The 141,037-nt window shown below is 39.5% G+C and overlaps 2 protein-coding genes across 2 annotated transcripts in view; one reads left to right on the top strand and one right to left on the bottom strand.

The window, feature by feature from the left end:
- Positions 1 to 12,404, top strand: part of SPAG6 (sperm associated antigen 6) — a 55,987-nt gene extending 43,583 nt beyond the window's left edge. Inside the window, exons 9-11 of the mRNA XM_053467621.1 lie at positions 1,896 to 2,012; positions 10,293 to 10,438; positions 12,058 to 12,404. Of these exons, the coding sequence (XP_053323596.1) occupies positions 1,896 to 2,012; positions 10,293 to 10,438; positions 12,058 to 12,124 (330 nt within the window). The 3' untranslated portion in view covers positions 12,125 to 12,404. The remainder of the gene's footprint in view (positions 1 to 1,895; positions 2,013 to 10,292; positions 10,439 to 12,057) is intronic.
- A 37,358-nt stretch (positions 12,405 to 49,762) lies between these two features.
- LOC128497195 (phosphatidylinositol 5-phosphate 4-kinase type-2 alpha) lies at positions 49,763 to 101,504 on the bottom strand. Its single transcript, XM_053467142.1, has 11 exons — positions 101,405 to 101,504; positions 100,659 to 101,256; positions 69,401 to 69,498; positions 66,304 to 66,400; positions 60,193 to 60,345; positions 57,910 to 58,056; positions 56,798 to 56,836; positions 53,845 to 53,958; positions 52,939 to 53,182; positions 52,493 to 52,596; positions 49,763 to 51,475 (listed from the first exon to the last, which is right to left on the bottom strand). The coding sequence occupies exons 2-11, from the start codon at positions 100,797 to 100,799 to the stop codon at positions 51,395 to 51,397; spliced, it is 1,218 nt and encodes a 405-aa protein (XP_053323117.1). The 5' UTR covers positions 100,800 to 101,256; positions 101,405 to 101,504; the 3' UTR covers positions 49,763 to 51,394.
- Positions 101,505 to 141,037: the final 39,533 nt, after the last annotated feature.

Here is a 141,037-nt window from a genome sequence, read left to right as displayed (position 1 = left end):
AGAGCAAGCCCCAGGCAGGCAATACAAAGGTCGAAAAGTAGGGGAACGTGGGAAGAACTGTTGGGGTGTGGATGGAGCTACACGCTCCGGGGTGAGGTTGAAGCTAGAAGCTGCTCCTACCGTCTAGAGATCCAAGGGGTTTGCCGGTACAGTTAGCAGATATACTTACAAAAGGGTTAATTGATCTCTGTTTTAATCAGGGACACGGGAACATGAGTGAGATGAGGCTGCATTGATATTGTTGGCACCCTGCAGGACACTTTGAGGACGTGGTCTCCCTGCATTCACAGTAATTATCTTCAACATGAGTGTCACTTGGTCCTTGGCCATCTGACGTCATAGAATTTCATTAATTAACAATGTGCACTGAGCAACATCGAGAAACGTTGCCTGCAAACAAGGTGTCAATGTGGCCCTTCATTAGAACCTTACCAAATATTCCATGTGTTAGCGTTACTCATCTGTTTAGTGACCTGACCTGGAGTTTAATGTCCGTGGGACACTCTCTGCCCCAATTACCCGGAATAATCGTGCCGTGAGACCTTTCTCCATATACACCAGTCTATGCCTCCCTCCCTCTTCTCTTCCTGGCAGGCCTCTTGCAGGCTAAGTCTTCTACGGAATAAGCAGCTGGGATTTATTTACTATGATTAAGAAAGCATTTGAAAGTGGATATCTAAAGTTTTAATACAAACATTTCAAATATTTTTTTTCCATGGAACAGTCCCATGTGCTCCACTTTTGCTGGCTGAGGCTTTGAGTGTCATTAATTCACTGCCATCTACGTAGGAAGATCAATGAGCTTCTGGCTAGCGGTCAGATAAAGCATTAACGCTTCTGCATACGTGTGTTTGAAAATGGACTGGTGTCCTCAGCACTTATTTAATGTGGAAAAAGCTACACAGACGATGAGATTGTTAGATCCAGAGGATACGAGCATCACACGGATTTACAAAGCGTTGTTCTTCCATCTGGCACACAAACTGTTAAAAACGTAAACCATTTTCCTATCTAACCTGCCTTTCATGGAGTTCTGTAACAGAGCATGTAATCTATGAAGCCCTCCTGCCCTCGCTCCTCCATAGAATAACAAGGCTGATAAAAACCATTCGGCCCATCCAGTCTGTCCTTTTCTTCCTAATATAAAGACTAAGATCTTAATCAGTCCTCGGTCTCTTCTTAGATTCAGGGTAGCTTTATGCCTGTCACATGCATGTTTAAATTCCCTTACTGTATTAGCCTCTACCAATTCTACTGGAAGGCTGTTCCACTTATCTACCACCCTCTTCTTACATTACTTCACATTCTAGCCTCTGTCTCCCTAGTTTTAGACTATGACCTTATGTTCTAATATCTTACTATTTCTATAACACACATTCAAACACTACCCTTCCAGTCTCCTCCTTTATTGAGGCAACACAGGCTGTCTTTTCGACCTCCCTTCCCCAAGGTCCTCTTTCTTTTGCACTCACCGCTTACTGTAGTGTTGCTCCATTTTCCCTTTTGGCTTCTAACATACACCCCAAATTGATTTATAGAGGTTTCTGTTAAACCTGTGCTAATAATAATAATAATAATAATATTTTATTCATATAGCTCCAACAATTTACGAAGCACTTCATATAATACACATATTCAGGGGAATGGCAAAACTAGAATTGACGACAAACCGATACGTTAGGTAAAGAGGGCCCGGCTCGCAAGCATAATAATAATAATAATTATAATGGAGTATATTACAGAATACAGAGGTTAAATGATATGTGGATGGGGCACACAGCACACGTACCCTGGCAGGGGTGCATTCATGGAATGCAAAACAGAATGACCCCAAATCATGGTTCTTGTAAGGAGATACCCTCTCATGCTTTTTGTTTGTTCTTATACTTTAACAGGCAAAAAAGGCCCTAAAAAACATCCTGCAGAAGTGTACCCACCTGCCGGCCCTCGAACCGCTGCTGCATGACGCGCCGCCCAATATTCTCAAGCACGTCGTCGGGCAATTCAGCAAGGTAAGAAATACCGGCTCTATTGATAAGTGTCCTGCATAGCGCACAGGATTCTGCCTCATTAATGCTTATCTCTATTCCATACTTGGATTTAGTGTTTCGTAGATTAATTCCTCCCGCTAGGCTAAGTATGAAATTTCCTGTTGGATCGTGATACCTGTGGTGTGTTTAATGGACACTAAAGTACCTTTTTTTTTTTGGGGGGGGGTTGTTATATGCGCTGCTTAGCATCACATGCAGAGTATGGTGCCGGGTATGACACCCCTAGCAGAACCAACAGAACCTGTATCCGTTCCATGGAGGAGAGCAGAGACATCATCCAACTTTTCTTCTAAGTACAGCACCCTCTGCTCCGGCATGAGGGAGTTTGTCTCCTAAAAGAAAAGAAGTCTGCTGCTCTATATCACAATTTGTACTGTAGTGTTGTGTATGAAGGTGGATAGTGATGTATTGGAGTGATATCAGTGTGTGTAATTGCTCTACATATATTTCTAAACAATAAGAATGATGTCAGATGGGTCAGGAGCAGTAGAATAATCCGGCCCTGGTGTCTCCTGTTGTGGACAGTCTTCATCGCTTACAATCCTAGAATAGTCCAGGGTAACAATACAATCCATAGCTGTTGTCGCCCCTGAATACCTCGTGCTTTTATTTTTCTCTAAATTCCGTGCATAATGCCACAGTGCCACTCTGTAAATATAAAAATTCCCATCAACTTCGCTAAAGCAAACCCTGAGCCCCTCCTCGATGAAAGCTGTCTTGGCTCATACTACATAAGCCACGTGGAGCGCTTAAAATGCTTGCTTGTTGGGACGCATACATTGAGCACTTTGCTGTACCATTCAGATGAGCCCATGTATCCCATGCCTGCCCCGGGAGCTTCATCCCATAACACCGCTGGTTGTTTTTAGCTTCCTAACTTTTTTGTAAATTGAGGACACCCCTGGATTCTACCTGCTGCAGCCCAATCTGTGACAATTGTATATAAAAATCATATACTGATTTCATTTGAATCTGGCACCATCTCGATCCTACGTCCTGCCAGGATTTGTAAACACAGACCTGCTGCATGTAGAGCAGAGATGCTGAACGCCAAGCCTCGAGGGCCACAAGCAGCCTTAGTGTTTTTTTTTTTTTTTGAGTATCACAGCTAGAGCCAGAGCCAGTTTAACCAGAGCCAGATTATTTGGTAGACATCTACCCTGCTGTCAAGGGCCGCAGGGGTCTACAAGTCCTCAGGATCCAGCCATGGACAGCGTCTAGATGTGACATCAGACCCCGGTACTTAGCATTGTACAGCAGCGCACAGAAATATAGTTTGGTGGCAGATAGGAACCGTTCACCCATTTAGGTGCCCATCTTCCTGATGTGAAGACTTTCTTACATTACATCTAAACTTCCCTTTATGCACTTAATAGTTTCCATCACTTCTTCTCCATGCTACCCATATTGAGATCCCTTAGTCTTTCTTGATCCTTTTCATCCTGCAAACTATTTACCATTTTAGTAGCCTTCTTCTGAATTTCCTCCAGCATGTCACCATCCTTCTGGAGGAGGACTGGTAGATGAGGGATATCTGAGAAGATACCAACCTTACCCCCAACCCTCTTCAGATAGCAAGATAACCAACGGGTGAGGGGGGTAAAATACTATTAAAGTATATTTACAGCGGCAAAACTACCGTATTAGTTACCTGTTCAGAAGTCTTCTCCTTTCTCCCCACCCAACTATTGCAAAGGCTACAGAAAAGGTGAGCACTAATATAACAAATGGGGAGGAAGAAAATCCAACAAATCCCAGGAAGTTACGATGGCTGCTCACGTGGTAAGGCTATCATGGTAAGGGGATCGTTGTAGAATTTTATTTTCTGGGGTGGTTGCAGGTAGAAGGGCATAATAGCCGTATGCACATTGTGTATAGAATACACTGTGACGGGGCTGTGTTTGAGACGTGTGTACATAGCGGCAAGTCCCAGCGGTGTAATCTTGCAGGTAGGCTCTCAGCAGAGAAAACAGCGTGAAGATTTAATGCTTCCCTTAGCACAGAAACACTGCTACGCTTCCCCTTCTTTAATGAGGCACTGAAAGTTATGAACTTGGAATAATTGTAGGGGCGCTCACATGCACGCTCCTCACAAGTGGAATGCCGCCTTAGGGCATTGCAGGCCATGAAATCATTTCTTTAATAAAGAAAGATGGGTTATTAAAGGGCTCTTTTTGTCTCATTAGGTAACAGCAGACCACAGCTGCAAGGAGTGTGTAAAATATAACTTAACTCTTTCCAAGCCAGGGAGAGGGAGCCAAGGACTGCTTTCCATGCTCCTGTTGGCACTGAAGTGGTTAAATGTCCAAAGTGGCTTTCATCCAACTTGGCTCATGGCGCGCTCTGTATTATTAGATACAGACATTCAGCCACATTAAGGGTAGAATCACAAAGCACGTTTCATATGTTTATTTTTTCTTAGTATGCCAGCCTCTAAAAACTTGCGGGAGGAATAACACTTAGAATTTGTAGATAATTAAATTCTCTTTGTTTTGCCTCAATACTACTGTAATATATATGTATATATGTATATATATATATATATATATATATATATATATATATATATATATATATATATAATAAAAAGAAACAAAGGCTAAAATAAGTCATCAATATAAATTAAGACTAAACTGTGTTTTACCAAGGGAAACTTACATATATATATATATATATAAATATTTATATATAAATAATCCAGCATCGTGGGACAATCCTGCATCTGCAAGAAATGCCAGTATTATTATTTATTGTTTTATACAGCGCCATCATACCCCGCAGTGCTGTACAATAGGTAAACAGGACATAACAATTAGTGTATAACATCATAACAATTGGTAAATAAATTAAAAGCAATCCACCAAATGGATTCATACAAAAGTGAAAACATGCATCCAAGAGCACTATCCGCATTGTAACTAGTTACATCCATATCGGTATAAACTGTATAGCTGTGTAAGTGGGGATCCCCTGATATTGGCATGGTGGGTAGAAGTGGGAATCGCTCTCACCATTTCTGTGTTGGGGTTGACTCTGGAATAAGGTTCGCACAAAAAAATAAGCATTTTTTTTAAAAAATAATCCCAGGCCTGGCCAGGATCTCTGCGGCTAGCACACTTCTCAGCATCTTCACGGGCCGAGCGTGCCTTGTTTTTAAGAGTGCGTGGGGTTAGGATGAAAGAGAGGGAATGCACACAGCCCTGCTCTCCATGAGCTCCGGCTAGAACGGCATAATTCTCACATTCTGTCCACTTCCCCCTCTTGCCCACCCTTTAGCCACACATGCCCACAGAGCCTCTTAAGCCACGAAACAAGAAATCACACATTACTTCGGAAGAGGAGCGCTTTCAGATCTTAAAAGTTTCTGACATGAACGTTGGTCCACTAAAATGTATGACAGTGGAAATTTAAACCAGGCCATCTGGCAAATGCCCGGTGTCCCGGTGGCTGATATGGTCTTTCCAATACTGGCTCCCAGCGGGAGGCTGAATGAGTAGAAAAATGTAACCTACGGCCCACCGATGTCATTTAGTAGGGGGCTTGCATCATTTAGTGGCTGCTGGGTTTAAAGTGCTAGATCTGGCCGGCCTAAACCAAGACTTTTTGGTCTGTTTCCTCGTTTTAATTTTATTATTATTTACATTTTAAAAAATGCATTTGATTAACTGTTTTTCATAAACCTACATATTGTTCTGAAATATTAACACAAAGTATCGAGGAAAAGGATCTAATTTTACTTTTTGGGTAGAAGTGAGTTAAAACAGATTGGCTCGAGGTATGAATGAGTTCCAGGAGTGCAATAAAAGTCAGCCAGATTTAGTGATAGCAGAGGCAGTAAAACACAGCCAGCAGATCCACAGATAAGTTGGACTAAGGCCGTAAAGACCTAATTGAGGCATTAGGCAAATAATTGGTAGTGTGTGAACTCACAACCTTTTAATACATCATACAAGAGGCAATACAATGCTTTGCTTTGAGCTGTAAATACAAAAGGGTTAACGTCTCCAGAAAGACATTATTCAGAGAGCCAAAAATACTCTGGAACCGCTCATTGCTGCATTCCTTGCTTCATTATTTGTAAGCCCTATCTAGCCTCCTTTCAGATATACGGAAAGACTAGTCTAGAATTTGTACGATAGCGTCTACAGAACGAGGCACAATATCGGGGCATTAGAGGCACTTTACTGTTTTTCTTTTTACTTTCAAACTTTATTTAAATCTGGCAAAGTTCAAGCACCACCACCAAGCGACCATTATGTATATAACATGAAATTTACATTAAAAGCAAGCAAACCTAGGGTCACCGCGTCTCTGTGCAGATGTAATTGTGTCACATTATCAATTCTTTGGATCAAACCCAGAGATGCAAGTAAGCGTCTTCTTAAAGCGGCCTAACTTTTAACTCCTGCTTTCCAAACGCCTACTTCAGGGAGACCAGATGACCCCTTTAATAAATATGCTGCGTGCGCAGGAGCAGTAACTTTAATGCAGCACTATACATTTGAGATGTATAGATATAGATATATATATGCCCACAGTTAAAGGGCAAAACACTTAACTTTAAATGGGAGCACTGAAAATGCACCTTACAGGGTAGTGGTTTTATGGCACCCCTGTGGTATGTATTTTCCATAATGTACGCAAGCAGAAGTTTTTCGGGCACTAGAAGATTTCAGATTGTCCTAGCCATGAAGCTCTCCTCCATTGAGCGGTTAACCCAAGATGTCTCCAGCTCTAGTGTATACTCGGTGATACAGAACCGCCGGCACAATGGCACCGCTTGTTAAATGGTTAAGAGAACAGGCTACGTCGTTGGAGAGGTGAATGGTTTTGTTATTCACGTTCACACGGGGTGCTCTTTTGTACCCCTCTGCCGTAATGATGTGAATTTGTTTGTCCCGTGCAGCGTTTCTGCAGCTCATGGTAAGAGTTGGCAGGGAGCTACCAATAATCTGCAAAGATATCGCTGTATTGAACCGTCTGTTCATCTCAAAATTGGACCTTTTGTGCGTTATAATGAATTGGAACATGAAGTTTTTGTTCTCTGCTACCCTAAATTATTGGTTATATTCTGTAAGTCATCACCAGGTGCCGGCCCGGACTGACCATCTGGCACGTGGTAAATCAGGTCCTGCAATGTACGGCCGCCAACTGGATAGCCAAGGACCTTTAACCATGAACTGACCCGACCACGTGCCATGCAATGTGCATACGTTATGTACAACGTACTTAACGCGTAGACGTTAACTGGTCTGTCACTTTTTACCTCAGATTACCATTCCCGGCTTTCATGAGATTTATTTTTATATAAAACATCTCCAAAAGCATCACACCAATACCGGTAATAACGGAAAGGCACAAGCTAGAGGTAGTTTTAATTCATTTAGTTATACTAAAATCTGTAAAAATGTGTGCTTCCAATTAGTGAAAGAAGAAGCGCGGTTGGTCCCAGAGCTGCTTAAGCTGTCTGTGTAGCCATTAAGCTAGGCTGGAGCTATCACTTCTTTTCTACCTGTGACTGTCTATGGGTTATGGGAGTTGTAGTTCTACAGCAGCTGGAGGAGAACCGGGTGCCTAACTAAAAACACTCATTGCAAGGTGGTGAATCTGGAACTCTCTGATCACTCCGGGGCTCATTGTTAGCGGGCATTTTCTGAACATACTGTAACCCTTCGAATACAAAGCGTATGCAGCTCGTTGCAATAGGAAGCCGCAGACTGGGGGTATTACTGACCGGGTTTATACGTAATAAAATGCAAACGGTTCTCATCCCGGCCACCTACTCTCTACACAGATCTCCTGCTATCGTGTGTATTTCCAGGAGTTAATCCCTGTCGTTTCCATTTGTAAGTTCTGGATTTGCATGTTCTTGATGGATTGCTGATTGAGATTTACGTAAATGAAATGTAATTTGAAATTCTAATGCCCGGAGCAGAGCGGGGCGCTGGCGCTCTCTCTCTCTCTCGTTGGATCTGTATAGTGAGGCGTCTTCTGGCACAGGTAATCGCCACCTTGTGACCTGATCACGCGCCTCCCGGCAGCACAACACCTAATAGACATCTTCACAGTTTAATTGCTATAAACGTGAGCTCATTTCAGCGGACATAAATTACGCGGTTCTAAGTTAATTGGACGCGTGTTCTGTCACGTCCCGGAGTTTGTCCGAATCCAGGCAGGGATGAGTCGGATCCAAGCAGGTAGGATCTAGAATGAATTCAAACTATTTGGATTATTTTATTATTACAATGAGTAGGAATCACAGAACGCAGCCAACTTGGAAAAACCCCGCTCTTGATTTTTTAGTAAAATCTATATTTCAGTCTGTATTTGGGGCCGGCCAGCAATTCATTTCACGTGGTGGGCTGCTCTTTACTCGGCTTAATACAAAGGACTCATCTGAAGCATTAGTTACTAAACTTGCCCTGATCTCCGTTTTGAGTGTTTTTGTAAAGGATTAATTCTAGAGTCGGGCAGCAGAATATGGTAAGGAAAGCCCAAACCCTTACACGAGCTTTAATCCCGGCCGCGGTGAATGAATCTGCAACCCATTACAAACCAATTCACCTCACGCTGCTTCACCCCTGAAGAGGATAAAATATGGCCAGGGAAAGTGATTCATTAAATACAGATTTATTTTGAGCCTGTAACGTTTGCATCTAGTTCCTTCTAGAGAGCAGCGAGAACCCGAAGACTCCATGTTATTTGGCTTTGTATGTTTGTCTTAAGGGGACAGCCTGGATCCAGAGCTCGGAAAGGCCTCGATTTATGGGGGAAAGCTTTCTGATGAGGCCATTGATAAAACACGGAGGATCACAATTTTTCTTCTGCCTTTATGATATAGTTATTTATACTTAACATGAAAAACCTAAATTAAACATTTATTGCTTATTTGTGGTATTATATTTTTTATTAGCCAAAGCTGGCACAGTGTATCGTTATATATATTGAAAAGTCTCATTCATTTTATGCTGCAGAATGATCTAATTGCATGAAATGATTATACAAAGGCAATACTGTTATACAAAAATTATGAACCCCAGGAATGGAACAGGTTTCCATTTATAAACACAGCCTTCTTATTGTGCTTTCATGTATTATTGTGTAGTTTCATACATATAAAAGAACCTCGCATCCACGCCTCGCTCATCCACATGGATCAGAAATGTCAAGTATCGGCTCTTGGTCATTTTTAAAGATAATTGTGGAACAAAGCGCCATGATTATCACAAAACACCAGACGACTTTAGCCAAGTTAGGACATAATTAATAAATATGTTGTATTTTAAGAAAAAAAAAAACAGTAAAGGTGATGCTTACCTTTAAAATATAGGAGGGTTTTCATACATTTTGCCATTTCACAGCAGCTGTCCCTAAAGTACTCTGAACGCTCCGCACGCTCTGCTGCTCCCGGCCCGGACGCTGCGCACTCCAGCAGTCTGGAATAAACACTAAATAACTCGCCATTCATGGCTTTGTAGGATAGGTGGGATGAATGCGCATTTTTTTTACTTGGTAATAAATTAACATTGAAATAGTGTTTAAAGAGATTTATTAAATATTAGCATTGTGTCATCCATGTTTGGGGCAGGAAAAGCTTTAAGAGACATATCACTATATAATAGTTGATGAAATAGCCATCTTTCTTGATATGGTGTTTCTAACAAGAATGCCACAATGTACCTTTACTCCAGTGACCCTCCATGTCTTTGGGTATCACGGGCAGCAGTGGGGCCAATGCTTCCTCTAGGGAGACCCCCCAGACTAGATCAAGTGGCCTAGTACTAAATATCTTCTGCTGCATCTCGAGTTATTTTACTGGCTTTATTCTGAATGACATTTTCTGATCTCACCTCTGAATTCGTTTTCTTTCTCCCTTTTTTAAATCTTCCTCCTTTTTTCAGCTGTTATTGGTCTTTAAATCTTTCCTTTTCACTTTTATTTTCATCTGCATGATCTTCATTCTGCCTGTGATCCTCAGGACATCACTCAGGTGAGGTCTCACCTACGCTAACACCAACGTCACTTCTCCTTTCATTAATCACGTATATTAGAAAACAAAGCCTTAGGGAGTAATATCTCTCAATCTGTTGTCTCTTTGATAGCAAGCTAATTGTAGCTTTTCTGGCATGCTCAGGCAGTATTACGCCATACCCCAGCATTTTGTGCAATAAATCATTGACATTAGATGTATCTTTGGTATGGAGGGGGCCTCAGTAATGAAAATGTGTTATTCTGTTTAAGGTTCTTCCACATGATAGCAAAGCAAGACGTCTATTCGTAACGAGTGGTGGACTTAAAAAGATTCAAGAAATTACAGCGGATCCTGGCTCACCTCTCCAAGAATACATCAATACGATCAATAATTGCTACCCAGAAGAAATCGTCAGGTAGGGGAGGTTATTTCTTAAACGATGGGCAAAGGCTGTCTGCTTCTAAATCCCGCAGGTTAAGGCTGAAGTAGATTCTCATAATGACTGATCCAAAGAATGAGAGTAATGAAAAATTTAGCAAAATCTCTCATTGCCGTAGCCTTGGCTTACATGATGGCAAACAGGAAAACTACCTATCGTAGTTAATGGGAACCCGGACCCTGCGCAAGTCAAAGTCCGTCTCACTTTCTAGTTGTCATTCATTGAAACATAGAATATCCCGGCAGCTGAGAATCATTCGGCTTGTCTAGTCTGCCCGTAAATGTCTCTCGTTGCTCTGTATACCTTTGCCGGCCCACGCAGCATTTAGTGCAGGGGTTTCCACAAACACGGCAGTTTTCATGAGATTTTGGAGCTGGCCGCTTAGTGACGTGTGCTGCCATTTCATTCTGTGCTGGCAGGAACACTCGATGAGCTGAGTGAGATGTACTAATGAACGGCTTCTCTATGTACCGAAATGGAGGAATCATGTTTGTGTTCATTCTGGCAGAGTACAGGTTAATTCACTGTTATTGCATGTGTATAATTTGATGGATCCACACACATACGCGTGCAATGAATATATCCGAAGAATCACACAAAACTAAAGACTTACGGCCCAAAGGCATGAAAACGCTAAGGTTTCTTTAGGTTACAAAAATTGTATTTGTAGCAAAATTATTTTGATGGCACGGCATAAATCAATATAAATTATCTTTCTTTTTTTTTTTTAAATTATTTACTCTTTATTTCTTTTATCAAATAAATAAATACAATAAAACCAAATAGACAGTGTTCACAGATTTATATCCTCCCTCCCAACCCACCCTGTGTCTGCAAGGAAAGGAAAAAAAAAAATTGGTAAATTGGAAGTCCCTCTTTTTGTTTTTGGATTCTCCACTTCTATATTGTTCATATTTTTTTATTTGGTCAATCAAATTTAGCCACTGGGGTAATGTGGGGGCTCCTTTATCAAACCATTTCCTCAAAATCAATAATCTCCCTAAAAAAAAGATTTTCTTAAAGAGTTTGTTTAACCTGCCAAACTGTTCTACATCACCTAGTATTACAACCTTTGGATCTATTACGCCATTATAATTAAATTTAATCTTCAAAAAATTAAATATGTCGTCCCAGAAATTTTTTATCATATCACATTGCCACCATAAATGCAATAAACCCGCATAAAGGGCCCCACATCTGGGACAATCTGAATTGTCTCTACAATTAATCTTCCATAGCTGGTGCGGAGAATAGTATAGTCGATAAATAATTTTAAGTTGAGTGAAATTATCTTTCTAAAAATATGTATTCTTTGAAAATTCTGATGTGTACCCACTATACAGTATATGCCATATATATTTTGTTGTCACATTAACTAATAAAAGTGCTAATTTTAGACACACATTTTACCCATGAAAATATTGGCACTATTTTATCTTAAAACCTTTTAGTTTAAATGTGTTGAAAAAATATGAAGGTGGACCAGTTCACTTAATATAAATTCAAGGAAGACGCGTCTGCTGTTTGACCTCTTGACCACAATAAAAAGACATATTTTAAGAATGTTAAACAGCTATTGCTTTTGTGTTTTTTAGGTATTATTCTCCCGGATATTCACAGACGCTTCTGGAGAGAGTGGACCATTACCAGCCAGTCTTCTAACCCGCTTCACCATCGTGATGTAAACGTTTCATTGCACTCTCTGGATAATTACTTCATGTGGACTATAACTGGAAAATAAAATTAAATGAACAAATCCACCTTTTTTATATAGATTAATTTAGTGTACACTTGGATGATCTTCTTTGGTAGCCTATTTTAGATTTAAATTATAGGTAAAAACAAATTCTACTGCATTTCATCCAAAACAAATGGCTTCTTATTTCCACATCTGAGAATATACATTATATATTTTAAAGGAAAATAAACGGGCTTCAGTAGTGTTTTATACCCATTTTTTGTGTAGATCTGGACATGAAATTCTTTCAGATGTAATCATTCTGTGACAGACAAGACTCAGCACCGCAAACAGCTCAACTAATCATTTATGGCTTTTTGAGCAAGAATTGCTTTGTTGAGACCCTTCTATAATGTTTGCATAGGGTTTAGATGTGACAAGGCTATTCCAAAACTTTTAATGACTTCATCCCTTAAGATATACACTTGCCTGTGTGCTCCAGATCATTGTCCTGCTGGGTGGCCCAGTTGTGGTTGGGCTTAAGGACAGAATTCTCCTTTACAATAATCTTGATTAAAGCATTGGTTCCTTCAGGGATGCCAAGATGTCCTCCTGATACATCAAAGCATGACGCTGCCACCGCCACACTGGTATGATGTCCTGAAGGTGGACTACACTATTGGCTTTTTATTGGTCGATATAACAAGAAAAAATATTGCCATATTACAACAAAATGGTGGGGTTGTTCTACTCTGCTTTGTGTCATTACTGGATGATTTTAAGACTAGCTTTTTTTTGACACTGCCTCTGACAGCCCTTTCTAGACCGATATACATTAACTGTTTTCCAGAAGTGTTCGCAAATGTTTTTAACAAGGGACAATGGTGCTTTGGAACCTTGTGTGCTTATAACTTAAGTCTGATGGCAAGGTCCCAAATGTTAAATTAGGCAGAACTGGTCCAAATCACGCCTGATTGTTTAAGATCTTCAAATACCTGACCCTAATCCCTTAGGCATTTCACATCTGATGATTCTGGAGTAATTTGTTTTCTCCACCCATAAAACGATCTGACAAAATTCAACATAAAATATACGCCCAAACGTAGAAGCTCAGACGGGGCAAATTCTTTTGGACAAAACCTGTATGTTCCTTCCAATGCAACAGCCCGGCTCAGACAGAGCTGAGTAATCCATTAAAAAATAGACGCTAGGTTTTATAGTGTGTGAGACATACCGTATATATATGTATATATATATATATATATATATATATATATATATATATATTATATACGTAGAAGGAGGCAGAGAAAAAGAGATCTTTGTTACAGCCAAAGATGTTGAAATGACATCCTGTAGACGAAGTGAAAATGTACCTAAATATCATAAATTCTGCAGAAAGCAAGACAACATGGCATGCCAATTTATACCCGATTCATGTTTCTCATGCTGGAAAATGTAACCAAAGTTTGTTCTTTTTTAAACTAGACTGCACCGTGGTATATACTCATTTATGTGCTATGATTTAACAGACTGCTTTTGTGGAACTGGTGAGGTATTTTATTTTGCACAAAACAAATTTAGAAAAAAAAGTGCATGGAGAAGACTAATTCAAAATGAAATAATTTAAAAGAAAAAAAATATTTAAGAAACCATTAAAATGGGCATATATTTCTTTTTTGTGCTAAGGTTATACTATAGTGAACAGATGAATCACTGAAATAGGGGAAAGAAAAAATGAAAAGGTTTCGGTAAATATTTGGATATCAATGCTATTGCATCGCCTGGATACTGTATGTCAGCAATGACAGAATCAATGGTTTGTGATCAAAAGATGACAATGAACAAGAAAACTGCTTTGAAAATGCATGAGTTCTCTGAATGGATTGTCAGCGATAGGACCATTTCTTATCGGATGAAAGGGTGTATTCATTAACACTGAGAGGGATAGAGGAGACCTTTGCTTTTTTCAGTGAATATAACTGCATTTCTTTTTTGGGGCCAAGATTTTCCTGCATCTTGTGGAAATCACATCTTTTTTATGATCTATTGAATTATGAAAGCACAAAAAAAAGTATAAAATGGTTTATTCATGATGGTAGCTACATAGCAAATACATTTCATTTTGTCAAGAATAAATTATCCTCTCCTAATCAAAACGGGCATTCCACCATGATGATAATCCTGCAAATACCTCTAAAATCACAATGATTAAGGAAATACGAAAACAATCGTATTAACAGTAGTTCTAAAGCAAATACCCCCCCCAAAAAAAACAAATAGTTGAAGAAAAATCTTATTATGCAGAAATCAGGCATAAGAATAATTTCGACAATAATTTGTCAAACTATGTTGCATTACATGGTATTATGGGTTTGTAATAAAAGGTTAGCACAGGAAGATCCACATGATTAATGTGAGCCGTATTACCATTGCTTGGTTTGTTTAAATATTATGCGTCTATTTATTAAAAAGTAATCCTACCTTTTAATATTTACTGAATATAATCCCAACATTCTGCCACTTGATGATGACCTGTCTTTAACGATACCCACGTAATGTATGTGGTTCGTAACATCCTTAAGGACTCAAGAGGCAAAATTAGAAGGAAATAATCTAGACAGGCAGGATAACCTGGCTCTCGGGGGGTATTTGTCTGAAACATTCCTGTTGCTAATAGATAGCTGGTCATGTTCTTTATGATGTGACATACTTAGTCTTAACCCATTAGGAATAGTAATTCCCTACTCGGCTAAAGCTCAATTCTAGAATCACAAATAACTGATCAGGCTTAGCAGATTCTAGATCCGTTCACAGCTCAAGTAGTTGCCAATGGCACAAAATGTTTGTACACATAGTTTGGAAATGGAACTTTTTAGTTGGAGTGAGAAAACTCTTCCTTCTATATAGTGATCAGAGAAAGTACCAGAGAGAAGTCCATTTCATAACAGGAGACGACCTGGAGGAAATATATTCTGGAGATGACCTCTTTAGCTTATAAGGTATAGGAAATAAATACTTTATAGAACGTGAGATGGACGGCTCTCGTTTTATACCGGTAGGCGTGACACACCTGAGGGAAAACCTGGGTTCCCGAGTATTTTCTGGAGAATTTTGTGATTGTAGTAAAAGCTGAGGCCTCTGTGATAGAGGGAAATACATTAAGGGCACTAATGAATGCTTGAAATAGATTTAGGCTCGTGTTGTGTCCTTGCATTACTCACAGACAAGTGCCTACTGATGGCAGCCTGATTGATTGTAGCCGACTCAGCTGCCACTGATGGTGAGGAATTGGTTCTGTCTGACAAGGCAAGTGCACACTTAGCGCAGGACAAAATTAACCTCTTCACAGCCTGACACCTCCGCCGAATCGATATCATCTTTTTTGAAAATAAGCTGCTTTATTTTAGCAGTGTGAAGAGGCATCAGTGATAGATATGGAACAGAAATAATTATTCAATGTGCTCTGCTTCATCCCGGAAGAAAATGGAATAGAAGGTGTGATTTCATACATTCAGGTGACCAGAGTTAAAACTTAAAATGAAAAACATGGATTTAAACTTTATTAAGGTATCAAACAGGAGATTGGCACTCACAGGACTTACTTTAACTCCACTTTTAATGAAATTATATGACAAATCATATGATATATATATATATATATATATATATATATATACAGTGATGTATTTACCTTTAGGTGCCACCCTAGACCAGAGCTAGCGCAGCACCTCTAGAGACCCCCGCTTTGTAATAGTCATCCTAGGTACCATAAAAAGTGCTCTGCACCTCCAAGAAACATTTCACGGGATAGGACGTCTCCCTTGTAACCAGCTCATTGTGGGACACGGGGGGGGCTTGATTACTGCTGTCCCCTGGACCGTCTGCCCCAGGGCTACATGACAGATTTGATGGATATTATTGCAGAAATTAGAATGATATGCAATGATATGTTTGTAGATTCCTATATTGATTGGTGCGTCCCCAAAATAACACGTTATATGTACAGATCATTTTGGCTAAAGCGTATATGCATCAGTTTATGGAAATAATAACCATTGATCTGCACAAAAATATAACACAGTAGACAGAAACCATAATGCAGATTTACATATCCTAAAATAATTGATGGAAACAGTTTACAGCAAACCGAAGAACTTTTCACAGGAGCCACATGCATCATTTTAAAATTGCCTGCAATGAAATAAATGAGTGTAATTATATGTCTGTAACTACATTCCATTTTCAGATAATTGTCTACGCAATTGCAATTGAAATCCATTCAAAACTATAGGAAACCCAGAGCCACGAGGTAATGTCATTTAGCTGACGTGCAATCCCTTTGTGTATCATCAATGCAATTTGCCTGGAGTACGAAAAAGGAACCGTTAGCGTTGGCACGGGGGCCGTTCTACGTTTTAACTGTGTAAGGTAGCAGGTTATCTAATTACTGCTCGTACATTCATCTCTGTCAAGCCATACACCGCTTCGAGTGGTTTTGTTCTCAAAGTCCCAGTGGGTGGATATTTCTAGAAAGCCCCTGACTGTCAGCTTTAAGAAGACCCTGGGGCTTTGCAAGTTTCCAGATATACTGTAACAAGCGGGAGCCGTCAGTATGACATCGAACACGCAAACGGTTCATGTACATTTTACATATGCAACCAAGTTATCGTAACTGTGATGTCACAAATATAGTAAGTGCATCTGCACTGTGGGAAATGTTTTTACATTTTTTTAATACAATATTGAGAGATTTTGATGTTTTTTGGAAGGGGTTGTGAATAGATTGCAGATGCCATTACAACAGCTTTTATTTTGACGTTTTTTCACATGTTCTGTAGATATTTTTTCCGCTTGTTTTAGAAGGAGCAGACTGTCATGGCAATGCACTTATTTATTACAGGGTCATGTAACATCGGTATTAATAGATCAGATCAGAACATTCCCTCGTTCTGTGAGTTCCATTTAGACCCTTTAACAGCATAGATTGTTTTGCACATAAATGCATTTCATGGTCTCCACTGTGTGTTAAATGTAATTTACTTTCAATGAACTTTCACCAACATAAATTTCTCTTTTTTTTATTCTGCAATTTGTGTTAGGTTTTTTTGGTGCCACATGGTGCTATTCACAAACTGGGAGGTTAAGTGATACACAGTATAGTGCTGTAATGATAATCGCATGAACCATTGGATAGAAGAGGGCTTGCCCTGTAATAAAAACAGTAATGTACAGATACAAATATGCTCCTTTTTGATGTTTAGAATGTTCTCCAGTAACAAAAAAACTAGTATTGTGCATCCAATGATAGCATTTGAGTACTGTCAGTAACAAAGCCACCTGATACAGTCATGCAAAATACAAAGAAGCAACAGTCAACACATCACATAGCAGAAAACATTAAACGGTTCCAGGGGCGCAAGTAATAGTAACAGTAGTAACACCCAAAGATGGAGGGGGCTTTAATAAAAGTCCGAGGATGAAGGGGGCATCAGGAGAGTGAGGATTCACTCCTTAAGATTGCAGTCTCTTGGCAAGCTGACGATCAGTCTGTGACAGTGACCTGTTCCCTACCCAGGATCAGGCGATTTCTGGAACCACAAAGCGCCCGTAACACAACGCGTTAGGAGCCAAGCGTCTTATACAAGCTCCTAAAAAGCTGAATGGACTTCCGCTCCCCAGAGTCTTTAAGTTTGGTTTCCCGATGTAGGTTTCAGTCTTCATAGGCCTCATCAGCGGGGTGCGGTTGGTATCCCTCTAGGCACAAGTGAGCAGGGAAGTCCACATCCTGACTCACCTCCACATTTGAGGTGGATTCAAAGATATTCTAAAAGGCGCATCCAAAAAGGGTTCAAGAACCCAATGGACAGACCCTTAAGTCTGGCACAAAACAGCTGAAATGTGGGATGCTCCTGGGTGGGGATCCCCCCGTATGACAGGCTATTAGGCTGCTGTCTGTTCTTGGTAAAGTTGTTCTCAAGACACTTTATATGTAACTTTATGTATTTGCCTTCCCTGCACAAGAGGAACACGGTGCCTGCTGTTGTCAGTGGTGTGGATGGCGTCCCACAGATTCCATTTCTGGATTATGATCAGTGAAGGCAGAGGGTGCTTCTTACTTCCTGTTACAATTTCCTTTTGAAGTCACATATTGCAGTCAGTAAGAGTGGAAGCCGCGTGGGTCTCTCATCATAAACATTAGACTTACATCCCAGAGCAGTCATAGGAACGGATATATTCTGAGCAGTAAAGATCAAAGTCGCTGCACAGATATTTATGTGGGAATATCTAATTATGAATGCATGTCTGTGTATGTTTCCGTGTGCATATACACCAATGTTCAAAAGTTTGGGGCCACTTAGCTGTTGTTTTTTTTTTTAATGGAAAACAAGGAAATTTATATCTGTAACATAATTGCAAAAGGGGTTTTCTGACTATCAATTAGCCTTTTAAACTTAAACTTGGATTAGCGAACACAACGTAACAGTGGAACACTGGGGCGATGGAAGTGAAAAAGAGCCTCTGTATACCTATTAGGATATTTAATTTCCTTCCCCCCCCCAAAAACAATGACACGCCAAGTCTTTTGAACGGTGGTGGATAAGAATTATGTCTTTGTGTGCTAATGCTTATCAGTATAGCAGCAAAGAACTGAACCAGTATTTCCGCTTCCGTGATCTACACTTTTTTGTCTTGTGTGACCGATACTTATGTTTGGACCTTCAGTTCGCTGTTATACTTTTCCTGCAACTTTGTGGAAATAAAAACATGATTTGCATGATCGTTTCCCAAACTTCATCTGTGGTCCCTAAATATGATTCTTAAAAAAGCAGCTCTTTGGCTAAATTGTGAATACACTATATGACCAAAAGTATGTATGATGGAGTTTAGGACACCACTTTTGCCGCAACTTATTTCATGAACTCATTGTCCTGCTAGATCTGACTCGGCCAATTGTAAATGCTATTATTGTGGAGTGAAAGCATCTAGAAGAAACAACAGCTTAGCCACAAAGCGGAAGATCATGCACATTCACAGAGTGGGGACACCAAGTGCTGAAGTGCGTAATCACTGTGTAGCATCACTCACTACAGAGTTCCAAACTGCCTCTGGAAGCAACATCAGCAGAAGCATCGTGCGTCAGAAACTCCATCACTTGCACACAAGTCACCATGCACAATGCCAAGCGTCTGCCGGAGTGGTGTAAAGCACACCGCCACTTGACGCTGGAGCAACAGAAATTTGTTCTCTGTCTGGAATTCTAATGGATGAATCTGGGTTTGGCGGATGCCAGGAGAATGCTACCTACCAGAACGCACGGTGCCTGCAGTAAAGTTTGGTAGAGGAAGGAAAATGGTCTGGGGCTGTTTTTCAGGGTTTGGCAAATAGTTCCAGTGAAGGATAATGTTAATGCTATTAGACAATTATATGCTTCCCACTTTGTGGGAACAGTTTGGGGAAAGCTATTTCATGCTTCAGCATGTCTGTACCCCAGTGCCCAAAGAAAAGCCCATAAAGACATGGTTTGATTGAGTTTGGTGTGGGGGAAATTGAGTGGCCTGCATATAGCCTTGACCTTAACCCACCTCTGGGATGAATTGGAACATCAATTGTGAGCTAGGCCTTCTTGTCCAATAACAGTGCCTGACAAATTATCTTGTGACTTAATGGGCAGAATGCTATAGGGTGGCCAACAACCTGATCTACGACTAACATACTCCGCTCACCGGGGTCTATTTCATTCTAACAGTTAATAACAAACTAAGGTTGTCTCAACAGTAACCTCTAAGAGGTAGTAGCTGCCAAACCCACAAAGATAACAGAAAACAGCAAAAAAAAAAAAAATAGCTCCCTCTCTGGTTTGAGTCAGAAGTAGTCCTTGTGCTTTCTGTCTGGAAAATAGGCATTAAACCACTAGTAAGAGTATACCTGCTTATTAAACACAAAGTCTGTGAATCAGTCTATTTCAGTTTTAATTTAAGTGATCATGGAAAGAAAAGTATTTTGATTCATTTTGATAATTGATTATGCAGGGACATCTTTGTGGCCAGTTTAATGTGATTAATTATAAGAAATAACTTGCCAAAAGCATACAAGTTAAAAAATGAAAATGTAAATTGAGCTCCCTTTGTGGATTTATGCTGGAATTGTTCTTTGATCATGGGTACATGAAATGTAATTTGTCTGAACCAATCAGAATCGTGTATGCTGGAATTCTATGCAACAAGCTAAATGTAACTGTAATGTAATTAGTTCTGCAATAAGCCTCAACACATTGCGCTGAAGAAAAGAAGTTGTGTGTGTGACGAGGGTGTAAGACCCCAAATGTGTGTGCAGAATACTGTTAGTTTTCGTATTGATTGGTGTGGGTGTTATCTATTACAGGAAAGAGGCAGACAGCTTGTTCTAGGATGTAGTGTCAATTATTTTCCAAACTGCTGCAGATAATATTTTAAAATATATTTTAACCCTCTCAATACATGGACAGTGGGCTTGGGTGGCCTTATGGTAAATGATACATTTGTTATACTGGGTGGGATGATTTTACTGCCAATCTAAACTGTCTAACTTTATTAGAACTGAATAAATATAAACAATAATCAAACCAAATCGTACTACTCCCTCTGCATCTTATTATTTACTGGGAGCAATGGAAAGGCTACTTTATGCATTACCTTATGACAATGTAATTAGGGCACTGATTACTCTGCTAAGGTAACGTGTTAACACTTTCTTTGCCTAAGGGAACTGCTCTACATCACAGACCCTTTGGCTATAAAAGGTGACTATGCAGCATTAAGTCCCATCGCTTTTAAGATGCAGTGCGTTAAAGGACTAGATAATCACTCTTAATTCCATTTTATTCATTTGCAAAGAACCCTCCACACAAATTACACAATGAGCTATAATCATCACACGCTACTTACAAATAACTCCTGCTCACCCAGTTATATCTTCCTTTCCTTTTTTTCAGACAGATTTGTATTAAAATAGGGGATCCAGCCACAGAGTCCGCAGACCAGGCAGAAGCTGTTCTTTTAACAGAGCACTAATACAGGCTATGACCTGTGACCTTCACATAATAACATATGCCAACCTAAGCCTATAAAAAGGATTATACCATATGGCCAGAGTGTTTGATTAATACAAAGACCTAGTCTGCGTCATGCATATAAAATGGTAAACCTAGAAATATGTTCGTAGGTGTCCTCCACATTTAATTACTGGAACTGAAGATGCAAATTACTCAGTTTCTCGCACAATTTTAGTTCTTTTATGACGAGAGCTCTCCTCCTATTGTTAAAATGATTGCAAATGTGATGTTCACTTTAGCATTAAACATTTGCATAAGAGATTACTATCAAGAGGAACTATCGAGTTCTAAAAAGACATTTGTAATAAGAAACTGAACCCAAACCCAAGAAAATCATGTTTTGTTGACCTTCTTATCTTTATACCAGTACCATAAGTCACCAATCTAAATAGTACTGGTTAGGAAGAGGGGGTGAGGGTAATGCTAGCATTCTAAGTATATGTAATTATACTATGATTGTAAATGTTCTTTAGTGGACCGGCTAGTGATCCGTTACAGATTCCCTCGAGAATCCTATGATTTTCTGTTACTCTTTGGTTTAAATCGTCCCTTTATAAAATTATACTATAAAGAGGATATTGTAATTTTACGGCCTTAAAAAGTGACCATAAATTAGGCAATCATTCAACCAGTGTTAATCATAATGAGAAAAAAAAGTTACAAAAGAGAAAATCACTTTATGTGACTTTACAGAAGAGTTGTGATATATGCTGAATTAGGTCTAGATTTTCTTTAAAACAACTGTGCATAATTGTTTTATTTTTTTGGCAAAAAAAAGTTTGTTTAAAATGTATAAATATTAAAGACTACCTTTTCTTAAACAAAATCTATCTTGCAAGATATAGTGTAAATTGTGCTAACTTTAGATTAATAGTGTTATTTATTAAAATGCACCCATAATTTGTACGTTTATGGAAAAGAAATATGTGTCCGAATTTTCAGAATTTATAGTAATTCTGAAACATTTGATTCATTCCATTTAGTGGTATTCCCAGCAGTAAATAGATTAATGTATCTAGTCCACATACAATTCATTTGGAATTTGAGGAAGTAACTGTCCTTAAAAAAAAATATGCATTTCCTCTTGCATAAACTGCCAGTTTCAAAAAAGTTATACTCACAGAATACTCTGTTATTATAAAATGCATAGAAATATAAAACTTATACAAATAATAAATTCATATTTTGAATTATGGTGTTGTTGAAACATGTAAAATGATGCCAACAAAATGTCAATGCAATTATAATAAATAATCATATTTAGATTGTTATTAACATTTTATTTAGGATTCAAATTTTGTTTCAGGTAATTGAATTGAACTAAATAACAATTCTGCTATTCAGTGCAATGGAAAAATTGTTCCATTTTAGCTCCAGTAATGAAGCCGGATTCTATGGGGTCTGTAACATTAATTGAAAAGCTGACTTTGGGGACATAAAAATACCTGAAAAGGCTGTCTTTAGTGAGAATTTTTTTGTATTCCACTAGGTCACTACACAGCAACCACAACTACTCTAGAGAATTCCGTCTCTGACACTGAATTATATAAGTGGTTATATAATGAATCCCTTTGGAAGTTAAATAATATTATTTTGTGATGACAATACCAATATGTCAGACAGAAATTCCAAAATAAATTCAATATCTTGTTTAAGTAAAAAAAAAATCCTGTATTTTAGGGTATAAAAAGTGTGACCATATACAATTTGAGCAGATTAATATTTTGAGCATTAGACTGTGATGTCATTGATTCTGATAAAATAGTTCAATGATCTTTATTATAAAAAAAAACCTCTGCTCTTCAGCGTGAGGCCTTTCCTCTGTTCACTTTCTATCTGTTGCAGCATTTCTCTGTTATCTGTCTTAAATTCAGTTTCCGGTGCGGGCGCTACATAATTCTCACATAACAATAACATTGAACTGAATCATTCTGCATTTGTGATTTTAATCTTGCGCGGTATTTTTATTGGCTGGATCTAATTTCAACAAAAGTATCCCATATGTTACATGGTACAACAACCGGTTAAATGTGAGTACTGAGCAATTAGTTCAAATACAGGAAAATGTACAATGGAATTGTAGGCTTGTCAATGAGAATCCTGTTATAATTGTCTCTTGATTCATAATATCAGCACAGTATAATATGCGATGGCTATTGAAAGGTTGGGTCCAGTTAGAGGATATAAACTCCTTTCGCAATAAAACAAAAAAACTAAAAACATATTTAATAGATTCACACACCAATAAAGACAGTATGTAAAAAGGCCAAGCAAACGTCATCAGTCAAAGCCTGCATTTCCCCTTATTCTGAGACTAGAGGTAGATACCCTCATCATTTGTCTCACCCACCTATTCCCTTTACTAATAATAGTGCTCTCCACTTGTATTTTTTGCCAACTGTCCCTATTCTTGTTATTTTGATATGATGTAAATTGTCATATGACTGGAATTATTGTATTGGAAGATAATAAAATGCATACATAATATAATGAACAATTATTTAGTGTGTTATGTGTCTTGCCAAAGACTACTACTACTAATACTACTACTTTGCTGCAAATGAGACACGGAAAACTTAATTCGAACCAGAACAGCTAAAAAAAAAATGACATTGGCCAGGTAATAAAAATGAAAAAAAGAATTATTAAAAGACCAAGATCATACAGTAATGAAATATATGAAAATATAACATACATCTTTTTTTTTTTTTAAATAGCTTTTAACCTGTAAATAATAATTTCATTTTTAAAATACTGTTTTGATTCAGAAATATCAGGTGTCCAGTGAAAATATATGTGATTCTGTGCATTTACCAAAATATTGAGCCAACTGCTGCATATATTTATTTCTTTTACACAAATATATAAATAGGATAGAAAGATTACATTACGTCATAAAATTGTTATCCATCCCTTTTAAAGAAATGTTCTTTACGTTACAAAGCCCTCCTTGCTTTTTGTCGTTGTCAAAATGTGACATTCTCCACAATATAAATAAATTGTAACACCAATGTGAATAATACTAAAATATAGTTGTTTTTTTCTTCTGTGAACAAATTATTTGAATTTATTTAAGGCCATCTCTCATCTTCCAAACACTGCTTTCTTTTTGTATCGATAAGGGCCCAGTTGAGGAAAATTTCATAAACATACAGCTTGCTTTTAAAAGAATAGAAAAAGGACACACACTTAAAAAGGGCGATGAGGTTTAACGGAATTTGGGAGTTTTCCTTTAAAAAAAATCACAAGAAAGAGAAAAATCACAAACTGGTTATATTATTGTTTTTCTAGTATATGAAAATGGTCTGAAACAATAATAACTTATAATAATAACTTATGTGGTGCCATTGCACCCAGAACTACCTACTGATCAGACTTTGCATTAACATGAAATGTCTGCTAGAATGTTTAAAAAGGTTCAACAGTTTTCCAATTACTCCAAGGTGTTGTTTTTATTGAAATAAAAAATAAACAAATATTTATATAACTGGTAGAAAAATCTATACATATGTGGGTCATTTTACTCGTCCATTCCTGTTCTGTTATAGAAACTTTTTGGAACTACCTAGAGACGGCTTTTGTTCATTAGCTTATCGCCTTCATTAACTTGAACTTAACATGAATTTAAACAGAATACTTTATGGCAGGATACATGCTAATGCAGCAACATATAGGTTCCATATATTCTAAGCAATGTGACTGGTGAATGCAGACTATATATAACCTATTGGAGGGCGTCCATGACAGCTGCTCAATAACGTTCGCCCCTAAATGTGGCCTCGGTTACCTGGGTAGGCCTTTTATATATTTTATTGTTAGGGATGGAAAAAATAACATAGTCCCCAAAAAGCTAAAAACGTAAATAAAAACTATTACGTTGGCGCCGATACACTGAATTTCACCGGTACTTAAAGATATCTTAATGCCGTTTTATATATATATATATATATATATATACATATATACATACACTCCAATTTGTGAAAGGCTTTTTATATTTTCTGGAGAGGCACTGATAGTGTTCCCCTATGGATATTATAATGGATATTATATAAGGTACATTTAGGGGCCTCTAGGTAAAACTATCAGGCTGGCACCCCTACGCTCGATCTGTCACTGCCAGCATTAACACCATTAAAATGCATGGAAAATAGGGTATTCGCATGAGGAATCCCCCGCCAGGCCCAAACTGCCACAGAATGACAAAGGCAGACAGGGCTGCGGGTGAGGGAAGTAAACAAGAGCGGGGCAGTTTGCGTTCGAGCCCCAGAGGAGGGGTACTGCGCAGACAGAGTGCCTTTAACCCCATAAGCCTACGGATTCTTTCGGAAAACATCGTATGTTAGAGTCGGCAGGCCACCAAAGGGTTAATAGGGAAGAGCCTCCCGAGAGCCCGCGGCCTTAACAAAGCGACCCTTGTCATTTCAGGCAGCAGAGCACTCACACAGTGCGCATGCGCATGGCGCGGCCCGAGTCCCAGGGCGCCCTGACGGCTTTCTTCATCCAGACATCTGTACGGCTCCGGTTACTGTAATACGGTGCTCTCTGCGCCGGAATCTGGAGCGGCAGGATCCTCGCCTTTCCCGCATTCTTACCGGCTAGCGAGCCACAGATACACACAGCCCGGAGAGGCGCATTTATGCGCGGCCAGCAATCGGCAGCACTGTGCTGGGCGCCCGTTATTACCACACGCGTTTATAAAACAACTGACACAGCACATAGTGGGACAGTCCCGGCTTTAACGAGCAGCGACTTAACCCAAAGACACCTATGTTTATGGGATCGGGATACTAGAGACCATTTTAAAGATGCTGCTCCTAATACAAATAACTGTATATACACAGGTGTATATATATATTACATAGGTGTGTGTCATATATAATTTAAAGGACATATCGTTTAACTTGTTACGTAACTCATCAGAACTATTGCCCAGGGTTATAGAGATCAAGGTGCTGAGCCTCCTGCGGGCTGATGATTGGTTTCCATGGTGACTGCTCCACATTTCCTCCATACCGCAGAGCTGCTCTGCGCTGTCCGTAACATTCAGGGGGAGATCAATCACATCATTAGCATTTCCATTCACCGTCTTCCGGTAATCAATGTTTTATTATAGAAGATGGAGAAACCAGTTTCTCTGCACATCTGCCGCTTTTTGTAAACCGGCACCTGTCTGCACGGAGACTCCTGACTAGGGGTCAAGTGACCCCCGTGTGCACCGCTGCCCTGTGCCTTATATCTGTCGGTGCAATGTAGGGGGTACAGAGGAGGATAAATGCCCCTGTGTAGTGAGCCGTTGGAGCCTGGTTGCCGGGCGCTGACAGACAGCGGTGCGCAGCAGCCATTTTAAGAGACCTGATAGTGTGCAGAGAAATGGAGCTTCCCGGCAAACGGCACACTGTGCGGGGTGTGACGGGTCACTGCACGTGGGCTTCACCCCACCGGATGTGCCGCTCTGCGGTACCGCGTGTCGCGTGCAGATGCGGGAGCCTCTGTGTGATTATTTTTCTAGTAAAATGGAGGCTGACTTCAGAAACAAGTGGATAACCCGCACACAGCCAAGTGCGAGGCATACTGCACACCCTGCAGCGCGGATAGCCCAACTACTCTCGGCCATGGCCCGGTGGGGGTCTGGGGGCGCGCAGGTGGCCAGTAACCCCAAATAATAGCCCCTTATTCACTTCCATGCAAAATCCTAAAATGGCTCCTGAGTCCCTGCTTACAGAGCAGCTTCTTCCCACCTGTTCTTCCCATCTCAGCCTGAATCCCTGTTCAGGTAAATCGCTGTTTGTTTAAAGCAAAAACGCGCTTAAAATATCATGAATTCTTCATCTACCTACAAGATGGGTGCATTTTTTAATGCATTTAAAAATGGTTTTAAATTTAAATATTTTTAATAGTGTTAGATATTTTTCATTACACACACACACATATATATATATATATCACACACTCATATATATATATAATACACATATATATAATAAACACACACATCTATATATATATAACACACACCCATATATATATATATATATAAATCACACATATATATATATATATATTATACATACACACACACACACACACACATATATATATATATAATACACATATATATATATAATACACACACATATATATATCACACACACACATATATATCACACACACACACACACGCTAATCCTCACAATTGAATGGGAATTCTAGTGAGGAATGCTTCTCCCTTACACGTTGATCAGACTACTGATGCCAATGACCCTGAAACAATAAATCAGTTTGTAATCAGTTTGTAAAAGAAAGTTAATTTCTGATTGTGTGAACATACTTCTTGTCTAGAGATTCGGTTTAACGGAGAAATGACAAAAGGTTAAGAAAAAAATCTATTTTTTGTATCAGTGACATGCTAATTTAAATAGAGTATGTGTATATATATATAGAGAGAGAGAGAGAGATATTTGTATCACAATAACGTTACAATACGACAAACCCACGGGCAGTGTATCTAAAATCAGCAACAGATGCCTAAACTTCTCAAGACAGCAACAAAGTTGTCAATAGACGCTCTATTTGTGCAAATATTCCAGAATTATTGGAAAATAATTATCTGCTGCCATTATCCAGACATTGGATTCCCCCAGCTAGAATAAAATGACTATTTGTGATTGTATAGTTGGCAATCCCTGCTCCTGAATTACCAATTAATCTATGGATTTCTTGTAAATATTCACTCTTGGACATGACATTAAATGTATAGATCCGTTGTGACATTTTAGAAACAACTGTACATCTATAAATCTAGTGTACAGACGCTCACCTCTTACTCTGATCACCAATATACACACCTAGGCAACCTTAATAAGCAGAAATTAATATTGATTCAAGTATATTGCCCAATGGATACAGATCATGTTTTTATGCTTTACATTTAGCGCTATTTGCTAAACACGCTGATATAACTATGATATTTCATAAACACGCTGATATAACTATGCATGGAAAGGGTTAATGTAAATGCTAATTTTCCAGTAGACGCCTTTTACTGCCTCTATTTATATACAAGGAGCAGAGATCTAGAATAAATCTCCTGCGCCCCCTGTCGGACACTCAAGGAACAATTCCTTTGAATTAATTGACTTCCTTCCTGCGTTCTCCAGCGTTTCAGTTATTCGCCAACACGCCTCCCCCTCTAGTCGCTTTTTCTTGTAGGCATATACAAATTATCTATCTATCTATCTATCTATCTATCTATCTATCTATCTATCTATCTATCTATCTATCTATCTATCTATCTATCTATCTATCATCTATCTATCTATCTATCTATCTATCTATCTATACAATATACTCTTAAAAGAGAAGCAATGAAAAAGGGGGATGTTGGTGAATATATGAATTAAGATTATATATAATCTAATTCATGTTATTAGTGTATATATATATATATATATATATATATATATATATATGCTTTTTTTAATTTATTTTTTTAATTTGTCTTTTCCCCCCCATCAGAAAAATAAAGCTCGGCTAAAACAACATTAAACTGTTTCTTGGAACAGCAGAATGCCATATATCCCGAGAAGGGATACATGAAAAACTTTAAGAATATCGGTTATTTTGTACATTTATGTTACTATTAAGGTTGATCATTGGCATCTCACCTGCACAACACTAAACATAAATGAACCACAATACATTAGTATAACAATCCTTTCACAGTACCCCTCACCGAAATGATTAATCTGCTCCAAACCAGCCCTCCAAACCCAATCCAGTAATTCTGACACCGATCCCTTTACAGTAAATATAAACGCAGGATCTGCATGCTGGCAGCCTCCAGGAGCACTCATCAACCATACAGTGGTCTCCAAACTCCGACATTAATGGCAGATCCCCACCCCAAATGTCTGAAATCAGAAGGCATGAATCCATTAATAATGAGGATAAGGGATTCGTGAATAACATTGGAGGCGAGTCATTGCAAAGTGTCTAGCTTTTGATGGGTTAATTATACTGGCACTAATGCCCACACTGCCAGTTAATGCAAACATTATACTTTCTATAACTACTACAAAAACTATATACATTTCCCTAAAAACTGGGTTTTATATTTTTATGAGTATGAGCTTATTTTTTATGAATAACTCCGCCTTCATTTTTTACAAGGTTTTGTAAATTCCCTTTCTCCCTAAATTCACTATTTTCTATGTTGTACTTTTGCTAAGATTAGTTGTAAATGTATGTAACCATGGTATTACTTAATATATTTTTTTAAACAATTATTCAGTGCTTTGAAATGATTTAAATAAATAAGTGTAAAATACATAGCAGGTTATGCATAAAGGAGTCAGAATCAAGAAACCTTCAAAAAGTTTTTTTTTTTTTTTTGGAATCTTGACAATGTATAAAGCAGTTTGCATAAGATTTCCTTTGTTTGACATGAGTCAAAATTTAGATCTATGAAATAAATGCCACAAAATCATGCCCTAAAATGTAGCACATATTATATATGGATATTTGGCTAGAATAATAGATTGAATTAATCACCATATCCCAAGTATCGCTTCTTTTGCATCTAAAATCCTCAGTATACGTGGCAGTTCCATTTACGCATAGTGTTTTGTTACAAATCCAATTTTATGCATTGCATGTATGGTGCACTTGCTAGTATTTTATACATAACAGGTAGGTAGGTGTCAGGATTTTGAGGATTACGTATCATACACGATATGGGTTCTCATCTAAAATAACCTAATATACGAATACTGTTTTTCCTTCAGATATTTTTCCCTTTCGTCAGCCCCAGTGCTACAGCTGAGATTTAAAATACATTAAGCAGTGATGAAGTAGGTGCTGTAAGACTTATTAGAACGGGCAATTTTATTTAAAAAAAAAAATTGAAAAAAAAAAATCAACACCAGAGCTGTTGGCAATATAGTAGCAGTGCATTGCATTTGAACATTTCCTGCTATGTCACATACGTTTCTGCTAGATTGCATTTGTGATTGCTTGGCCTGATCTTTTGCTTATTGTTTCAGTATATTTAACACCTCAAAGGTCTTTGATATACCTGATAGAATCATAACAAATCCCAGGGCTCTTTATCCTCATAACACAATAATCCCTGAATCTAGGCATCTGTCCCTCTTAATGAAGTGGCGAGCAAAGGATGCAGAGCAATACAATGTCAGGTTTATTTAATTATTATCTGTTTCTATAGTTCCATCATATTCTGCAGCGCTGTACAATGGGTAAACAGGACATAACGCTTAGTGCATCATAGAGCAATTTTCACTGAAAGGTAAGGAGTGCCCTGCGCTAATGTGCTTACTCTTGTAAAATACTATGGGCAGATTAGCGTCGCTCCCATAGTGCGGAAATGGAGCAAAAGGAGTAGCTTTTTAACTAAACTGTGGTTAGTTGAAACAGCTCATCTTGCCTACTTCACGACGCATTATAAGAGGTAAGTGCGGAGCTGAGCCTGGAAAATGTATAGTCAAGTGGGTGAGACTTCTTTAAGCCATGCATTATACATGGCCGTCTTGGAGGCTAAACTCCCTGTTTAATGAATAGCTAAAAACAGTGTGATGTAGAAAACTCTGCTATACAAAAAAAGGCTACATACCTAACATTATTTATAGAAACAAAGGGTAAAGAGAGCCCTGCTCACATAAGCTTACAGTCTAGAAGGAGGTGGAGGTATATTACAATAGCGACCGTGTTGTGATTTTATATAAATTGGTATAAAATATGTAGCAAACCTCATACAAAGCATTTTTACCATATAAATCTTATTTTAAGAAAGTAAAATGGAGCATTATTCACTACCCTCTTGTTGATACTCTTACTGGGAGTAAATCCACATATGGTGCTGATCCCTAGTACACCAAACCAAACCACAAAATAATAAAAGGAAACATTCCCTCCATAATTCAAATTTCTTTTTATAATCAAGCAGTTATGAGCCAGAGTTCTTACCCATCTCTTACATGATCTTACACATTTTATGTTATAAATACCTTAATCGGTTTACACCGCATTATATTAGTATTTCATGTTTACATTAATGCATCCTGTGAATGTTGTTGTAATACAGTGTCTAAAATTCCGGTGTTTTTAGGCACCTTGCAAAAATCGGCATTTACTGTTGTTTTGTATGGCTTTTCCTGGTTGAAGCCTTTAAGAGGAATTTCTTGCTAAACCCATTCTCAGTGTATGTTGGGTCCTCTTATTTCTAGTTGATGGGAAAGGCTCTTTAAGAATTCTTAAAATTATAAACACGTTGCTGATAAAATTAAACATTTGATAACAATTCCAAACAATGGAATACTGTCCCAACCAACATATTTTTATGTTCTATATAGGGAATAAGGATTTCAATAAAGGTTCAAAGTGTTCAAAGATGGCATGAAATCGGTGGGGTACCCCCTGACCACTGGCTCTTTATTCAGTTTATCTGTTTAGTGATCTCAAACATTTCCACCCAGCCCTGGGTAGATTGTTCATCTAAGCTCTGCTCACAGTGGGGCATTAAAGTCAATTCTGCCACATTATTGCATTAACAATCAAAATATTTTACAGTTCCTTATTTGTTAATATAAAGGTCCATTATTTTATTACATCATCAAACAAGGCTGTGTATGAAGGCCACAACATAGCCTTACACGTAATGGGGTAATAAAACAATGCATACACAAGTGGACTGCGGCAATGTTAATATATTTGTTATGACTGGTGGGAAGCTGAGAATAATATAGGACCCCTCACCATGATCATGTCAACATTTCAGAGTTTTGTATTGGGTGCATCCACCTGAGATGGGCCTGACTTTATAGTCTTATTCGAAATATCTTTAGCCTACATGCATTGATCTGATGGTGGATTAAAGAACAAGGGAAGTATTGGGCTAAAAATAAAAGATAAGCGAGAATACAAAATAATACAAGGAAAACAAAGTCAGATGCGACACAGAAGAGAAGGTCTAAAGGCTTTTAAATGGTTAAATAAGAAGGATCTCTTTTTTGTAGTCTTCGGTTTGTAATAAAGTGTTAAACTAAATTACATGTCCCAAGCTCCAATCCTGAGTAAAACATTCATAATCCTAGTGGACTGTTAAATCTATACAAACACAATTTACCTTCAGACAGATCACAATGACAATAAACATTACAACACACAGAGGCTGCCTCCCGGCAGAGGCAGGTGCTAGCAGAGGTGCAAAGTTGAAGGCTATGCCAATAAAATGAATTTAACAAAAGGAGACCTTGAAAAGCATACAACAAGAATTCCTTTATCAGAAAATCAAAACCAAAATTCAACACTCCCTCTACCCACCCTGATGGCCTGTCCCAATTTGTATATTATATTAATAATATTAAGTATTTATGATACATATTTATACTAATAAAAATACCAATAAAGGCTGAGACTAGGGTGGCCAAAATATAGTGTTTGCATCATTAATTGGCTTGTCTTGTGTGTAAATTCACAGGCTGTTGAGTGGAAAAAAAAGAAAACCTGGATGCTGTGGAGTTGAAGGCAAAATTGAGTTTCAAATTTAGGTACAGTAAACCAATTTTTTCTGCTGTCAGTTTAGGTATTGGCGATCAGTTTAGGTACATATTTTTTTACCCCAATCACCACTTTTCTTACCTTTTGTCACAACTTGCATCACATCATCGCATTTAAGGAACCTGATCAATAATCTTTAATTTAAGAAATATACCTGTATAGAAATATCAGTGTTGTTGTTTCTGATATTAGATTTGTGACCTGATTTTTTTCCCCCTTGACCACATATATAAAAACACAGGAGTATTTTAAAATACACACTAAATAGCTGGATCTCTGAAATAATATATTCTATCCAAACAGCAATGGGCAAACTATTCTTCATCAATTACCGTTCAGCAGGAAAAACAGCTTAAACATGTTTCGTCTTTTGATAAACTTGTTCTGTTTATTTATATCTATGCTTCATGTATTTAAATAACATTAAGGGGACAGGATTTCTTTGAAATATGCTCCTTGGACCCACATATTGCATTAAAAAAATGTAATTGACATGCTTTTCGGTTTGGACACTGATTATCTGACATTTAAATGGCGGCGTTAGGAGCCTGTACCTATTAATTTCAGAGTAATGTAATGAGACAGAGACAGTTATGTTGTCAGAAAACATGTGGACAAACTGGAACTGTTCTTTCTCCTCCTGATTAAGAAGAGCATTTTTATTAAAAATGTGGAGTGCAGCTTTCTTTCGTCTGCCAGCTGGTCCTTATGACACAGACTCATCACTTTGAAGTTTTATTGTCTACAAAACTGCTTGGAATCCAACTTTATTGTTTGGCTTCTTGAGTACTGGGCACACCTCATCTGACTCGGGTATATATGCCTCACACCCCTGGATGCTGGCACCACAAGCTTACAGTCTGGATTTCCCAGACATGTTTCATTTGACCAATCGATCTTGCAAGCCAAGAAGCTGGAGGACGGGAGCACAGTGCAAATGTATAGATAAGGATATTGATTAATCCCTCTCAGCAGTTATATGATGGCTGCAGTGGTGTACTGGGGGGGGGTATGGCCTGGGTGCCACTCATCAGGGGGTGTTTGTATGTGACCATGAATGTGTATGTGTGTGTCAGAGGGCGTATGTATTAACATGAGTGTATAGGGTGTAAGTATTTGTTAGTGAATATGCTAATGTGCATGTGTGTTGGCGTGAGTGTGTACGTCTGTGCAAATGTGAGAGTGCGTGTAAAATGTGTGCCACTGCGTTTGTGAGTTACCGGGGGTGCCAGATATAGGTTGCACCCTGGGTGGCAAATATTCTAGGTATGCTCCTAGAATAACCTTAACCTTCATTGGTTGCTAAATTCAGAATCTGTCTCCAAACTTTGCATGAATGACCCAAAGAACTCACGATCAATTGATGTTGATGTTGATTAGAAAAAGAAGACTTTATAACTGATATTAATTAAATCTGGAAGTCCAGCCATTTAACATTTGTTAAGTAACACTGTTTTTTCTCACCTCCCATGGGGTGCCTTGATGTGGAAGGTGAGCTTGTGTATGTTGGCGAAAATACAGTTCTATTCATGATTATTTCGTGTATACTTGCAGGTTTGGATTTGAGTGCCGGGAATTTGTTTTTATAAGGTGTAAATGTCACCTCTGGCAAAAGTTTGTGTGTGGCAACACGGTGAAACTGCATTTTTACCCAAGTTAAGCACTAAAATGTTATAAGTTGAAACAATGGAACCTCTTTGAGAAAGCCTATGAGTCCTTTGGCAGTTAGTTGGTTAAGAGACACTGCTGACTGTGCAAGACATGAAGCAGATCAAAAAGTTGGCTGAAACATCAAAGAATATAATTAAAGTGTTTCCTTCATCTTCAAAACAAGAAGTTACTGAAGCAGAGCTGCCTGGTAGGTCTTTCATTTCAGAGTATAGTATGTTGCCTATAATTCCAGCAATATCCAATGGGTAGATCCATATAGAATTCTGGAATAAGCACCCAACATGTTTTTGTTACGGACGTTACGAGTAAGCAGGCAGTAACTATGGAAATAATGAAGTAATGGAAGTACTGACCAAAAGCTTTTGAGGGTGGTTGTGTGCATATACCTTATATTACGCTAATACGTTTTCAAGTATAAGGTATACTTAACGAGGAATTGACTCACTGGTTTAATAATGTTTTATCCAGCTCCAGCTAAGCTCTTTCTGTTGCAGAAATTCGCTGTGCTTTGACCTTCATAGTGAATCGTGAAGTGAAAGAGTGAAACCACAGCTGTCCTGCAAGCACTCTATCTAGTGAATAGCCATCATTTAATAATTGTGTTATGCTGAGGGAAGGATTTCTTGCCTTTTGTCTCACTAACGAAATCAAACCGATCAATCAAACTAAATGACCCAGTTGATGAAAAAATACAAGAGAAGAAAGAATTGGAAGTATTAGGAAACTGTATAGCTGGGGAAACCTGAGGCATATCTGAAGGACGATGCAAGCACTCAATATGCCATTTCATAGTCAAAGCCCTGTGCTGGCCTACCATGTAGGCAGACTAGATGGCCACCTAGGGCACTGGGCTTGTATGTAGTATGTTAATAAGCCAGTTGTTGCAAGAGGGGCAGCAGAGACAAAGTATGCCCAGGAAGCTAGAAACCCCTAGGCCTATATATTCAAAGCCTCTATGTATCCTAGTGATATGACCCATAAGCTTTATTACATATCAAAATCTTTGGGCTTCAGTGGCAAAAGAGATAAAGGCTTATTTAATGGAATTTTATCTGCATTTACCCAAAATAATTTAAGTAGATACTGGTGTCATGGAATATATACTATTTGGTAAATTAAAGTGAGTTTAGCAGTTGAGTATTACATATCTTGGTAAGACATTTTCAGCCAACACTTTTTTCCCAAGGACTGGAACACTGGGATGGTAAGCTCGTTTCTGTAGGTCAAATTGTTATGTTACATACTACTTGTTATGTGCTGTCTACCCACTGTACAGCGCTATGGAATAGGATGGTGCTATATAAAACAATAATAATAATGTTAATTACTCTTGAGTTGGACATCACTGCAGTTGAGAAAGGTATGGCAACCAGATACAGTACAACTGTAGTGGCCTTAAATTGCTTGGATACATTGAAACACCTATGGATAATAGGTCATCATTATGGGACCTGTATAAAAACAGCTTTTGATTATCAACCATTTAGTTACAGCTTACAGTATACCTGATACATTCATTATATATGATATTTGTATGCATAATTTGATACTAGTGTCTCTTTTAAGGATTATTTTTTAGTATTCATTGTATACTGGTCATTAACATGTTTTTTTAAGTTCAGTAGCTCACTCATTGAGTTCCTAATTTCTAAAACATGAGCTTGTTATTGAATGATTGACGGTCGCATCTTTCTTTCAGCTGTCTGTCTTTCTGTCTATTAATTTGTCAACAGACAACACCCGACTCTTTTTATTTCTGCATTTCAATGTATAAAACATAATATTCTAAAATGAAACTTTAATGTGGTGAACAAATCTCTGTCAGGTTGTCTCAATCTTTGTCCGGAGGGTTTTTATACAGTGATATTTCTGCCGCATTGCATTTAGGATCCAATTAAAACAAGAATTCTAAATATCTTTAAATTCTTTAAAAAAAAAAAAAAAAAAAAGAGATCCCCATGGTTGGAAAGTGGGCAACCTTGAGAAGGGGTAATGACTTTAGGTGATCGAATTGGGTCACGACCCAGGAAAATTGTTGGCTTCACATAGGGGGGGGGTCGATGCATTGACTGGTTTGCTTAACTTTGCAAATGGTAAACTCTGTTTTGTATTTTATGTCTTAGAATTTTGTTTTTGTGTTATAAATTATTTTTCCCCCACAATACATGTTTAAACAACCCAACACATAAAAAATGATGGTGTGTATGCTTTATTAACCTATACATGTTACTCCTAGTACTTGTAACATATTGCACATTTACTTTTACCTCTCTTTAATACTGATGTTTAATCTATAGACTCGGGGTTTGTGTTTCTAATAGAATGACATTTATTCATGTTACTTTGTGGAATTACCGGTACTATGAAAATATGCATTATTTTTCCTGTTAATATCCATTTTGAATATAAAACTCAATTTAGAGAAAAATAAATCACATAATTAACATCTAGATTACTTTCTGTTTTTGTGTTTAATCATAGAAGTAAAGCTACAGGTCTGGTGTTGTCCTAATTATAACAACATGTTTACTTGTCAACTTACCTGGCCCAATATTTATTCAAGAAGTTGTGTTAATGCAATACTCGCTTTAGAAGTAGATACTTCAGAATGTTAATATGAAACCACCTTTGAATCTACCAGTAGACCCATGGAACATACTCGGTCAAGTAGGAAGGCATTAGGGGAATTTATAACAGCAGTTTTTACAACATCTAAGCAATGTCTACTTATAGTCCCATAACTCTGATCAGATATCAGTTGTATATCCTATTGTCCATGTTGGACAGAAACAGGGCTACTGAGGAGGCTGGAGAGATGCTGCGGAGGACAATGGAAGGAGGGACGGGGAACTGGAAAAGGACAAATTGAGAAGACGGCAACTAACTATGTGGAGACTTGTTGGGTTTACAAAAGACCATCGTCAGGTGAAAACTAACTTATTTAGAAGATCCAAAGAGCCCTAGTTAGGCAGGAGTGGTCTGAAAAGAGAAGGTCAAGAAGGTGATGTTTTACAAAAGATAGGTGGGGGAGGTGGCTGGGATAGTCCAGTTTCAGACACGTTTAGTCCTTTAACACGTCTCAGATGATACACATGTGAGATACACATACATTTCCACACATTCCCTCTTCCTAGAGTGCAAGATCCTTTAAGCTATTGTCATGGGATGCGCTACCTGGCATGTCCTGTTTACACATTGTATAGCTCTGCAGAATATGATAGCATTTCACAAATCAATAAATAATACTTCTTATTGAGTATTGTAGTTTTTAAAAATAATAATAATTCCCCTCCAGTTTCAATTCCACGTACGGTATATTCTTTTTTTAATATATCTAAACCAAATATAGGTCCTTTACAATTAAAATGAGCATAACACCAAATATACAGAAATATAAGATTAAAGAGTAATTGAGGGTACACGGCATCTCCTCTCATAACAGGACATCTGGTCACCCTGCATAAAGCATACATTGGTGACAGCTGCAGGTGAATAACAGCTTGCAGGGGGCGAGAGGAAGGTGACTTTTGGATACCTTCTATTTTCGGTAATCTGACTCAGCTTTAAGTACCTTATTGTGCATGCAAAGGAAAACATCCCGCTTGCACAGAGCCAGGCGGCTCTACAGGCCTCATATTAGGTTGCTTTTGGCAGGCTTTTACAAATGAGTTCTTGTCAAGCAATGCAAAGTGCTGAAGGTAGGATTAGCACTAGGATGTCTTTTCCCAAAGGTCACAGGTCACCGCACAAAGCTTATGAAAGTAATCTACAGAGGAAGCAAGAGACAGCTGTTAGCAGAGGCTGTGACTTCTCTTCATCATTCTTCTGATTTCTAAATTTTTTTCATTCCTGGGAGTGCTTTTTTTTTCATTCACACAACTAAACAAAATTGCCTTGTTTCATATTGGGGAAACCTTTCATGATATTTCTTCGTCCAGTGGGCAGTTTGTGTATAATTCACAGCACCCGTCCTAATGCTTCAACAAAGATAAAAATATCTGTGAAATCTCTCACACTCACTTTCACTTAGCTGATGGACAGACGTGTGACACTGAGTCTCCTAAATTATTCAAAAGTAAGCCCTAAACTCACAAACAAATACGTTGATTTCTGTGTTAAAATAGCAGCAGATTATTAATTTATGGAGCAGTCCATAGCAGGAGAGATGGAGAGGTCTCTAAATTCATATATAAGGGATCTGCAAAATAATAAGCACGATCACCTTCTGTTGATTATCTGAAGCTATTGGCATGTCGCTGATCTTCTGATCTTAAATGGTAATTTTCAACAACAGCGTCAATCAGCAACCTTTGTAGGCTTCACAAAAAGTGCATTGGTACCGCTGAAATCCAAAGCATTGACAAGTACACTAAGTACAGGCTGCATGATAGCACTTATAGCAATAGACAGGAGGTGGAAAGAATAGTAAAGTCTATTATTTTACTTAAATTTGCTGCCACAAAAGGTCTAGTCCTTCTAGGTCAATATAGGTCACAGCTCTCTTGATGGACTATTTGTTTTACTCCCTGAGGTGAGATCACTAATACTCTTACATATCTGGATATATTTGATCTGCACTTGACTGTGATGATCAAATATACTGTGTAATTCAGTATTTTTCATTCAGCTTGAACCGATTTCAATTTATTGGAGTTCCAGACTGTCTAAGTGAATCCTGGCCTCATTGGGAGCCAGTATAATCTCCCAGGACAGGTGTAATAAAATCAAATAATCTAAAATACTAGTGGGATTACCAAAATAAATTTATAATGTGTCATATCGACTACATTAAAATATAGCAGAGACTGCGGGTACAAATTTCTGAATATATCCAACTCCTGAATTATAGGCGTTCAAAAGAGAGAAATTAGAAGTTAAAGACCAAATGTTAAAGAACACAATAATATGTCATAACTGTGTGATATTTCTCTTACAGAAGATCGACTGTAATTCTTGGTATCTTTCTTTTCTCAGTGTAGGACGCCTTTAGCATGATTAGTCCTATGTTTGTTGTGATGCAGATACAATTCCCGATGTATTTATCTCTGCTCCTATATTTCAATAGTTCTGGGTAATGTCGAACGTTCATATGTTTCTCCTGCATTTGTTCTTTAATGGATATTGAAACCAGTGAGTTAAAACACCCTTCTACACCTCTCAAACTAACTAAGGTTAATGGATTGAAATTGGAGACACCTACTTCATGTATGCATCCCTTTCATTTTCTGTAGGTGGATCGATGTTCCTCAAGATGCAATCTTCGTTCTGTGATGACCCTCAAGGTCCTGAGTAGCAGGTACTAATACTGATGCGAGTAAATGCTACTTAGCTTGACATCAGGGTTTGGATGGATGTTTGTGAGATGTCAAGTCAGAGTATCTTACATTCATAGGAAAATACAGATAATTTATGAAGCCCTTACATGCTTATATATTGTTTCATTTCATATTGTGCTGGGGCAAATCCTGTGGGTGCAATCTGGGTGCTGGGGCAAGTCCATGTGTACATAATATATAGCTAAAATTGGAAGGCAGTCAAAAGCAGATAGACTTGGAGTTCACAGAGGTTGCTGGAAATAAAAAAAACAGAATTTTGGTAATTTATAAATATTACAAATATGTGCGTGCGTGTGTGCGCCGCTATCAAATCTATGTGTGCGCCGCTGTCAAATCTGTTGTGGGCTCAATCCCTGGATCTTTTGGAGACCTAACAACAACCCTACCTGCCCCCCATGTGCCTCCCTAAATATGATTGCTGGAGATGCCACTAGGGCCCAGCAGCAGGTTACAGGAGAAGAACCGGAATAGGCGAGTGACCATTTCCACCAACTTAGAAGCCAGGACTTTATTCATACTTAACAATGTGTGTGCCTATTCAATACATGACAAGAAAATGTCTGCATCTAAAGACATATTATAGAATAACCACACAGTTATTTAACACTATATAACCGAGCATGCAGAAGACTTATCTGTAGTTATTGTTTTGTCAAAAAGGTAATATTAATTTAAACCAACTTTCATGGTATGGTACGATAATAGTGGGTATCAACACAACATACGGTAATATGTCAAGGATACAAGCAATTAAACTATGCATTTATCATAGAGTTAACTACCAGTTCGGAAGTATTCTCAATTAAATCTGAATATTTCAATCTATACATTTTCGTAAATGTGAATTTCTAAAACACTCTTTATATTATTTGTGTCCATTTTACCTTTCATACTAATTGCTTGATGCGTAGAATTTCTCATTTGATAATTATGCTTTAATGCATTCATGTCTACACATTAGCAGTAAAACATAGCGCATGCATTGCACTGTAACAATTGCCTATTAAATTTATTTGACTGAGATTTATTTCCTTAATCTCATCCTCTAGATTGCGAGCAGAGCCCTAAAGTATCTATTTATATTAGTCTGTCAGTTCTAATTTCCTCAGACCCCTTGAATATATGTATTGCAAGAAGCTCTGCATACATTCTTAGCAGTATATAAATAATAATAATAATAATATATTATTATTATTATTATTATTATTATTATTATTACTGTATGCACATAACTCGTATTTCCGTGGACCATTTATATACCCGCAGTAGATTATGGGGTTAAACACAAAAAAAATCTTTGAATTTTGTCTACTAGTCCAGAGAAACACTCTTTGGGTTGCTGTGGGGACAGCACACTTTGCACTGGGTTATTTTTTACTTTTATATCCGTAACCCCCAAATACCACCTGGCAAGTAAGTAGAACACAAATACTACATAAAAAAATAGACTGGCTTTTATGCATAACCCTCATTGTTTTAACTCTTTGACTGCAAGAGGGATGAGAGTTCATAGTATACCATAAGTATATTGTACAGCGCTACAGAATGTGATGGCGCTATATAAAACAAAAAAATACTAATAATAATAAGTATATGAAAAATGAATGGTTAATGTGACCCTGGCACAATAAAATGGAAATTGTATTAGTGGGTAGAGCCAACAAAACAGGGTGTTTATTTTTAATACGTTGAGTAATTTTAAAGGCATTATTAGTAACACAATCCAATTATGACCTATTGTTTCATGATTAGTGAACCAGAAACAAAGGTTTAAAAGAAGACGCAAACTGATGAGCCACACGGATGCTGGTAAATGTTGTCTTCTATACACGGGATACCCGGTAGTGCTTGTAAGGGCCACCCTGTCATTAAAATATTATAAACCAGTCGAGGTTTCAATAGTTTTCGATAGTTTACAGTCAGTAATGACAGCTGATACAATAGGTGTAAAAACAGTCGGCTGTGTTGTAAATAAAGACAATCCGGTTATAAACACCAACTCATTGCCTGGCGGCTTACCGGGATAATGAACGTCTGCACCAAAGCCGAGTCAATAAAACACAAGGCAGTTAGCGGTATATATAATAAAACATACCATACAATGCTGTGAAATAATAAACTCTGGGCAAGGAAGGTAAACATTTAAGATTAATGTACAATTACTCCACAGTGATTCTAAAAGCCTCCCAACATTGACCTTCGATCGCGCTTTTGTTACAACTCCCCGTCCCGATCAGTCAGCACCTGAGGTTAGTCCGGAAACTATTAACGTCATATGTCTCAGGCTTTCTGCGGTTCTACAGAAGTGGACGCAGTATTTATCCAGAAACCACTGTCCAGTTCTGGAGATCATGGCTTTAGAAAGAATTTCATAGAATTTAAAGAAGGGCCAATAAAATGGAGTTTGTCTTATTAACAAAATATACAAGGAAAGACAAATACATTTTAACTTGCAGACCATGAAGACGGAATAGAAGCCTTTAAAATGTCTGGACATTCTAATACAAATAAAATAAAAGAGCCAGAACAAAGGCATGATTTAAAGTTAGAAGGTGGGAAAAGTATCCTTTACAGAAAGTGGGGTAAATTCATGGAAAATACATTCAGTGGAAGGAATTTGAAAAAGTTAAAAATGTGATTTAAAAAAATACATATTTTTTTTTTTGCCTTCACTATCTGTGTGGCCATTTTTATAAATCTGAAGTTACAATACAGTTTCACTTATAAAATTGGCTGTGCGGGGAGCAAGGCACTAATTATTTATGGTTCAGCAAAGCTCATTTATGTCATATACAGGATGCTTGTTCAGACTTCGATGGTATTCGCATCGTATGACACTGAGTGATACGGGGTGCGTGGAAACAGGAGCGTAAATAAAAAGGTTTATAAAAATAGAAGTATTTATAACGGTGAATGTTCCTTTTTTCCGCTTTTGAGTTGCACGACAAAGTATATGAAATATGGTATTTTTTACAGCTGCTTGTGCAAAGTCTTCCCTTTCATTTTCATGGAAGTATTTTCCTGTGAGGGACTGAAATGTTAACTTTTATAATAAATCACTGATATCAACTATATTTTTCAAGTCCTTTGAGGGCTCCTGCCTCAGCTTGTAAATAATTTGCAGTGTTTGGTACTTAAAAAGTTGCGCTCTAGTAAAAGATTGGCAGAAGTACATGATCCAAATATATTTATTTATAAAAAGGGTTTGTCCAGAAAAATAATTACGTTTTGAAGTAACAGGGTGGAGGGAGACAGGCTGTACTTACAGTTCTTCCCACACATCGGTTATAATGAAGACAACTTCGTATTGTAGATTTTAGAAGCCAAATCAGAGAATACAAAGTATAATAAAAACGTCATCAGCCTGCCTGCGTTTCCAATCACTAACTGGGAATTAATTCAAAAGATGCCATAATACTTAATGGTGGTGATTGACAGCACAATCCCAAATAACATGGAGCAGCAGCACACAATGTATTGTTTTCTTTAAAAAATCTTTCTTAAAAAGCTGGATTGCCTTGGAATTAATAACAACCCTCATGTTATTCAGGGTAATAACATAAAATATATTATTTAATAATTATGTCAATAAGATATTAATTTAACTCACCAACAACAGACAGCTAATATTTAAAATTTTAGCTTTCTTGCGCCACTACAGAGGAAAAATATAATATCATTCTGATTCTGCTCCAGGGCCAGTCCAGAACCGACTGCGAGTCAAATTTACTCTACAGAAGAACAAACAACCCCAGATGTGCGTCTCGTCGTTCATGGGCCTCGTCGTGGGGTCCAGGTGAGTCCAGACGTGGACTTTGATTTGGGTTAAAATGCGGTGCAGTCCCACTGATTCAGCTCCTTGGTAAGCAATATAGCCATGAAAATTAGATAGGACTCGCCAAACTTGGGGTGCTTTGACTTAGTGGTGGGGTAAGCAATATACGGCCGTATAGTGTGACGGAATCCCCAATATTCATGTTTTTTGAATGGTATTCGCTGGGTATGCGCTGAATTCCTGCCATGTTCTGCGTGCGTATAACACAAATATCAACAAGGTCTCTTTCCCATAAAGCTGTTGACCTCCCACCTTTAGGTTTAGATCAGTAAAGGGGCAGTATAATGATAAATTACCCCTTCAATTTACATCGCTGAAACCACCCAGCACTTGTCTTTCCACATCTGGTCATTCAAAGGAAAAGGCCCCATGGTGGGAATCATTTTCATGATCAGTAATTAGGCAGTTAGTGAACATAAACAAATCAAGCCAGTGGCTTCTGACATGCAAATGAAAGTGTCTCCTAAACACCCCAATCCTAGAACTTACATCTGTTCCACAGCTGATGGGCTTTAAATGCCTTCATTTCCCAAATGGTGCTATTTTATCTCCGCTGCCAAAACATTACTTTGTGATACGCTATTTTACTAAGCCGATTCATCAAAGGGTCTAATGAAAACTTACCGCACGATAGCGCCAAAGAATAACATTGCATTAATAACACTTATGTCACTGTGATGCTAATACAATACATTCGTTCTAATGCCTACTGATGAAGGTGGGAATATATAATATTATAATATAGATTCCCTTTTATTGCATCTATGTACGTGAATGTATGTTTATTTCATGTTTCACTTCATTATAATCCCATTTTGTAATTCCAAAAATGTATATTTATATTGACGTCAGATTATCCAGTTTTACCTAATCCCTTCTATGTAGGACATTCTTGTCGTAGATATGAGTGTTTTTTCCCACCTGGATTCTCAATCAGCAGAGATCCATCTCTTTTTCACACCTCGTTAAGAGCCCATTAAACAGGCCAACAAAGTCTATGCGCTCGGACCGCTAATTTAAGGTATAGGTGGCCGAAACCACACATTGGTCCTCAAGAAGGTTCTTTGGAGCAAGATGTCCCTTCTGATAACCTGTTAATGACATTACACTTTCTCCTACGTCCTGCAAGGATTCTGATATACACCGAGGTTTAATTACTCAACTCTCCAGTGAATAAATCTTTCAGACTTCTTTCAGTGCTGGCTATTAAAAAGCAGACAGTGGCTGTTAAATTCATGTAGGAAGCCTCCGTAGCTCTTTTTCCCTGGGAATCCAGAAGGGCAATTATCAAGGCAAGATAATTACGAGGCCAAGTACTAAATCTGAAGCAATCAGATACATTGTTGGTTATTCTAGATTGTAAGATCATTTGTAGCAGGGCCCTCCTCACCTTCTGGCATTACCTGTTATGTCTGGTTCGCTCACTGTACAGGGCTGTGGAATATGATGGCGCTATATGAATCAGTAACAATTATAATACATGTAAAAAGGGTTTCCGGTGTAACTTTTTAAATCATCATCTCATGAAAGAAACCAATGGAATGGAGGAATATGAATGAAGGAATATTCGATTTCCATGGGACAGTCTCTGTTTGTAACCATACCCCGCTGTCCTGCAGAGCCCTGCCACTGTCACGCTATTCGGGACAGAGGTAGATCTTGGCATAACAGCGGCATTTGGGACCACGATCCCGTAGTCCACAATTCATTCTCCGGTGTCTGTGAATATGCAGGATGTGTGCCCGGCACAGGTATGTAACTGGACCATTTAACTGATTGCTATGGTGAAAATAATTTTATACATCATATTATTGGTTTCTTTGGTCACATCAGATTAGCTTCTTGTTTACTTTGTTCTACGTCTCTGCGATTCGTAGTCCGTAGTCTCAATATGATTTGGTTGGCGCCGTACAGTGGCGATCGGGAACTTTTTTCAGTTAATTCCAGAAATAATACATTTCTACTGAATCGTGATAAACATACCATTTGTCGTGAAGTGAAGGCTTTTGGAAGGTTAGTGGTGCACTTTGTGTTGAGTCGCTTGCTTTCTCATTACACCGCTCATTTGTTGTGGAATGGCTGAGCTACCGATGAACTGTAAACTACCCCTAATCTTTCTTTTTTGATTTATGCCACCAGCCTGGAAATCCACAGAGGTTACCGGGAGGGCACTGTGGTCTCCTCCTCACCAATCAGAAGCTGTTTGACATAGTGTGGGATTATCATTGGTGGGCTTGCGTTTTGGAGATGGACCCCACGCATTCCTTTCTATATACTGCAGTTGTAGGAACTTTTCAACATCTTTATTATCTATTATTTTTAATGTTAGCCACTCAAAACAATTTAACACAATTTTCACACTGTAGTAGGCTGTTTTTCCAAGTGGTACGACATTCTAAAAATAATAATAATTATCTTTTCTATAGCACCAACAATATGGGCAGATATTTTTACAATACATATTCAAAGCTTCTGACAAAACTACAACCGACAGACTAAGACGAACCGAGACATTAGGAAGAGAGGACAATGCTGTCCTGTCTTTATAAGCAGAGAAGCTTTACCTTTAGTAGACACGATGACCCAGATCTTAGTTCAATAATCCAAGTGATGGTGATTACAGTTTTAATTAGCCTTTATCTGAATGGCAGTTAGAACAAACAAATACATTTTAATTATTTCATTCCATTAGATGCTTTCCCCCTTTTAGTGTGTATATATATATATATATATATATATACTGTATACAATTATTGGAAATACATGAACCACCCTTAGCAATTTTGATTTTCTAATACTACCTAAGCATGGAAAGGCTGCTCTACTTTAGCTGTCCTTGTGCCATATTTCCAACAAAAAGAGCATGCGCAGTCTGTGTAATATTCTATGAGCAGGTGATGTTCTGATGCAGTTATTACAGGGGGGGGGGATATTATCCATCGAAATGTCCTAACTACAGTAAGTAAATCCACGGTATATGAGCTGTAAAAAGGAAACAATGATAGAACAATGCAAAGCCCATGGAGATTCGATCAGCTTCAGACCTAAGTGAGCCTGGATCTAACTTACACTGCAATCGAGTGCCCAAAAATATTGTGCATTTTTTTAATCTAGTAAAAAGATCTACATGGAATTAACTAATTTCAAAAATGCTCCTAAAACCGACCTCAAAAATTTCCACACAAAGTTACACAACAGTAACAGCAATGTGCGATAGATTAAAATGATTAATGTGGGACTTTTTCTAGACTATAAACGATGTCACTCTGTGTTTCCCCCATTGTGTTTCCAACGTGGATCGTAGAAACATTTTAATTATTACAAGTAGCTGTTTTAACGGGAAAACGTGCGGTGAAAGAAATAGAAAAACAAAAACACAACATCGGTGCTTTTGTAAATTCATTAGATGAAAGAGACTCTGTATGGTTGGCAGCCTTATTGACCTGCGCTCACGTTTCTCTTGAAATATAAATCTTCTGTGGTCAAGAGTCACATCGGAGCAATAAAACTGTTGAATAGACATTAGCTTCTAATGTGATGAATCCAAGACAAAAGGTGTTATCTTATCTCTCATCAGTGTTTGTGGACCTGACACATTTATGGCTTGTGATGTAAAGCTATAAAAAGACTTATACCAGAGGATTGAGCATTAAAGATCAGAAAGCTGACGAAGAAAAGCAATGGTTATAATACCAAGTCCTAATCACTGACATAGAGAAACAGGTTAAGAACATCTACTTCTTTAATGCTACAGTCATCAGATCTTCCACCCGACATCTCCATGGGCTGGTACCAGGTCCCCATCCTTGGTATGGAAACGACAGCAACCTGGAGGGAAGGAATATCTTTTTCTGTAACCGTGATTCTTTATCAGCATTATTTAGTTTTTTTTTTGTAGACATTTTAGTCTGCCTTGATTCAACATAAAAAAAAGTAAAGTCACATACGTTTTTGGGACCTCAGAGGTCTCTTTACAAAGCCGTCCTGAGCCAATCAACAACAATCAGCTACTTATTAACAAGAGAGATAAAGAACGTAAAGGAAAATTATTATTATGTAGATCGTGGGACTAGGAAGTTAAGATGGTTCCTCCATGCACAGTCCATGATTAGGTCTTACACCGAACCACGAACAATGTCTACAGACCCAGGCATCAGACAGAGGTGCATGTTTCGGATGTATTACTTATAACAGGTGTCTGTCTTACTAGGAAGAGTTTAAAGTTGCTTGTAATGGGCATTAAACACCCATTGTTTCAGGGATAAGTAACTTGCCTCCCCCTTGTGGCCGGGAGATTCTTTTGTTTCTACCAAAAGGGTAAATGAGAGTTATTAGCACGGGCTATGTTTAAAAAAAAACAAAAAAAAACCCCAAAACAACAAAAAAAAGAACACTGCTTGTAAGTCATCATCAAGGTGCTTTATTGAATAAAGCATTGCGTAGGTTTGAGGTTGTGATGAGCACTAAGAGATAGAACATGGGTTTATCTCATTCCATCCAATTAAGCAAAGTTGAAGAATAATGGTTAACAGAGCTTTGCACAGACAAAAAATGCAAGAAGGGAATAATCTTAACCCGCATACTTATATTGGCCACAATAAACATTATATGTAGGTCAAATAGGTACTTCCTTCCCTAAAGGCTTGTTCTAATGCTCATGTTTGTCAGTATATTGGTAAACCACAAAAAGGGGGTCCGCGATCCTCGAGTACGGAACAGAACCTCAGTAACCGAGCGTCTACTCCTTTAGCATGTTTAACAGTTTTCTTTAGTTTGCGGGAGAGATACAGTTTCAAGAATAGCTTGGATACCCTGTATAAAGCATTTATAAATCAGAGATTTCTTGGAAGTCACCTTTGATTGACCTATGCATTATAACAGGGCCAGGCCTGCCATTCTTGTAGAGAAAGGAACCCTGAAAATGCAGAATGAATTCTCCAACTAACTCCTTTAGTGATTTTAAAACCCACAATTTGTTTAAAACGTGCGCACCAATAATGATCTATACGGTCAGCCCGAGCTTTAAAAACACACGCAGGCATGGAAACTCTCGCTTATTGTCATCGGTAACTCCGACGCGCTCCGTTACGGAATATGTAGGATGTTTGATGCCAAATATCTTAGTGGGGCTCAGATTGAAAGGACACCAATGTGTTCCTTAATCACAACAGATCTATCTAAAACTTTAAGTCTACCGAAGTGGCCCAGTACACTAGTTCTAATTGTTTAGTGAATACACCAAGTAGCACGTGTGCACATGTATAAATACACGCAACGCTCGTTTCAGGACACATGTTGTAAATAATCTTGCCCCCAACACATGTAAAGTGCTGCAGGGGGGGACGAATTGTTTGATTAAGGGAACACTACAGCCCCCAAATGGGTATATATTTTATGTACATTGGGAGTCTGTTTTGCATGGATTATAGTGAATTTTTGGGTAGAAATCTGAGGCTTTGGAACACTGGCACTTCAGGGCAAAAGGAGCAGTAAATAAGACATCAGGATTGCCAACAAACGCATGTATATGTTTTCATGCAGTAAAATGGGTGGAATCGATGCTGAATTCAGAGTGTATTCTCTATATATATACCTTTACAGGGGAAACTAATGCCTCGAGGATAATGTATACAGTGATGTAGGACGGCATTGACAAAAAACTACTTTAAATCAAAGGCAGCTGTCCAGATGTTGTACCGCAACTCCCATGATCCTCTGCCAGCAGCCAATAAATCTTATTTCGTGTAATGCCCACTCCGTATCAGCTATTTGCCTCGGGAACTTGGTGCTTTATTAGCCGTAAATCACTAAAGCCAAAGTCCTGTCTCACCCGGAGAGTTATAAAGCATTTCTTTATACGGCGTAATACAAAATTTTGTGAATTTCACTATGCTTTAGGTGCGGGCAGCGGATCGTTGCTTCTGAGAGAATTCAGTATACCACAGATGTTAGAAAATGTTAACGACATAAACGTTCCCACACACTCTATATACCATAACGGTCCCATAACGGTCCCACGACGCACTGCGCCCAGGAGTTTAGTAACTAAGGCTTGTACGCTTACATGGCAATGTTTTTAAGAGTTAAACAAGAGACATGAAACGCATGAAACGGTTATTATTTTATGTGATTGAAATATCACAAATGACACATCATACCTGTGCTCTGTAAAAGGCAGTCATGCAGCCTAACTGGCTACAACACTCAAGTTCTGACTACCTAATGTCATATATAAAGGGCGCAGGACTTACATCGGTGCACTGATAGAAAACGTCTCCAAGACTTTCCAGCCGCACTGTGGCTATGCAGCTGTTACACTATAACTCCCACTAACCCCAGTATGCTCATGGGCACATATTTACCACTTCTACCACCAATCTGCAACAAGCTGCTAAATTCTGAAGAAAGGTCGCAGGGCTTTATTTAACATTTTGAACGCCAACGGCATGAGAAATACAACAGAGCAACATGTATGTCACAAATGGAACAGATCCCCTACGCAATTAAGTAGGTCCGAACAAAATGCCCGCCATCAGGGGTTCATAGCAATGCGGGATACTTTTCCGACCCACATAAAAATGTGTTCACAGATTCCAAACGCTGTTAGGGTCGCCCACATACAAAAACGGACAGAAAACAAAATGATAGAATAACAGTAAAATATCAGTGACCCCTGACGTGTTTGTTCTTTGTGTTATGCGTGTCCATGTGTTTTCTACTGCAACACGGTTACGTTTTATACAGACATTTAGGCATCACACTGGAAATATTAATAAAATGCCCTAGTTCTAACAATGTAAACAATAATCTCCAAAAAAATCTTTCCTTACCCCTGTCCATGAGCCCCTTAACCGCCGGGGCGCTTTACAAGGGGAACAGCTCTGAGGCAGGAAAAATATGAAGAAGAAATTCAGCCATTCCTACATTTCATTAAAAAAATAACCCTTTATGTCCCTTTGCCATTTTCCAAACTATTACATTTCTGGGTTATTAGTATTGCCTAAAACTACACAAGCTTAAAGCTCTCGTAACACAGACCGGGGCCGACAGCCTCCTTAAAACGAAACACGTTATGGCCGAAGTCGGAGTGCAGATTATTATTAAAGAGTGCAGACGTGTAACAAGGCGTTATGATAGCATTGATGAGTCCAAAAAGAGTAGAAATGAAGTTTTAAGCATCCGTGGTTGTAGTCCTCAGTAACCCTGCCTCTGATTTCTAGCGTTCAGAAAGCTATACTTAAATGTGAAGAGTTTGAATTGCGGTGAGAGGAGAAAAAAGCAGATTGGAAAAAAATGTACAATTCCAACTTTTTTTCTCTTTTTTCTTCTTCTCTGTAATGAAATACCACCCTCACCACTCTAGGTTAAAAAATAAAATAAAATAAACTGATCTACAGTTTATCGCATTGAACCGGTTTAATAAACATGCATTTGTGTTGCTGGATAAGAAATTCTTCATCTGTCTGTAATATCGTTACAGTCTGTGCATTTGCGTTCGCGCAACTCGCGTTGTAGAGTTGGTTTATCTTTCTTTTCTGAAACGTGATCGAGTCAAAAGGTGAGTAGGAAGCGACTGAGATTTGTAATCCCTGCGAGTACCATCTTTGCCAGAAGATGCAAGTTATTGGGGATCCTCAGTGTATGGCGAGCATTGGATACAGAGAGTTCTGTTGATCTATCCCCCCACGTTGCATCGGTATCTTTTCTTCCTTCTACGATGTTTCATCGGTAACACGAGAGGTTACGTCAGAATGTTGTTAATAAAGTCCAAGAAGCGTTTAGAATACTGTTCGGGGTTAACAGTGGAAATCTCCGCACCGGCCTAAAAATGAAAATATATTTAAGTTAATCGACACAACAGAAAGAAAGTTTGCACATTTCTTTTAGCCGGATTTATATATTTTATAATATATTGAATATCATACTTTATTCCAAAATCAGTTGGCTTCAGCAGTAAATTAGGCAAATCTGCACATACGTGACATAACAGATTACGATGTGAAACAGTGATTCCTATATCCGGCAATACTGAGCTTTATGATCTCATCAAGGGACTTTTTTCATTAAATAAGCCAGTTCAGTCATTCAGCCGGCTATACACAAGCCATTGGAGAAGCTTGGCGGTGAGAGAAAGTAGAGAGATATGGCTGTAGTCTGACCGGCAAGTAGGGTTCAGGGATGGTTTTTTGAAGACCTAAAAAATCCAGTGCAGAGGGATTTACAGAACATGTAAGTTAGGGTTGGCACAAAAGTGGATGATAGAGACCAGGTAAGATCAGAGGGGGTGTATTCAAGACCTGAATGAAGAGAACTGGCTCGGGGTAAGGGAGAAGGAAAGTAAAGGGTATATGAAAAAGCAGAGTTGGACAGACATTGGGCAAAGGAGGGATAGCGTGCACAGATTTCATGTCTAATTGTGCCGCTCTTCTCTAAAGGGTAACTTGCAAAGTCACAATCTTTAAGGCTAGTAGAAGGGGTGGTCATGACTCGGCTTAGTAGTAAATGGAGGCTACCAAATAGGTAACAGTGTTAGTAAAGTGCTATAGGACCCCGCTTCCTGATCACTGTGCAATCAGCTGCAACAGAGATCAAATATTCTCTCTTTCAAACATATAATAAATGCAAATCTTAAAAAAGAAAATAAAAAATAAATAAATGATTGAATACAGTCTGTAAGAAAATGCCCCATCTGTCCTTGAAAACACAATACATAATCTGCATGTGCACACCACACATGAAAAAGCAACTTTGATTTCCAGAAACATTACAAACCTACAAAGTCCTAGAGAAGGATCGCTGCTGACCTACAACCGAGAGCTGTGAAAGCATCAATACTTACACCATGTTTTACAGTTTTTGCTGCGTGAGCTGCTTTCTTTTTAGCATCGTAGTGAGTTAATATATCTATAATGGCCATGAAGTAGACTTCTTTCCTTGGTGCATCTGGAGGGAAAAAAAACCTCATTATTATATAATTGACATGAAAAAATTGTACGCTGCTGGAGCGAGCCAAGTACAGAAAAGTCTGATCTGGCATTCGAATCCTTTTATATTTCATAATATGTGGTCATATACAAATTAAAAATCCATAAACTGTGATCAACATGTAACGATATGGAATAAGTCCTTACAGTAGTATCTTTTGACCCAAAACTGAGTGTGAGTGTTTGAGATCACATGACCTTTTTTATTTTTAGTGTAATTGTGGATTTTAACTACAATACTTCTGTCTTACTACTTATAGCTAAATAAATGTAAAACACACATTAATAGGTAGCAACGTACTGTCATGGCTTTTAATTCCATACACATCTATTGTTGGATCAAACTCCCCAGGAGCTAGGGGTCTTGTGCTGTTCAGCGTGTTCCCAGGGCTGTCTGGTGGAGTGCCAATGGGATGTGTCCCATCGCTTTCTCCTTCATCTTCACCCTCGTTGTCTTCGCTCTCAACCTCCTCTTGCTCAGCTCTTTCCACGTCATGGATTCCCACGAGCAGACTGTAGTCCATCAGCTTCAACTGAGCTAAAAACTAAAGTTCATCAAAAGGCAACATCATTATGATGTATCTAGAACGTGTCGGCACACTCAAAGAAGAAAAGAATAAAACATAAATGAAAAACAAAAAAAAAATGAGAACGAGGATGAGACCCATTAAAGCAACATCCCTTTATGCATCATTATTTATTATGGAGGATGCTATGATTTGTGATGATGATTTGTCTCTATTAGTAGGTAACTGCCAATGTTCCCAATTTCTGCTGGCGTAACTTGTGTGATTGAGCTGGCAATTTCTCCTATGACTATAATTCATATATTTTAATATACCCTGGCCTAAAATGGATTAATAAATATAGGGTGGTGATGGTACGTTCAGTCAAAACTGTGAACCTTATGATATGCACCTCGACAAAAAGCCTGCCAATCTGATCTGGCCTGGAAACCCCACCAGGGGATGTTTTTTGGCCACGTCATTGCTGTAGTTTGTAAGAGCGGAAGTAACTATTCTTTGAAATTAAATGACTATTGTTGATTTTTTTTTTAAATGTGTGTTTTCCAGAATTCCAGTAAACAAAACAATCAGCTCATTACAGGCTTCTGTTTCAAATAAACACATTGTTTTTCCGAGTATGAAGAATATATTCTGAATCGTCCAGTAAAAGCCAACGCATGGTCCACAACTGAAGAAATTACCTCCACGTCTTTCTTGAGTTTTTCCCGAAACATCTTTTTGTTGTTCTCGTCGATACAGATCTTCTGGCCATCATTTATGAAATCATTATCTTTGTAAGTTGGCAGTTCTTTGGCCTTAAAGGAAACAAGCAAACATGAGTATAGAAGAACACAGGCCATACAATAAGAAATGACCAAATATGTGCAAGTTGATGGTTTTAATGGTAATAATAATAGCAAAGCACAATGTACACGGTCATAGGAGACGTGAAGTAGGGGCAGCGTGGCATCTTTAGTGTTTAAGGACAACTTTGAACACAGGGCTTGAGGTAGGGACCTGATACTATGACCATATACTATTGGTTCTATCTGTAGATATTTTTGTAAGAAAATGTATGTTTGATACATTTAAGGTTAATTTTTAAAAACGTGGATGTAGCTGTATTAGAAAAAAAATATTTAAGTTGGCCCTTTTAATTGCTGTACCTATCCATAACCTTTCAGGATCTCAGAGGTCTCTTCTTTATTTGATCTAAAGAAGACCACATGTAACTTTAGATCTTTTTCTAAATGGGTCCGATAAAAGGTTTTAAAATGAATGATTCCAACCAATTAAAAAATGTTTATCAGCATTACCTCACATATGTTATGGCTACCATAGCAGTCAATTCGATATTTTTCGGTGTTGTGATATTATTGCTCCCATGTTCTAGATCATGTTCTAGATCATGGTAGGAGTAATATTCCGACTGTCTATGCTAGATCGGTGTCCACGATAGCTGAACAAGTACCTGGATCCTAAACATCCCCAGTAACATGCATTGGTTTTATAACAGACCCAATAGACACTGTGCTCTAAATAATATTTGTTTGAACAAAAAATACATTTAGCACAATGTTCAGTCTCTAACCTGTCGGCAGTCATTTTTTTTTCCTTTCCCCTTCTTACTTAATTGCCTACTGAGCGCCACACTTCCTAAATTCTGGCTGTCTGCCCAGACTGTCAGTACTAAAGAAGAAGTAACTTGAACGATAACCTCTAATTTTATACTGCATTGGAACTACACCACCAGGCAGGCCACCAGGGATGCTAAACGCTTCCCTATCATGCTTTGGAGAGACGGAATCTGCCATGGATTCCTGAGATTTGTTCTATCAAAGAACAATGAATCGTCTGCGGGAAGAAGAAAGTCAAAACAGATGCAAGAACGTGACAACTGGTCAATGTCATTTCAGAAGCCCAAGACATCTGTTGTAGAATGTCCTGACGCTTCTCCTGCAGATGCACACCAGAGAGCCACGTCTCTGCCTTCCACTCCAGAGATTTCACCCCCCCCTCAAAATAAACATGCAAGAAATGCTGCATTTGCCAAACTAAACAAGATATCTAGCGATAGAATAGGAACGTGTCCGGAGGCTATGGCTTCTTCCCAATCTACTGAGAACATAAACTGCCTCTCAAGTCTCCAAACGCTGGCAATTCCTACCAATTACACCTTTGTTTTTAGGATACATTTCTATAGACATTGCTTAGCATTTGCCAGATTCCTTTGTCATTTTCTGTCCGCATATATAAATCACGTATGTGAACATTGTGTTTTGGCCACAATGCCGGGGACACATACTAAGAACCGCGCCGGAAAAATCACTCAAATTCTTATATTAGAAATGACATTTTTTGTCCTAATGCAATATTGTCCTAATGACCAGCCCTGAAAATCAGTATTATAATCTATGTAAAGTCAACTTATTGCATTTTTTCACATTATAACAAACACTATATTTCTTAAGTGGTCACTCCAGGCACTTTAATGAATATGATAACTGAATGGTCCCTTTAGTTTCAAGCTTTTTATTGAGTCTCAAACGTAGGCCAGAGTTTGCCGAAGTCTGCAATTGTGGCTTTAATTTTATATATAAAAATCTGTGAATGTGAAAATGGAGAATCAGAAAATGCTATTCGGTAACGAGAGAGATGTACGTGACATGTATGTGATAATGAGAGAGATGTATCACGTGACCAGCGGGTACTGCCACCTCCCAAACACAGCAGAAGGGGTAATATGATCAGGGAACGCTCAAATGGGGTATATTTGTTTACGCAGACACATTTATTAAATACGTTTTCACACCATGGGAGGTTTTAAGGTTTCAAAAGCATCTAAGAGAAAACATTTGGGGGACAGATAATCCAGTTAAAATTGCTAATTATATATAAATGGAATAACATAATATTTATAATCGCAAGTTTGTTAACGCGCAAGATACATTATAACGATAGAGAATCTGTGCCTCGCTCCTTCCACCCTTTATATGGCAGCAACTCTCCTGCTTCACACATTATGAAAACATATTGGTAATATGATGGCGCTATATAAAACAATAAATAATAATAATAATAATAATATTTTACACCTGCAGTCATGTGATACTGTGAAAGGAAAATTATAGGTCTAAATGTTTTGTTGCTGTATTGCCACATATTGGGTCTACATAGTTATTAAAACTATTGAAGAAATTATGAAAGTAGACATCTGGTTACTTTAATTTGTATAACTGCATTAGTGTTCTGTCTCAGTAGGACAGCACCTTTAAAATGTTGCTTCAGATTTATACAAGTAATTGTTATTTTAAAAGCCGCCTTTTGTATTTAAAGCAATAGATCATATGGCGAGTCAGGTTTTTGCTCCTTACGTGAAGACATGTTCATATTCTACTATATTCTACTTCCATCCTTAAAACACTTTAGTTGCAATGGTGACTTCATCAGGAGCTTTGTATTCTGGAGATTTCTGTTCCTCAGCAATTTTATCTCATCAACATTTTCTAGCATTTCCACAGCAGATACGATAAAACAAATATAAAATTATTCCAAATTCCAAGAATTTCTCCAATCACAGGCCACATGCAGTTGGAATTACATAAAACACATACAAAATTAATTTCTATTAAAATGAATAAAAATCCCCAGTACCTTTTCTTTGTCGCTGGCTTCTCTAGCTACGGTGGAGCCCTGGGAAACAGAAAGGAAATTACTTAACATTAAAAAAAAAATGTGATGCATTGTTGCTATTTATAAAAACACTTAAATACATGTAAATGAGATTAAAACAATTAAGCTGTTTCATGTAAATACACGTGCCAATGGGTTCATTAGTCATTATCTCCAATTTACTCGATGCTTCTGGGAAAGTAGATTTCTTATCAGTTTAGATGTATAACATGTCCAAAAGTATTTATTGTTAATTACATAGGCTATTTTAGTTTCTATCCTTTGAAGAAAATGCTATTTTTTATATTTTATTTTGCATTGTTTCAGTTTTAGTTCATTTACACTGTGATTCAGGCACTCGGAAGGCTTAATGAATCCGCTGATTGGATTTTAAAAGCTTGGAATTTTAGGCTATTTTACGACTTTTTCCCTTTTTTTTGCCCAAGGCAGCTTTGTATCCATGAGTTACAGGGCGCTCGTGCGAAAAATCATGAAGCTACGTTATGGAGAGCGCCGTCTGCTAAATCATGAAGGCAAATCCTCTTTACATGCGTTTGTACGGACAAGATCATTCAGCGGCGATCCTCTGCTCAGGAATTCCGGGAAAGGAATGGTGACCGGACCAGATTATCTATAATGCTGATGGAGAAATGTCTACTGCGGCCCGTATGGACGGCATATTCCCCCTTGGTCTGGTAACATACCCCGAGCGGGGACCTTGATCATGCACTTTTTTGTCTTTTTTATTACCAATGCTCAGATGAACAGAAATATAATGTGTGTCCGAATTCTTATCTGGATTTAACTCCAATTCACAATTAATATCTCATTAAATGTGATTTAACGCTTTTTTACCTAGAAATTATAAATAAATAGTGTGATGTAAAAAACCCACCGGATATAATACAAGCGACTCAACAAAGGACATGTTAACAAAATTGTTTAATTTAAAAAAATGAGAAATTTAAGTTGAATTCCCTGCATGCTGAAATTTGATCCAAAAAATCCATAAAATTCTATTTATTTTGTTTTTGGCTGGAAATAGCAATTTGCATATAATCCAAAAATATAGTAATGTGTGGATGGTTTCTTACCTTTAAATCGTATTTTCGATAGACAGAGAGGCGGTGGCTGAACACATTCCTCGTAACAATCATGTATGTCTCTAACCCATCGACATTTAGCCGGTACATGCCCAAAAACTGCGGGAGCAGCGTGTTCCCATGGCATTCCACAATAAACTGCAAGAATATACAGAAAGTCACAATAATTAACCGATGAGCAACCCAAGGAAATATGTTTATGGAGAATAACTTCACGTTCACAACACACATACAACGCTTTGAATCCTAGAGGGTGGTAGATTAGCAGAACAGCCTCCCAGCAGAAGTGGTAGAGGCTAACACAGTGAGGGAATTTAAACATGCATGGGATAGACATAAAGCTCTCCTGAATCTAAGACAAGACTGATTAAGATCTGAGTCTTTAGATCGGGAAAAATGGGCAGACTAGATGGGCCGAATGGTTCTCATCAAATTCCATGTTTTGATGTTCAGAGCGACTTACTCCGCTATGGAAGAGCATTTCTATTGGTATGATATATTCAGTGTATTAAAGCCATCTCTAGTTCTTATTAGATCGTACAGAGGTTTGCGGGTGTCCCTTCCGTGACCCAGTGCATCTCTCCACAGAGAAAGTGCTTCTCCTGCGTTAAATTATGCACCGGCAAACAAGGCGTAATACAAACGCAGTCATTAAACGCAGACATGTATGTGCTGTTAAACCTTTAACGTGATAACCTGCGGCGTGATCCAAACCTGTGTTTCTCATACCATGGCTGGCAGCTGACCAGCGTGGAGACGATGAACCCACACTCAGCCGAAATGTGCCTCAAGGAGCAGTGAGAGTTTATGAAGGCGAAGCGCAGATCTTCACTTGCTAAGCTTAGTGGCTTTGGAAATGCAGATTTATTTCACATGCGACAAACATATCGCAAGGGAAAAAAATACCAGAAAAAAACATAACCATTTCCGCATATTTCTTCAGCTGTTTCAAAAAGTGCTGTTCCGCCCACTCTGCTGAGCGCAGCTTTATGCGGCACCAGAATGTTCTTTGCCGTGTCAGCTGTGACCCAGCAGGAAACAAACGGCCAAATGTTCATCCAGGCATTTAAACAATGTCGCTGATAAGTTCTCTGTGTTAGCTGAGTGCCGGTGATGCTGGCCCTTGCTGACAGAGGGGAGACTGGACTCTCATCAGACAGCGGTGATCATCACAAAGGACGACACAGAATGTCCGCCACAAACCACTTAACTCCTCCCCCAGCTGCCTCCACTGAAAGCAGGGAGCATTCTTCAGTACACTTCCTGCACGCGCTCAGTGGCACTTCCTGTTTAGTCAATGGATATCTGAACACTGGTGTTCTGCTAGCACACATACTGATTTGACCTTACCAACTGACCTTCATGGGAATGCTACTGAGCATGTGCAGGAAGTATACTTTCTGCCCATACATCTGGTTTAATTAAATAGTTCCTAACTACAATTACTACAGTATGCCAGCATTACATGTGTGTAGATCCTTCACTCCAGAATAAACACGTGCGGAATTTCCGCTAAAGTACACCGTATAACATTCAGCTAATGCGAAGGGAGAGGAGGGCAGCATATTTGGGTGCCCGAAGGATCAAAGCCGAGTCAAATTTGCGTGTGGTTTGCGTATTAGATATGGGTAATAGTAAAATAATAAAATTATAGCTATGACTATGGGGAAAAGTATTATTAACACACATTATGGAGAGGATATAACCAATAAGATGTCCAAGTCCATTTATCTATTTGCTGCTGTCTCATGCAATCCACTGGCTTCTGCTTAGCACCCCACTTGCACCAGATTCATATTTTAAATGACAATATATACTTTATGCTCTATTTATACTGTGATGCTGGGCACCCCGGTAGCCACAATCATTCTAACTTATCAAAATACGTTGTCAGCGGGCAGGCCGGACACCAGAAATTGTAAGGTCCCAGTATTAATTTAGGGCCCGGCTGCCATCCCATCATGTTAATCTCCCAAAATGCATTTCATGGGATTAAAGGGGGGACCCCACAGGTTGGACCCCCATACAACTGGCTGTACCTTTCTGATGGTGACCCTCTCACAGTCATTCCATACCATAGATGACGCTCTCTTCAGGCCCGGTATTATTGTAATTATCACTATTATTATTAATGGTGTTATCATTTATTTATACACCAGGAGTAAATAACACCGTGCTTTATACAGTTCATGAAGTATGAAAACAATTAACAGATAAAAACAGGTATTGGGAAATATTTTTTCCCTATAAAAGCACTTTGTTGGTTTCATTTACCTGGTGGTATTTCTTCAATATGTTGTGCATCTCGGCGACGTCTTCGCTTGTAATGGTTTTGATGATGTACCTCTTATCACAGGAGGTGTGGAACCTCGCGCCGCTCCGGGCTTGTGAATCGTTAGCTAGAGGGGCACATCTCGTCAGGGAGTTCTGCAAGATAAAAACCGCAAAATATGCCGAAACACAGGACACAAAACCGCTAAATATTGCGAAACACACAATCTGTACCCCCCCAGGCTTCCGCAGCACTACAACTCCCATCACACTCAGTGGGCTTGAGGTGTAGAGATGCAGGCCTCATTTAGTAGACTTTGCATCAGAGACGTCCTGTAACAGCCCCATTTTGGACTATTATTCTTCAAAATCTATGGCCACAAAACGAAGAGTAGCTCGACAAATGGCTTTTCATATTTTTACTGATTTTAAGATAAACTCTGCTGGAATAAAACGCACATTAATATGTGCTTATATGGCAGTAAATGTGCTTATTTAATGAAACTTATCAAGATATGAGTAAAAAAAGCTTATTAAATGGCTTATAGGTCTATTCTTCAAACAGGGAGAATTGTGGTTGCAGCCCCTATGTTCTCCATACCTGGGAACACTCTGGATATTGCCCGGAGACTCCGGGTAAAGCCGCTTTTCTGGGTCTCCGGGGCACTATGGGAAACCTCCAGGCCGTGGCACGTCCCACTCCCCGCCCCACTCCCCCTCCAACAATGGTGTGTATCCCACCACACCAGAGGGACCGCCCACCATGATCAGCGGGACCGCCTACCCGCATGCCGATAATCTGCATTACTGTATACGGCACTGTATTTAATGCTCAGCGATTACTTTTCATGGGATTTCCGCTTTTACTACAAGAATCCGAGCCCCAATAAAACAAATCCATAGAAACAACGGGAATTCAAATGTTTCCATATATGAAAAATCCATGCATACTTTAACTATTTGCATTCCGTCAAATATTTTCTCTAGTCGTGATATTTCATTTAATCATGACGCGATCATTTCTACCATATCATTAAGTACCCAATAAAAATTGATGGTGCGTGGCTGCGAGTGGACAAACATTTAATTTAATCCCTGCTTTGCTATATTCCAGATGTGATGCCATTATTTTACCGTATAATCATCTTAAATTGAAGGCCGCATTAATCGTTTCATAAATATTCATATGCCTTTAAGTGCTACATAAACATTCCTTTCTGCGCTACCATATTATAGAAAGGGCTGGTCTCTGGGGAGGTGTGTGGGGGAGGGGAAACCAAAAACTCGCAGAAGTACAAGAAATGTCCAGCAGGTGGCGTGTGGGCACCAAAAAAAATTAAAGGAACGTGCATGACATCATTTTCTGCTTAAATACAACATTTTTATCTGATTACTTTATGTTCTAGTAAAATATATCTATACATCTGAAAGGTCACTGAACACTACGGTGAGTGATATATATAGATATATAGGGTTTTTTGTGTGTGTTTTATTTTTAAAGGTATAGAGCTGTCCCATGTTAGCCGTAAAAAGAGTTGATTTGGCAAGAATGATACATTTATTGGCTAACAAGTCAAATAGAGACTATCTAGGTCTGCTTTTGTAACCGATTCTGTGCTATATGAGCCAGGGCTATAAATGATAGAATAAACTGTATTATTTTAGAGCGTCTCGATCCCAGGAGAAATCTGATTGCCTTTTGGAGCCAAGAAGGATTTTCTTCTCTCTTAAGTGGCAAAATAAAATAAATACTGGGATTTTTTTCCCCTTCTTTTGGATCAAAATCAGGAAGGATATGTAGAAGGGTTGAGCTTGATGGACTTAGATCTAAGAATTTTCAACCAACATTACTTATAGTAGAACCAGAACCTTATTTATTCCAGAGTAGGGTTGACACGTTTTCTGGAAAATATATGCATATATTTACAGTTTGCTCGTTCTCAGAAAACTCTCCGATTCTCAGTTCTTGTAAATCTGGGGTTTTTCATTTCTCTAGATCTGCCATTTTTGTTCCTCTTTCTGAAGGTTTAATCGCCAAGAAACAGAGAAACGTTTAAGAACCAAACGGAGTTCTCAGCTGACTGCAAATCATCGGGGGAGTTGGACTAGGGGACTGAAGCACATTCAGTAATTTTATATATAACAGAACGTACACGTATTCTGTGCCCTACAGATTCATCACGGCACAGGGCTGCCATCTGGACGCATACAGTATACCGGCTCTGTACATACAGATAAGGCAAACGGCATACGCTGATAGAAACCCTTAATGGATTTAACCAGAAGCCCAACATACAGGATGTAATAACCAGCCCAGCACATATTGATCTGCCTGACATCTATCGAGCGCGATAACACACGCAGCGACGAAGAAGAAGAACAGACACCCAGTGACCCGGAGTCACATCGCGTAAAGACCATCAACCCAAGGCAGGCATAGAACGGCCCTAATCAAAGCCAAAATACAACTGCCTCTCTACAAGCAGCCAGATCAGGAAATACAAGTTAACCCTTTCCTGGCCATTTTCTTTACACTCTAGTAACATGAGCTTTTTATTGTTTGTTTTTTTTATGCTTTCCAAGGACAGGAGGGACGTTCCTTTGAAAAGCATTTTGTTTGCACAGTCCGTGATATAGAATGAATACGATGTTAAATGGACACTCCAGCCAACATACTGAATGCACGCCACGGCCGGAGGGTTCTTTAATACGGGATGATCCCGGGGAAGACGTTTCACCGATTTAACTATGCATTGTGAAGGGCCAATTCAGCTCTCTCGCAGAATAAGCTTATTGGGGTTGATCCTTAATGATGCATAAAGTAGTGATTGAAATGAAATGTTCAACTCTCCCGCAAAATAATGGTTAAATGAGAACACTCTCAACATGCGCCATGTTCTTTACCAGGTTCGTATAATATAGAGCTGCGCATTCTAACGCTCTGGGGCTTATGGAATCCACGCCACTGGGATGAATTCCCTGCCATGTATAGCTGCCAGCGACATTGTGTAATAGTGAAGATAGTAAAAGTGGGGAACACTGCAATAATACCTTACTGCCAACTGGGGCAAGAAAGTCCTCCCGGGAGAAGCCAGTATACATTGGGGCATTTAATAATGTCTGTGGGGTTTAATCACTAAAGGGAGAGTTGTGAGGGCAGTTTACAGGAGAGTTTTAACTCCTTTTTCTCACTATTAATTATGAAGGCCGAACACAGCAGGTTTTTCTAGCAGGAAGAGCAGAGCTGGCCCCATATAATGTATAATTCAACGGATGCGGAGACTTAACAACATATTATCCAGGACCAGCCAAGCTCGCCATGAAGCAGAAGCTCACTGCTGTTGGACGTCATTGCGTATAGTGAAGTCAACGAGCTGAAGCACAGCTCTCCTGCCAGCTCTCCCTTTAGTGAATAGACTCTGATCTAGTGCTGTATTTTATTCAAATTCTAAAATGTATGGTTTCTTTCTAGCAAGCGTCTTCCGCTGACCTGTTACACCTTCATGACACATTTAAAAGAAACTATTTTGTGGTTATCAGGGAACAACGCCCAGTGGAAACAGAAAAAATCTACAAGCTCCAAATGACTTGTAATGAAGACTTTTTCTACGCTGCGTGTCTTGTGAACGGACTGAGATAATGATACATTAAAAAAATAAGATGAAGTTGGAATTCTTTAACATACATTGTAATAGGATTAATTTAGCATGAGAAATAAAGTCTCTTCTCATGTGAAATATGAGTCACGGTTGAATTAGACTTTAATTACCATCTCCAGAAACACTCCCGTCTCCCTGTGATCCCTGGCATAAATTGTGGGAAAGCTGTATATATTCAAACCAAGCGCCTCGAATGTATCAGCTCAACTTAAAAAGACGACTTTTAATAACACTAAGTGAATTCAAACTTTTCGTTGATAGCCGCCGAATTGCAACCATACATTGAAAATAGGTGATGAACAAAAACGGAACTGGCCTCGCAAACAACACAAAACAACACAAATTCTCTCAGTCATTCATCACAATGCGTAAGACCAAGGAGTGCAGCTGTGATGTGCGGCAAAAGGCTGTTGAGCTTCACAAAATGGGAAGTTTTCCACCATCGGGGCAACAATTCCAGTCAACTGGAAATGTTATGAATTAACCTGGAAGAGGACGTGAGTCCATATTGTCTCAAGGCACTGTGAAGAGGATGGTTCGAGCGGCCAAATAGTCTCATAGCTGGAGAATTGCAGAAGTGAGTTGCGTCTTGGGGTCAGAAAGTTCCCAAAACTACAATACGACATCATTTAACTCACCACAAGTTGTTTCTAAGGGTTTCAAGATATAAGCCTTTTAATGGAATATCTCCATAGGCGTACAGAGGCCTTTCATTACTTCCATCACGCCTGTGTTGTGTTCACTAATCCAAGTTTAGGTTTAAAAGGCTAATTGATGGTTAGAAAACCCTTTAGCAATTATGTTACAGCTCAAAATGTTCTTGCTTTCCATGAAAACAGCTTTTCCAAACTTTTGAATGGCAGTGTGTATCGAAGTTGCCTTAAAGCACTAGCCAAATATATCCGCTCTGCGGTAGAACGCCCGTTGTTTTACACACCGCCTATTACATACACGCCGGCAGTTTACCTGCTCATTTGCTCGGTACGTTTAATGAATAAATATCCGTAAGTTTAGGTTTTGAGTAAAAGGTCACGTTTAATTCAGTTGTCACAAAGCCTGCAGGGATTTAGACAGAGATACGAATCTCACGATGTCAGTCTAACAGGATAAACGCTCCGTAATACAACCGGAGGCAGAGCTGCGAGCCTGAAAATCATGAGTCAAGCGTGACTCACCGGGCAATTGTCTGAGAACATGCTTGTCTTGGAATTAAATCGGGGACATTTTTTACGACGTCTAGGTCGGTTATGTGAAAATGATAGTTTATTATCGAGTTTCCTTTATACACAGGTAGCAGTGCTTTCCCCACTTAGAGGAAACATTATTTGAGCTTTCTCTTCTTTTCTGTTAAAGGTTTAAACACATACAACACAAATTTGTAAATAGATTTTTCTGTTTCAATAGGAAGAAACTATTATTTTGGGAAATGTATGCAAGATCAAGATCAAACTATACAGTATCGTCCGAATTAATAAAAAAGACATTACTAGGAAGCTAAAACAGTATTTACTGTCCCCTACCTTATCCGCTGTCTACCGCTCGTCCCCATGTGTTCAGTCTCCACCCCCGTCGCACATCTGCTCCCCCCGATTGGAGGAAAGGAGGAGAGGCTGTCCCCGTGACTCGCTCTTTTTGCGGACAGCCTCTCCCCCGGTCATCCAATTGGACTAAACCCCCGATTATAGGCCACACGAAAAAAGCAGACAATACGGTATATTATGAAGGTCCATCGCCAGGGAACATCTGCTTCCAGAAGATCTTGACTGCCCCTGTATAATGAATCATGGAGATTGCTTGTCTCCTAACCATTTGAATTATGCATTATACAGGGCCAGCTTGGCCCTTCTTGTTGGAGAAAACTGCTAGTGTTGGCCCCAAGGAATAGTGAAATAAAGTTGAAACCACAACTCTACATAATGTCATGCTAAGCGAATAAACCCCATAGGCGATGGTTCCATTCACGGCTACGCTTGGTCACCACAAACGCTCCATCGTTTTAGCCAGAAATCTGTTAAAATGCGATGCGACCCCTTTTATTCTCTCTTCCGGCTGTTTATACAGGAAACGAAACCCGATTTCCAGAGAGCACAGGGAGATAAGCGAATGCTGAAACGGCAGCTAATTCTGAGCAGCCGTCACCTCCTATGTCCAGGGTAAACCTTTAATTGTTACAGCTCATATTAATAACGTAAGCTGCCTAAATATATAAAAACAAACGCACGTTTACTGAGCTTTCAGATTAGAAGATTAAAGTCATACAAATATCCAGTGTACAGGAGTTACAGGCGATATCCCAAATACAGGCTGGTCTCCAACTCGTAAGGGCCTGCTACCCATTAACAACAAGGGGGGTGCTGGCTTTTGCCGTTTGAGGGTCTTTAATACTTAAGCGGCCCGCGTGAGCACAGTTTTTGCACTAAAGGGAAAATAGAAATGCAATAGAAAAGCGTCCTACCTGGAAATCTTGATCATCTATTCCAAACCTCTCCCTCAGATTTCGGAAGACCATGGGACAATATTCCTTGAATTTAAAGTGACTTGGCATGTTTTCTCTGCAACAGGAAAAAAAGTAGAATTAGGTGAGTATTCTAGATGATCTGATGGTTTTTACGGTTGAAGAAGGATGTTTCTATCTTAGGTGACACCTAAAAGTCACCTGCCCTAAAGGTTAACCTGATGCTAACCTGCAAATCTCTCAAATCCACAAGAATCCTTTAAACATAAAGTGAGATTTTGAAAAATTTACAGAAGATTATCAACAGCAGCCACGCTTAATACTAACAAGGAAGGTAAATATTGGAAGAGGCCAGAGATGTTCAGCGTAGCAGAAGACAATATGGAGGGTGGCCATTAAGTGATGGGCGTATCTGGGGGATTAATGCCTGGTATTGACTGTTCCTTAAAGATTTGCCAAAAAAACAAGGACAAATATAAAATGAGGATTAATCCAGGAAGAAAACAAATAGTTGGGTGTTTGTGCGGTAACACCATTCTCACTGTGCTTACAAGTCATGTATTTGTAAGGTCTTTTATTGTCCCAACAGAGACACATAGGAAGTAACAAACAGGCCGTGTATTGTACATTGATACAAATAACACAAGGCAGCGTGTGTGAGAAACCAGAAGAAAACCAGGGCATTTTCTTAAGGTGCAGGTTTCCATAATGGGTCGTTGTTGTAAAGCAGGGGTACACAACTCATCGAATTATCAGCTGTCACAACACTGCTTACCTGAACAGAAGTTCTTAAAGATATATTCATAAAAAAACAATAATACCAAGTTTGTATTTGTACGTGGAACTAACGAAGGAACCCTTAACATCCTTAAACTCCTTAAGACCCTACAAATCACCGCAGGTGAAACAGACAACGTTGAAAAACAGTAATTCTGTTTAACCAGAATAGGCAGTTTCTTCCCATGGATGTTTTTTTTATATTTGGAAGGTATGTTATAATTAATAATATATATATCAACCACTGGTGAATGAAATGGTGGCCAAAAAAGCTTTCCATCTGTGATTCCCAGCAAATGTTGAATGTCCGCACACAAAAAATGCTGCTCGCAAGTCAAGATGATTGTGTGAATATTCCAAAGATAAAGCTATAAATACAAAAAAAATAATATATCCAAAAAAAGAAATAAGTGCAAATCCCTTAGAAGAATTATTTGTGTTATACAGGATTCTGGAACCCAGAGCTGGTGAGCTAGTTAAATGTTTCGCTGCAAGGGCTGCGTGATAAAAGGGAACGCAAGGTCCTGGAAACTGGAATCCGCGGTGGGGAAGAGTCTGGTAAAGCTGGGTGATGAACCAGGCAGAGATGAATGCAATTTAAGCTGTTGTCAGTTCTGGCCTTGGAGCAAACTGTTAGAAGCTCAAAGATACAGCTCTGATCGTGAGATCAAAGAATGGGCTTCCCAAAATGAAGACAAGATGGGAAGAGTTGTCACTTGAGACACAGAAATGCAACATTTTTCCTTTTTTTTATGCTTTGAACGCACTAAGCCTCTTACTTGTTTTTTGAGCATCAGCCCCGTAGACCTGGATGCAGCTCACAGTCCGTGTAAAAGTACAGAGACAAAGTAGGGGCATTCTTAATAGATTTGATAGAAATGTTTTGAGTGGCCAAGAGTGCTTTATAATATAAGCTGCTCATGCCTAAATCATTAAAAAATATGTCAAATCCGCCACATACGTCAATTTACTACTAAGGTAAGGGGCTTAACTACTTGAGCGTTTGCTGGGCATAAGCAAACTTTTCGGCAAATAACTCACACTTCATGCCAATCTTATCCAGTCATAATTATATATATATCTACAGTGTCATAAGTCAGGATTTAGCATATATCCTCCAAAATAACCTTAAAATGATAAGTCAGCCTAGGGTGAGCTAAGTAATACTCCAAGCAGGCAGCTTGTCTAGGGTTAAAAAAATGCTGGTTGACTCATCGATAGTCATTTACAGAAGTAATATGATTCTTCTCAGGTCACTAACAGTAGGTGAGCTTTTGGAATTTCTTTTATTTGGTTTTGAGTTCAGAGAGAAGACTAAATAAATAGATGAAATGTATGAAGGATTGTCCTATGGATGAAGCACCTATGGCACCGGAGGGCTTTCATCGATAATCTCCACTAAATGCCCACTGTGGACTCTGACCTTTTATTCTGAAGAAGAGAGAGGTGTTTAGATCCTCGCTCTCAAACCAAGATTCCGATAGCAAAAATCTAGTAAATTATTTATTAAATATATTCTGCACTTGGGTAAAGTATTTTGGACTCTCTCCTGGTTAAGTTCAAGAGGCTCATAATGACTTCTAGAACATTTTCCCATTTAATTTATTACAATATCCCCTTAATCAAAGCATGATGAGGTGGCATAGAGTTGTGGTTGTATTGACAGCTATAAAAGAATACAAAAGAACATTTGAATAAGGAATAAAGACGAGTGGAAATATGCACGTGAAACCTTTTTAGAAGTAGCTTTATAAATGGGCTCCCTGCCTGGGCTCTCCAACATGCTTTGGCTTTTGAAATAAATGTAATGTAAATGTAATGAATGAAAAGGTGACTTTTTTCTCTCCAGAATGCAATCATTCTGTACATTAATGATATTTCTGGAAGTGGCACTTCACTAATGGCCAATCCCCAGGGTGCTGGAAGCAAGAGCCCCCTTTGTATAAAAGGGCTGCAAAGGGTTAATGGTTTGTTAGCCAAAAGTTCAAAGTCTGTGTGATTATTAGCCACTGATATTAGTCTGATCTGCTCTCATTCATACCAAGTCTAAGACCCTCTCCCTGCAAAAATGACTTCTTGTACACTGTGTAACATTGTGTTGGTAATAAAGTATCCTTTATAAGAAAACCAAGTATATTAAACACTTTTATTGCTACATTGTTTTTATTAATATTGAAATAAGAGTCCTTAAAAGTGTTAGCATATCAAAATAGTTCTTGTTATAGTTTCTGCTGAATTTCGGTCCAAATGCGCTTTCTTTTTTACATCTGCCTTCGGCAAAACAAGACGGTGGAATAATGCAGACGGTTATATGACTCACTTGTTGAAAAGGTGATTGTCCACCTTGATTTTGGAATAAGCCTTGAAGTCATCTGGCATCAACATAATGGGAATCTGAACATGACTGAGTTCGATAATCTAGAATAAAGTGAAAAAAGATAAATATTCAGGAGGGGAACCAACAGATCTTTAATATCATACAAGAACACTTCAAATTATGTTATAAACTGGTACCAAAACCCACAATGTGCGTACAAAAGGTTCAAGAGTTCAGCAGCAGTCAGACAGGGATTTGATGCAAACAACTGCTTCCCTATTTATATTTCAATATGTGATGGTCAGAAAGTCACATGTAACGGACAGTAATGTCTCAATGTGCATGAACTACCGTATACCAGAGTGCACTGAGAATTCATATACGTACATAAAAGACGTGAGACCTTGCTTTTAACACCACAAGATGCCCTGGATTTTAGAGTAGCTTGGTGGGAAGTTAATGGAAGCGGTAGTAGAGCAACACAGCAGGGGTGTACGCCAACAAACATTCGGAAGCAAAGCAATTTTTTATTCTAGCTTGTTTGACAATAGCAAGGATTCTATTTGCAAACACTCAGCAGCAAACCTTCCAACTGCCCTGCTGTGAGCAGTCATCATGGGCTGGGCAGAGAGATCAAAAGGATCTCCCCTACCCGACCCACTGAGCTGTAAAACCGATTGAGGTCTGCGGCCACCTCATGATGTAATCAAGCACAGCCCCGTAATATGATGTCATAGCCCTCATCCAACAATGCCTCATCTGTACCGCAACACCTAACGAACATGGGGGAGGGAATGTACCAGTACAACACCATCTATTGGTCGCTGTAAAATGGAGCCATACAACTAAAATTAAGTCATCTTAATGCAAATATGTGAATTTATCTAAATGTTATTTTGTATGTAAGCTGAATCAAAACTGCAGTGTATACCTGCTTATTCTTATTTTACTCATATAGGGCCAACAATTTACGCAGGGCTTCTTACAACACATACATTCAAGGGTATGGCAAAAATAGAACTGGCAGACAAAGAGAAACCCACACTTTAGAGGGTCCTATAAAGATATATTGCTGACCTAAGAAAAAAAAAAGAAATATGAATAAACTTAAGCCTCCTGCTTCCATGTTTCTGTGTGTGAATGAATGCACCAGCGGCAACCACTGTTATGCACGTGGTTGCGCTGGCATTATGCCCGCCGGCAACCTTTAGCCAAGTAACAAGCAGTGATTCTAAGTGGTACATTGTTCGACAGTAATACTTAATTGCAGAATAATATAATATTAACCCATTTTTTAGCCTGTACATTTACAGGCTTTGTCATTAAGGGGTTTAAACAAGAACAGGCAGCTGGCTGCAAATAAATATTTCATGAACATTGATCTGTTAGGTAAACTTTTCTTTTTTTGCCGTTTCAGCCATTAGTTTATGATGTCATAGTAAAATTATGCCACAGACCAGCAGGGAGAATGACAATCAGTATCCCGCTGCTAGTAACTGCGCCAACTGCTAGTAACTTATGATAAATAAATAATAAAAACAGATCTACACAATATCAAATTGTCATTAAAAACCTAGTGTAAATGTAGCATCATTTTTCAGCTTTCTTTCTTCGAGTGAGATGCCCGCTTTCATAGCACTTACTGGTCATCTCTTAGTTGCAAAGATAAACAGGATGCAATAAAATAACTCCAAAATTGTGCGTTTCCTTAATATCTCAGGATGCCAGAAATGTTAGCTATAATGTACTTCAAGAGCCAAAAACAATGCCTATGGTCATTGGTAAAAAATAAATAAATAAATAAATAAATAAAAACAAGCAAAAAAACCCAAAACAAAATAAAAATTCAGTGCAAAAGAAAGCTAAACATATTGGTTTTAAAAAGAAGTGACATTTAATAATGGTACTTAACATAGTTGTAGTATGGAACCTGAAGACCTAAATATCTATATATCTACTAATTAAAGGAGCAATCCAGCTATCGTGTCCACGTTAATGCATACGATGACTTTAAATATGAAAATAACAGGGTTTGCCATGTATTTAGTGATTGATGAGAACCCTCTATATGCAGTTGCTCTCTTTTCAAGTCAGCAAATTATTAGCATTGGAGCATTGTATTTGGCCAAGCATATCTCCTGTGCAGAAGCGTGCATGCGCGCGTACTTACTGCCAGCCGACTAAAAAGCTGGCTACTGCGAGAGTTCCAGGGGGTCTAATGATCTCACTACGTAGGGCTCTCCCCCTGGGGGGTGGAAAAGAATGCATTTTAAAATGATGGTGATGGTGGGGCTGTGTGGGGCAGTAGACGGTCCCTTTAAGGTCCAGAATGTATAGAATCCTGGTAAATATCCATTGGAGAATATACAACAATATGTGCTGGGTGCTCCTAAGACGTGGTTACAACTGAAAAGCAGTTGCTTTATAATGTAACTTCAAACACATTTTTATTGATGTTGCAATCCTCGAAGTTAAATTATCAGAGTAATAAAAATGCCCTCTAAAAGATCCCCAGCATTGTTTTATCTTCTTCAAAGAATCTATCGATTCAAGATAATTATTTCCTGCAGGGAAACTCTCCTTGTTTCACGCAGTCGGCAGAAATGTCACGTAAACCCCCAATAATTAGCGTACGTCTTGTAATGATCATCATACTGATTATCATACTGCCTGTGGTAAAGCACAGAAAGGCTCTGTCTTAATCACTTAGCCACACATTCTGACTAACAAAAGAAACGGACTTCATTAGCATTGCCATAAAGAATCAGCTCAGTGTGGTAACTCACAGGGAAAGTCATCCAAAATATGTTTACTGAAAACATGGCGGCCTCCACGTCTTCAGATGAGAACGTTTATTGGAACAAAATGAAATACAACAGGGTCCTTGTCAATGTTACCAATATAACTGTGTACAGTACTCTATTTTATAATCAAGGAGAAAAATACTTTTTCCCAAAGGACTTCACCTTTAAAGGAACAGTCTTGTTCTAAAATTTCTTTTTTTATGTGTTTTCCATGGACACCAATGCATTTTTTTGCTTTTTAATGGTTATTTTAATTATTAGAGCTAGAAAATTAATCTTCTGTCTCACGTATCTCCTCCCTGGCTGCCAAAAAAACATGTAAAACATATAAAGTATGAATGTGAAGGGGTCCTCCAAGGGAATGCAATCTGGAATATGACATTTATCGCCAACTGTCCAAAAGTATGCAGCAAGGAATGGGGGAAAATAGTTTAGAAATATACTAAATGTATTCACTCACAGCATCGCAACTGCCTCCTTAGTACTTAGGACTAAACGTGCTGTCCAAATTATAGCCACGTAACCCTAAAAAAATCAGGCTTGGATGATAAAATCCGAGTATTTGGAGCTTTGCATAACAGAAAGGACACCCTATTAAGGATTTGGCTCCAGATGTGTTCAAAAGTTTTTGGATTCTCAAAGTGAAAAGGAACATTATGTATAAACCAAAAAAATGAAAAGAACATTTAGCAATATAAACCAAGCATTCTACTACTTCTTTAAGAGGGGAGGAAAGAAAGAAAGAAAGAAAGAAAGAAAGAAAGAAAGAAGGAAAGAAGGAAAGAAAGAAAGAAAGAAAGAAGGAAAGAAAGAAGGAAAGAAAGAAAGAAAGAAAGAAAGCGTGAGAGGGAGATTTTCCAATAGAACATGTTTCCATTCCAGAGCCTTGAATCAATTAAATGAAAAGCATTCCCCTTTTGCTACAAGTTTTCAATTCAGTAATGAAAGAAGATATCAGATTAGCAATGGAAACTATATTGGATAGCCTTCCTAAGTGATAGCCAAGCCCTGTTACAGGATGATAGCAAATGGAAGAAGAACCTGGCACTTAAAATGAACTTTAAGCTCTCATTAAGATGTTGGTTCTTGTGCTTGACTGTAAAAGTCTTCTGCAATTCAATTGCGTCCCTCTGTGTATCTAAATCCCTAGCAAATAACGTGCCAGTCAGCCATGGCGGTCTACTGAATGAACTCAGAATTACCGAACAACTCCAAAGGAGCCTCTTACATGATAAATCTTTTTTCTGTGGTGGTTCCTACAGTCCATACGTTGAAAGAGAATGACAAAACTAGAACTGACAGACTAAAGACAATCGATACATTAAAGAGGGCTCTGCTACCAAGCTTACAATCTTTTTAAGGAATACAGGATATTAGAAACAAACAAGTCAGGCCTGCATAAAATGATCAGCAAAATACCCTATCCTCGTTCAAATAATTATAATAAGTGGAGTAACTACAGGGGTCGCAACTGCAACGGGACCCGTCTCTCCAGGGGGCCCAGGCAACTCCTGCAACCACTTGTCCCTGTCTCTTTGTACCGTCTTATAAGGGCCCTTTCTAAACAATTCTGAACTGGCACTGGGAGACAGAAAGGCAGCAGGGCCAAGTTCTGACCCCGCAGTGAAACCGAGGCTGTCCACACAGTGTGTGAGAACTGGAGCGACATCCGCAGGAGAGGTGAGGGGTTAGTATGTTTGTATGTATGTGTATGTAGATGTGTATGTGTAAGTCTTTGTGTGTGAGCATGTATCTGTAAGTGGTGTGAGATGGAGAGTGTGTTAGCATGATTGTGTAATTGTGCTTGAGTTAGCTTGGATATGTGAGTGTGTGTTAGTGAGTATGAGTGTATGTGTGTTAGCATGCGTAAATTTGTGCAAGTGTGCTTATGTATGTGTGCCAGAATGTATGTCGCAAGGGGCACAGACAAGCTGTTTGGGGAGCAATGATGGCACAGACAAGCTGTTTGGGGGCAAAGGCGGCAAAAGCAGAGTGTTTGGGATTAGGATGGCACTGATAAGCTTTTTGTGGTAAATGTGGCACTCAAGCTATTTGGGGCAAAGGAAAATGTTGCGTGGTGACGTTGGGGGTCCCTGGGGCAATTTGTACACCAAGGCCCTGTGGTTTCTAGTTATCACCTCGCCAGTGTTGGGTTTACCAGGCTCCATACATGGCTCTGGAGAAGTTGATGCATTGGTTTGGAGGAGGGTATAAAGTGGGCTCCATTCACTTCTTTGAAAATTCGGCCTCACATGCAAATTAATGTTTCTTGCCTGCAGCTGCTCATTTACAGAAATAAACATTATGATGGTGTCAAAAAAGGGAGACGGGCCACTTTACATTAACCACTGTTTCCTTTGTGTATTAATTTTGTAGCTCAACGTGTGTATAAGGTGTTTATGGCCTATATTGAGCAGGATGAACACTGTTTAGGTGAGGGGTTCCTTTTTATATCTGAACACTTCCAAATTATTAGGAGTGCATTTAAGGTCTTACAGCTAATACGTTTATTTAACATTAGCGATTATGGTGTTGACATGTGCTTAATTATAGCTGTACCCTCGCGGCTACAATTACTCTGTCCTGCTTCCAGTTAAAATAAATGAGAAAAGGGTGATTGTTCTTAGCTGTCCACTTTAATATAATTAGACTAGCTTACAAGACAAACTGGAAACCAAGTGCGAAAAAACATGAACAGCCAATGGAATGGAGCGACTGGAAGAGGAACTTGGAACTTTAAAGGAACTTGAAATTCTCATCCATCTGTTGCTTCAGTGAGTGGTCAATGAGTCTGTGCAGAGACTGCTAAGTATAGGATTCAGTGATTGACAGATCTATAGGATGCTCACAGTATATTCCTATATCCACGTATCTTATTGAGCAAATGTCACTGGGAATACGTATGCAGTTCATACAACCTCGTCAGTCGGATAAAGCTTGCGGGGGAAAGCTTGCGGAAGCAAAATTAACGGAGGCCGGGTCAGCTTACTAGCGCCCTGTGTGAAGTGAAACTTGCGGCCTCAACAGAAAAACCGCAAACTTTGGTTTTTAGACAATCTATGTAAAAATAAAAATGTAATTCACAGAGAAAATAAAATATATTCCAAATTACCAGTATTTTAAGAAACTAATAAAGGGTTCACAAGAAGATTAACTTAAGTTTGTAACATAATATTGCCAGTAAGGACATCCGACTTCTTTTCTGAATGTGTTGATTATATTGTATATTTTGGAATATTAGTAACTGGGGAGCGGACTAGCGGTGCGTACCTTTTTCTGTGCCTTTTGGTGTCATGTTAGCAATCCTCTTTAAATGTAAACAAAAATACTAAACAAACTCTATTCATTTCTCAAGTTAAAAACAATTCTAACATTCACATATGCGGTTCTTGACCCAAGATGTGAGTGATATGTGAGCAAACAGTAAGTGTAGCGAGTAAACATATCCTGGCTTAGAGACCGGGTTCTCGCAGGGTTCGGCAGAGATACAAGCTCTGGAACTGAGTGCATGTAACCCGGAAGCATGTTTTTCATATGTCCCCCATAATGCGGAGGCAATAGAGTAATACCGTTAATATTTGAGTAACACTGTTCCCATATGTGGGGCTTCAAAGCCAAGAAACATAGCTCAGAATAACTTGAACTTGGACTATGGACATGCCGAGGCCACGTGCCAACAGCCAAGTTCAGGACCAAAGCTCAGTGGCAAGTTGAGAGGCCTGGCAGTGGTAAATACTAAGTCATCAAGGAGTTTATTGATTTAGGAGAAACAGAACCCAAGATTCTCACAGGGCTAAACTTAGTGGCACCTGGAACCTTGCCAATCACTTGGCGTAGCTTTACTCAGAGATGTCACACTTGCCCCAGAAGCACGGCCTGTCAGGCTAACCTTGTGCGTATTAGTATGTATACAAAGTCTATAAATGCCTCAAGTCCTCGTATCTGAAGCATAGTGCATGCTATAGGTGCTATACTTTTAACGGCCCTAAACTCTAGGGTCTAATCACTATGGGTATATAAGGGACAGCTGGCAGGACAGTGGTAGTTTCAATCCCCTCATTTCACCATAGACTATTAATAGACAACTATAGCGGATTTACCCAGCAAGAATGGTTGAGCTTGCCCTGTATAATGCATAATTCAATGAGTGATGGAGACTTTGGAGAAATCTCACTGATACAACGTTTTCGACAGGGTTAGCCAAGCTCTTCCTGCAGAAGACGTCAACGCTCCTTTTAGCGAATAAACCCCTCTATATGCTGCTGCCTGTCCTGACTTTGACTAGTTTAGGAGTGAATATTACATTTGCAGTATGGTGACTGGTCGGCTCATTGAGATTGGAAGATCTTGCAAACAGACTCTCTGGGTTTCTCTGTTGTTGGCAGCACGAAAGACGAACCATCTGGCATTGTTTTACTTATCATTGAAAGATATTGTATTGTCAAAAACTAGCATTTTATTTTTACACAGGTATTATATAATTAGCACTGTGACAGATTCTACATTCTTTTGTTGAAGACAAATATTTGAAAATATAAATGTTATTCATAGAGTCCCAATAGTGTCGGCCTATTTTTTGCAAGAGCGAAAAACCACAACAACATAAGGCAGGATGTTTTGTCCTCGGAGAAGAGACACCATTATCTTGGGTGGAACAGATCTCCTTCAGACATTATGGGGCCTGGTGGTTATAAAGTAAAAACGAAGTGTGAGGAAAGTTTATGTCAAAGGAGAGAAAATGTTGGCACAAGAATCTAAAACTAGACGGTCAGAGGTGTAGATGTAAAGTATGGAAGTTTTACTTTATTGAGAGCGTGGTAGATAAATGGAATAGCCTCCCATCAGGAGTTGTAGATGCCAATACAGTCATGGAACAGGTATAGGATAGGCATCAAAAAGATTAAGGACTGATTAGCACCCAAGTCTTACACCAGGAAATCTGTCATCAAATTTTATGTTTCTATGACCTCCATATCTATCACATAAAGTTGTTTCTTTTTCTCCTGAAGGTACAAGTTTCAATGCCTCAATCTAGGACAATGCATTGCCCTGGAATGAAAGCTCTGGGCGAACGAGGTCCCAATCAGTCAGAAGAGATTTCTCATTCACACACAGCCCAGTGTAAGCTGCAGCTAGCAATGGGTAAGAAACCCACTGTGTGTGCATGTATGTGACTGTGTTTGTTTGTGTGTTTATGTAATGTCTGGTAATGGAGGGGTACATTCTCTGAAGCTGCTCATGTCCTGTAAAAAAGGGGTTAATTCTTTGAAACTGCTCATGTCTAGTAATAAGAGGGGTTCATTCTTAAACTGATCATGCCTGGTAATGGCTGTATGTATATTCTAATGTACATATATTAAACCTAAAATCAACATTGTTCCCAATGTTTCCTAATAACTTATATGATATAAAACGGATTTTATGTGTATGTGTCAGTGTCTGCATATGTGAATCAGTGCGTATAATTTATGCCTGTGTGTAATCTCATCAGCGCCATACTGTGGTCTTGAATGGTAGAAATAAAATGGGGTTACCCTAGCCTGAACCAATCAACCACAATCAGCAACTTAACATTATGTGGGAGATGGGGAAGAATATGTATTATTCATAAGAACACAAGTTGGTACAAACATAAGGTGTTTTTTTTTTTAATTCACATATAGCTCATTTTAATCTGTAGACATCATTCAATAGGCTTATTTAGTTTAATTAGATCTCCTCTAAATCTTGATAAATCTCTTTGTTTTATAAATACGCATTTCACAATGATTCCAGGACCTGATGGCTGCACAGGTTTAATTGCTATTATAGTTAACAAATCTTGCATCACATCTAATTCCCCGGTTGATAAAAACATTAATTATTCAGACATAAGTCACCTGAAGAGCTGTCTTGTTTTTTTCATTTGCAGCGAACGCTGGCAGCGATGTCAGGTCTCTCAAATAAATCTGTCATGTCGAAAACGTCGCTTCTCGTACAGCTAGCGAGAGAATGAAATAAAATTGTCCTGGAGTCCTCTCTAAAACTCCCAACCTTGCCAATCCTGCAGCAGCTGTATCTCTGCTGGTGCTTTTCCCATGCAGTGATTAATTACATTCTTTAAAATGTAATTACACTAATTAGCAAAACACAAATAATCTCCAACATGGATTTATAGCAGAGAAACACAGGGAAATTTTTTTCTTTTTTTTTTTTTGTTTTATTAAAAGCCATATTAAAACCTTGCCATTAAAGATTTATTTAAAGAGGCCAAGAGATGGGGAGAAAATGTGTCAATTATTCTGTAACAGATGAAGTATTTAAATCATCATTCTGGAAGCGACTAAAACGGAGAATGAAGAAATGTTTCATTGAGGGATAGCGAGCTGTCAGGGATCTATACGGAGCCCTAGTGCGTGAACAAAATGGGGATCTCTTCCGCTGAGCTGCAAGATTACAAAGGAGATTGTGTATAGAGAGCAAAATCTTTTCAATGTGGACCAAGAGGCAGAGACATTCTACTGGTTTCTGTGTGGTGAGCAGAATTACTCTGACCACGGACTCACTGACCACTAGTGACCTCCTATATGCCCCGTGTTATGCACCACCACTCATCGGGCTTTCTTGGGTTCATACACAACTATTAGTTTATGCTATATTATATATAAGCCTTGTATGACTGGAGGGAGTTAAAGCTGAATGCTGAAAGTATAGCCTAACCTATGTCCTTATCATATCCTTCTGAACAAGGGCATCATGCGTCTGCTGATGGGATCATGGAAAGGCTTGCCCATCTCTATGGATTTAGAACATAGCCACCAAGAACCTATAGCTCATTTACATAGCTCATGTATTCCCGGCACTGAAAGGGCTCAAACATTGGTTATATGGGGGTTTATAGGGGTTTTGTCGCTGTGCATTATGAACGACCTGCACGAGGGATGTTTCTATAGCAAGGGGGTGCCAAGAAGGCTTAGCGTTGTGCATGATAAAATTATTGTCTGATTTATATAGCACCGTCATATTCTGTATTGCTCACCAATGGATAAACAGAACATCACGTAATATTTACAGAAATAAAAAAAGGAGGCTCCTGCTCAAAACAAGCTTACAAAAACAGATAATAAATTATATTTGAAAAGTGTAACGAGCTAATGTATAGTAAACTGGCCACAGAACACAACCGTCAATTAATTGAATATTATCTGTCAACAACAAAGAACAGACTGGTCCTCTGCATGAAAATAAACTAGCAGGGAATTGGTATATAGATATATGCAGTACAGCAGTCAATGCATGGCTGAACAGAGGAGACAATCGGATAATTTTTCCTATACATCATACAATTCACATTTCAGGGTAAAAAACCTGTGTACACAATATCCATGTAATACGTGTGCATGAATGTGTCATTCCTTTAATCTTGCACTCAAGAAACCTTTCAAAGTAGAGGTTCAGATCTTTACAATAAAAGGTTCATTGATTGCATGCTTTTATCAGTAAATCACAGTAAGTAAAACGACACCTTTGTGCTTTAAGAATTGCTTTTGAATCGTTACAAAGAGGTTAAATATGGTCCACTGGTGGGGAGATGACCTTGACATTGCTTGAACGAGTGGCATATGTTTATATTTAAAATAGTTAAGGCATCAGATTCCAGATATAGGTTGACAGAAGGTGAACGAGGTGTTCAGTTACATTACTGTTGTAAGGTAATCAGAGGTGGCCCAGCTGCTTGTCTAATGGCCTTAAGCCATTATGTAATTTATACCACCGAATGGCGCTCCAAATCAGAAAGTAATACAAAGCAAGCCTGCACTTTATGCCAGATAGGGAACACTAACAGACTCCTACATTGAAAAATGATGTGCGCCTCGTTAGAAATGCGTTGGACAGAACAGCTAAAACGTAAGGGGTAACCCAACCACGTTCTCATTTAGAACACGTCCTTCATGGGGTTATTCTACAATATTATAACTACCCTGCAAGCAGACCGGTGGAACAACACAGCTCTTCACAGAATATCATCTCCAATCAAGGCCCCAAGGCAAGAAAACTGACCAGCATATTATGATCACATCGCATCAAGCAGAGAACTGATCATGTTAGTGTAGGACACCAAGATCAAGAACTTGCGTTGTAACCTTTTTAAAAATATATGTTCATCGTTCACCAGCTTATGATTTTATTCAATGTAGGGGTTTGTAGGTGAATTTCAACTCACTGCCTCCTCTACACATTATGAAGGACCATCCCTGATGAATTTGGCTAAAAACAAGAACCAAGATAGCCCCATATTCAGGCCCAGACTGGCCATCAGGTGCCGCAGAGTGTACCCATGGGCTGGATACTGCCCATCGCATGCTGCCTGAGCGTATTCAGTCGGCGTTATCAGACGGCCATTGGCCTCAAAGTGCCAGTCCGGCTCTGCCTATATTATGAGGGTAATCGCTCTGATAATTATGATCCAATGTGGCTCTTCTTACAGGAAAACCCAGCAGGTAGGCTCAGTGTTCACAGTTAATGTGGGGCGTTTAAATGATTCAATGGGCCATCACTCACATGAGAAACAACCTGTTTCTTCTTCTCTTAATAAATGTTCTTTGCACGGATGTTCAGATTTGGTCAATCAATGAAAAAGCAACTAACATTATGGGGATTACAATCTAAAAACTGAAATATTAGCTAAATAACAGACAATAAATACCATTTAACCCACATAATATATATTAATTTCCAGAAAGACAACTGAAAATAGCAGGTAATGCTATAATCTAGGGCAAACAAACGGAAGAAGAAAAGCAGAAGCTTCCAAATAGCTTCCTGTTTAAAAAAATGCTATTTCAATGACAATTCTAAACTAAACAATTTAGAAAATCTGAAAGTCAATTTCCTTTTTTCTTAAAATTCCTGAGACAGATTCTTAAATAAATCATAGTTATTTCAAAATTGCCCTTGCCTGGGAAAATAAAATCTGTGAAGTTAGACCTTATTGAAAATGCAATGTCCTTGAAGAAGACATGGCAGAAGAATGTTCTGTGTGGTTAGTTTGCTGAAATTTTAATGAGTGAAAGGAGACAAGAAAATGGGATTAGTTTAACCTCTTAAAGTTGTGTCACTGGAGGTACTAGCCATTGAAAAGGTATCAATTGCTGTAGAACAAGAAAGGACAGTGACTTGAATGCATTAGAATCGCCTCTCTGTTGTGTATTGCGGCACATGTTAGGATAGTGATGGGTAGAATCCAAGGCTCTAAATAGTTGCTCAAAGTTATAGAAGTGCAAATATTGTCTTATTAAAGGTTTGGAGAACCTACTATGACATTTCCAGCACCTATAGTCTTTCATCGAGTCTTTTGAAGGACCTCGACATACCCATGAAGGTTCCTATAACACTATCATTGGTCACCGATGGAAACGGACATCAGAACCCATCATAAGCAGTTGTTTCCAGGTAAAATGACTCACAGGGTTAATTTGAAATCTAGCCCTTAGTACAGAATAAGCATACCTGGGAACTTTCCGGGTTTGACCCCAGAGATTGCCGGGTGAAGCACTGCTTCTCCGGGTCAAGACCCGAATCCTCTGGGTTGCGGGAGTGGGGTCTTGACACGCTCCGCTCCCCGGCCATTTTCCCTTGAATTAAGGCTGTTTCCCGCCGACGTCAGCAGGACCGCCCCCGACATCAGCGGGAAGGCTACGGGGAGCCAGAGGCCAAAAGTTTCCCGGTATGAGAATAAGTGGTGAACTCTTTTCATCATTTTTTGTTTCATCATAGCAGATATCCGCTAGGAGCTATTTTTTTTATATAAAGAAGGACAATTTGGCTATATTCCATGTCTTGCTGCTGCCCAGAAAATAGGGTATGAGTGCAGATGTAATGTATCCTTGATATTTTTTATTGTCATTGTAGAGTCACCTATCTCCTAATAAAAGAGAAGAAAACAGTACCTACAGATGATCGTGATTTACCGTATTGGCTCGAATATAGGCCGCACTTTTTTCCCCCACTTTAAGTTTTTAAAGTGGGGGTGCGGCCTATATTCGGGCTCTAGCGCCCGACGCCCGGGACATGCAGTCCCGGGCGCCGGGCAGGCAGCGGGGTTAAGATACAGATCCCCCGCAGCGGTGCAGGGGACCTGCATCCTTCTCCCCGATACGCTCAGACAGCCTCCCCTGCCAGCACTTCCCACGGGGGGGGGGTGCCGGCACGGGAGGTTATCTAAGCGTTTTACCTCTGCCCACCCCCGACTTACCGGAGCAGACTCCCGGGTGTCTTGCGGGGCCGGCGGGAGACATTTACGCAATACGCGCATGCAACTTCCGGTACCGGAAGTTGCATACGCGTATTGCGTAGATGTCCCTCGCCGGCCCCGCAAGACACCCGGGAGTCTGCTCCGGTAAGTCGAGGAGGGGGGGGCAGAGGAGGACAGCGGCAGCGTATCGCGGGGAGGGAGGACAGCGGCAGCGTATCGCGGGGAGGGAGGACAGCGGCAGCGTATCGCGGGGAGGGAGGACAGCGGCAGCGGATCGCGGGGAGGGAGGACAGCGGCAGCGGATCTCGGGGAGGGAGGGCAGCGGATCTCGGGGAGGGAGGACAGCGGCAGCGTATCGCGGGGAGGGAGGACAGCGGCAGCGTATGGCGGGGAGGGAGGACAGCGGCATCGTATCTCGGGGAGGGAGGACAGTGGTAGCGTATCTCGGGGAGGGAGGACAGTGGCAGCATATCTCGGGGGGGGGACAGAGTGGCAGCATGTTTTTTTTGGTGCTTTTTTAAAGAAAAAAAACTTTTTCTTTAAAAAAGCACCAAACTTTTAGGGTGCGGCCTATATACGGGGGCGGCCTATATCCGAGCCAATACGGTATATAGCACCACCATATTCCGCAGGGCAGCATAAACATAAATACACTGTGTAGGACGTCATTCTTTACTACAGTTTTAACATTTACAAACTCACGCTACAGTCTTCATAGCTAAACACTATGTCCTGGAAAATAGTTAAATTCACTGCAATATATCTCCATGATTCCCCGGGGCAGCATTGTTTTATTAGCCCAATATATCTGTGCCTTTATGACATCAAAAGACACAATAAAAAACACCCCAGATGCTATGTAGGAAATCTTGGGTCCTTCCTAAGAGTTGTATAGTAAAAGACCTTTTAAATCCAACATTTGTGTTTGATTCACATTTGAACTCAATAAAACCAAACTTTGGAAATGTTACGAACATGTGGGGCACAGAGAAGGGGAAAATCCTAAAGCCTCAAAAGGAGCCAAATGGAGAGACTTGATTTATATTAAAGGAACACCACAGCCATCATATGCACTTCATTTCATATCCAAATGCATAGAGAGATTCTTCAGAATCCCCCCAATATTATTATTATTATCTTTTATTTATATAGCGCCAACAATGTACGCAGCGCTTAATACAATACATATATTCAAGGGATATGACAAGACAGGAATTGACAGACTAAGACAAACCGATACATTAGGTGGAGAGAGCCCGGCTCGCACCCTGCTCCCCCATATCGCTTGGCTAGCAGGAGGTATGTTCAGCAAACATGTAATATGTTCACCACCAGTTAGCGCCAGAGCTGGCCCAGGAAGGGTTCAAGCCGGGGCTCTAATGAGATTCTCATGCGCACCAAGTTCTTCTTTTGGTAGAGCTTTCCTGCCATTGATTGGCTGCATCAAGCATGAAACATTGGACCACAACTGGAGCTCTGTGAATTACTTTATTTGATTTCGGGTTTAATAAATGCATTTTAAGTACTTACATAGTACTTTAATATCCATTATTTGTTGAGGAGGCTTTATCTGTAATTAACCGGAGCTGAGTGTCTTATGAGGGTCAGGGAAACAGTTTTATGAACAGTAATGCAAACATTTCCATTAAACTGACACATAAGATATTCCTGGTTGTACATAATGTATAGAACAAAAGACTAAAATAACATGTCTTCTAGCTGTGGGTCAACGGCAGCCACCATGATTCTTGCAAGTCCTTTAGCCAACATTAGCTAAGGATCATTAAGGCTCAATGTCCTTGGGGGGGGGGCTGTTAGCCACCCCTGCTTTAAACTGCTTTTATCTCCAAATTTTATGCTTAAAAAAAAAAAAAAAAAAAAAAAGGTGAAACCAAAAATATTCTGCACATTTGCAACAAATGATTGCTATCTGGAACTCTTTAGATTTGACATTTCCTTTAACTTTGTTGGCATTTAAGATTTAGGTAGGAATGTATGATTTTGATAGAGTTTGAAAACTAATCCAAACAAGACCTTGAAAAAACAAAGCAAAATCTAAATTTAACACAAACCATGCAATGCATGACCAGAATCTATGGGATTATTTAACCTTCCGAGTGCCGGTGGACAACGTGCATTGATTTGCTGGCGCCCAAAGGGTCAAAAAGCCATCAGTCACATTTCTCATCTAAGCACTGCACTCACATTTTATCAAATATTTTTTTCAAACCAATTACATCAGGGGTCTGTTTACGAAATTCTTGGGTTTTTTTTTGCTATTAATTAGATAAGTTATATTTTACCTATAAGAGAACTCACTAGGGGAACTTACAGTGTCGCGATCCTTCCGTATTTTAAACAATTTAGATCACAATAAACACAATCACAATAAACATGGTAAAATAATGAGTTGGCACCCCTCCAGGGCCATTATTATTACTTATTGTTTTATATAGTGTCATCATATTCTGTAGCGCTGTACAAAGGGTAGACAGGACATAATATGTATATAACATAACAACTTGGCCTACAGAAACAACAGGTGAGGAAGGCCCTGTTCAAATGAGTTTACAATCTAGAGGTTTAACCCCTTAATCTGTACTTTTAATGTTTGGGCACATTTAGGCTGAGAGCTGGGGCTAAAATTCAATGAAAACATTCGCCTCTGATAGTTAAAGGGTTAAAAAGAAACCTAAATTAACATTTTTTTGATTTCAGAATCTGATTTCCGAGCAGGAGGAAAGAGTCCCGCTAAAGTATCTGTATCTTTAATGCATAATTCTTAGGAATGCAATCTATGAAAGTGTCCAAAAAGCACATGGAAATAGGAAATACACCGAGCCAAGTTTGTGTGAATGTGAAGCTGCAGCTCTCTCTGTGACACAGACATATTTCTGCAGTGTTTGCAGTGCTTTTACTGCACATGCCAAAGGATGCCATGGTAAAGTTACTGAATATGATCACCAATAGCTACACTTTTGCCACAATATTTTTAATGCAGTCTTGTAAATCTGATTTTACTTCTCTGAAGATAAACAAAAGCTTTTGAAATGATCCTTCTGGACAGTATGTGTTTGTGTAAGGAGACAGTTTGTTAGTATGTACAAAACCGTCCAGACGAGCCGTCTCCGGGGTATACAGCAACAGCTCCTAAGAAGTCTGGTGGACCCAGAACGTTACAAGGTCCTCTGCAAGACATTTTTAGTTGCCTCTTATGTCATTTACAATATTAATCTTAATATTAATATCTATGTATTCTATTTTACCGAGAGGCTGTTGGATAAATGGAACAGCCTCCCAGCAGAAAGGGTACATGGTAATACACTAAGGGAACTTAAACATGCATAAAGCTATCCTGAATCTAAGACTAGACCAAGGGTTGATTCAGGTCTAAGTCTCTAACGAGGAGACTAGATGAGCTGAACGGTCCATATCTAACGTTTCTGACGTTTTCAGCGCGTTCTTTTCATGGTTCGGGAACAATCACTAATGTTTGAAAAGTTCAATTTCCAGAAGCATATATTCTACATATTTTATTAATAGTAATTGTGTTAACTATTTTACTCCTGGAGTGCTAATGTAAGAGCAGAGCTTAGCTGTTGACATAACGTACGAGAGGAGCTTCAGCGACAGCTGCAGTATACCGTATTTATCGGCGTATAACACGCACTTTTTTAACTAAAATATTAAGCTGAAACCCTACCTGCGTGTTATACGCCGATAAATCCTAGAGCCAGTGGCGGAACTACCGGGGTCGCAACTGCGACCGGGCCCTGGATTTCTGCCAGTCAGGGGGGGCCCAAGGGGTGCCGAGCGGTTGCTGAAGACGACCGCTCGGCAACTCTCGGGCCCCCCTGACTGACAGAAATCCAGGACTCCTCTGCTGGCGGCCGCCGCCGCCGCCTGCCTCAGCCGCCGCCGCCGCCTGCCTCAGCCGCCGCCGCCGCCTGCCTCAGCCGCCGCTGCCGCCTGCCTCAGCGCTTCAACTCCTGTGTTGGAAGCGTGAGGCGTTTGTCTCGGGTGCCGGCGCTCAGCAGTGAAGCGCCGGCACCCGAGACAAACGCCTCACGCTTCCAACACAGGAGTTGAAGGTAAGTGACCGGGATGGGGTTAGGGAGAGAGAGGGGAGATCCTGAGAAGGGGGGTTAGGGTGTGTGTGTCTGAGTGTGAGTGTGTCTTACTGTGTGTGTGTCTTACTGTGTGTGTGTCTCACTGTGTGTGTGTGTGTGTGTGTGTGGTTTCCCAGATAGCAGGGATTCTGATGAAGTTTTTTTTGTTCAGTTTTTTTGTTCAAAAATGGGGGTGCGTGTTATACGCCAGTGCATGTTATACGCCGATAAATACGGTATTTCCCAGCCATGTTTTAGTGGGAATTTTTGAAGGCAGAAGCGTGCCAGCAAGGGCGACAGCTGTGAGCAGGCCCCAAGGGGCCGAGAAGCTCCCCATCCCTGGCCTGTGTGTGCGGTGAAATCTGCTCCTCTTGCGTCCTCTTCATCAGTTAAAGTATTACAGAGAGCCAGAAACTGATCCCCTTCTGCTCTACCACCAAGCACTGCGCCCTTGGACTGAGATACCCGGTGGCAGGTGCGTAGATGGAGGATATGGGGTGAAACTGTGCCAGCAGGAGTATCTCCGATGCATATTTCCATCATCGTTGGTGAACTATGCAACAGGATGTGACAACACCGCATGTTTTTTCGCATGCCGAGCCCACATGCATTGATCCTTTTCAAACTCCTTGGAAAGTATATTAAGCTAAGATTAAAAAATTCCTCTACACACTCCATATCCGCCTCCGAAAATTATTTTATCGTTGAATTTCGCTATACTATAGCAGGGACTTGTTCTTCCAAATTTAGGTGGTGCAACATGCCAAACCATTCCCCAAGACGCAACATGGATTTTTAATAGCCATCGCTATGGCAACACAATGAAGCAACTCCTGGTCTGGAGGTCTGATTTAGGAGTTATTGTTTTACCGACAACAGTTATTAACTCAACTGGACTGTCTAGTGAGCCTGTGGGTCAGATTTAGTTACCTAATATGTAAACTTAAGTCTGTAAACTTGATGTCAGATGTTGTCATCATTGTCTGTTTGATGATCCACAGCCTGACTGAGTAATCCTTAGACTTTATTACATCACATTATTGTTTAATTGCTTCCAGAACTCTAGCATTTTAATCTCTAGTCTATGCCGCAAAAATATGCCCCACGCTCTTTGGCAGTCTTAAAGGGACACTCCAGCCCTCATGGATGTGTGGCCTCTTAAGTTTCCGTGGTTCCCCTTGTGCAAATGTATTGGGAAACCCCTCATATGCATTCACCCCACACCCCAGCTAGTAGCTGTGCAGAAGACGTGATACACTTACCTCCAGTCATCTCCAGCGCTTGCTTAGAGAACCCTGTGGGGTCTATTAAGACCCCCTGTGCATTCATGGAAAGAGCTTCCATTGATTTCAAAGGTAGAGCTTTCCCTGCCACTGATTGGCTGCCTGAAGCAGCGAATCAGTGGCAAGAATCGTCAGACCACCAAGGAGGGCTGCAGTTTAATATTCATTTTTCTTTAGCAGTGCCGTCAGGGACACTAAACTGTCCCTTTAAAAATATGCTTCATCTACCATTTACCTTCACATTAGGCTGACATTTAATACAGACGTACAGAAAAGGCCGAGCAACATAATAAACAATTACAAGCACAAGAAGAACACCGCTCAAGGAGCAAAATACTAAAAAAACCTTTTATTTACGGTAATTGGACACTAAACAGAAGAGGGGAAATCTCACTGCACCGCTTAAGATTATATAGAATGTTCTTATAACATTATATAAGTGAATTCTTGAGCTTACGGTGCTAGATTTAAGGCATGAAGCACTAAACCGATCTGATGCTTAATTTAGATCACTAAACATGAACAATGTTTATCTTGGCCTCGCCTACAGTTACTTTCCAAGGTACACAATAGTGTTGTTCCAGTATCTACAAGGCTTTCTCTTTCAGGGATTATCGTACAAATAACAGTGAATTATTCCAGCCACCCTATGCTCTTGGCTAATATTTTAGTTTTTGCAAAGTTCCAGCCAACAGTAAAAAGCCGTGTGATGCGAGGTCCCCAAAACTCTGTTTCGGCAGCTTAAATGAACAGTTTAACGTCCCATTAAAGAAGAATGGATACTAAAGTACTCTGTGAGTAGTTTAATATGCATTCTTGGAAATTAAATAAATGAAATACCCGACCTGGAAGCTGCAGCCCTATTACTGCAGCCGCCCTCTTCCTCCATGGTCCAACACCAGTGGCAGGAAAGTGCTCCTATAGGAATCAATGGGAGTGCTTGCAGCGCATCCGCATGGGGGGGGGCACACTGAACAAGCCAGCACTGGAGTTGCAGTAAGTATATCACGAGAGCGGAGAGTATGACGTGTCATTTACAGCGGCTTTTAAAGATTTTTTAAATAAATATTGACCACGTAATAAAAGATGTTCACGTTGGCCCCTGTCATTCTTTACGATGTATTGTATTTTGTCCAACTGATTTACACTTGATTTTGAATTGACTTTCAGATGATCATAATGTGGAAGCATGTTCTAAGCTTTGTTATGTGTCTCTGTCTTGCATGAATTTATGTATCAGCGTTGTGATCAAATAACCCATTACAGAAACAGGAAACACATCTTGGAAGTGAGAATGGAAAAAGACCAAGGGGGGGAGAGAGAAACAGAGCGATGGGGGAGAAGAGGGGTGAAAGTAAAATGTGTAAGGAGAAGTAGCTTATTCCATTGTTATACTAAAGGGACACTGAGGGAATAAATCAGGGGGCCAAAATTTGGTTTGTATTCAGGAGCCAGTCAAAAAAGTTAGGAGCCAGCCTTTTTTTCTTCCCCAATCATGCTTTTATTTTCCTGGCGCCATAGAGTAACAGAGACAAGCCAACATCTTACGCTCACAGTAACACATGTTACAATTCTAACACCATACACACACTCTAACACTATATGCTGACATACACACTCAGGCTAATGCCATACTGTAACAAACAACACGCTAGCACCACACACTCACACACACGGTCTACACAGCGTATACCGCATACAGTGCACAGGTCCTACAGGTCATACAAAATAAACTGTATTGGTACCTATGGTACCTTGTTTCTTGAATTGGATCACATTGTATCACTGATTGAAAGAGGATATACAGCCCTAAAACTTAACATCTTCTTGGATATAGCTTCACAATAATATCCCAACGAGATAAGTGTATGATCTGGAAAAACAAGGACTGAGTGTGAGGGGCGAATGGGAGTCGGAGTCAACATTAAGGTGGAGGAGGCGAGCTCGAGGGTTTTACTGCTGCCAGTTTAATGTCAATATTATAGGAAATAATGTACAGCGCTGCAGAATATGATGGTGCTATATAAATCTAACAGTAATAATAAGAAGACGCTCAAGCAGTTTATTTGTTGGGAGACTCAAGCAGACGTCCATTTAGAAACAGAGGCAAAGAGCGAAGGAGAGCGACAAGTAGAAGAAAGGAGGATCTGGGAGCCATCGGCATAAAGGTGCTGCTGTAAGCCAAGGGGCTAAATTAGTTTGCCAAGGGAGGCAGCGAATCGCGAGAACAGAAGGGGTCCTGGAACTAGGCATGTAAATGGCTATAATAATCTCTCTTCTGTGTTGGTTGTCAATTGCGGTTCCGTATTTCTACCAACGTGACGAACATTCATAGCTGTATTTAGTGAGTAAAGTAAATGAGGAACAGCACTTTCCATTACTAAGAAAAGAGAAGCAAGCTTTGGAAAAAAGGTCTTATCTCTGTTCTGTAAATGCAAGCAGCACATTTCCTTTACTTCAGCATTAACGCCTTCTCTTAACCCCCCCAAGCGAGGCATAATAACCAACAAGGTGCTGGAGTCTGTTACACAGACACACAATTTAGCATTAGTAATTGGTGAATTGGTGAATCAGTTTTTACTCGAGACACATCTTTTTCTCCAGTAATAGGATCTGGAACATACATGTACAATTACTCTCTAAGTCATGTAATAAAAGTATTTTAAGAGAAAATTGAAGTGGAAATTTCAGTCCGGCACCAGGCTCTGGTGAAATATTGTTGATGTGTTGACGTCTACAATATGTGACCTGGCACAAAACAACGCTGGCAGTAATATATATTTCGGTCGTTTAGTCCAATGGTTTTGGGCAGCTGTACTAGCGAGTTGACTATTAAAAGCCATTGCAATACGATAATGGCACAGATGGAGCCGTTTTATTAATAAGGCGTCAATCAAATTTATGTCAACGTAAAAACAGTAACATCTGGACCTATCGTATATATCTATATGGATTGCTCCAAATTTACCTCTTCACGCAAACAGTTCTCCATAGCTAAAGATAACCCATAATACATGATGTCCTGCTTATTCTTCTTACATAAAAGAAATGTCTGCCAATAATGAAACAATGTTATAAGGAAAAGATTAACGTTCCTTGGTTCAGCATGGAGTTATACGCTAAGCTGTAATGGCCGTGCAGAATAAGTTTCTGTAATTTGGTCACAGCGAAAAAACTTGTCACCAGTGGACATGAGTTCTATGGGTTAGCTGATGAACAAAACACAAAGAGCTATCCAAAGACGCCTTTCCAGTGTTCCACCGCTGGGACATATCACGGTCCGATCACTGGACTCGCGCCGGTAAAAGGAGATGAGAAAACATTTCTTCTCACAGGCTTTGGTAGATATTATGGAGGGCCATATCATCCCTTCTTACAGGAAAAGCTCTCCGTGATCGGCCCCGCATTAGGTGGTATCATCAAAGTAAGCAAGGGAGGCCGACCGGCACATGGGACAAATGTAGTTTTACGGCCACACGGATGCGATTTATCAGCCGCTGGCATTAAAGCGACGGAGTCAACTTTACGATTTCAGTCTGGTACTGGATGAAAGGTTTCGTTCTACCTCAACTCACATGCAGCCCATGGTTTAGTTAATAAACTCCTAACTCTGGAACGGTTTTCCTGCAGAACGGTCATTGAAAGCCAACGTTTTCACTGCAGCTGGGCTTTGATGATGAACTTTTCGACTTCAAAGAGCAGCTTTCTCAGACTCTTAGCTCTTTATCACACTTTCGTGTACAGCCCACCTGAAGCATTTGTTATTTAATTAGCAGAAGTTAAACCTTAGCTGATTATGTTCATTGTTGGTTGTTAATTCAGATACTAATTCACAAAGCATATAAACTACCCATTTGCGGCTTGCATACATGTGAAGCATGATCACAGAAATGACTGATAATGTATACAGTCCTACAAACACCGCAGTCTATGGATAAACTAAAACATTCCTTTTTTATAGAACAATAATAAGTTTGTGAATATAGATGTGCCTTTATACATTACTTATATAAAGAAACTAATGTGTAATGTTAACACGTGTGTTAAGAAATATAAATATCTCATTTGTTATATAACAGAAAAGAGCTAGGAAAGGATACATTAATCGATCAATTCTAAACGTGGGGACTTGAAATAAGGAGTATACTCTGAAATTAAATCAGGAAACCATAAATAAATATGGTGATGCGCATGATTAAAAATCAGATTGCAAGGGTGTATTTGCTGCATTGCCTGTCTGTCTCTCAAAGGGTTAACAAACGAAAATCCAGTTTTTATTCATTAAAGCAGACTGACATGGTGTGGGTACCATAAGGATGCAAAAGGGTTATCTTTCAGTAGTGGGAAATATATCAATATGACATAGAAATGTCCAGTTACTGTAAACAGATCAAAAGCCGCACAACAGCCTGGCGGCAGATCCTTCCACATATACTACCAAGGATACTCAAGGACTCTCGGCCTTGTGCCGCAATGTAAATGCAGAAAGCTAAATGAGTGACGCGAGCACCGTGGGGTATATTTACTAAAGTGGCAGCTGGTTTGAGAGCCCTTACCAATTTCACCATCAAAAGGTCATCCCTGGCAATATTCCCCTGTCAGAAGGACTTAGCAGAAGAGGTCCCTCCGATTTAACTATGCATTGTACTGGGCCAGCCAAGCTCTTCTTGTGACAAACGCTCAATCAATTGACCATAATGCATGATGAGAAGTCAATGAGTTGAAGCTTCAGCTCTCCTACCAATGCTCTGGCCAACTCCTACTCAAGGGACCAAACCCCATTGAGAGTCCTGAGATATAACTGGTTATCAGGACTGGGATTTTGGGTTGCCAACAGGTGTTGTCCCCAGGCATTTGCCCCAGGGGACATCGAGTAAATAGCTCAACGCTAAACGCTTCACACATCCAGATGAAACGGAATCAAGGAAACACAATTTCGAGCTGGAATGCGCAATCAATGGAATAGTCTAGGAATATGACAAAGGATGACACTCAATCAACAAACCTCCCTACAACGAGAGCAGAGGGGGTTGGGTGCCGTGACAGACCAATATGTTATAGAGCAGTGAAAGCAGGATATGGAAAGACATGTCGCCTCGGCTTAATATAGAACATATTTCCTTTAAGCTGCTTGCTTCAGAGCTGATACAAAACAGCTGCTCCCACTGCAAAAGAATATGACGCGAACACAAGAATCGGGATCCATTGATAAGACGCTCGTTGTTAAATACTTACTACAGCCATAGTATTATTAGTGCTGATATTATAATGCTTTCAATGAGGTGTAGACTTATATTTGTGCTGAAAAAAAGTTACTCGACGGAATGAGAATTTGCCAATTTTTTTGAATTTGAATTTTTCCCAGGTATGTTTATAACGTGGGTTTTAGTGATTAAACTGCTGGTCTTGTATAACGAACTTCAAAGAAATCTCAATGGCCATACATTATGCTAGGCAAGCTCAGCTTTTCTTGATGCCGTTCAACATCTCACAATTTAGTGAATACAGCCCCAAAACAGGTATATCTGTCAGAATTCACCTATTGGAGGCAATGCTAATTCACCTGTTTTGTGTTAATGACACTACTGTCACATATATATATATATATTTATAGAAAAAGGAAGAAGCTGCATATAATTATATATATACATATATATATAAATATATATCCCTCTAGGGAGAGATTATAATGATCCATGTCGCCAGCGTAATACCCCCTGTTACCCCAAGCCAAGCAACGTAATAGCTCTAATATATATATATATATAGTGTCATAATTAGAAAGGTATCCTCCTAAAGACCCAAATCCTTGTGAGATCTGCCCTAATACCGTGCATGCGCGTCTGGCAATCGGCACGCTATATTTGCTGCTAATCCAGTTGACCCGTTACCCCTTCGATTCTTTTGTTCCGCTTTACCGATTAAGAGCATATACGGCCGCGCTTCTTGCATGCCTAATTTAACGAGGTGTTATGTAGGAAAGCAAGGCAGAGATGTATAACTGGAACTGCCTGCCAGCAGAGAGGGTAGAAGTTTACACAGTGATTTGATTTAAGCAAACATTGGAAAGGAAAAGGGTTATTCTGTCATGCATCACAAATGGCAGACAAGGCCCGGGTGGCTCTTACACGCCATCACATTCAGGGTTTTTTTTTTATAAATTCTATAGATCTGGCGCTGATGGTTCAGTATTACAGATTTTATTTATTTCTAACGATAGGATTGAGGTGGAGAGACCAATGATGATTGACGAGTGAGTTGGAGGGCTCTGGCAGGGGCACTTATCAGAAATTGGAGGCGGTGGAGTCATCTGACAGGTAGGGCGGCTTGTAATGGATCACAGTAACCGTGAAAGGACGTGACAGGTAAAAAGATTAATGTCTGGGTTGAGTTAAATATGAGCAATGGACGAAATCCGCATGTGTCTCATAGGAACACGAGGCAGGAGACTGGAACGCTCGGATGCTGGCAACGCCGGAGCAAGTTGAGGCAAATGTACCCCCTGGCATCAGGTATAAACAAATAAATAACAAAATATGTGAAATCATAAAAAAACATGCATTTTGAAAAACATGGCCTTGTCTATAGAGCTACCATTCATTTAGAAAATATCAATTTGTGAACAACTTGATTTATTTTCATACATTTATGTTCCCAGGCGAACGTGTCTTCCGCGTCTTTGCTCTTTAATTTGTTATTGATCTGAAACCTAGGATAAGCGAATTCTGAATGTGTTCAAACCTGCATTAAAAACAGGTCTAGCCTTTCTGGAAGGGAAGAGACCGATATGGCAGGTGTGGATAAAGCCCCATGTTTGCACTTTAGATCACAGAATAAAAGTCGTGCACTTCTGACCTGCAATGATCTCTGAAAGCTCCATGGTTAGAACTGAGAATATTCTGCGCTGGCGACAAAAACTAAAGGCACATTATTTGTTTCACAATCATTTGATGTACTTTATTATGATATAGAAGGTCAGCAAATCCCTGGGAGCAGAAATGCTCTTAACAACCACATATCCCCAGTGTAATTAGCTCATTAACACGCTACTTTACAACACGAGAGAGAGAGAGAGAGAGGGAGAGAGAGAGAGAAAGAGAGAGAGAGAGAGAGAGAGAGAGAGAGAGGGGTGCTTCTGCCGCTTTACAGATCTCCGGTCAGACCTCACCTAGATAATTGTGGAGGACCCCATCTCCAGAAGGATACTGACATGTTGGAGAGCGTTCAGAGGAGGTTTGCAGAATAAAAATTAACAGGAAACACTAAGGGACCTCTTTAGCTTGGAGGAGAGATGTAGTAGAAACATTTACACAATGGATTTAACTAAGTACAGGAGGGTCGTTTATTCCATAGGAGTAGATATATCTAAAACTAGAGGGTCCAAGGCTTAGGTGTAATGTAAATTTTTATTTTTCTCTCTGTGTATGGTGGAACAGGCTCCCAGCAGATGTGGTAGTAGAGAATAATTCAGTAAGGGACTTTAAACATACATAGGATAGGCATATGGCTATCCTGAATCTAAGACCAAACACTGATTAATGTTTGAGTCTTTACATTAAGAAAAGTTAGCCCAATGGGCTGCTATAAAAAAATCCGTTCCAGGTTATAGAGATAGAAAGTGACGTTCTACTCCAGCGGTGTGCAATTCCACGCCTCGTGGTCTACAAACAGACCAGGAATTATGTATATTCTTGCCTGAAAGCAAGTGATTTAATACAACAATTGCAACCCTCCAGAGCCGAGGCGCCACTGTTCTAAGCCATAACCCTATTCCCGCGGCTCTATTACCGGTTCTAGACCTATTCCTGGCGCATTTGTTTGGCTTCTGTGCCAATCCCTCCATGACCCGGGGCATCTGTTTAGGTTTAATGTCTTCGAAACATACGTGTTTCTTTGGGTTTTATACTTTTTCATTTCGCCTACCAGGTGCCATCATTTCACTAGGGATTTATGCTTAGAGCGTCTCCCAAAAAATCCAGAATATCAAGTTCTAAACTTTCAAATATCCAGTTATCAGGTAATTCCATCATTTAATGCAGTTGCTTAACTTGCAAAAGCCTGAAAGTAGAATATTTAGCAGATAAATCACTTTATGCCTCAATGACTTAGTAGCCATCTCAATCTATCATTTTAACAGCATTGCATACATATATTATATATATATATATATATATATATATATATATATATATATATATATATATATATATAGATCACAACCAGCTTGTGCCGAGACAACGGACATATATAGCAAAGAAGAAAAAACCCCATGGAGTGGACCAGCGGCAAGTATAACACATCTCCTGCCCAGAAAATATTGGGAAAAGGGGCAAATTCGTTTGGAGGGGTTCTACAGAATTTGAAAACTGGAAAAAAAAATAGATCCCCTAGTAACTCCCCGCTCGATTATTGAACACAAGATTACCAAAGTGTTGCTCAGCTTCCAGACAGACCTTAAAACATTTTCGATATGATATCTTCAAATGCAAACACATAACAGACACATAATCTCAGCGTCTAGTGTCATCATGACTCAATCTCATGACACAACGGATTATAAATTGCACCAAAAAATAACTCCTCAGTTGTGTAAATATTATGGAGGTTATATTGTTGCCATGCACAAGATGTTCTAGAAGACAAACCACTTCCTTTCTAGAGAGAAAAAAAACAGGGCACTGAAGACCCGTAATATCCGGCTACAATAAAGACAAGCGCTTGCCTACAGCAGGGCTTCCATGGGCGCCTACAATTCATTTATCACTTACTTCTCATTAAACACAAGCTAAATCCTCTGGGTTGTAAAAAACCCATAATATACATTATATTCATCTTCAGAATTTATGTTGGTGGGACAACCCAGAAACCCAATTATTAATAAAAGACCTTCTGGTCTTGGTGATACCCTAAGGAGAGATTTAGCAAGGGTTTCTTACCCCTTCTCCATCTAGCGGTCAATTTCTGCCCTGAAAGAAAAATAATTTCTGGGATCAAAATTAAAGAGGCAAATACCCGTAAACACACTTAAAAAAACCTTAATAATACTTGAATCAATGACAATAAGCAAGATGAAACCAAGACGGTTCTACTGCAACTCTATTCCCAAACAAAACCTAGAAGACCATCTGAGACTCAAAGTTTTAGAAAGACTTTGTCTTTACCACTATGTCAGCCACAATCATCAGCGGTAATATTACAGACGATACTGGAAGGTACTTATGGCAGGTGGACTAATCTAAAAACTGGAGCTTCAATGATGATCGGAAGAGAAGGACAGGGAGCAGAACAGAGGAGGAATATAACTGAAATAGCAGAGATGATAACACTGCAAGTAAATGCTATGGGTGAAGGCTGAGTAGACAGCATCTTACTCCGCACACAAAGGGTTAAACGTGGGTACAAATGCCAGTACAGCAATGTATGGTAGGAAGGCTGAGTAGACAGCATCTTACTCCGCACACAAAGGGTTAAACGTGGGTACAAATGCCAGTACAGCAATGTATGGTAGGAAGCCATCACCAGACACACAGATTGGCCCAAGACGCAAAAGATGCAGCCAACAGAGGATTCTGCATCGGAGCTTGGTGAATTCTGGCAAAAGGTGAAATAAGTTAAAATGCAGGAAAAACCCCACATGACTGTGCTTGATATTAGTAATAATAATAGTGATATTACCATTAATAGTATTCATATCTTCTATTTATTTAGCGCCAACAATACCGCTCTTCTTACAATACATATATACAAAGAGTCTGACGGAACTGGAACTGACAGACTAAGACCCGGTACATTAGGTGAAGAGAGCTCTGTATTCAATAAAGCATTGTGCAGGGTGAAGAAATCCATTACATTTATTTACTGTATATAGCGCCAGCAGGTTACATAGCGCTGTTAAAATAGGGGATCGTGAATATATTTGACAACGGTATTTTAAAACGGACGCTAATATTAACATACATTTAGACATATTGGTACGGAAAAAAGAGAGGGTTCTGCTCTTGGGGGCCCACAGCCTGTTGGAACCGGGGAAGCTCTTTCCGCCAGCCACAATAATCTCCCCCTTCTTGGTGGACATATGTGATCACAGAGTTATTCATCCTGAAATACTTTGCGTTAATTTATACATGATGCTAGAATATGTAAAACTAAAATGAACCCTTTGAACATTATGTTGAGGCATTTGGCAAATTACATGCAGGGTGGCGCTCAGGCTACAAGCTTCCTATATATTTCCGCCAATAACGGGAATGCACCGTAGCGTTAATGTGATATCATGAATAAGTAATGGATGTAACAATCAAAGAAAGTTTCTGCACAGAATCTTATGGTACAAATTGTTTCTCCAATAAAAAATAATGCATTTTACAGAACAATGGGAAACATTCGACATTTATGGGGAGATCAGCAACATTAACCCTTTCATCAATATGCTGCTCACCTCTGTAGGACTTCCATTTACCACCAGACTACAGGGTTTGGATACAATCATTGCTTTGAAAATGTTACTGTTTCTATCTATTTCTTTCGGTAAATAATGCATAATAGTTTATTTTCTGCAAAAATATACATACAATCAGTCTTTGAAATGGAAAAACAAGCCAGTTCCTGGAATACAAAAATATATACAGTTTTAAGAGTGCCGGCAGAGCTGATTGATGAGACGTACAACCCTTCATTTCTTAATTTAAGATAAATGTCATGGAAAGAAAAAAAAAACAGGGGCTAATTATGTCTCTTTAGACCAGACGACATCTGCCGCATTTAACAATCGTTCACAACATGATGAAATTGAGTTTAAAAGAAAATACGCATTTCATAAGCAACTGTGCAGGAGAAGAAAAAAAAATTCTGCGGAGATATTTAAACTTTCATGGCTCAGCCATCAACAGAGAGCGATCATATTTCCTTCTATCCACTAATCAGATTAAAATGACACGGGTAACACTCCAGGAATTGCAGCGGTTTTGGATTAGACAGGAGCGGAATGGAAAATGATCACACACAGGCTGTTGAAATAGGACCCTTGACTGTTGTCAGGATGGTACCAGATAAACGATCGTTTTTGATTAGGTTTTACATCGCTTTCTGCACCAACACGGACAAAAGATGCCCTGCAGGGCTGCACTACCAAGAAACAGATGCAAGCGATGACATCAGCACTGGCGGACATTTAACCCTGCGAAGGCTGGTGATCAACCTTTTGTCTTTCCTGGATTGCTCCCATCATCGGTTATTCGGAGGGCGATATTTATCTAACCTCTCATTTACGTTCAAGAGGATTTCATAAATAATTCCGTAACCCGATCAGCATGAAAAGATTCCCCCTGGAATACATCCTGATGGGATTCAAGGTTGGATATAAGCGTTGGCTGACATATGCATCTTACCTAGAACATACCTCCACTAGACCTACAGAGAAGCGTGATATAGGGCCACAAAGACGCATCTTATTCAGAGAGAAGACGCGCAGGGCGCTGAGGGGTCTTCCGTTTAAAAGTAGGGTTTCTCTATCACCTGTTTATTGGAGAATGGCTGATTAACGAATACTCCAGAGCTGATATATCTGCACATCCTACAGTCTGATTTTGGCATTTTAAGGAGCAACATTTAACCCTTAGATCCTGCAGAAGCATAGCGGATGATATTGGAGAGGGGAGCTCTACATTTGGACTCTTGGGATGAGAAACAAGCCATTTAACTTATTATCCCACATATCTGACATTCAGCCTGACATACGCATGAAATGTATATCCAGTCAATCCCCGTTTCCAGTAGTGGATTTTAAATGATTTTAATGGTCACAGAAGCCATTGGCTTTCCAAGCCGACCTCGCTGCTGGATGAATGACCTCCAATATTGGCCAAAACCATTGAAACCTTTACCAGCATGTCCTCTAAGCTTTCCCATTTCACCCGAACCACGAACATTCTGGACACATGACAAACCACAACGCCAATGTTTCTACAATCCTACGCAAAATAACAATTTATTAACACATACACCACAAAGATTTTCTGCAAGGAAAAAGAGTGACTCGTGTAACCTTCTAATGGCTTTTCAATTTCTGAAACACCATGCTATGCACAAACTGCTGTAATTATATATATATATATATATATATATATATATATATATATATATATAAACACATGCACACATATATATATATAAGCACACATACACATATACACACACACACACATTATATATACAGACATACACACATGCACACATATATATATAAGCACACATATACACACACACACACATTATATATACAGATACACACACATGCACACATACATATACATACACATGTGTAACGGTAAGTGTATTTTAGCATGATGAAATGTTTCATGGGCAGGCATTATGCAGCAGGCTGGTTTTGTCCATCATTATCCAGCCAGCAGAATGACAAACCCAAGCAGCAGACCCACAGATCACTCGATCGGTCCCAGCTGCTGATCCCTTCCCCGCTGACAGGAGGCAGGTAAGAGCGATCCCTGCCAAGCCACGTCTCAGTGACGGATAACAGATCGCACAAACAGCGGGAGATGCCCCGTGTATGTGGCCGGCGGGGGGGATACTAAGTCAGGGCAGCCCGACCAGCATCCAACCTACAGAACAGCTGACGGTCCCTCAGATCGAAGCACACGCGGCCGTCAGAGGCTCTGCAGCATACTGTCAGCACGATGCAGCGCCACACAGCCAGGCAGACACAACAAGCAGAGCCTTTAACCCTCTCGCTGCCAGATGTGTTGCTGCTGCATATAGCAAGCGTAATGATTTAAACCCCCCCCCCCCCGTTAAAAAGCTGCTTCATTCTCTTACCGAGTGGTTAATGCCCCACATCAGGACGCTGAGCACGGGGTCGCTGGAACGAAAGAGCTTGACTTTCTGAGCCACGAAGTGTTTCTTCTTAGTCTTGGTCTTACTGGCCATTCCGGACGAAGTGGTGTTAACTGCAGCCATGGTTACACAAGACTCCCCACCACCACCTTCAATATCCACCGCAAAGTAATGGAGGTGTGGGGTATCTGCACCCCCTCCCCCCGGGTCTCAATCTAACCCCACTAAAAACATAAAGATCCTGGAAAGTTTCCTACTGATGCATAGATGGGGAGGAATAAACTCACTCAATCCAGAGCAGCAAATTGTCAGGGAGGGCTTTAAACCCAGCCCAGGGAGGAAGGACTCTTCGGGGAGAGATGTGTGTGATCTCCTTGCTATGTAGGCGTTTCCCTCTATCTTTCTCCCACATCTACTTCAGATCTGACCCCTTCTTCTTCTTCTCCTTCTCGCCTTCCTCTTCATGCCAAGCAATCGCTTTGATTTAAATGCCCTTTTCTTCTCCCTCCTCTGCCCAGGAGGGGATCCCGTCCATCTAATTAGAGAGCTGCCAGCAAGGGATGGACGGATGCTGCAGATGCTGCAAAACAGAGACAGATAGACTGCTGATGATCTGATGATGATGGCACAGCCTGGGCTTGAGCACCCTCTCCCTCCTACTGCAGCCAGAGCCCTCCCTGCAAAGCACGCAAGACACTCACAGCCACCCCTCCCATGCCCTGCCTTACCAGAAGTCTTCTCTATGTATCTGATGCCCCCTCTCCAGCAGCCCCTGCTGCTTGGGTTGCTGGCTGCATCTTCCCAGCGCTTCCGGCCGGCTGCAGCTTCTGTGGCTTGAGTGACAGCATGAGAGGAGGAGGGAGAGGATGAAGGCGGGGCGGTCGGGCCCGGCCCCCTGCAAGCTAAAGCGCAGGGTTTCTTGGTTTCATCAGCCAGCGCCTCGGGCGAAATACGTGCGGGAGGGCGTGAAAAAGGAATTTCCCTGTTCCACTCGTGTAACTTGTCACTTAGACGTGATTTGTCTTTAGGGCAGGAGACTTCTGTGCTTCCGCATCCTCTAAAAATACTTTCACACGTGTTTTACTGCAAACTGCGAGGGCTCTTCTCAACTCTGGGACTGAGAACCTCAACTAAAACCCAACAATGTCTAACCCAGGCTGCTGCTTAGAATGACCAGCAGAAGACATCAGCTCTCCAAGACTAGGTATAGTGAGTGGGGCTGCGAGCCATTCCTGTGTACAAAATAATTGGCATCCAAAAAACTAGCCCTTTAATTATAAAACTAGTTAAATTAAATGCAATCGTATGCGGTTTGACAATAAAAGTACAATGTCATACCATCAAAGTGTCCCTGTTCTGGAGGGGCAGTCCCTACTACAGACACTGGCCTACTTCAATGCGCAGTACTACATAGAATGTACACAGATTTACTATGCAGCGTCAACTCTGCTCTTACAGAGGAAGGTTATCAGCGATTGCCCTTCATTATGCATAGTGAAGGTGATCAGTTGGACCTTAAACTCACGCAACTGCTGCTGAATGTTTTCTAGAGGGAAAAAATCTCTTAAATTTAAGCGATCTATTTCCAAGACAATAACATGGCGTGATAACACAACAGTAACAAGATAGTTAGCTAAGAGTTCTATAGAAATTACAGTTTGACAGTTGATTAGAACCCTTCAGCCAATCTAGTCCGTCCATTTCTTCCTGCTCTAGAAACCTCAAAGCCTATCTGTCCTCGGTTTTGTCTTCTGTTCAGGATAGCTTTGTGTCACATGATGGTTCCGGTTTCATTTTATTAATATTGTGTCAGTTTGGATGGCAGCAGCAAACGTAACAAACACACCAATTTGGATCAGCTGGGCCCAGTCTGGTGAACAATAATTTATTATATATGCAATAAGATTTTTAAATCACAACAGGTTGAGGAAGCAAATTGAAGAGGTGATAATAAACATTCGGAAAGATTAAAAGTTCTATAAGGCTCTGTCCAGCTCTCCTCCTCCACGAATCTATCTATTCTGGCCTCTTGTGCGCTTCCGCAAAAAAGCGGAGCCATGGGGGCAGCCTTTCCCTTGTTCCTCCATTCAGGGAAGAGGGTTTCCCCAGAAGCTCCTCCCTTTTGTGGAAGTGCACCAGGAGCAGGGGTGTACCCTGGGGTGAAACCAGGGAGGCAGGAGGTATGCGGCCACCCCGCAGTTAGACGCGATCCTGCTCACAGAAAGAAAGCTGCGGATGAGGTGGTTAGTGAGGGAGTACGCATGCATTTGTGGATGTAAGTGTGAGCATAGATGTTTAAGTGTGTGTAAGCACGAATTTGTATGGGTACATGTGTCAGCATGGATGTGTATGTTTAAGTTTTTGCATGTCAGTATAGATGTGTAAATGTTGATGAGTGAGCATGGATGTTTGTATGTGAACATGGATGTGTATGTGTGTGTATAAGCATGGATTTGTAAGTATTTGTGTGTGAGCATAGATGTATGTTTGTGTATGAGCATGGATGTGTAGGTATGTGAGCATTAATGTGTATGTGTGAACATGGATGTACGTGTGTATGAGCATGGATTTGTAAGTGTTTGTGTGTGAGCTTAGATGTGTGCTTGTGTATGAGCATGGATGTGTAGGTATGTGAGCATGAATTTGTATGTCTGAGCATGTGTGTGTGAGTATGGGTGTGTATTTTTGAGCTTGGATGTGTATGTGTGTGTGAGCATTGGGGTATATGTCTGTGTGTGTATGTGGGAGCGGAAATCCGTAGGTTCGCCATCAGGAGTTAAAGGGCCGTGCGAGCGACTCTATTGGTCGCCTGCAGGGGCCTCCTCTGGCAATTGGTTTATGATAGAGTAGGCCCCTGCCGGCGACCAATAAAGTAGTTCTAATGGCCCTTTAACTCCTGACAGCGAACCTACGGATTTCCGCTCCCGTTAACCCCTGCGATGCTGCTTAGATAATGGGAGCGGAAATCCGTAGGTTCGCTGTCAGGAGTTAAAGGGCCGTGCAAGCGACTCTATAGTTTCCTATTATGAGTACATAGAGAAGTTTCTGCTGGAATAAGAATTCATCTGTTTTGTTTTGCAGAGAATAGCAGTCAATTGATCATTTTAGGGTTTGTTTTTCCCTACCAGAATCTGCCTCAATGGCTGAGCACAGGGATCGATTCTGACAACTTCCCTCCCCTGTATGGCTTGAAGTTTGTCCCAGACTCTCTTTGCATTGCCAGCAGAAAAGTGCCTATAAATGCAATATGTTTTGCATGTTTTTAATTCAAACGTCTGTACAGAATCTGTTTTCTATTAATGCCTAAAAAAATTGTAAAAATAACATTCCACAACCGCAAGAAACCAGAATTGTGTGAATTCTACGATGGTCCATTTAGCCACCCTTCCATATTAAATTCCATATTAAACAAATGAAATAAGCTCCTGTTGCTGATAAAACCATTGAAAAAAGTAGAGGGAATGACAATCTCATTAGTAGACTTTATTTATTTTATCCAATGTCTGTGTGAGAGAATTCTTTATATAAAGGAACAGTCTAGACCCACAATTGTTTTTATAATGCACGTTAGAGTAGATTTAAGATGAAATCCATTTTTTTGGATAACCTGCCTTTTCTATTAGCTAGTGCTGGCATAATTGTGTATTAATATCATTTCTGTTAATAAGGTTAATATGTCAGCCTTAAGCTGAGGTTGATGTTTCTTGTGTTGTTAATACAGTTAACTTTAACAATTTGATTTCTGACCCCTGATCTCTTTGTTTAGTAGATTTAAACAATAATGCTAAACATGTTTGGGAAATGGCAGTGGTTAGATAAGTATGGCCTCGCTTGGGACTATTTACTAAGTAAAATTGCGGCTAACTCATTGCAGAGCAGCCCATTCTCGTTGGCTGGTGGAATTTGTTGGCTGCTGCGGATTGCATGCATTTAATTGCATCAAATATGCATTAAAAAACAATTTTAGGAATATACTTATATATTAGTTAAAAAAGTTATTTCTGACTTTAACAACTTAATTGACATCAGAAAAAAATAGTAATTTCTATCATTTCTGAGTGTTCCCTACATTAACCAGTTAATGCAAAATGACATTCCGTGCTGTGATGTAAACAATAGGAATAATCTGGATTTTTGTGGGATTTAGGTTTGTGAGTGGATTTAAGAGTTGGGTGTTTTGGTGGGTTGTGTAGTGAAATATATATAAACATTTCTCTTATGGTGTGGGAAGATATGGTGGATTTAGGGTGTTTAGTGGGGTTTGTTTTGGCAGGGACAAAAAATGCAAATATAGAAAAAAATTGTATTTTTAAATTCTTTTGGTCTTTAGAATTTGCAGGAGACTGATATACTCAGTCATGTACCAACATCAAAAAGACCATTATGAGATTAAGCTGAACAAGTTAAAGTCATAACATGTAATTTCCAGCATTTTCTGTGAAAACACAGGGTGCATTGGTAGTATGTCTTTGTAGCTTGCAAACTTTGCCGGTACGGGTACGTGACATGTCTGCAAGAAACTCTCGCAAACAGTTTATCGACTTTCAAAGTGCGTTGCGAATCAGAATAGCATATGGGAGTGTGGCTTCAAGGAACATGGAATTAGTTCTACATTCTATGAGAGAATGCACTGAATGACAAATGAAAGGATGTTCTGTTTAAAGTGGAGAGATGCCAGAAAAAACCATCTACTGAGTCTAATAGATTGGGGTAAAGGCATGGTAGCGCCACTATCATCTGTCCACCATCTAAAACCGTCAACTACAAGAGCCTCAAGAAACCAAGAGTACATTTTTGTTTTCTGGAGCTTGGTTTTGGGCTCAGAGATCAGGGTTCAAGTGCAAGAAGCCTTCAAGGAAAGGTGAATGGAGGTCCTTCTGAGGTACATGGAAAGCAACTTATTTTTTTTTAATCAAATGTATATTTCAGTTTATATTAAATGGAATTATATGGAATTCGTGTACAAAAAAGTATTCCAGCATATATTTACAATGCTTAAACATCAGCATCATTTCCACCGTAGGTATAAAGAAATGCTAACTATAAATATGAAATTGATTAAATTGAGTCAGTTTGGGGATGACCACTTTGCATGTCTTTTAGGCCTACTCTGAAGAGTCTTCTAATAACCATTCTAAAAAAAGTGAAGTGTTTGCATAAACCACAAACCTCTAGTTAAAGCAAGCATCATGCAAATGTACCCTGATACCTTGGTATACACAATGTAGCATTATAGATGCCAGCTATACATATGCAAAGCTACAGCAGGGGTCTAGTTTAGGATGGCCACGTGAGGAGCAGTTCACAAGTCAAGGTAAATCAGTGAAAATGATTGATTTAATAAATGAGTAGGATCTTATGCAAAGTAACCAAGACTTGACTGAGATAGAAACATAGAACCATAACATTTGACAGGAGATAAGAACCATTTGGCCCATCTAATCGACCTACTTGTCCTGATGTAGTGATGTAGACCTTAATCAATAATCTTAGATTCAGGCTTTATGCCTATCCCATACATGTTTAAATTCCCTTATTGTATTAGCTCCTACCACTTCCTATGAGAAGCTGTTCCATTTATCTACCTCCTTCTTGGTAAAATAAAAACAAATGGTAAACAGCACAAACATGCCACTTGCATATTTGCTAGCAATTTAGCTTAAATAGGCCCTTTAATAGGATGTACAACAAAGGAAAGTTGTGTGTTATAAAAGGATTAGTGGCATTTTAATATACTCTGTTTCTAAACATATAGTACTGTATATTATAAGCATTTATTGGGTTAAACATTCTGGTTTTATTTAACCAATAAAAGGAGAGAGAGATTGGAAACCTTAACAGTCTCCACTTGTAAACATAAAATAACAGGGCACTGTATGTTGGTTCCTGCTGCTTGGTGTCTTGAGTTGCTGTCCAGCTAATTCTTGGGTTACATTATAGAAAGCATGTCCTACAACAGAGATATATCACTTCAGAGTCAGAAAATATATCCCTACTAAAGGAAATTCTGTCCTCTTTCAGTCGTGGGTTAAAATCTTCGCCAGACTTTGCAAAGATTAGATCAGCACCTGTCGAAGGAGCCAGTTGCCACAGATGGTTCTTACAGAACATATTTCCAAAGAGCTCAACAGCATTTTTGTTTGCAGCTGATATGTGTTGGATGTCAATGGCCACACTATGCACAGCTGGACATTTGTGCCCCTCTGGCTGTTGTTGCTCTGACAATCTCATTACCCCCAGCCAACCAGCCACTGAATCAGGACAACTAGACATCTGTTCAAATCTGTTCAATTTTCTTGGCTTAACCTACCCTCTGCTCTCATGAGCTCCGGCAGTTCCTGGGTATTCCAGAGCTGAGTCCATCAATGCACAGTTGGTTTAGGAGTTGAACTTGGGGTCTCCTCTGACCAACTTAGCTTTTAATGAACAGATCAAATGGTTATCAACAGGATACACTCAAATGATATGATCTTCAGCTCCTGTTGCTGGTGTCTTGACTTCTTCTGTAGCCCGTAGAGCCTTTCCCCACCACCTCTTCGACTTCTCTGCCGTGATGCTGTGCCCTGTGCGGCTGGCCAGAGAGAGGAAAACAGGTATAGTTTATGCCCATCATACCAAATCGATTATCCGAAATGATCCCTTATCCTAAATACTTCTGGTCCCAGCCATTTCGGATAAGTGATACTCAACCTGTATTAGCTTAAGCACTTTATATTTGTCTAAACTTGTGACATTAATTCAGAAAACCAGGTAATTCCAAAGGGATTCATTTAATTCTTCTTGCCACTGTATTTATTAGTAACTGGATTTATCACTTTGTATAAAGTAACAATGGTATATCAGGAGCAAGTTGGGATGAAGTATGGGACATCATGCGAGAAGGGCATTGCTCTACCCCATGGTATTGGGCTAAATTCTCCGGCCACCTTTCTTCAAATATGAAACGTAAGTAAATTTTACATGAGAGGTTGGTGGATAAGTGGAATAGGCTCCTAGCAGAAGCGGAAGAGGTTAATTATAATAATAATAAAAAATACAATAAAGAATCTTAAACAGACATGGGATATGCATATACTGTAGCTCTTCTGAATTTCAGATGAGAACTGATTTACTAAAGTGCCTCCATTATGGAAGCTACATAGTTATAGAATAACAGAAGATGTTTGTTTAATAAAACAGTGTATTTGAAAGTGAGATACTGGTGCCTTAATCTGGGTATATTTAAAAAACAAATTGCAATTAGCATTTCTAACTCTATTTGGAAATAAAAATGCTAACCTCTGCCATAAATATGCATATTTTCCTTCCTTCCTTGGAAAGAAGGAAGGATGGACATATTAAAGGAAGGAATGAAGGAAAGAAAATGAATGGGGGATTAATTTTCTTTCTTTCATTCCTTCCTTTAATATGTCCATCCTTCCTTCTTTTCCTCCATTTCATTTCGTCCTTCCTTCCTTTTCTTACTTTCTTTGTTTCTTTCTTCTTTCCTTACTTCCTTTCCTTCATTCCCTTTTTTTATTCTGCTTTATAACAGTCATAACCATGCGTGTAGGTTACAAAACGTTTCGCGACTAATCAGGACCATATCATATCATAAGCATTGCCAGACACAATTTGTACCGATGCCATCACACCCTAAAATTGAAGGATTTGTTGTTGCAACAGGAAAGAGAGTGGCATAGCCTGACCAGAAATTAACATTTGCAGAATTTGTGATTTTATTATAAAAAAAAATTTCCACCCACAAATTGGACCAAACAAATAAAAAAAAATGACACAAGGTATTTCCCTTTATTATTTTATGGCTTTTCGTTGTTAATGAATGTTTTTCCAATTCAGCCAGGTTCTGTTACATTCAAATGGAAATGCATTTTCACCAACAGTTTCGATTTCATGCTGAATTTAAAATGCTTTGCCTTTGAAAGCCCTGCGTTTATTCAGCAGAGCAATATTTTCATTTCACGACACTTACTATAACAGAGAAAACACGTTACTCTAAGCCTGAATGCTGAACAAAACGTCTGCTGTCCTCTTCTTTGGAAGGTGTCCATTTTCGTTTTCCCACAATCTATTTAAAGAGCATTTAACATGTAAGGTACTTAACTGTAATGATGAATTGTAAGTAGTTCTGATAAATTACTTTAATATTACTAAATGCAGGTGATAGCTTCTGCTTACATTTACTCACAAAGAGCGGATGGGGACATTGATTGCATTCTCTAGTATGTTAGATAAAACCTTGAGAGATCAGCCTTTTCCTCTTAGCGTGTAATCACATACAAACAGAAACGTTCTCCATCGACCTCAGTGCCTGCTTTTGTGTCCCGAGACAAATAAGTGTTCCAGGCAAAAATTATAAATGAGACCCCATTTGACATGACTAATGAATTATATTTGGGCAAGTGTTGGGCATTCAGCACTTACTGTGTTACAACGGTATTAAATTCAACAGAGTAGGTGGAACTGCAACTTTAATGGTAGCCACTGATTCCTTGGTGATATCAGTATATTATATCCCACCTTTATTCATTATGACAGTGAGGAGCTGCTCTAGTCCATTGTTATTGTTACTATATGATATAGTGGACTTTCTAGGACTTTATCTGCTGTCGCTGTTGGGAGGCACTTTGCCCCTTAGCAGGGTAATTAGTACATTTACATTTCTGCCAACAAATAGTGGATTTTTAAAAACTGAAAAATTTACTTGAATCATCTCTTCTGCTGGTGGAAAACTACCCCTTCAGCACTTAGAGAAGGCTAACAAGATTATAGAGAGCTTGAGACTTAACCCCCTACCTGACACCAACACAGCTCCTCCACACATACTCAAAACACAGCGATCTCATGAAACAGACTATATTTTAACGTATAATTACTCTCAGAATAATTGCAGACACCATAGGGGTTCTATCCTCTGTTCTTTTTTATTGTTAAGTAGTTATGGGAAAAACAAGGAATGAAAAACGTCTCTTAAAACCAAGAGGAAAAACCATTAAAATAAGAAACATCAAAGAACACTGTTAGAACATTTCAGAGAACTAGGATAAAATGTATCCCCTGCTCCCTATTAAAATCCAAAGGCTTCGGGCCTAATGACGTCCATCAAAACTGGGCTTCAAAACCAGTTCAGTGACATCTGTCCTTGACCACATCTTCCAAATCCAAAACCAGTGGCCGATGGCAGTTTTCGCCAGCTTGAGGACCGACTATTAGAAAGTTAGGAGTAACAGTTGAGATAATTTTATCAGTGGCGTTACACGTTCCTGCATTAGGCAGTGAATCCCACACAATTCTGAACTGCAATGTACATCATCGTAACGCAAAGAGACTCGTTCCTTGATACCCGAATCACTCTGTCCCTCCCATGGGGTTCCTCTATTTTAGGCGCCCAGAATATTTGCTCCGTATGAGAGTATCACAGTGTATTACAGACCTAAATGACCCAAGTTGTGTAAATAAACAGTAGAAAACATGTTTATAATTTCTGTTCTATACAGGGGAGGGACCGCACCATCTGGCCCCATGGGCCCTTTGCTCCCCAATAACTAACATACGCAATAGTGTATACAGACAAAGCATTTACTGCACCTAGGAGACATGCACCCTTGGCTCGCCATTGGTCCAGTTTTGAGGTCCTGTTGTCCCATGATAAAGTCACTGTGTGAGTCGCAAAAGTAACAAACAACGGTTTCTGACAGAGGGAATGTATGTGTGTATATATATATATATATATATATATATATGTATATATGTATATATATATATATACTGCAAAAGGTTAGTATGGCTTGCCAGCGCTCACTCACAGTTAGTCCCCCTGCTGTGTTGTCTAACCATTCCAGCTGTTGTGTGACTGCAGCGTCCATCATTCACCATCTGCAGTGATTTCACTGAAAATAGCAGCTGCTGAAATCGAGCAGCAGCTGGAATGAGAAAGGTCACATATTTATGTAATAAGTCTTTCATATGGAGCTTATGGCAAATGTGTCTGTGCTTGGATCTCCAACTTCAAACACTCAATATCATTTTCAGCGTGGAGATCAAGCAACGCTTTACTACATAACTCACATCAGCTCAGTTGGTCAAAGGACCGGGAACTTGGCCGGTGACTTTACTGAGACTTGTTATGCCACTTTGTGACCTATTATTAGCTAGTTATGGAACTGGATAACGCATTTGGAACTATTGCATTCTCTGGTGTGTACTGGGGTTGTAGAATACTGTGATAAATTCATATGCACCAAACATCCCTAACTCTTGGCAGGTGTGAGTGTATCGTAGTGTCACAATAGTCACAATAGTGTCAAGAAAATACATTATTAGAAATAGCTGTCAATAGGTCACAAAGTCCCACCCCTAGCCACACCCCTGTAAAACAAAAAAGGCCCTCTTCGGCCATAGGCGATCAGACAAATGAGGACCATCCGCACATAGATATGAAAGTTTTTTTTTAACTTTTTAACTTGGCTATAAATACACCTATAGAATTGAAACTTTTTAATGGAATGTTTTCCATTAAAAGAGCTATTCAACCTAGTCTGCTGAATTTAACACTTCTGTAACCAAATGCAGAATAAGAAATACCATTTTTTTTGCTGGGAACATTTGCCATGCAACACAAAGGCGTGCTCTGATTAGTCATTGGCATAGAAAATGCATCCTCAGTTTCAGAGGAAAGAATAAAATGACAGATTTATTATTTGCTAAGTGAAAACTTACGAATGAGACATAAATGTTATATGGAAGCTCGCAAAGGCCGAAAAATAGAGGAGAGGGAGAGTTTGAATATGTTTGGGGTTGTACTTGAGGGTAGAAACAAGGTTAACCCAACTATTTCATGCATGCTGGTAATCATTAGCCTACAATAGTGACCATTAAAATCCTTCATAAAAATGCGCGCTCTTCCGATCGTCTGCTCAGTGGATCTGGACCTCGGTCATATTGAATGTGATAAAAAAAATATGAATGATTCTCTCTCACACGGTTTATTTTTTGATTATATGTCTTTCGCTAGATTTGTTTCTCTTTTATTCAATAAAACACAGCGTGGAAACCATATAAAAAATATGAGCAAATCTAGGCTTCTTACCTTACCTTATCACATTAGTTCTTATTTCTGTGAGTGGGACAAAAGGTTTAATTTAGACAAATGAACGGAAACACATAACCCAATATATTTCAATCTGGAAATATATATGGCTCCAATTCCCCTTGAAGTTCGTTGTGCCATCTCAAAGGCGATCACAGGTGAACATTTATGTTGGTGGCAGCGGCAGTGGCTGCTATCTGTAGATTGCTATGTTGATTACTGTTTGTGGGCTGTACTGTCTGCCCCACAGGGCAAAAGCTGTTGTGGTGGCTCAGGTGGCCAGGTAGCTGGGGTAATAGGGTTTTACACTTCTACATCCAGTAAAGTTGATATAAAAGTCATGCGTAGAGTTGTTTTATCCCTCACTGCCCAAATGTACTACAACAAGCATATGGGTGTGGCTAATAGACAGGTGGGTGTGGTTAACAGGTAAGTGGTGTGTCTAACATACATGTGGGTATGGCTACCAGGTAGGTGGGTGTGACTAAGAGACAGGTGTGTGTGGCTACCAGGTAGGCGGGTGTGCCTAAAAGACAAATGGATGGGCCTAACAGACAGGTGGGTGTGGCTACCAGGTAGGTGGGTGTGACTAACAGACATGTGGGTGTGGCTAAATGGGATCTCTGACCTGTTCTGGCTGTCCAGCTGTGTTCACGCTCATCCTTTATGTCTTTGACCTATTTTTTTAGGTTGTTTGCGAGGTGAGGAGCACCAGGACATAGAGAGACATCGTCATATTAGGCACCAAGGTATTCTATTCATTTTTAAAAACCTTGTTTTCGTGTAATTCAATAAATTGCTCCCAATTACATGTTTCAGCCAGCGAAGACCATGTATAAGACTGAAGGAACTGTACATCAACATGAAGCACATGCAAACTCTCATGCAAAAGCGCACGTTTATCTATATTCCAGAGTTCTCTTCTCAACTAAAAACACTTTGAATACGAATATCTCATAAAAACTGATAACAATAACTCCCTTCAGAATGTGTTTTATTCTGTTTTGGGGTTTATTAGTATACGTAAAGCAACATTTCCTTAGGGCCATGTAACATGATGAACTGAGAGGCAGGTAAGTAAAATGTATTATTAAAATGTGATGCTGACCCAGCTTATATATTTGCATACAATGTGTAGTCTGTTTATGTGCTTTCATTTTATAGGAATATGGAACGTTATCGTTAGCTTCTAAAGAAATGCTAAATCGTGATAATATACTGAGGAATATGTACCCTGCTGTAATAAATAGCATTTTTGTGCTGGAACGTCCTTTGTTCCTCTTGATGATTTAGGGTTCTTCATTTCAGATATCCATTGGCTGTATTTATCCCTCACTCGGAGGACTCAGGGCTGGCAAGGGGGGGCAGGGGGGCAATTGCTCTCTAGGCCACTCTTTGAATATTTTAGGCCACTGTCGGAGACCTTTTCTGTGTGTTTTACCTACTTATACATGTAGCCACACAATGTCAAGAGTAACAGGACTTTGGGCAGTATTTATACCCTGACTGTATCCTTTGCATGGTCTTTTATGCAGTCCCTGTTTGGCAAGAATGGGCACATTATGCATTGTTGTCTTTGCCGTCATTAGCCAGATGGCTTGGGGCACTATATTATTTCTCTAGCTTTAGTTTGCCCCCTGAAATAAACAGTGCTACACCTAACCTGTACCATACAGACATTGGCTTGGCCTGGACTGGTCATCTGGCACACATGGAATGGCGGATTAGGTGCTTTAGTGTGTAGAAATACATACAAATGTAACACACGGCCATGAATATTTGATGGTCTCAAAGTGCCAGGGCCACCTCCCAGTCCAGCCTTAACTCTATGATTATAAGTGGTATTGAGGTCCACGTAGATCTGTGCATTCTTATTCGGGAGAAGATGAAAACGAACAGGAATGTTGCATTTTTGTTGTTCAAACCGAATACCGAATAAATACCGAATACCAAATAAATTAATATGGCGGCGGGTAAACGTACACAAAGACGAAGAAGCACAACACAAAGAATCTTCGTTTCTTTGTGTTCGTCTTCGTAAATATCTCCTAGCTAATTTCCCTGTTCCCTTCCCCACATACAAGTCACTGCCTCTAGCCTATCTAAAGTCTTCCGTAGTATAGCAGGGGTTAATTAGCTAGGAATATGTAGGATCCCGCCAGGATTTAAAGGTCCGTAAGAGCACTTCTATTGGTCGCCGGCAGGGGCCTCGTCTGGCATCAACCAGTAAAGAGCAACTGCCCTTCATTAGTTGATGCCAGAGGAGGCCCCTGCCGGGGACCAATAGAGTCGCTGTTACAGACCTTTAACTCTTTAATCCTACTGATTTTTTTATATATATATATATATATATATATATATTTATTTTTTTTTAAATATGTGGATTTCTAAGAATTCAATTAAAATTGTCATTCACAACAGGGAACAGTAAACTGATCTCAAAGTTTTGTTACTTTTGCTTTAAACCATTTATTTTTTAAACAATTCTAAGGAAGGTTGTACGCTGAGTCCACCGTCACACTTTGGGAACAACAGTACATTTTTGCAGGATTGCATTAAAGTATGAAAAGCATCCATAATATGCTGATGCAATTAAGCTATTCCATTCGTTACAGGGGGACTAAACAGCAGGAATGATTCTCTGACCTTATATAACTGCAGCACAGTTTACCTTCAACAATCCTCTAAGGGACCTGTTGTGCAACACAGCGTTCTGCTGCTTCTGCACATGCGGCAGATACTGAGAAAAACAAGCTATTAGCAAAGACTGTTGGGATTGCATAATTATCAGTCCGGACTTGCTCTCAGGAAAGTTCCTCTTGTACTGGTATATTTAAAGGCTCTGTTCCACTGGGAAATACATTCCATATACAGAACAATAAGTAGGGGGTAGAGTTTCTGGGTAGTTTTAATGACATGAAAAGCACATTTATTCACACTATGGGTGGATCTGGGGTTTGGAACTGGGCAATTCCCTTGCCTGTTAACTGGGACAGTCATGGAATGTCGGGACAATGCGGGGTCACGTAAAGTTGCATTGTGTGACCCCAAAGTAACCCACACGATGTAAAAGCTGCATTGAAGGCAGGCTGAGGCTTTACCAGGGTAAGTTGTGTGTCAGTTTGTTAGAGTGTATAAGTGTGTGATAGTTTGCGTTTGTAGGTTAGTGTGTGTCTGGGTATGTTACTGTGTCTGTGTATGCTAGTGTGTGTGTCTGTGTGCGTGTGTTAGTGTGAATGCCCCTCCTGATATCAGGCTTTGGATCTGCCACAGTTTTACACAGGATTTTTTTTTCCTGAAAGATAGTAATCTTAAAGAAACAGACGTCATGCAGATGTTATGATCAGGGTACAATAATTATGAATACGCGAGGACAGGAGGTACTCGTCCCATCAATTAGCGACTCAGTTATCTGAAGCAGGCATTATTGTTGGGTCTATTTCCTTAGGGGGGTTGACAGTAGATTTTGGAGGAGAGTTGTGGTTTTAACTCCATCACTTTACAATACATTTTGTAAACGCTATGGGTGAGCCTAGAGTTAGAGGTGCCTAGATATAGTATTTCTTCACTAACCCCCACCCTAACTAAAACACAAAAACGCAAACTCTCTTTAACATCCAATCACTCTAACACCATATCCACTCATTCATTCTAACACCACGTACTCTCACACACTCCACCGCCATCCACACTCACGCACACTTACACATACATAAATACATACACACACTCACCTTCCTCCCGGAAAAAATATTTCCTGTCACAGAAACATAATGTGCACCTACCCCCCCAATATTTCCTGTCACAGAAACATAATGTGCACCTACCTGCCCCCCCCAATATTTCCTGTCACAGAAACATAATGTGCGCCTACCTTAGTTTACTTTTATCAGTGCAGGCAGAAGTAGGGACATAAGACTTTTTCCTCCGAGTCCACTGGCAGCGAGCTTGCACAGGCCGGCCGGTCTGAGGATGCTGCCAGACTCCAGAGTGCTGGGGGAAGTGATGTCATGAAATTAAACATCACTTCCCCCCAGCGCTCAGCCTCCGCCAATCACGCTGTTGCGGCACGTAGCGCTGCGCTAAAGACAGAGCAGCAGAGCTGCCAATCACCCTGCCGGTCCGTCCTGCAAAAAATGGCCGGTATTTTTAATATACCGATACCAGTAGGGTGCTCTAAATACCGGCCAGGTGGCAACCCTAAGCTTTCCCTCCCTGTCCTTCCCGCCTCATCTCTCTTACCAGGGAGCTCCGTCTTCATCTGCTGCCGCTCTACAACTCAAGGTTCCCATAATGCGTGCCTTGGTTGCCTTGGTTACTGTGAACCTTGGAGTCATCCACCTGCAGCACCCACCTTAGGGTGCCGCTAGCAACCCAAGCAAGCTTATGCTGCAGGAAAAGCTTTGCTAGCCCTGTATAATGCATAGTTAAATCAGTAAGATTTCTTCAGTACGCATCGTACAGGGCCAGCTCAGCCATTCTTGCTGGAGACCCAAAAAAATACAGAAAGGGAAGCACACCCTAAATGGCATACACATTCCGGGGTGCTACTGAAATGGTCAACATGTACACACAAGACGATGTGTCACCCAAATTCTGACACAAATTATTTAGTTTGAGGAATAAGATGTACGGTTTCCCAAATACCAATATTTACATGAATTTGATATTTCACCAAAAATATGTTATATTTACTTTTGATGTTAATATTTAACATTTAATAAGGGCTGTAGGTTTACGTGTTGAAGTGATTGTTGAATTATTAAAGAAATACGAGACTGGTGTAATTACCTAGCAAAAAGTAGGAACTTAAAAATCAACTAAGTTTTAAGAGAGCCGGGATAAACAGTCAAAGAAGTGCTGTCAGAATGAAGCTGTTGTGAACCTTATTAAAACACCGAACATTTTGACATACAATCTTTGTCACATCAAGTTGTAATGTGTATCTATTACAATATAAATATATTTTTACAAGTAAACATTTTTTTTTTTACTATCTCGGAGATTTCTCTAATATGTTGCCATCATTAGACCAATAAACCATCTTCTACATGCACATCAGTACAGGACCCTTTCTCTGCATATTCAATCTTGATGCTTTAACAATATCCATTGGACCTGCAACAACGTATCTGTGAATGTATAGGTTTAAAGTATTAAAAGAAACAGATTAAGTTAAATAAACGTATATGTGGTTGATGGCTTTGTCCTCTAAGACACCCCTTAATGTAAGATTAGAGATTCCCTTTAAAGCATATATTGTAATAATGATACCTTTTCTGTTTCCGAAGGGTACAATCGCCTATATAATGCCAAATGACAATTTGTCTGGATTTGTTTTCATTCCTGATATGTCATATATTAGTTAGGTGTCAATTACCATCATCTAAAGATGTATCCATTTTATTTGCATATAACAGATAAAAACTACAATAGATTAACAATTGCTTTGAAATAACACTATACAGCGCTGTTAAGAGTTGGTATTGGTGCTCCTAAAAACCTTAAATCTGTAAAATTAACTGATTTATCCTATATTTTGCAGTTAGTTTTAAGTTGACTAGTAAAATGTTTGTTCTCACCCATATAGATTCCTCTGCTGGCTTGTGTAGATGGAAAAATAGGACAAGTGTGACCCTGTATATCTGTGTGTATATAGGAAGTGCATATGTGTGTGAGGGCAGTGTATGTTTGATGAAAGTCTACAAATAAAAAAGACTGAAACGTTGACCAGAAAGGATGGTGGAAGAGGTAAGAGATGGGGAGAAAGGGGTGTAAGGGCATTGTATGTGTATGTATATGTTTGTAAGCTTGTGTGTGTGTGTATGGGCTGGTGTGTGTAAGTGCAGTATAGGTATTTGTTAGCTGGTGTGTAAGGGCAGTGTACATGTATATGTGTGTGTAAGGGCAGTGTACGTGTATATATGTGTGTGTAAGGGCAGTGTATGTGTGTGTGTGTAAGGGCAGAGTATGTGTATATGTGTGTGTAAAGGCAGTGTAGGTATGTGTGTGTGTGTGTGTGTGTGTGTATGAGGGCAGTGTATGTGTATATGTCTGTGTGTACGGGCAGTGTATGTGTATATATGCATCTATAGCCGGCGCACGGAAGCCGAGATCTGGAGTGACAGACCCCGCGCTCCCACCACAGGATGGAAGACAGAAGATGGAGGAGGAGGGTAGGAGATGAGGAGGAAGGGGTGCTGTTAGGACACGTGTGACCCTGTATATCTGTGTGTATATAGGAAGTGCATATGTGTGTGAGGGCAGTGTATGTGTTTGATGAAAGTCTACAAATATAAAACACTGAAACGTTGACCAGAAAGGATGGTGGAAGAGGTAAGAGATGGGGAGAAAGGGGTGTAAGGGCATTGTATGTGTATGTATGTGTTTGTAAGCTTGTGTGTGTGTGTATGGGCTGGTATGTGTAAGAGCAGTATAGGTATTTGTTAGCTGGTGTGTAAGGGCAGTCACGGGCGTAGGGGACGGGGGGGACGGATCCCCCCCAGGAAATCATGCGGGGGGGACCGATAATATAGAAATCCCCCCCAGGGTGAGCGCACTCGGGTGCAGCTGTGAGGGTGCTCACAGCTGCCCGATCGGCAGCTGCAGCCTGCAGGACTGGTTAGGGAAATCCGTGATCTCCCCAACCAGTCCTGCAGCTGCATTAAGGTCACACTCACCAGCTGTCTGTAACTGAGCGCCGGGGCGACGGGATATGACGATTATATCCAGCCCCGGCGCTCAGCAGAAACAGCTGTGCGCAGCCGCACTGCACAGACTGCGAGCGGCAAACAGAAGGAAAGTTAGAACAGAAATCAGAAAGGAGGAAGCAGGAAGCAGGAAGGAGGAAGGAGGAAGAAGGAAGAGAAAGCAGAAAGGAGGAAGAAGGAAGTAAAGGTAAGATTTGTGGAGAACCAAGGTGGGTGGATGGTTGATTATTGGGGGGTCTGATGTGGAGAACAAAGGTTGTGGGGGGGTCTGATGTAGAAAACGAAGGTTGTGGGGGGGTCTGATGTGGAAAACAAAGGTGGGTTAGGGGGGTCTGATGTGGAGAATGAAGGTGGGTGGGAGGGGGTCTGATGTGGAGAACAAAGGTGGGTGGGGGGGTCTGATGTGGAGAATGAAGGTGGGAGGGGGTCTGATGTGGAGAACGAAGGTGGGGGGGTCTGATGGTAGATTTGTGTGTGTATATACATATGATAAGGCATGTGTATGGGCAGCTGTGTATATGTGCGTGTATGTGCATACGTCTGTATGGGCAGTGTATATGTGTACGTCTGTATAGGCAGTGTAAATGTGTATGTCTGTATAGGCAGTGTAAATGTGTATGTCTGTATGGGCAGTGTATATGTGTATGGCTGTATGGGCAGTGTATATGTGTATGTCTGTATGGGCAGTGTATATGTGTACGTCTGTATAGGCAGTGTAAATGTGTATGTCTGTATGGGCAGTGTATATGTGTGTGTATGGGCAGTGTATGTGTACGTGTGTATAGGCAGTGTATATGTGTATGTCTGCATAGGCAGTGTATATGTGTACGTCTGTATGGGCAGTGTATATGTATACGTGTGTATAGGCAGTGTATATGTGTATGGGCAGTGTACATGTGTATGTGTGTATGGGCAGTGTATATGTGTACGTGTGTATAGGCAGTGTATATGTGTATGTCTGCATAGGCAGTGTATATGTGTACGTCTGTATGGGCAGTGTATATGTGTATGTGTGTATGGGCAGTGTATATGTGTGTATCTGTATGGGCAGTGTATATGTGTGTATCTGTATGGGCAGTGTATATGTGTATGTGTGTATGGGCAGTGTATATGTGTACGTGTGTATGGGCAGTGTGTATGGGCAGTGTATATGTGTACGTGTGTATGGGCATTGTATACGTGTACGTCTGTATGGGCAGTGTATATGTGTGTATATAAGGAGTGTATTTGTCTTATAGTGTATATGTCTGTGTAAGTATGTGCAAGGGCAGTGTATATTTATGGGGAGGCATGTGTGTGTGAGCAGATTATGTATGTTTGGGCAGGCGTGTATAAGGGTAGTGCATAAGTGTGAGTACTGGCAAGTGTGTATGTGCAGGCAATTGCAGCGTATACGTGTGTTTTTGTGGGCAGGCATGCGTAAGAGCAGTGCATATGTGGGTATGAGCAGGCATGTCGTACTTAAAGGGAAGATTATGATTCCCTGTAACACATGTTTAACCCATTGTGTGTGTGTACGTAAGTGTGTGCATGCGTGTGTATGTTATTCAAGTGTTTAAGTGTGTGGATATGATCCTGTGTGTATGACATGTTAGGAGTCTTAGATGGTTCCTTCAATACATCATAGTAGTCTCTGTGGCCGTGTCCAGTGGGGTCCATCTGTGGTTGTAAGATTTGTCTTTTTGTGAGTTTCTGTGGGAATTTTCTCCCATTTATCTAGTAGAACGTTTTATGAGCTGAAGGTGATAAACCAAGACATTTTGGACAACACTATGCTTCTAACTTTGTGGGAACAGTTTTGGGGATCATGACTGTGCCCCAGTGTGCAAAACAGCTACTTTGCACCATAACCACTACAGTGCGTTGGTTGTAGGGTCTTACTCTGCCTGCAGTTAATAAAATATTTCTATAAGAGTATTTAAGTGTTGTCTGCTCCCAGACCACAAATGCGGAAAGGGTTAATTGCATCATTGCATTTCTGTAGGATCTTTTGTTAAAATTTTGGCAATTGTGCATTACTTAAAGTATTATTACCGGTTGTTCTAAGTGAAATAACTGAAATATAGGCCAAACTTTTGGTTAATTTTCTTTGACCTGTTTGTTTAATAAAGAGCTTGTCTGTGAAAACTGAACATGATACTTTTTTTGTGCGGAAATTGTACACACACACCACACATACATTTATATAAAATTTGCCATGAACAATTCCCAGTTTACTGAACAAGAATATACCCTACCAGTAAAACTGCTATCCCCCCCAGATTTTTAGGGGTTCCTACGCCCATGAGGGCAGTGTACATGTATATGTGTGTGTAAGGGCAGTGTACGTGTATATATGTGTGTGTAAGGGCAGTGTATGTGTGTGTGTGTAAGGGCAGTGTATGTGTATATGTGTGTGTAAAGGCAGTGTAGGTATGTGTGTGTGTGTGTGTGTGTATGAGGGCAGTGTATGTGTATATGTCTGTGTGTAAGGGCAGTGTACGTGTATATGTGTGTGTGTAAGGGCAGTGTATGTGTGTGTGTAAAGGCAGTGTATGTGTGTGTGTAAGGGCACTGAATGTGTATATGTGTGTTTATGGGCAGGTGTGTGTCAAGGCAGTGTGTAAGGGTTCTGGGAGGAAGACTAGCCTTTTTTAATTAAAAAGATTCTCTGCTGATGTGCACTACTCTGAGAATCATGGGAATTTTAGTTAACAGCTAGCATCTGCAGCTTTACTGTTGCTGCACTTCCCATGATGCTCAGCCAGCATCATGGAAGTAGTATGTCTGGCTGAGCCTCATGGGATTTCAATTCAATGTGTTGGTTATTTTTTATATGCATTACTGTGCTGACAAAAACGAAGCATTTTAAGTCGCGAAGCACAACATTGTAAAGTGCAATCGCTTGTGAGTTCCGCAAGATTTGAAAAAAATAAATAAAATAAAGTGTCGTTCCTTCACATTTTGAAATGTTGGGAGGTATGTATAACCAAAAATTAAGAGTCATTTAAAACTATGCACAAAGTAACACAAAAAAAAACCTCAGTGTTGAGTAATTGATCATCTTTGTTTTGTACTGCACAGCTTCTTCAGAAGTTAACTGGACCGTTTCTCCTCTCATGAGCCCAGATCATGCTAATGGTGATAGGAGAGGCACTGAGCGCGTGTTTATTAAATCTGCGCCTGCATTGATGATATATATATATATATATATATCATCAATATATATGTAGCCCTCTGATTTATTTTTATTGTTTTTCTTTAATAATATATGAACGCTTTTCACAATATTTGGACTTTTGAGGACACTGTACTTCACCTTTTTGTGGGTGTGGTTCTAGCCTCTCAGAACTGCCCAGAAAGGGGTGTGGCAGAACCTGACAGGGAAGAAGAGACGCCATTTTAGTTCTCTCTGAATTAGGATCGGTTAAGGCCTATTCCCCATCCAGCAAGACCAAGTGACTAAAGGAGCAATCCTGATCTGTTTTTCTAGGAGGTTTCCTGATACAGACCAGAGCCGCAGCTTAAGGTCTTCCAGCAAATTCATCTCCGCAGAGAACCTGCCGTCAGCAAGGACAACATCCAGACTCCACCTGAGGACATCAGACCAGGGAAGTAACATCCTCGTTACACAAAGGCTATTGCTGAATGTGTGCCAGGGCCCCACAGTGCCCCAACACTATTTACTGGAGCTCCTAGGTGGGCAGTCACCCAGCTTTGGGTGGGCTATGGGGGTTTCATTATATATATTTCTGCCCTGGGTTAGACAGTTACTGTGAACTGCCACTCAGGACAAATCTTTTTTTCCCTGTGAACACTGTTACTGTATGCGTCTGTTCCCCTTTATTACAGTAAAATAGCTTAAATTGGTTTATCAGTTATGAGGGGGTCCCTGTATCTAAATAAATCGCAGAATCAAATATGTCCCAATCTCCCTTACTCATTGCGGAGGCTCAGGAGCCCTATCAGCTCCAAGAAGCAACAGCGATCGTTACTGATCCTGACCCTGTTTTCCAAGTCAAAGGAAGAAAGGTTACATATATATATATATATATATATATATATACACACTTCTAGAAATGTAATAGTTTGAAATGTATGACATGGATCAGAAATACAGCACAGACAGGGTTAATGTTCTAAAAGTATTGTAGCTAGAAACGACTGCTTTTTAATGAACTATCTTCATAGGCGTACAAATACCTTTTATCACTCCCATCACTCCAGTGTTCCAATGATATGTTGTGTTTGCTAATCCAACCTTAAGTTTAAAGGGCTAACTGATCATTAGAAAAGTATTTTGCAATAATTTTACAGCTAAATAATTCCTTGTTTTCCCTGAAAACTGTGAAAACTGTTAAATGAACCCAAACATTTAAATGGTAGTAAACAGTCCCTCTTTCAACCCCAATTAAATGTAAATGAAAAACATAATCCTTCTTCACTGGGTTACTGTATCAAAATCCTTGCTAAACCCTTTCCCTTAATATGCCTTTATTATAGACTACATATGGGTAGATATTAAGGCTAACTGCTAACGATGCCTCATGTTAGTTCTGTTTGGTGATTGCGAGTTATTGGTCTAATGTGCAACGGCAAGAGGTTATAATAAGGTTGATTAAGTACATTGTTACCGGCTTGCACGACTGTCAGGGTAATAGAACACCTTAAAATCTAGTCAAATGTGTACATATAGGAGTGCTGTCGCCCCCAAAATACGTCATTCAAGGTCCAATGACACTGGTCTCAGTTCTGGAAATAAGAGATGCTAATGAGGTAGGATGTGATGGATTAGTACTTAAAAGTTATTAAAGACATGCTGAGGAATCTAAGACTGGACAACCTTTAGTATTGGATGTAATTTCAAAATCTATTATTTGCTTATTATGAAAAAATAGGAACCTTAAGACATGAAAATCTATAGGTTATGATATTACATGAATTAAGTTACATTGGGGCTACATAAAGTGGACTACTGAAAACTGAGTTTCATTTGGGACATTCCTGCCTCCATAAATTTAAATATACAATCTGCGTATGGTGTCATAAAAGCAGAAGCTCTGTTGTGAGGTCATAGCCATGTAGAGATATCTGTAAACAACAGCACCTGTAGCAATACAACACGAAGGAACCAATAACAAAAAATGTAGCTGTTTCTCAAATTTATTATGATGTTATGATGTTCGGAAACAGCAGATCTTCATACACTTGGCCGGTGCTCAGTCCATTCTTCAGGCCATCCAGTCTGGAGTCACAAAGGAAAAGCCAGAAAGATGGCTGCACAATGAAGAGGATGTGGCCTCCAAAACTGATGGAATCTCCTGCAGTATCTGTAAGCGGAGATTTGATGTTGATGTTGGCTGGTATGGGGGAGTTGAACGGCGGCTCTCTATATCCTCCCACTTAATGTTCTGAAAGAATGGATGCCGCCTAATACATGCTGCGATCCCGAGGCGATACTGAGGATCTTTCATCAAAAGATGTTTCAACATGTCCCTGGCTTCTTCGGAGAGGTCTTTGCTATACTGGGGGTTTCCATATACAATGGCAAAGAACATTGCCTCCCTGCACATTGCATCCCAGTAGTTACCATGAGGGAATGGTAAAGCTCCGTGAAGCATGCGGAATAGAATCATCCCAAAGGACCACCAGTCCACGGCAACACCGTATGCTTTCTTCAGATGTATTTCCGGGGCCATGTACATAAATGTTCCACAATGTCCCGTTGTCTGTGATGTTCCAAAAATGCCTTCTGTGACAAGACCAAAATCGCAGATCTTAGCGTGGCCCTGTCCGTCAAGCATGATGTTGTCCGGCTTCAGGTCTCGATGTATAATGCCCTGAGCGTGTAGGAACTGGATGCCACAGATGATTTCAGCTGAATAAAATGCAGCTGTGGTCTCAGTGAGGCAGCCCACCCTATTCATATATGACCGGAGGCTCCCACCAGCCAAATATTCCATCACAAATAATGCGCAGGTCGGTGTTTGGAAGCTCGCATATCCGTGACACAGGAACGGGCTGTCCCGAGCCATCTCCAGGATCCTCCTCTCTTTCAGTAAAGACCGGGGGTTTACGGCTTTCTTGCGGATGATTTTGACCGCTACCATGGGCTCTTTTCTAAGTACAGAAGCCAACATGACCTTTCCAAACCCTCCTTGTCCTAGCACTGAATGGAAGTTGAAGCCGCAGACTAACGTGGGGAGAGGGCTCCTTCTCGCGGTAACACTACTTTCCTCCATACTCCTGTGTGTTTCCATTGGAACCTCTCCCCTACTGCTTTCCTCCGGATGTTCCTCTGATTTTGCTTTCTCCTGCTGCCTCAGATTCTGGCTGCTGTTCTCCTTGGATTCACACCGCACTTTCTCATGTTTGGAGAGGCTGCTCTCGTCCCTCTCATTAGCACTACATTTGGCCCCCTTCCTCTCTTTCCCTCTTTCGCCCTCAGTACTCCTACTGTCCTTTTTGCTTTTGGGTACTGGGACTCTACTGGCCAAGTGCTCCTTCTTCTGATCTTTAGACTTTTTTGCAGTGTTAGTGAAAGCTGTATTCACTCTTTTGAAAAACGTACGCAGTTTTCTGGGGCAGCATCTTTTTACAATCCACCTTAATCCAGGGAGAAGACAACACTCCTCCGTAGTTCTTGGTACTTTCTCCATTTTAATCTCCACAATCTCTGATGTCGTTGGTAACAACACTTCAAGTCCGCTATGAATAGCTCCTTGCAGTGCCGAGCGCCCAACTACACTGAGTAAACAGATGAGTGTTCTCCAGCTTTATAGTGGTTGTGATGTCACCGACACTTGTGATGTCACAGACACTTGTGATGTCACAATGCACTGACCAGGTGAGGCCAGAATGAGGGCTCTGTGGTTCTGCTTTTCTGCTTAATGGATGTAAATACTCTAGTGGATTTTTTTCATTTATTGATGGGGCACTTCTGTATCTATCATATAAAATTACCAGGGTGTTAATGATTCTATGGTGAATTTAAATACTGCATATAAATGTTCCCATCCTGCATGGAAAACCCATACAGTCGGTTGCCTTATATAATTTTAACGAGCTTCCTCATTTCTTGCCCTATGATGGATGTGTGATGGAAAAGAGAAAGTTGTGATTTTTCCAGATTTCCATATTAAAAAAACCTATTCAATAAATGTTCACACTGTTTACATTTAGCCATTTTTTCCTAAATTAATATTAAAATTTTGGGGGGTCGTCTTATAATCAAACAAATATGGTATGTGTTTCACTTACCAATTCAGATACATAAAATGAGAAAATACAGTGCACTTGCAAGGATTAAGACTCTGTCTGCTCCTAGGTATTAAAGGAACCAGTCCAGTATTTGACTTTGCCCGCCAAGGTGATGTAGTGTAAATTGGAACACATTGGATCCACAATGCCGAGATGGAAACCTAAAATTTTACACCATATAAGAAGCATTTGTCCCATCTGCTCTGGTTGTTTTTCCTGATCAATCATTTCCAAATCATCTGGCTGCTTCTGTCATCATCAATAAACACTAGTGACCACAATTTTACAGATGATGTTATATGCTTTGGATCATGAGCCGTTCCAAGCCTTCTCCATACTGTTTTCTTTTCGTCATTCTGTTAGGTTGATGTAAGTTTCATCGGCCCAAAGAATGCTGTTGTGGAACTGGGCTGGCTTTTTTAGATGCTTTCTGGCAAAGTCTACTCTGGCCTTTCTATTCTTGAAGCTTATGAATGATTTGCTGGTGTGAAGTTTTGTCTTTATGGTAGACTTGAATACTGATATGACTACCTCCTAGATAGATCCTCAACTGGCTGGATGTTGTGAAAGTGTTTTTCTTTACCATGGAAAGGATCCCACGATCATCCACCACTGTTATCTTCTGAGGATGTTCAGGTCTTTTTGTGTTGCAGAGCTCGCCAGTGCGGTCTTTATTTCTCAGAATTCTCATCACTCCCAATGTTCCTGCTGTTTATGATGGATTTTTCTTTTTATTGCAGCCCATTTCACTTGCATTGAGAGCTCTTTTTTCATGTTGTGTGTTCACAGCAACAGCTTCCAAATGGTCACTGTCCAACTATATGTGCGTGTGAGCAGGGGTGTGTATGGACAGTGTATACATGTATGTATTGGCAGGCATTTGTAAGGGCAGTGTATATATAGTACATATGTGTACATCATGTATTTTTGGGGGGTTGTAGGGCCCCCAATGCATTGCTTTGCCCAGGGTCTACAGTGCTGTTAAGGCTGTTTGTACCAACAGTACCAATGATTTTGGTTCCATGTATTTCACAGAATATTGGTATTGGGCAACCAATAGGGTGATATTGAGGGCCATTCAGAGGTATTTAAGCTTCCTTGTAGTATCACACTAATTGTGCCAAGTGACAAGGTAGTTTTAATTAGGACCTCACGATAGTTAATTAACTGATTCTGATTGCCTTCCATGAGCATTTGGATGCCACACACTGCTGGGGCTGCTCGTTAAATGCAGCCCGTTATATGTATATACATCATACGGCAGAATGTTTAGTTATTACTGAGGTCATTTTTACAGGCATTTTATCATAGACTTTCACGTTGCTCAAATCACTGGCCCTAAGGAACAAAAACTGAGTCCTAAATCCTAAAAGACAATTTTAATTGGATCTAAATTCCCTGTGCGTCATGTGGATAAATTCAGCTGATTTTATTTTGCTTCCATCACTGCACACCAAGCACATCCGAATTAGATCTGGATGAGTAAAATAAGCTTTATCGCTATCCAGAAATATAACCCAAACCAAATAAATCCACACTAGAAATATTAATCTCCTTTAGACCTCCTGCAGTCGCTGGCGGATAATATCTTAAATTAAACAAACAGTAACTATAGACAATTCTCTTACAGAAATATAACAGGTCCGCTCTGTTCAAGTCTATTTGCCCCACTTAATAAGAATTGCATCTGCCTTAGTATTGCTTCTAGAATTGTCTTTTCTAGAAGGCTTCTCCAAAAACATGTGTAGCTCTAGACTTGGTTTCTATAGGACAGGAGCCATGAGGATTTTGAGCATTCTGTTCAAAAAAAGACTACATCCCTACAAAAGGCATCCCACGCAGCATCTTAGACTTTGATAGAATTTGATGGCAGACAGGAACCATTTTTCCTGATGTAAAGGAAACCCCATCAGTCTTTGGTCAGGTCCTGTAGTGAGGAAAACCTTATGTCTAAATCATGTCTGCTTAAATTCCCTCACTGTATTATCCTCCACCACTGCTACTGGGAGACTGTTCCATATACCCGCTGAGTAAAGTAGAACTTCCTTATGTTACATCTAAGCCTCTGGCCTTTAAGTATTAGACCATAAACTCTTGTTCTAACATTGCTCCTCCTTTCAAATAAGTTTGCTTCCTGTACTTTAAGTACCTTTTAAGTATTTAAATGTTTCTATTGCACCCCCCCTCTTCTTTCCTCCAAGCTGAACATATTAAGATCCTCTAACCTTTCCTGATAATTTCTGTCCTGCAAACCACTTACCATTTTTGTAGCTCTCCTCTAAACTCTCTCCAATGTGTCAATATGCTTCTGGGGATGGGGTCTCCAGAACTGTATGCTATGCTCTAGGTGAGGTCTGACCGGAGAGCTGTAAAGGGGCAGAATCACCTCTCTCGCTATACAGCCCAGTACCCTGCTTGCTTTATGAATTGCTTTATTGCATTGTCTGCTTACCTTTAAGTCCTCAGAAATAATTAGTCCTCAGTCCCTCTTCCATTGTCGCTGACAGTACGGTGTCCCCAATGCTATATCCTGCCTTGGGATTTTTACATCCCAACCTCGTTCATTTACATTTATTAATATTAAGCTGCAGCTGCCACATTCTCGACCATTCCTCTAATTTACATTCTTCTAAGTAACAGGGATGCCTACCCTTTATTAACAGGTCATTAGATAAATAGTGTGAAATAAGTGTAAAATAATCAGTAGATATATGTATTACATACCAGTCTTACGTATAGAACGGGGAGAGGTATGTTAACATCCTGTTTTTAGGATTTGACTGATTATTTGTCCTTATTAAGTTATATCTTACCTATTATTGATTGGTTCAGGTAGCCTTTGTAAGGTAGAGAACAGGACATTGATCAGGGAATACTGGCTCTGCCACAGACTGCTGCCAGTCTCAGCTCTCCAGAAATTAACGTTTAAACTAAATATGCAAAGAAAATAATTATGCTGGTTGAAAAAAAGCAAGCTATATGTAATTTTGTTAAAGGGGTTTAGTCCCACTACATGCTATGGAAGAAACTGTTACCATTTAAGTTCTACTACCTCACTACATGACAGCTGAGTGGGGTCGAAGTAGAAGAGCTAACAATCTAGTACCATGTTAGTTGAAAGCAAAGTATAAATATTGTAACTTAATCCAATTTATTTGTGTTGCTTGTTACTGTGTATTTAACTTCTGGATACAAATATGAGGATTACCATCCAATAAGGGCAATAAACTCTCTTTTTAACATTTAAAGTTTACCAGACTCGATCACAATAACACGGCAGCGTTATTCCAATTCCCTTTTTAATGTTAAGGAGACACAACATAGCTAAAATAATTGGAGCTTTAAAATACTTTATTTAAGTCAATTTTAAGCACACCGTACTCAGAAAAGACTCTACAATTAATATCATGAATGCAGTTGTATGTAACTTGTTTTTTGATTATTATTTGACGTAGACAAATATTTATTTTTCAGGCAATCTGACAATTTGAATTTGCACAAAAAATACAAAATATAATTTTCTCTAATTTTCAAGATACAAAGTTCCAGATGTATCTATGATCTAAAATATATCTAAAATTTGAAATGCTTTATCTAGATAAGCTTAAGTTTAGAGATTCTTTCAATAACATAAACATCTATATGCAAGGGCAAGAAGGGGGAATGTAGAAAAGATTTTTCCTAAAGAACATTCAGCAATTTAAATCCGTGGAACAAAATTAGGGGTAAACAAGCCAGCAGATATATATATATATATATATATATATATATATATATATATATATAGATATAGATATATAAAACCACATTATAAGGAAGAAGAGGTTAAGCAAATGAATCGTACTGAGAGTTTTTTTTTTTTTTTTTTTTTTTAACTAAAACCTTCTATAAAATGCTTAAGCAGGTCTTTGCAAAGCACGGACACTTTTTTAAAGTGACTTTCGGAACATAAACCAATATTTAAGTCATGATATGCAGCATGCGGAATTGCAGTGCTAATATAGGAAATGTCCATTGTCTGTCCTGAAATTTCCCTATAAATCAAGTATGTTTTTAACCGAACATCTATAATAACGTTAATTTCACACTTTTATTGCAGAATGTTTGTTCAAACTGCACCCAACCCATCCACAGCATTACAAATGACAACTACTGCGATTGCACTAAAATTTTGCTTAATAAACTAGATTTATCCCAAATAAAATCTCAAGGGATTTTGGTCAAGGTGTTCCTATTGTGTTTGCTTGCAAAGCAATACCCTGGAACCTTCATCTGTGATTAAGATAAAGCGTTCTACCTTCTGTGAAGCGCACCTGTGTTGTGTTTCAAAAGCCCCTAAAGACTTAAAACAGAAAATCACAAACCCCAGTAAGAGCCACTATCTACAAATGGAGAACAATGAAAACAGCGGTGAAGCTTTCAAGGAGCGGCCAGCCTGCCAAAAATCGACGGCTTGTCCAGGAGATCCCAAAAGAACCCCGACCACCATGTAACGAATGCAGGCCTCGCTTGCTCTTTCCTACCCTCAAGGAGAATGTCCAGCCATCAGTTTGTGACCTAAAGCATAATCGCAGTTGGGTTATGCAGCAGGACGATGATGTGAAGCACGTGTGTAAATCCACCAAAATGATGGTTTTGGAGGCCTAGTTAAAGTCTTGACTCGAATCCGATTGAGATGCTGCTTATGTGTGGAAAACCCTCCAATGTGGCTGAATTAAAACAATAGATTAAGATTACTTGGATGATCTGAAACTAAATAAGCAAAAATAGAAGAAATCGAGAAGGGGCAAAATATGTTTTCCCAGTAACGTCAATAAATACAAATCTAAAATCAAATCATAAAATAAAAAATAAACAAGTTGTTATGAATATCATAGCTACCATTTGATATAATGAACGGATGAGTAGTATAAACCAACATTGTAAAAATTACACAAAATAATATATGAATGTAGTGAAATATTGAGTGCTTTTTATTTTAATAACAGCTAGATTTGTGTAAATGGAGTCCAGTCTCAAACTTTACCGCTGCTGGAGAATGCATTGGGAGCTTAAAAGTGCATGTATGTGCACCACTTACGGGTGAACCTCATTGTCAGTTTACTTTACTGATCCCTGGAAAACGTCTAGAAGTTACTATCAATAAAGAACACATTATAGGCTTAACAATAATGGAGTCTAGTGTTGTAGGCAAGGCCTTGTGCATTAAAGTAGAACTCTCAAATCCTTGCCCACAACTCATTTTTTATCAGCCAGGGGGAGTGATGAGCATTCTTACCATACCCCATGTGAAGAAGTGTTAAGGGCAATAAGATGCCCTCAGGTGGCATATCGTCCTCCACTCACATCGTATTCTTATTATATTAATATATATAAATCTAAACATTTACCTATGGGCACAAAGCCCATCAGTATGTATCTCCTTGCACCTCATCCAGCTCCTGGTAAGATATAATGTAATAAATACTCATACACCACTGCTCCCTTCCTTCCCTATCCCAATGGGTATTTGGAGAGGCATGAGCCTGCTGGTAAGTAATAGACTATACTGGGGACTTAGAGGTAAGCAAGGTAGGCAGGGTTTATTTATCTCACAGCAGGATGGGGCGGTATGAACAGGCTCTGTGCTTCTCCAAAGGCTTAACTTTGATTTAACACTCGGTTATGGCAAATGTATTTAAACTTAAAAAAAAAAAAACAATATAAATTTTCCATGTAAAGTACAGACATCTCTAGTACCGATCAATTATATCGAGATAACCACATCTGGATTATAATCTAATAACCTCCTTGGTTTTTCTTGAAGCATTGTGGTAATTATGAATAAATCTCCCCACATTTCAATGTTATCGTTTAATCAAGGTCACTAAAATAACAACAATCTTATGACAGGTCAACCCTTACACATTTTAATCATATATATGGAAAAGATATATTTTTTTTTTTATTTTAGGCTGTGGGAACATGCCTGTGGACCAATGTTATATAACTTGGCTAGCCCAGGAAATATAAATACAGAGCGGATAACAGGAACCTCACCCACGCTACCCTGCGGAATATGTTGGTGCTTTATAAATAAAAGATTTTAAGAGTTCTAATCAAACGACTTGCAGAGGATTCCATTGAAAGAGCAAGGGATTAGTATGGAGTTGATGAACAGCAAATGCAATTACTCAGGTGTACTTACCCATTAAGGTTAAAAGAGCCTAAATCAAATGTCAATGATATATAAAAACAAATGTCACAAAATCCTGCAACCATTAGGGCGCTGTCCAGAATTACCAAGATTTACTCAAACCTACATTTAGTGGATGTTGTGTTTATTAACTATAAAAACTGACCACTGCCTCATGGAACCGTTAAGAACCTATGGTAGTGAAATGAGAGCAAATGCACAAGTAAATCTTCAGGAGACAGTCCCTTTACTAAGTAGAATTAGGGCAGCTATGTGGATTCCATTTAGGACCTGGGATTAAAAGCCCCTGTCTGTTATTGATTTAAAGTCATATGTGCTTAATGAATGTTTACTGGTGAAAATGTCTGATACAGAACTGTCTCAATCAATTACATAGACAGAAAATAAGAAATAAAGAGCAGCAATATGCATCCACAAAAAGCAGTCTGTTACAACGTGTGACATGGAGTGTTTAGCTACTGTATCTAGGGCTTGTGGGACTACAAAACTCACAATTCTCATACACAGCTGGTCTTGGAGATGGATCTCTGTCATATATACAACTATCTCCATTAATCATGTTGATTACAGTACTATAACACCAGGAGCTCTCTGTTGTTTCCTTAGGCCTGCTTCCCCAAAGCTCCCATATTGGACCTAGGATGTGACAGATTCAGGTGAGAGGTGTAGGTCTAGTCAGGGTGAGGCTAGCAGAAGATAAAGTAAGCAGAACCGGGTGAGCTCCTTCCCAATCAGATGATCACATGCTGCTCTTGAGACCTAATCACAGCTGGGATACCCAAGGCAGTCCCCCAGGATACATCTGAGGAGTTCCCAAATAAGGTCCCCTTGTTGCTTATGGGTGTTTATTATTATATCTTTCTTTTGCCTAGAATATTCTATCAGGAGTAAAAACGAATCTGGCTGTGTCCAATGCGATTTTTGATCTAGATATAAGAGTCAAATTAGGAAAAGACACCAGTCATTCCATGTGACATCATCATACCATTATGTCATCATGACATCATCAAAGCATCACCACATCTTGGTCAGAAACACGCCGTAGAAAACATTTAGAAACGTACACCTTTATGCATAGGTATCTAGCATGCATTTCTCATTTAGCATGATCATTGAATCAAACCAACAGTGTATTATTCATGAATATTGTTAAATTCACATGAATGTAACCTTATTTATATATATATAAAGTTTACAGAAGTAATTGTAACAAACAGCTTGACTCACTGGGAATGACCACTTATGTTAATAGATCCGAAGACATAAATTAATGATATAACTCACAGGTGTCAGAGACGCAAATGAATTATCTCCTCGCTTTTTCTAATTAATAGATGCTAATGTGTTTTCACTATGCTGGCTCCTTTTCAAAATGTGCCTGCTGCAAAAGCAAATGTAAAAGTTAATGATTGTTTTTTATTTAGATAAATTACATAGCTTTATATAAATAGATGTTTACTGGAAAAGATAAATCATTGATTTGGTTGCTTCAGCCCAAGCAAATGATTCCTTCAAACTCTGTTAATCGCTCATGTTTTTCTAGAACACACAAATGAACAGAAAACCTGTCAGTTATTCTATAATTCAGTATGTGTCTCACATGTAACATGACCACGCCTGTCTTTTATGTGCAATACTACACATGTATCTTGGAATAGAAGCAGTACAAGAGATGTCACATCTTGCATTTTTATTTTATTTTTGGGGTCCTCATTGCTGACCACCACGCACAGTAGGGCTGTCTGAAGGTACTTGTCCAGTGGTCCAGTGTTAGGCAGTAAGATCTGTATCTCTGCCTGCATGGTTCCTACATGCTCTGGGAAGAAGCCCTTGGACTACCTAGTTATGACATCATGACCTGCTGCTTGTGTCATGTATAACATGCAAGGATCTCCTTGCTACACACTGGACAATCAGAGAGGGGTTCCAGGGCGTGCAGTTGACTTGGGACTTGAACCCTGGTCGCAGCTGTGTCCCCTGTGACCCCTATTATTTGCCCATTGGGGACTCCTCTCTGCTAGACAGACTCCCCAAACTGTGATGGTTTTACTAAAGGACTGTGTTTGTTATTCCACTGATTGTGACATCGCTACAGAATATGCTGGCGCTATATAAATAAATGTAATGTTATATAACTGTGTCCCCATCTGAGATGGACATAGATTGATCCTACTTTTAAATGACATGCATTGAATTTCTTTGCATGACATAAAATCCATCGCTTGGTTTAGTGATAGACGTCTGAAGACATAGAGCTGCACTTGGCTCTTACAATCCTGTTCGTGGGTCCAGGCGAGATGCTTTCCAGCCCTGTTATGGGCCTCTGTCCCAATGGAGTTCGGACTGACTGCATATTGTTAAGTAGAGTGAAACTTGTGAATATAAACCCAAAGGAAGGGCGCTAAGTGCTATGATTCAGCTGAAAGTAATATCATGTCATATATAATTCATCTGAACACAGTTAATGTATTGCTGATTTCTATTATGAATCCATAGACACAGTCTCTGTCCGTTACATCATTTTATCTTTCAGGATTAGCAAGTAAGTCATGCCTCATTTTCTTTAATTATCAGTGACAGATACTGTGCTTCGGGGTAAAACCGATCCAGTGGCATGTCTTGAAGGCGTCCATGCCAATGGCATAGAAGGGTTTCGTCTGGGTTCACTGAATGCTTTAGAAATTAGAATGTTTGGAATTAATCATCTAGGTTAATCATACAAATAATATATGATCTCTATTGCCATGTCTATTCTTTGTAAATCAGAATGCGTTGTGCTGTTCTGTCATTTTTGCACAGACAGAAACACATTAAATCTTTATTATGTTTACGTTACAACTCACCCCCTCCCCGATTTAATGACTATTACATAAAAGATGCATCCTTGCCATACATGTCTCTTAAATATTTAAATACTATTGCAAAACCTAAATAGCAGAGATTCCTTCATCAGCGGATAAACATGTGGTTGTTTATGGCTGTTTTTGTTGAAATGCCTTTGTGGGGTTTATTAAAAGCAGGTGCGGATTAACCATGGAGTAGACGAGGATGCTGCATTTAGGAGCACAGAGCTTTTATGCAATAGCGTATTTTCATTGGGTGCTGCCCTACCACCCCTTTCTGTGTCTGCCGTCCTCATGCAACCTGACCCCCAGTTTTGAAGCAGAAAGGCTGATGCTCCCCTGACCTGCAGTCGTACACTTAGTCAGCCTGATCCAGAATACATCAGGAGGGCAGTACAGGGTGCGGTAAATAATGCTTCTACTACCCCTTAAATTTAAGTGGAAGGGTTTTCCATCACCATTACCCACCATAACTTATGTAATGGTATTTCTTGGCTACTCCAAGCCTCAAGTATCACAACCTCATGCTGATGAATCCCATTAATGATGAAACAGCTGTTCATGAGCGATGGTGATCTGACTACTGCTCTTCTTACCCGAATTTTGTCTAAAGGCTGTCTTGTATAGCGGACAATTACTTTCAAGAGTTCCATGTATAAAGTGGATATAGAGGGAAAAGGTGATCATTGTTGACCTTATTTGCGTGCGCCTCCCCAGAATCCCTTGTGGTTGTGGCAGCACCATGAGATTTCTGAGGGAAAAAACAAGCCTTCTGGCTTGTCTGGTGTCTGTAGATGAGTGTTTAATAATACTTCTACTACCCCCTTAATTTTAAGAGGAAGAGTTTTCCATCACCTCTACCCACCATAACTTATGTTATTGGTTATGTAGTGCTCCAACTTGTGCCTCGTTATGCCTTTTGTTATTAAAGATGCATCTTTGTTCGCACATCTGTCCAGATTTAACCTCCCTTAGACCAGGGGAACACCATATGCAACCATTAGAACCAGCTACATAGCCTTATGACCCTCCAACTAACTTTTCTTTAGTGTCCAGGTTATATTTTACATACCAGTATGACATTTTACTTCCTTATGCTGGACACTTGATATGAATTTATACATGGTTTTCCCAAGGGGTTCGTATAATACATTTTTTAAATTTTCACAGTGGTGTTTGTCACTTTGTAGGGTTGTACACTTTTTCTTGGGGGAGAGCGTGACGGAAGGCTTCAGCTGCAACCAATTCCCAGGAAGGTAAAGAGCCAAGTCAAGTTGCATGTTCTCCTGATAAGAAACGGTGATGTCAGCAGCCATGTCTCTCTTCCCTATTGGTCTAGGGGGCATGTTCCTCATAATCCCAGAGCAAAAATAAAAACAGTATTAAAACTAATCAAATAATGTCAGGATAGATGTCCCCAGGCAGGTGATTATTTAGGAAAGGTGCAGTTGTACCTCAATATAAGGAAGTAACAAAAAGAGAGTTCCCGAACCCTCTCTATAGTGTAAGGACAACCTGCACTCACATGGGCAAAGTTCTGCAAAAACTACATGTGGACATTGGTGAGAAAAGATGGGCCAGACCAAATACCGCAAAGCTTTCTACTTGGAATTGTATTAAAACAATCTTATCATTTCCTAAAACATCAGGCTTGGAAGAGACTCATGTTCAACTAAACTCTGTAAGAACTTTCATTTCAAAGGAGATGGAGAACCTAAGATCATGAGTCCCACCACCAACAAGAAATGAAGATTGAAGACCCTTTCACCCATAAGGGAATGTAGATAGGAAAGTGGGGCTTGGGTCCCCGAGAGCACACAAAATATTCTGGGAGATTTATAAACTCACGTGTTTTTATACTCATGATTTTAGCCCCAATGGATTTAATTTTCTATAAAAAGCTGGTCATCTTGGAGGGAACATTGCATTATCCACTTTTTATCTCCCGGCAACCGGTGAATTTATCTCTGTCAAATTTATAGCTGGTACCCCTGAGATGTCTTGAGCCACTCGACTAACTAGATACCCCTTTGTGCTTGCTTAAGAATGATTAGCAAGGATGTCTTTAATTAGAACGTCTATTGGAGAGACTTTTAGGATTGTCATAGTCTCTGGTGGGATTTTAAATAACATCCCTTCGTCATTTCAAGTTTAGTTTAAGGCATTTTTTCTTAGGTCAGAAAAAAAGTGTTTTCATCTAATTAGCGTGAAAATGTATTCTGCGCTGTAACATTCCCCTTCCAAGAAGAACCCCGTAAGAGTTAGAAGTGTGATTACATAGTTCTTATATAACTGTTTTAAAAATAAGCAGTACATTGTGCCAACCTCGGGATATAATAATTCACAGATATCAAGTGGCGGCATGCATATGAAATTGGGAAGCAATTAGTAGCCCTAAAAATGTCAGATGTGTTCATTTTCCTAGCGCTATATCTGTCCGTGCCAAGTCCTTTTCACACATCAAAGAGCTAATGAGGTTGAAAAGTGTTGGAATAATCTTTTATCTTAGGCTTCTTGTACGATCCAGAAACTGTTCCACGGGATACGTAACACAATTACTGAACTCTGCTGTGCCCAGGGCAGGAATGAGCCTTCCAGAACCGCTGCAAACACATTCCAGGTTAACGTAAAGGTCCTCAGTACTTGCAATTGTTAAAGCAATGTGCCACAGATATGTGACATGTGCCAAAAAGCGGCACATATCATATATAACCATTTGCTGCCAAGACCCCCAACTAAAATGACCCGCCATATCTTCGGTGGCCGTATTGCATTCAGCACATCGTCCGTAGCAGCATTTTTTTAAATTTTTTTAACAGTGTAGCTCTTACTTTTCTATTTTAGATTATTTCATTCTATTTTATATTTTGTATAACATTCTCTATATCGGCAATCATTCACAAAGAGAAAGGCTAAAAACATGAAATCAGAGACTGTAGGATGACGATTTTGCAAGATGTAATTAGGATATACAAAGTGAATTCTTTATTTCGTCTTGTGATGAAATACATTTTGTAAAGAAGCTCTGGTCTAGAAAGTTAAGCGTTACCCTTCCCAGGAAGAAAACTAGTTCTTAGATCAAAGAGAATTGGTGTAACCATTATAGTATTTTTGTATAGGAACATTATACTGTTGTCAACAGCCACGTACTATTTCTTTGCTGGGGTGTAGGTTATGAACCCTGAGCTGCAGGCAATATTTTTTTTAAATGAATTGACACATTTTTACTAAGTCCCTCTATGAGATCAAATTGCAGGATCTGGACAAAGCAGTCTGCAGTAAACACAAACACCGGCATTACATTCATTTATATAGCGCCAGCAGATTCCGTAGCGGTACAATAGGGCCCAGTGAAAATAATTAACAAAGACAATTTAAAATGGCGACACAATTAACACACGTTAAAACATTCTGATATAGAATAACAAGTGGAAGAGGGACCTGCTCTTGTGGGCTCACAATGATCAGCACGGTGTTATGTATATCCCGCACCTTCGGAGAAAGGTATGTAAACCTTATAGCTACCCCTTGGTGGCTGATAACCCTCCATAAGTTTGTAAGCTTGCGAGCAGGGCTCTCTCCCCCTAATGTATTGGTTTGTCAATTCTCATCTTGTCATACCCCTTGAATATGTGTATCGTAATAAGCGCTGCGTAAACTGTTGGCGCTGTATAAATAAAAGATTATCATAATATTATTATTATAAGGTAGTGCTTGTAGTAAATTGTGGTGCTTCACACAATATTTTTTTTATTTTCTTTAAAAAGGCTGTATACAGGACAAACAATCTATCAAAACAAAAATATATTGAATATAAACCAGACTTATGGAAAAAAATAAAATAAAACTCTCCTTTATAGGGAAAACTCTGCAAGGACTCCTTCCATCCCAGTAATGTAAATAAAAATACAGAGGTTATCACCGTCTATTTCCCAAACGAGGGAAACACAGCGCGGAAATGTATAGGATGAATCTGATATTTATTCCAGATACAGTCACGAATAAGATCCAGCTCAAGAGCAAACATAGCCGGCCGGTACATGTTAGCAGAGGATGTCAATGTTTTCACCACCTCTGAGTCTCTCCAGCAGAAAAAATTGGATATAATGTCCTTAACGGGAACGCCACACGTAAAATCCAATAAATACTAATAAAATAAAGCCGTATCATCCAGAGTGTATCTGGAATAAATATCAGATTGCTGCTTTTGTACTATACAGTGCTTTGCTAGGTTTTTTCTCTTTCCCCGTATGTATACGTCCTGGTGTCTGATGAGATACTAAGTCTTGGAAATAGACGGTGATAATCTCTGTATTTTTAATATACATTAAAAATATATTTGCAGATTGACATTTATTTCACGAAAAGGGTTTGAAGGTCTACACTCAGGTCTGAAAATGTCACAATATACAGAGCCTATGGAAAGCCATCGGAGGAAGGTGTTTTGTGACACACAAACTGTGGGCAGCAGACGTTGGCAGCAACATGTGGGAAGATCCAGAAGAACCATTCACTGCAACGGCTATCCAACCGGAAAAATCACACAGGTTTGCCGTAAAAAATAAATCACATTTTAAATTTTTAAAAAAAAATAAATAAATCTCAGACTATTTCATTCAAAGGCCGCGGAAACTGAATATAAAGCAACGTGCTAAGTGATCGGCTACTCGGAATTCAATTTCAGTAATACTGATGTCTATCTCAGCGCTTTAAGCCTAAAAAACAATTTATCTAATGTAACGGTTTGTGTTTAGTTGTCGAGCGCTAACCGAGATTACGGAATTCCGGGGTTGTGTGTAAAACTGGGGGATTTGCTTTAAAGTGGAGCACAGTTCGGGGCCGATTGTGGGTTGGAAATGCCCTCTTCTGCTTGAGAAACAACGTGCTTACGAAAGACCTCCCGGGGGAGTACGATATGAGTGAAGACTTAGCAAATCAACTTTACAGTTCTCTGACCTAAATAGACATTAACAGATGTTTCAATATTTATAGATGCTGACTGCTACAATAAATCGCATTACACTTACCTTTGGCAGCTGTCTGGAAGATTAAGGTCCAAAACAGACGTGGGCTTCAATTCAGAAATGGTGTCTTATTACATGCATCTGGTCCTACCCTGACTGCTCCCACTGTCTCAGTCCGGACAGGAACAGTATGCAGGGATAAACTGCAACAATGTGCATAGAAATCCCATAGTATTATTATTTATTATTATTATTATTATATGGTTCTGTGCCCTGAAAATATTTGCCTTTTTTCCAATGAAAAAGTGTCTTAAATAACCGGAGGTACTCAGGCCATATTTAATTAGTATGTCTTAGAGCAACATAATAATAATAATAATAATAGTATTATTAATAGTAATAATAATAATTATTAATAATATATATGGTTCAGTGTTCTAAAAATATTTGCCTTTTTTTCCAATGAAAAAGTGTCTTCAATAACCGGAGGTACTCGGGCCATATTTGATTAGTATGTCTTAGAGAAACATAATAATATTATTATTAATAGTAATAATTATTAATAATATATGGTTCAGTGTTCTAAAAGTATTTGCCTTTTTTCCAATCAACAAGTGTCTTAAATAACTGGAGGTACTCGGGCCACATTTAATTAGTATGTCTTAGAGCAACATTAGAAAAGAATAATAATAATGTTTTATTAATAATAAGAAGAATAGTAATAAACTATTATTATAAGTACTAATAAATAATAATAATATTATAAATTATTCTGTGTCCTAAAAACAACAATTGTCTCAAATAACCGGAGGTACTCGGGCCACGTTTAATAAGTGTGTCTTAGAGCAACAGAATACTAATAATAGTATGATTCATATTAAAAATAATAATTTTTATTGTTATTGATTATTAATAATTATATTATATATGGTTCTGTGTCCTAAAAATATTTGCCTTATTTCCAATCAACAAGTGTCTTAAAAAACCAAAGTGCCCCTGTTTAGCTGAGTCCCTCTTTGGCACCCACATTGCTCTGTCCTTTTTTTTAAGGAGCTCAGAATGTTTGCTGGGTATGAGTGTTCTACAGACCCAAAAATCACAATTATAATGAAAACAGCAGAAAATATCTAGAAAATACACTATTCTTACTTCATACTCAATCCATAAACAATGACATAAATAACTGCCAGAAGGTCACAAACTGAAAACTCTTGTTATATCTCATAATCTCAACCCTTGAACAGTGTAGCTCTCTGGTCATTTAAAATGTTTGTTAAGAGGTATGGCAGCACCACGTGTATTCGGGACTGTGTAGAGAAA

The sequence above is a fragment of the Spea bombifrons genome, chromosome 5 (genome assembly GCF_027358695.1).
Source record: "Spea bombifrons isolate aSpeBom1 chromosome 5, aSpeBom1.2.pri, whole genome shotgun sequence".
NCBI classification, from domain to species: domain Eukaryota; kingdom Metazoa; phylum Chordata; class Amphibia; order Anura; family Pelobatidae; genus Spea; species Spea bombifrons.
Note: the sequence above shows the minus strand (reverse complement) of the source record. Positions and strands in the feature narration are given on the sequence as shown.

Excerpts from the sequence above, each read along its gene's own strand:
- LOC128497195 (XM_053467142.1), bottom strand. The coding sequence starts at position 100,799 with ATGGCTGCAGTTAACACCACTTCGTCCGGAATGGCCAGTAAGACCAAG. Across the intron at positions 69,499-100,658 it reads TGTGGGGCATTAACCACTCG|ATTATCGAACTCAGTCATGT; the intron begins GTAAGAGAATGA and ends ACTTTATTCTAG. Across the intron at positions 53,183-53,844 it reads AACTCAAGAAAGACGTGGAG|TTTTTAGCTCAGTTGAAGCT; the intron begins GTAATTTCTTCA and ends GATGAACTTTAG.